Raw genomic sequence first — 105,893 nt, 5'->3', positions numbered from 1 at the left:
CTACCACAAGCATAAACCTTGAAAAAAGTATGCTAAGTCAAAGAAGTCAGTCACAAGAGACCACATATTGTACGATTCCATTCTTGTAAAATGCGCAAAATAGGGAAATTATTATAGAGACAGAAGATAGATTAGTGGTTGTCTAGGTCTGTGTGGGAGGAGTGTTAGAGGATAGGTGGGTAATAGCTAAAGGGTACATGGTTTTTCTTTTTTTTATTGTGGTAAAATATACAAAACATAAAATTTACCATCTTAACATATTGTACAATACCGCGGCATTAAATGCATTCATAATGTTGTGCATCCATCACGACCATCCATCTCCAGAACTCTTTTTATTTTGTAAAACTGAAACTCTACCCATTAAACAATAATTTTCAATTCTTCCCTCCCCATCTCCAGCACCTGGCAACCACCATTCTACTTCCTATGATTTCGACTACTCTAATTGAAATGGAATCATACAGTTATTTGTCTTTTTGAGACTGCCATTTCACTAAGCAGAATGTCCTCAAGATTATTCCATGTTGTAACATGTGTCAGATTTTCCTTCCTTTTTAAGGTTGGATAGTATTCCATTTGATTGTAGATGCTTTACCACATTTTGTGAACCCTTCATCCCTGGATGGACGCTTGGGTTTCTTCCACGTTTTGGCTATTGTGCCTAATGCTATGAATATGGATGTACAAATATAAACATTCTTATTCACTCTATTGACATACATAGATTTTTAAAAATGTGACAGATTCATCTATGATCAAATCCTTTTGAAAATCTGGGGCAGGATAAGTACACCAATGGTTCACTATGTTGAATCTCGGTTTACCACTTCACTAATTTCTCCTGTTATCTCTACAATTTTCTTTAATTTTTTAAAAATTTTCTATTCTTTTGATATCTTATTGCAGGAAATGCTTAAATCAGGGAATCAACAAACTTTTTTTGTAAAGGGCCAGATGATAAATATTTTAGGCTTTGTGGTGGTAAATATTTTAGGTTACTTACTCTGCTGTCAGAGTGTAAAAACACTCATAGAGAATAAACCTTTATTTTCAAAAATTAGCAGGGGGCTGGATTTGGCTTATGGGCCACATTCTGCTGATCCCTGGCTTACATCATTAGATCCCTCATAGATCTGTTTCCATTGTTCATTGTTTCTCTTGGCTTTTATCCATGTTTTGTCTTCTGGTAAATCCAATAATTTTTTATTGAGTGTCAGAATAGCACTTGAAGAACTATAGATAGTTTGAAACTCTGTATGATGTTAATCTTCTCCAGATAACTTACTTCTGCTTTTGGTAGGCAAGTAGAACAATGTCACTAGCAGTTCCTCTTAATTCCCATAAACCAACAAGGATTGAGACAATCTGAAGCTAAATGAGTCTTTTGGGGTTCCAAATGAAAACCTGAGGTGTACACCTTCTCTTAGCAGCCTTCATCTTCAATTTTTGTTCCTTCAGCACCATGCATCTGTTGAAACCCCTATTGAGCTTCTAGACCTCTTGGCCTCCTTCAGAATTGGCAGGAAGAGGTGGCCTCAAATACCAGACTCTTTGGGGTTCTCTCCTTTCCTAGATACTAACCCCACAATTCCTCATGCATTACTTGCTTTCTGAGGCTTCAGGCAGATATATTTTCTCCAGCTTTTCTGGTTGTCTTCAGTGAGAGAGGAAGCCTAAACCATCAATTTTACCATAGCTTGAAACAGAGCTCTCTTTGTGGCAACCATTCTGGGTCAATATTTCCTATTATAGTGCACCTTTTCAATGTATACATTTGAGCCTTCAGTTTGCAAAATTACATTTGGATTTTCTACTAAGAATTTTAATTGTGACTGTTAAATTTCCTTTGCCTACCTTCTTATATTTCTGTAACTCAATGGTGCTCAGCTTACTTTTTAAAAAAGGTTTAAGAACTACTGCTTTTTAAAAAGGGATTTAGGACGCTGAGGTGCGAGGATTACCTGAGGCCAGGAAATGGAAACCAGCCTGGTGAATGTAGTAAGACCCTCCACCTCAAAAACAAAAAATTGACTCACTTTTCTTTCAATACCGTTTTTAGGCCAGGCACGGTGGTTCACACCTGTAATCTAAGCACTTTGGGAGGCTGAGATGGTCAGATCACTTGAGGCCAGGAGTTTGAGACCACCCAGGCTAACATGGCAAAACCCCATCTCTACTAAAAATAGAAAAAAAAAATTAGCCAGGCATAGTGGCACACCTGTAGTGAGCCAAGATGGCTCCACTGCACTCCAGCCTGGGTGATAGAGCGAGACTCCATCTCAAAAAAAAAAAAAAAATTATTTTCATTTCTATGATGGTTTTCCTTTTTTCTTTTATTTCCTCCCTCCATCTGTCATTTATTATTTCATCTCCTTCAATTATCTGACCATATATGTTGTACTTTTGCATTGTGTTCTTTTACAACAGCAGTAGGTGTCTCATTGTCTACTGATTTCAATTCATAGTAAAAATGTTTGGCGGCCCCACTCTTTACATTTGCAGGGCCTGGGGCAAGAGTAAAAACGGAACCCCCAGCCACATGTCTAAATGTAAAGGTTATAAATCAAGCTTTGGAGCTATTAAATAAACCACATCCTGCTCTCTTACTTGGGCCAATATACCTTTATGAGATTAAAATATGCAGAGAGATGGTTTTTATATGATTGAAATGCAGTCAATATAAAAGAGAACTAAATTTAATTATTACTGCACATGTCTAGGTGTTCTGTTCATGGATAAGCAATGTTTGCATAAAAAATAAACACATGCATTTCATAAATTATATTTGTTATTTTTTGGCCTTCATTTCAGCACAATCACAATATATTACAACAAATGTTATACTGTTTTCACATAATTTCTGTTGCATTGGCAGAAATGATCTAGATGATTACAAAAGAAACATTTTATTCAAAGTGTACCAAATTTCCACAAAGGGGTTAAAAATGTGTACACTTTGAACACAAAGAGAAGCAATAAAATCAGTAGGGCACTTAGTGGAAAACAATACTGTATTATGCAAAAATCTTTTGCATTTATGTTGAGGCAAAATATGACAGGTTGTCATTTCCGCTTCCTGAAACTTCTGACACTCCAGTCCTCGCTGATCTATGCAGCAGTGCCAGTAGCAGTCAATCCATAAACCCGAATAAAAGTTGGGCAGAATTACCCATTGTTTTAAAGATACTGGGCAAAGGATTTGGAGAAGCATTTCTCTGAGGATCCAATGGCATTGTTCACAAAAATTTAGAACTATTATTCATGCTGTGCTGACACTGAGCATCAAACCCAAAAGTACAGAGATGCCTATGTGTTCTTTAATAAATACATGTGCTTGTGATATATGGGTCCCTCTGAAGTGTGGAACCCAGAGCAGGGGCTCCTTTTTTCTGGGTAGATGGGTGATACTGGTATTTGGTACTTTCCATCTTCTCTATACTGTGTTTTTCTGGTTAATTTTGTCTGATGCCATGTTTGACTGCTCTTTTCACATTTATTTTCCTCTAGTATCCTTATGTACCAGTGCAATGGCAATATCTCAGATCATATATCCTCATTTGTTCTTTCTAGGAGCTGCTACAATCCCTCCCCAGCCCACTATGCCAACAGTCCATTCACACCACCTGTCAACACTACTTAACTATTTTTACATTTGAGGATCTTCATCTGGTATCCAGTTTTGCTTGGTGTTATGGGTTGAATCGGGTTCCCATGTAAGTAAAAGATATGTTGAAGTTCTAACTCTTAGTACCTCAGAATGTGACCTCATCTGGAATTAGGGTCATTGCAGATGTAATTGGTTAATATGAGGTCATACTGGAATAGAGTAGGCTCCTGATCCAATCTTAATGGTATCCTTATAAGAAGACAGTCAAGGGAGATCAGAGACACACATGGAAAATGCCATGTTATGACTAAGGCAAAGACTGGAGTTATGCAACTGCAAACAAGGCCAAATATTGTCAGTAAACCAAAAGCTGGGAAGAGGTAAGGAAGGACTTCTCTGGAGTTTCCAGAGGAAGCATAGACCTGTTTACACCTTGATTTTGAACTTCTAGGTCCCAGAACTGAAGAGACAATGAGTATCTATTGTTTTGTGGTACTTTGTTATGACCGCACTAAGAAACTTATACAGTGTGTTTTACCTGTCTCTTGTTGCTTTGGTTCATTTCTACAAGATCAAACTTTGGATCCAAGATGTCATCAAGTTACTAGTGTCAATGATTCGCCACATTTGCAGCATTATGAGATTAGAATTGTCTACATGATTGCCCTAAAAGGAATGGGTTTCTATTCCATCTATTAACCCACAAAAATCCTGAATAAATATATATAAGAAGAATTTTCATATATGGAGGCAACTAAACTTCTCCATAGCGTATGACTGCAATATGGAAGGTGTTTGCACTATTGTGAGATCATTTGTGTCCTTGCAAAGTTTTTGCATTCTTAGAAACAGAGGCTACCTGTAAGTAAACATAACCAAGTTGTGCTAAAAGTCCATGATGCCCTCCCAGTCCCATATGGAGACAATGTTTTCCATTGAAGACTCTGGAGGCCTCAACGTATTCACTGTTCCATACCTTTCTTACACTCCCACTACTCCCCACAAGGAGTAGCTCATTGGAGGTGACTATTTTGTAAAAATGTGTACTTCTTGAGGCTTCAACTTTATATAAAGAAAGGCAAGAAGTGGAAGGTGGCCTTCCAAATGTGGCTTGACTGTTCTGAATCTATCATCATGACACTTGGCTTGTGCAAATTCCAAACACCCACTGCTTAATAATAACATTCCCTTCTAGTTACTTTCCCATTTCTCTTTTCAATTTTTAAAAATTAGAGATGAGGTCTTGCTATGTTGCCCAGGCTGGACTTGAACTCCTGGGCTCAAGAAACCCTTCCTCCTCAGCGTCCTGTGTAGCATGGACTACAAGTGCATGACTCCATGGCCAGATTCACAGCTCTTCTTTACAATACACTTATTACTATTATTATTGTAGTAAAAAAGAAAACACATGTTACCTTTACTATCTTAATCATTTTTTACCTAAAATGATTAATTCTGATAGTGTTAAATATATTCAAATTATTGTGCAACAGATCTCTAGAATGTTTCATCTTGCAAAACCGAAACTCTATATCCACAAAACACTAAGCCCTCTTCCCCCACCCACAGCCCTTAAAAACCACCTTTCTACACTGTTTCTGTGATTTCTGACCACTCTAACTACTCTATATGAGTGGAATCATATAGTATTTGTCCTGTTATGAATGCCTTACTTCACTTGACATCATGTCCTTGAGGATAACTCATGTTGTAGCATATGACAGAATTTCTTTTTAAGGGTACATAGTATTACATTGTATAAATATACCACACTTTCCTTATCCATTCATCTGTTAATGGACATTAGGGTTGCTTCCACTTCTTGGCTATTGTGAATAATGCCATAATAAACATGGGTGTGCAAGTATAATTTAGAGACCTTGATTTCAATTATTTTGCATGTATACCCAGAGGTGAAATTACTAGATAATATGGTTTTTCTAATTTTTTGAGGAACCTCCATACTGTTTCCCACAGTGGCTGTACATTACCACCATCAATGCATAAGGGTTACAACTTCTCCACATCCTCTCAAACATATATTACTCCTGTTCTTTTGATAGTGGCCATAATGATATGTATGAGGTAATACCTCGTTGTGGTTTTGATTTCCATTTCTTTAATGATTTGTGATATTGAGCATCATTCTGTGCATTTATTGGCTATTTGCATATCACCTCTGGAGAAATGTCTGTTCAGGTCCTTTATCCATTTTTAACTTTTTTTTTTTTTTTGGTCGCTGAGTTGTAAGTTCCTTATATATTCTGGATACTAACCCCTTATCAGGTACATGATTTGCAATTATTTTCTCCCATTCTATAGGTTGCCTTTCACTGTTTCCTTTAATGTGCTAAAGCATTTAAGTTTGATGTAGTTCCATTTATCAATTACTGCTTTTGTTGCCTGTTTTTGGTGTTGTATTCAAGAAATCATTGCCAAATCCAATGTTCTGAAGACTTCCTCCCGTAATTTTCTAGTTTTATAGTTTCTAGGAGTTTTATATTTGCAAGTCTTAAGAGTTCAGTCTTTGATCCATCCTTTTAAATTTTTGTATGTGGTACAGGGTAAGGATCCAACATCACGCTTTTGCATCCAGTTTCCCCAACGCCATTTAGTGGAGATACTCCTTTCCCTATTGTGGAAAAGTGTCATAGATACAGTCAAAGTTCATGTGGCCATATGTACAAATACTTATCTCTGGGCTCTCTAACTTGTTCCATTGGTTTATATATTTATTTTTATGCCATCATCACATCATCTTTTTTTTTTTTTTTTTGAGACGGAGTCTTGCTCTGTCGCCCAGGCTGGAGTGCAGTGGCCGGATCTCAGCTCACAGCAAGCTCTGCCTCCCGGGTTCACGCCATTCTCCTGCCTCAGCCTCCCAAGTAGCTGGGACTATAGGCGCCCGCCATCACGCCCGGCTAAGTTTTTGTATTTTTAGTAGAGACGGGGTTTCACCGTGTTAGCCAGGATGGTCTCGATCTCCTGACCTTGTGATCCGCCCGTCTCGGCCTCCCAAAGTGCTGGGATTACAGGCTTGAGCCACCGCGCCTGGCCCACATCATCTTAATTGCAGTTTTTGTGGTATGTTTTGAAATCATTTAAGTGTAGGCCTTCTACTCAGTCCTTTTTTAAGATTGTTTTGCCTATTTGAGGTCCCTTGAGGATCCATATACAATTTAGAGCTTTTTCTATTTTCTGTAAAAAATGAATTGGAATGTTGATAGATATTGCATTGAATCTGTAGATTGCTTTAGGTAGTATGGATATTTTAACAATATTAAGTCTTCCAAGCCATGAGCATGGGCTCTTTTTTTTTTTTTTTGAGACGGAGTCTTGCTCTGTAGCCCGGGCTGGAGTGCAGTGGCCGGATCTCAGCTCACTGCAAGCTCCGCCTCCCGGGTTTAGGCCATTCTCCTGCCTCAGCCTCCGGAGTAGCTGGGACTACAGGCGCCCGCCACCTCGCCCGGCTAGTTTTTTGTATTTTTAGTAGAGACGGGGTTTCACTATGTTAGCCAGGATGGTCTCGATCTCCTGACCTCGTGATCCGCCCGTCTCGGCCTCCCAAAGTGCTGGGATTACAGGCTTGAGCCACCGCGCCCGGCCGAGCATGGGCTCTTAATCCACTTATCTGAATCTTCTTTGATTTCTTTACAATGTTTTGTAGTTTTCAGTATACAGGTCTTTCATGTCCTAAGTATTTTATCCTTTTTCATGTTACAGTATATGGTATGTATTTTTAATTTCCTTTTCTGATTGGTCACTGTTAGTGCATAAAAACTCAAATGACTTTTATGTGTTGACTTTGTGTCTTGTAATTTTGCTGAAATTAGTTGTAATTTTGTGGTATCTTTAGAATTTTCTAAATATGAGAGCATACTGTCAGCAAACAGAGGTAGTTTTACCTCTTTTCCAATTTGGATGTCTTATATTTCTTTTTCTTGCGTAATAGCTCTTGCCAGACTTCTCACATTAAATATTGTGGGGAAAAGAAAGATAGATCAGACTGTTACTGTGTCTATATAGAAAGAATTAGACATAAGAGACTCCATTTTGTTCTTATTTGAGACGCTGTTAATCTGTGACCCTACCCCCAACCTTGTCCTTGCAAGAGACACGTGCTATGGTGACTCAAGGTTTAAAGGATTTTGGGCTGTGCAGGGTGTGCTTTGTTAAATAAGTGCCTGAAGGCAGCTTGCTGGTTAAAAGTCATCACCATTCTCTTAATCTCAAGTACCCAGGGATACGCACACTGCCAAAAGTCGCAGGGACCTCTGCCTAGGAAAGCTAGGTATTGTCCAAGGCTTCTCCCCATGTGATGGTCTGAAATATGGCCTCATGGGAAGGGAAAGATCTGAACGTCCCCCAGCCTGACACCCGTGAAGGGTCTGTGCTGAGGAGGACTAGTACAAGAGGAAAGAAGGCCTCTTGGCAGTTGTTGGCAGCTGAGATAGAGAAAAGCATCTGTCTCCTGCCCATCCCTGGGCAATGGAACATCTCAGTATAAAACCCGATTGTATGTTCTGTTTACTGAGAAAGGAGAAAACCGACTTAGGGCGAAAGGCGGGACTTGCTAGTGCAATGCTGCTCTTTATGCAGTAAAAAGGTTTATGGAGATGTTTGCATATGCATATCAAGGCACAGCACTTTTCCTTAAACTTATTCATGTCACAGAGAACTTTATTCATATGTCTTACTGCTGACTTTCTCCCTACAATGATCCTATTATCCTGCCACTTCCTTTTCTTTAAGATGGTAAAGATAATTATCAATAAATACTAAGGGAACTCAGAGACCAGTGCTGGCGTGGGTCCTCGGTATGCCGAGCGCCAGTCCCCTGGGCCCACTTTTTCTTTCTCTATACTTTGTCTCTGTGTCTCATTTCTTTTCTCAAGTCTCTCCTAACGAGAAACACCCACAGGTGTGGAGGGGCAGGCCACCCCTTCATCTGGTGCCCAACGTGGGTGCTTTTCTCTAAGGTGAAGGTACGCTCGAGCGTGGTCATTGAGGACAAGTCGACGAGAGACTCCCGAGTACGTCTACAGTCAGCCTTGTGGTAAGCTTGTGCTCTAGGAAGAACCTAGGGTAATAATGGGGCAAACTAAAAGTAAATATGCCTCTTTATCGCAGCTTTATTAAAATTCTCTTAAAAAGAGGGGGAGTTAAAGTCTCCACCAAAAATCTAATTACGTTATTTCAAACAATAGAACAGTTTTGCCCATGTTTTCCAGAACAGGGAACTTTAGATCTAAAAGACTGGGAAAAAATTGGCAAAGAATTAAAACAAGCAAGTAGGGAAGCCAAAATCATCCCACTCACAGTATGGAATGATTGGGTCATTATTAAAGTAGCTTTAGAACTGTTTCAAACAGAAGAAGATAGCGTTTCAGTTTCTGATGTCCCTGAAAGCTGTGTAGTAGATTGTGAAAAAGAGGCAGGGATAGAATCCCGGAAAGGAACGGAAAGTTCACACTGAAAATGTGTAGCAGAGCCGGTAATGGCTCGGTCAACGCAAAATGTTGACGATAATCAATTACAGGAAGTGATATATCCTGAAACATTAAAATTAGAAGAGAGAGGTCCAGAATTAGCAGAGCTATCAGAGTCTAAACCACGATGGCCAACTCCTCTTACAGCAGCTCAGATGCCTGTAACTTTACAACCTCAAATGCAGGTCAAGTACAAACTCCAAAAGAAGATCAAATAGAAAAAGATAGAGTCTCTGTCATGGCAATGCCAATCCAAATACAGTGTCCACAATATCAGCCGGAAGAAAATAAGACCCAGCCGCCAGTAGCCTATCAATACTGGCCGCCAGCCGAACTTCAGTATCGGCTGCCCCCAGAAAATCCGTATGGACAGCCAGGAACATTTCCAGCGCCACAGCACAGGGTGCCATATCCTCAGCCGCTCACCATGAGACTTAATCCTACAGCACCGCCTAGTACACAGGGTAGTGTAAGGCAAGAAAACAAGGAGATATTGAAGCATGGCAATTCCTAGTAATATTAGACTCAAGACCACCTGGAGAAGGGGCCCATGAGGGAGAGCCTCCCATAGCTGAAGCCAGATATGAGTCCTTTTCTATAAAAAAGCTAAAAGAAATGAAAGAGGGAGTAAAACAGTATGGACCCAGCTCTCCTTACATGAGAACATTATTAGATTCCATCGCTCATGGACATAGACTCATTCCTTATGATTGGGAGATTCTGGCAAAATCATCACTCTCACCCTCTCAATCTTTACAATTTAAGACTTGGTGGGTTGATGAGGCACAAGAACAGGTCCGAAGAAATAGGACTGCCAATCCTCCAATTAACATAGACGCAGATCAACTATTAGGAATAGGTCAAAATTGGAGCACTGCTAGCCAACAAGTAATAATGCCAAATGAGGCCATTGAGTAAATTAGGGCTACCTGCCTTAGGGCCTGGGAGAAAATCCAAGACCCAGGAACCACCTGCCCCTCCTTGAATACAATAAGACAAGGCTCTAAAGAGCCCTACCCTGATTTTGTAGCAAGACTTCAAGATGCTGCTCAAAAGTCAATTACCAATGAGAATGCCCGTAAGGTCATAGTGGAGTTGATGGCATATGAAAACGCCAATCCTGATTGTCAGTCAGCCATTAAGCCTTTAATAGGAAGGGTTCCATCTCAGAGTACGTTAAAGCCTGCGATGGAATTGGAGGAGCTATGCATAAAGCTATGCTTATGGCTCAAGCAATCACAGGAGTTGCTTTAGGAGGACAAGTTAGAATATTTGGGGGAAAATGTTACAATTGTGGTCAAATTGGTCATCTAAAAAAGAATTGCCTAGTCTCAGATAAACAAAATGTAACTACTGAAGCTACTACAACAACAGATAAAGAGCCACCTGGCCTATGTCCAAGATGTAAAAAGGGAAAACATTGGGGTCATCAATGTCGTTCTAAATTTGATAAAAATGGGCAACCACTGTCGGGAAACGAGAGGAGAGGTCAGCCTCAGGCCCTGCAACCAACTGGGGCATTCCCAATTCAGCCTTTTGTTCCTCAGGGTTTTCAGGAACAACAACCCCCACTGTCACAAGTGTCTCAGGGAATAAGCCAGTTATCACAATACAGCAGTTATCCCCCGCCACAAGCGGCAGGGCAGCGGTAGATTTATGCACCATACAAGCAGTCTCTCTGCTTCCAGGGGAGCCTCCATGAAAAATCCCCACAGGGGTATACGGCCCATTGCCTGAGGGGACTGTAGGAGGAATCTTAGGAAGATCAAGTTTAAATCTAAAGGGAGTTCAAACTCATACTGGTGTGGTTGATTCAGACTATAAAGGCGAAATTCAATTGGTTATTAGTTCCTCAATTCCTTGGAGTGCCAGTCCAGGAGACAGGATTGCTCAATTATTACTCCTACTTTATATTAAAGTTGGAAACAGTGAGATAAAAAGAACAGGAGGGTTTGGAAGCACTGATCCGGCAGGAAAGGCTGCATATTGGGCAAGTCAGGTCTCTGAGAGCAGACCTGTGTGTAAGGCCATTATTCAAGGAAAAGAGTTTGAAGGGTTGGTAGACACTGGAGCAGATGTCTCTGTCATTGCTTTAAATCAGTGGCCAAAAAATTGGCCTGAACAAAAGGCTGTTACAAGACTTGTCGGTGTAGGCACAGCTTCAGAAGTGTATCAAAGTACAATGATTTTACATTGTTTAGGGCCAGATGATCAAGAAAGTACTGTTCAGCCAATGATTACTTCAATTCCTGTTAGTCTATGGGGTCGAAATTTGTTACAACAATGGGGTGCGGAAATCATTATGCCCGCTCCATTATACAGCCCCACGAGTCAAAAAATCATGACTAAGACGGGATATATATCAGGAAAGGGATTAGGAAAAAATGAAAATGGCATTAAAGTCCCAATTGAGACTGAGAAAAATCAAGAAAGGAATAGGGTATCCTTTTTAGGGGCGGCCACTGTAGAGCCGCCTAAACCCATTCCATTAACTTGGAAAACAGAAAAACCGGTATGGGTAAATCAGTGGCCGCTACCGAAACAAAAACTGGAGGCTTTACATTTATTAGCAAAGGAACAATTAGAAAAGGGACACACTGAGCCTTCATTCTCGCCCTGAAATTCTCCTGTATTTGTAATTCAGAAAAAATCAGGCAAATGGCATATGTTAATGGACTTAAGAGCCGTAAATGCCGTAATTCAACCCACGGGGCCTCTTCAACCCGGACTGCCCTCTCCGGCCATGATCCCAAAAGACTGGCCTTTAATTATAATTGATCTTAAGGATTGCTTTTTTACCATTCCTCTGGCAGAGCAGGATTGTGAAAAATTTGCCTTTACTATACCAGCCATAAAAAATAAAGAACCAGCCACCAGGTTTCAGTGGAAAGTATTACCTCAGGGAATGCTTAATAGTCCAACTATTTGTCAAACTTTTGTAGGTCAAGTCCTTCAACCAGTTAGAGACAAATTGTTCAGACTGTTATATCGTTCACTATATTCATGCTATTTTATGTGCTGCAGAAACAAGAGACAAATTAATTGACTGTTACACATTTCTGCAAGCAGAGGTTGCCAACGCAGGACTAACAATAGCATCTGATAAGATCCAAACCTCTACTCCTTTTCATTATTTAGGGATGCAGATAGAAAATAGAAAAATTAAGCCACAAAAAATAGAAATAAGAAAAGACACATTAAAAACATTAAATGACTTTCAGAAATTGTTAGGCGATATTAATTGGATTCGGCCAACTCTAGGCATTCCTACTTATGCCATGTCAAATTTGTTCTCTATCCTTAGAGAAGACCCAGACTTAAATAGTAAAAGAATATTAACCCCAGAGGCAACAAAAGAAATTAAATTAGTGGAAGAAAAAATTCAGTCAGCGCAAATAAGTAAAATAGATCCCTTAGCCCCACTCCAACTTTTGATTTTTGCTACTGCACATTCTCCAACAGGCATCATTGTTCAAAATACTGATCTTGTGGAGTGGTCATTCCTTCCTCACAGTACAATTAAGACTTTTACATTGTACTTGGATGAAATAGCTACATTAATTGGTCAGGCAAGATTACAAATAATAAAATTGTGTGGTAATGACCCAGACAAAATAGTTGTTCCCTTAACCAAGGAACAAGTTAGACAAGCCTTTATCAATTCTGGTGCATAGCAGATTGGTCTTGCTGATTTTGTGGGAATTATTGATAATCATTACCCAAAAACAAAAATCTTCCAGTTTTTAAAATTGACTACTTGGATTTTACCTAAAATTATCAGACATGAACCTCTAGAAAATGCTCTGACAGTATTTACTGATGGTTCCAGCAATGGAAAAGCAGCTTACACAGGGCCAAAAGAGCGAGTAATCAAAACTCAATATCAATCGGCTCAAAGGGCAGAGTTGGTTGCAGTCATTACAGTGTTACAAGATTTTAAGCAACCTGTTAATATTATATCAGATTCTGCATATGTAGTACAGGCTACAAGGGATGTTGAGACAGCTCTAATTAAATATAGCACGGATGATCAGTTAAACCAGCTGTTCAATTTACTACAACAAACTGTAAGAAAAAGGAATTTCCCATTTTATATTACTCATATTCGAGCACACACTAATTTACCAGGACCTTTAACTAAAGCAAATGAACAAGCTGACTTACTGGTATCCTCTGCATTCATAAAAGCACAAGAACTTCATGCTTTGACTCATGTAAATGCAGCAGGGTTAAAAAACAAATTTAATGTCACATGGAAACAGGCAAAAGATATAGTACAACATTGCACCCAGTGTCAAGTACTACACCTGCCCACTCAAGAGGCAGGAGTTAATCCCAGAGGTCTGTGTCCTAATGCATTATGGCAAATGGATGTTACACATGTACCTTCATTTGGAAAATTATCATATGTTCATGTAACAGTTGATACTCATTCACATTTCATATGGGCAGCCTGCCAGACAGGAGAAAGTACTTCCCATGTTAAAAAACACTTATTATCTTGCTTTGCTGTAATGGGAGTTCCAGAAAAAATTAAAACTGACAATGGACCAAGATATTGTAGTAAAGCTTTCCAAAAATTCTTAAATCAGGGGAAAATTACACATACAACAGGAATTCCTTATAATTCCCAAGGACAGGCCATAGTTGAAAGAACTAATAGAACACTCAAAACTCAGTTAGTTAAACAAAAAGAAGGGGGAGACAGTAAGGAGTGTACCACTCCTCAGATGCAGCTTAATCTAGCACTCTATACTTTAAAATTTTTAAACATTTATAGAAATCAGACTACAACTTCTGCAGAACAACATCTTACTGGTAAAAAGAACAGTCCACATGAAGGAAAACTGATCTAGTGGAAAGACAACAAAAATAAGACATGGGAAATAGGGAAGGTGATAACCTGGGGAAGAGGTTTTGCTTGTGTTTCACCAGGAGAAAATCAGCTTCCTGTTTGGATACCCACTAGACATTTGAAGTTCTACAAAGAACCCATCGGAGATGCAAAGAAAAGTGCCTACACGGAGATGGTAGTGTGCCAGACTAGTCAAAGAATCCTGCGTCAAAATCGAGAGAACGAACAAGCCTTCGTCGCCATGGCACATTTATATAGACGGAAAGGGAGAGAGGATGTTATGGGAAGTCAGGGATCTTGAACGGAGGGACTGGCTGAAGCCATGGCAGAAAAACATAAAATGTAAAGATTTCATGGACATTTATTAGTTCTCCCAAATTAATACGTTTATAACTTCCTATGTCTGTCTTTACTTTAATCTCTTAATCCCATCATCTTTGTAAGCTGAAGAGGATATATGTCACCTCAGGACCCTGTGATGATTGCATTAACTGCACAAATTGTTTGTAGAGCATGTGTGTTTGAACAATATGAAATCTGGGCATCTTGAAAAAAGAACAGGATAACAGCGATGTTCAGGGAACAAGGGAGGTAACCCTGAACTGGCCGCCGGTGAGCTGGGATGGAACAGAGCCATATTTCTCCTCTTTTTAAAAGCAAATAGGAGAAATATCGCTGAATTCTTTTTCTCAGCAAGGAATATCCCTGAGAAAGAAAATGAGCTCTGAGGGTAGGCCTATAAACGACCTCCTTGGAAGCGTGCCGCCTTTTACGGTTGAAGCCGAAGGGATGAAATAGGCCCCGGTCTCCTGTAGTGCTCCTAGGCTTATTAGGACGAGGAAATTCCCACCTAATAAATTTTGGTCAGACAGGTTGTCTGCTCTCAAACCCTGTTTCCTGATAAGATGTTATCAATGACAATGCTTGCCCGAAATTTCATTAGCAATTTTAATTTTAATTTTAATGTGATCTCATCCTGCCTCCACTTGCTTTGTGATATTTTATTACTTTGTGAAGTATGTGATCTCTGTGTTGGTACCAGAAACTGAGGCAATTGCAGGAGTTGCTGATGGCCTCGCAAATCTTAACTCTGTCACTTTGGTTAAGACCATCTAAAGTACTACTATTGTAAATTTCATATTAATCCTTGTGTGCCTAGTCTGTCTGCTGTTAGTCGGCAGGTATACCCAACAGTTCCAAAGAGACAGCGACCATTGAGAACGAGCCATGATGACAATGGTGGTTTTGTTGAAAAGGGGGAAATGTGGGGAAAAGAAAGAAAGATCAGACTGTTACTGTGTCTATATAGAAAGAAGTAGACATAAGAGACTCCATTTTGTTCTGTATTTGAGACGCTGTTAATCTGTGACCCTACCCCCAACCTTGTCCTTGCAAGAGACACGTGTTATGGTGACTCAAGGTTTAAAGGATTTTGGGCTGTGCAGGGTGTGCTTTGTTAAACAAGTGCCTGAAGGCAGCTTGCTGGTTAAATGTCATCACCATTCTCTTAATCTCAAGTACCCAGGGATACGCACACTGCCAAAGGTCGCAGGGACCTCTGCCTAGGAAAGCTAGGTATTGTCCAAGGTTTCTCCCCATGTGATGGTCTGAAATATGGCCTCGTGGGAAGGGAAAGACCTGATCGTCCCCCAGCCTGACACCCGTGAAGAGTCTGTGCTGAGGAGGACTAGTACAAGAGGAAAGAAGGCCTCTTGGCGGTTGTTGGCAGCTGAGATAGAGAAAAGCATCTGTCTCCTGCCCGTCCCTGGGCAATGGAACATCTCAGTATAAAACCCGATTGTATGTTCTGTTTACTGAGAAAGGAGAAAACCGACTTAGGGCGAAAGGTGGGACTTGCTAGTGCAATGCTGCTCTTTATGCAGTAAAAAGGTTTATGGAGATGTTTGCATATGCATATCAAGGCACAGCACTTTTCCTTAAACTTATTCATGTCACAGAGAACTTTATTCATATGTCTTACTGCTGACTTTCTCCCTACAATGATCCTATTGTCCTGCCACTTCCTTTTCTTTAAGATGGTGAAGATAACTATCAATAAATACTAAGGGAACTCAGGGCCCACTTTTTCTTTCTCTATACTTTGTCTCTGTGTCTCATTTCTTTTCTCAAGTCTCTCGTTCCACCTAACGAGAAACACCCACAGGTGTGGCGGGGCAGGCCACCCCTTCAAAATATTAGCGGTATTAGTGGTGACAGTGGACAATCTTGCTTTATTCCTAATCTTAGAGAAAAAGCTTTCAATCTTTCTCCACTGAGTGTCATATATGACCTATATATACATATATATAAAGAGACAGGGTCTCACTATGTTGCCCAGGCTGGGGCACAGTGGCTATTCACAGGCGTGATTCCACTACTGATCAGCACAGGAGTTTTGACCTGCTCCTTCTCCGACCTGGGCCAGTTCACCCCTCCTTAGGCAACCTGGTTGTCCCCCACTGTGCAAGGTCACCATATTGATGCCCAACTTAATACAGACACCTGATCAGCATAGCGCACCACAGCCCAGAACTTCTGGGCTCAAGTGATCCTCTTGCCTCAGCCTCTGAGTAGCCAGGAATACAGGCATGTGCCATCATGCCCAGGTGACCTTTATTCGATTGAGGTGAATTCCTTATCTACCTATTTTGTTGCTACTGTATTAATCCAAAATGTTGGTCCATAGTTTTCTTGTTGTATTTTTGTTTTCAGTATCAGGGTACTGCTATAAACCTCTCTCTCACTTCTACTTTCACTGCATTCCATAAGTGTGATATGTTGCCTTTTTCTTTTCATTTATTTCCAGATAGTTTCTAAATTCACTGGTGTTTTCTTCTCTGACCATTCATCAAGAGGGCACTGCTTAGTTTCCACAAATTCATGAACTTTGTTTTCCTTCTGCTATTGATTTATTGTTTTATTTCATTGTGATTGGAGAAGATACTTCGTATGATTTCAATCTCCTTAAATTTGTCAAGATTTGTTTTACGGCCTAACATGTGGTCTATCTTGGAGAATGCTCCACGAGTACTTAAGAATGTGTATTCTGCTGTTATTGAGTGGACATCAGTTAGAGACAACTGATCTATACTGTTGTTCATGTCTTCTGTTTCCTTGTCGATCTTCTGTATGGTTGTTCTGGCCATAAATGGAAGAGGAGTATTATGTCTCCTGCTATTACTGTGTTGCTGTTAATTTCTTCTTTCAGTCCTGTCAGTGCTTCACCTATGTGGGAGTTCTAACATTAGGTGTGTATATATTTATAGTTGTTATACGTTCCTGATGAATGGACCCTTTATCATTACATAACATCCTTTCTTGTCCTCCTGACGGTTTCTATTTAAAGACTATCTTGTTTAATATTATATATGGCTACCCCTGCTCTCTTTTAGCTTCCTATTTACATGGAACTGTTTTCCACCCCTTCACATTTAGATTTTGTGTGTCCCTAAGTCTAAGGTAAGTCTCTTGTAAAGAGCATATAGTTGGACCTTGTTTTTTTTTTTTTTTTAAATCCATTCAGCCAATCTATGTCTTTAATTAGTGTTCATCACATCTACCTTTAAAGTAATTGCTGATAGGAAATAACTCACTATTGCCATTTTGTTGTTTTCTGTATGTCATGTAGCTTTTTTGTCCCTACTTTCTTCCCTTGCTGTCTTTTTTGTTTTGTTGTGTTTTTTGTTTGTTTCTTTTGTAGTGACACGCTTTGATTCCCTTCTCATTTCCCTTTGTGTATATTTTGTAGGTATTTTCTTTGAAGTTACCATTGCAATTACATAAAACACCTAAACATTGTAACATTCTATTTGAAACAGCTAACAACTTCATTCATGTATAAAAACTCTACTCCTTTACATCTCTGCCCCCCTTCACTTTGTAATTAATAACACAATTTCCTTTTTTTTTTTTCATAATGAGTATCCATTAACTCAAATATATAATTGCTTTTTACACTTTTGTTTTTTGTATTCAAAACCGGTACCTGGGCATGGTGGTGCACACTTGTAGCCCCAACTACTCAGAGGGTAAGGCAGGAGGACTGCTTGAGCCCAAAAATTCAAGACCAGCTTGGGCAACAAAGCTAGACCCCACCTTTAAAAATAATAAATGATAAATTCTATGCTAGAATTAAATGTAATTTACACACCTACATTACAATATTATAGGTCTGTATATATTTCTATGCATTTACCTTATCAGGAAGTTCTGTGCTTTGAATATATCATCCCATTCCCTTCTAGTCTGCAAGGTTTCTGCTGGGAAATCTGCTAATAATTAAAAGCCCTCTTGTACATGATGAGTGCTTCTCTTGCTGCTTTCTTGATTCTCCGTTTTTGATAGTTTATTATGATGTGTCTTGGTGTGGTCTCTTGAGATTTATCTTTGCTGGCATTTTCTTAGTTTCTTTTATATGTCGGTTTCTCTCATATCTAGGAAATTTTTTTGCTGTTATTTCTTTAAATAGGTCTGTGCCTTTTTCTCTATTTTCCTTCTGAAACTCCCATAATGCCTCAGCAATTTTGAAAGTCCTGTCTTTGAGTTCACTGATTTTTTCTTCTGCCTTTCCAAGTCTGTTCATTTCCTATAGAGATTTTTTTTTCCATTCAGTTATTCTTCAGTTGCAGAATTTGTTTGGTACTTCTTTACAGTTTCTGTCTCTTTGATGATACTCTCAATCTGTTTATCCATGATTTTCTTGGTTTTGTTTAGCTATCTATGCTCTATTTTAATTAAGCATTTTTATAATGGTATTTCTTAATTCTCTGGCACCTCATTTACCTCCATTTATTTCAAGCTGGTTTGTGGAAATTTAATTGGTTTCTTAAATGTGCCATGTTTCCATTTCTTTGTTATGTCTCATTAATTTTCGTTGGGATTTTAGTATTGAAGAATCAGCCATCTCACCCAGATTTTCTCATCTCGTTTTCTATATCAAAGACTTTCTCCATTCAGCCTGGCTAGAGATTCTAGAGGCTTCTTAAGCCTTTTCTGGGAATGCATCCTCTTTAGGCTTGTGTGTGAATTCTGCTTGAAGAGGTTTGCGGTTCTAATCAGAAGTTCCCCTGCAATACCGTGGCATCTTGGGTGCTATAGCAAGTCATGGAACTGGAGCTTCGCCTAGTGTCTGTCTGTGGTACTGCAGACTCCAGAGCAGTTGGCTCCCAGAGATTACAGCTGGCGCCCCGTTGCTGTTAGTGCTCAGATTCAGGCAAAAATACAGAAAGCAGTCCCTCAGCCAGGCCCCCAAAACTTAGAATGTTGGATATGTATGTTCTATATATATCTGTTCTATATATGTATGTTCTATATATACCTTTCCCTCTGCAGATAGAAGTTTGAAGGTTTCCTCCCAATTGCTCCACGCTGTGTAGGGGTTGGGGGGCTGGGAGGCTCTGGCAAGCGACAAGTCGCTGAATTTACCTACCTGGATTTGATGCCGTTGATTTTAGTCTCACCTGTGGTAAAGCAACCTGTAACTGGTTTCTGGACTTCTCACAGAGGAATCTGGTCTATTATTGTTAAATGCATTTATCCATGACAGAAGAAGGGTCTTGGGCTTCCTGTTCCATCACCTTGCTGACATGCTACAGTACTCTTTTAAAGACCATTTCTGGGATGGGCACAGTGGCTCATGCCTGTAATACTCACACTTTGGGAGGCCAAGGCAGGAGGATAACTTGAGTCCAGGAGTTCAAGACCAGCCTGGGCAACATAGTAAGACCTCATCTCTACAAAATTTTTTAAAATTGCCAGGCTTGGTGGTGAATACTTGTAGTCCCAGTCACTTGGGAGGCTGAGGTGGGAGGACTGCTTGAGCCCAGGAGGTTGAGGCTGCAATGAGCCATAATCACATCACTGCACTCCAGCCTGGGTGACAGGACAAGACCCAATCTCCACAAACAAGCAAGCAAACAATAAAACTGTTTTCACTATCTCCCCTCTTATTCCCTCCTCAGTTCACTCAAATCATCCTTTTGTCCTCACCACTCCACTCAAACCATACTACTCAGCCACTAATGAACTTAATTGTCAAATCAAATGGTCAATTCAGTCTTCATCTTAGTCAATCCTTCAGTAGCATGCCAGACACTTAATGTTTCTCCCTCTTTTATGAAACTTTGCTTCAAGGCCACCCAACTCCCCAACTTTAAATTTTTTTCTCTTTCTCTCAGCTCTCATACCTCACAGGTTGTCCCCTCAGTCTTCTTTATTGAGTCACTCTAATTTTCTCTATCTTAAATATAGAACCCCAGGGTTCAGCCTGCTGACCTTTTAACTATCATTCTCTCAGTGAGCTCATCTGGTCCCACTGCTTTAAATACTATTTATACACCCATAGTTGCCACAGTTTTTTTTTTTTTTTTTTTTTTTTTTTTGAGACGAGTCTCACTCTGTCACCCAGTGGCACGATCTCGGCTCACTGCAACCTCCACCTCCTGGGTTCAAGCAATTCTCCTGCTTCAGCCTCCCGAATAGGTGGGACTACAGGTGCCCGCCACCACACCTGGCTAATTTTTTTTGTATTTTTAGTAGAGACGGGGTTTCACCGTGTTAGCCAGGATGGTCTTGATCTCCTGACCTCATGATCTGCCTGCTTTGGCCTCCCAAAGTGCTGGGATTACAGGCTTGGGCCACCACGCCTGGCCTTATACTTCCCACAGTTCTCTCTCTAGCCCTGACACTGACCTTGAATTCCCAATATGTATATTCAAAGGACTACTTGATGTGTCCACTTGGTGGTCTGTTTTCTCAAACTCAACATACCCAGCATGAAATTTTTGATACCTACCCCCTCAAAAGTTTCCACCCCATTCCCCAGTCTTCTTTCAGTATTAGATGACTTATTTTTTCATTTTCCTAGTCAAAAACTTTGGAGATCTTTTTTTCCTCATATTCACCTATACAGCAACAGATGAAGTTAGTTTTACCTTAAAAATAAACTCGGAATCTTTGTTTCCACTGCTATTACCCTAATCTAAGAAACTATACTTTTCTCTCTTACCCATATTAAAGCCTTTGCTTTAATTCCAATTGGTCCACCTGCTTCTGGAATTGTTCCCTAACAGCTTATTCTTCAAATAGTAACCAGTGATAAAATATAGGATTATACCTTATCTGCTCATATGCTTCCAAATTTTGTCATTCCCATATAAAGCCCTACAAAATCATGTCCCCAAATATCTTCTTGAAACCATTTCTGGTCATTCTTCTTTTCCCTCATTCTATCAGCCTTTTGCTGCCTCAATTACACTTTAGGGCACTTGCACTATTACTTCTGCGAGAATGTTTTCTCTGGCTGGCCACCGTGGCTCACACCTGTAATCCCAGCACTTTGGAAGGCCAAGGTTGGTGGGTCACCTGAGGTCAAGAGTTCGAGACAAGCCTGGCCAACATGGTGAAACTCCATCTCTACTAAAAATACAAAAAAAATTAGCCAGCATGGTGGCGGCCACCTGTAATCCCAGCTACTCAGAAGGCTGAGGCAGGAGAATTGCTCGAACCCGGGAGGCAGAGGTTGCAGTAAGCCAAGGTCGCGCCATTGCACTCCAGCCTGGGCAACAAGAGTGAAACTCCATCTTAAAAAAAAAAAAGTGGTTTTCTCCCTGATAGCCACATGACTATCACTCCCTCTCTCTTTTCAGTTCTGTTCAAATCACACCTTATGAGGATCTTCCATGACAAACATATAGTAATACCTTGCTTCATATTGCTTAATAATTTTTAACACAAATCGATATATTTGATCACTGTCTGCCTTTCCTGACTATAAATAATCTTCAAAAGATGAGGGATGTTATGTTGTATTCACGGCTATGTTCATTTTGGCACCTGGATATGCGACCAGAATATTTGTTAAATGAATCCTACCTGAAGAGATACTAACTATATCTTATCTGATTCAGATCCCATGACCTCACATAAACTCTTCTTCCAAGACATAAGACATCCTGAATACTGCAGCACCACCTCTTTTTGGCTAACCCTGAAAAGTGCATATATGTGAAAGCCCAAAAAATGAAATTCCTGAGCTACATCTTTTCTAAGTTATTTCTTTTTTTTTTTTTTTTGAGACGGAGTCTCGCTCTGTCGCCCAGGCTGGAGTGCAGTGGCCAGATCTCAGCTCACTGCAAGCTCCGCCTCCCGGGTTCCCGCCATTCTCCTGCCTCAGCCTCCCGAGTAGCTGGGACCACAGGCGCCGCCACCTCGCCCGGCTAATTTTTTGTGTTTTTAGTAGAGACGGGGTTTCGCAGTGTTAGCCAGGATGGTCTCGATCTCCTGACCTTGTGATCCGCCCGTCTCGGCCTCCCAAAGTGCTGGGATTACAGGCTTGAGCCACCGCGCCCGGCCTCTTTTCTAAGTTATTTCTATAAGATTCAACAAGATCTCAGACATAGCAGATTGGAAGCCCTACAGATTGAGCAAAATAGCTGGGTTCAGTGGCACGCACCTGTGGTCCCAGCTACTCAGGAGTCTGAGGCAGGAGGATCACTTGATCCTAGGAGTTCAAGTCTAGCCTGGGCAACATAGTGAGACCCTGTCTCTAAGAAGATTAAAATATTCACTGCTTCATGCAAATATTAGCTAATCTTGAAGTGGAGTTTTTAGTTTGACCCTAGCACAGTGCCTGACATCTAATGGGCAACTCAGTAATTCTGAATGAATGAATACACAGAACCCAACAGTACTTAAGGTTTCTCAAATGTTGGAAGACACTATTCATCATCACCAAAATCCTGGCTTCCCCAACACATCTTGGCAAGCTGTCATGTAATGGTAGTTGCTTTCAACAATGTTAAGGTTTAATCTGTCCTAGAAAGACTATGGTTCTGGTAATCTCTACCTTGGCCAATTTCTCCAGGAAGCAGGCTCCAATTGAGGTCATCATTCTGAGATTTGAGAGCTGTTAGGACTCTAAAAAGTATTTGGAAAAACGAGATACCACACCACCACAAGGGCAGAAATGGTTTGGCACAGGTAGATTACCACCAGGTGCAAACATGTCAGGAAGATATACAGGCTTAGCAGAGTGGCCCCAAGTTGCATGGAATTCTACAGCTGTCTGCTTCATAAGGGAGGATGACTGTTAGGTCCCCATTCAGGTACATTAATTGTACTGATCACTATGTCCCAATCAAGACTACAAATAGAGAAATTTTTGTGTGGCATCAACTGCAAATCAAAGTTTCAAACTGTTTACCTTGTTGTGGACCTAGAGATACCATAATTGGTAACTGAAGTCCTCCCAACCGCCAGTCCAGTACTTGGGATGCTGGTGATCAGGCCCTTGGCTTTGTCCACCTGGTGCTGTATGAAGACTAATTTTATGGCTATCTGGAGAGAAGTGGTGTTATATGCTCACTTCTGATAAATATAAGCCTTATACTCTCCTTTGATATTATTTGAAAGAAAATATATCAAAGCAGTAAGTTTCAAAATATGCTTTTGCAAACTACATGTTCCTCTCTCTCATGTTGAGATTCTCTGATAGAGCAGAAGACTGTTTATAACATTAACTATTTGTTACTTCCATGCGCTCACTGGACTATTATCTCCTACTTCAAGTAAAATGTACTAAAACAAAATTTCAGATAATATAAATAGAAAATTATTTAAAAGTAGTATTTGTCATGTTTTTGGAAAAATACCTAAGCATTATTTTAAATATTACTACCACCTTCTAGGTATGATGGTCAAACTCTAGAATTCAGCTAGACATACAATAGTAAGCATATTTCTATCATTTTATTGATTATAAAATACATCATACTTGTGTATTAAAATACATACTGTCCAAAGAGTAAAAAGGCTTGGGTGCCAGCCATTCTGGTTGGTTACGGCACATTAGATGCCCTGTGAGACCTCCTCCTTGATTACATCCCTGTACCCTCCTGCTCCTAGAAAACTATGCTGAATTTTATTAATGGTTTCTTACGTTGCTTTTCTAATATGTCTCTAAATGTTAGAATCTCTAACATAAATGGAATACTGTGTGAATTCGTCTGTGACTTGCTTATTCCAGTAAAGAAGGTTTTTTTTTTCTTTTTTCTGAGAGTTTTGCTCTGTTGCCCATGTTGCAGTGCAGTGGCGTGACCTCGGCTCACTGCAGCCTCTGCCTCTTGGATTCAAGCAATTCTCTGCCTCAGCCTCCTGAGTAGCTGCGATTACAGGGTGCCTGCCACCACATCCGTCTAATTTTTGTAATTTTAGTAGAGACGGGGTTTCATCATCTTGGCCAGGCTGGTCTTGAACTCCTGACTTCGTGATCCACCGCACTTGGCCAATGTTAAGATCTTTTTATGTTCATGTGTATAACTAGTTCTTACATTTTCAGGTTCCACACTATTTTATTGTATGAATGTCCTACTATTTATTCTATTGGTGGATATTTGAGGTGTTTCCAGTTTTCTGCTATTACAAATGGTGTTGCTATAAACATTCTTGTAAATGTCTCCTAGTGTAAAGATATGAGTTTCTCCTGGGGATATATGCACATTTACTTTACCAAGTAATGTTAAACTAGATTCCAAAATCGTTGTATGAATTTATACCCCTTCCAGCAGTATTTTCCCTTGCACCATATACTAGCCAATAGATTACATTTTGAACATTTTTTCCCCAATATTGTAGGTAAAAAATGGCACCTGTGATTTTAATATGCACTTTCCAGAATAAAATTAAATTTTATTTCATGTATTTATAAACTTTCTTCTGTGAAATGTCAGTTCATGTCTGTTGTCCATTTAAAAAAAAATTTCTTTGGGGCAGATCTGTTTATTACTAACATGGTACAGTATAGTTTTAGCAAATTTAATTGTTTGTTTCTCAGTGACAATAATAATACAGATGGTCAAAAACAGGCAACAAAATCTCTTTTCTAGTTCCTTTACCTGGCCACCATTTTAAAAACACAAATTCTTCATATATATAGATATATTTATGTATTACTGTATGAAAACACATTTTAACAGACTTCACAGCTCATTTAAAGCTTCAGTTTAGAGTCATTCATGTGAAAAATCTCTCCATGGAATGTTCACTTAGAATTCCTCACTGGGATTCCAGTGTTCTGTTAGAAATGCAGAAGTCCTTCTTCAGTGCCGTGCTAGACGTTTTACCTTTGTTCATCACAACTTCCATTCAAGGGTTTCCTAACCTCACTTTTGTATCTTCATTTTTGTTTGCTTGACTAATTTCCTTTAGTATATTTTCAGGTAAGGTAGGTTGATACCTGTATAAATAATTGTATACACGAAGATGATAAACAAGGTATCCTAACTCATGCATAGTTGTAGAATCAACATAGTGAAAAGAAACTGCAAGATCAGAACAGCAACCAGGACTCTCTCCAGGAGGGTAATAGTTGTAATTCCAGTGCCAAAAGGTTCTGGGTAGATAACCTTTAATTAAATGTTCCGGCACAAAGGGATGAAAAGTTTCTTTTCCAGTGGTATCTCTGGAATCTCCTGCTTCTACATTTATAATTTCCATGCATCTCCCCGTGCTGTCTTCAATGGAGGAACTAAATGTACACTTGGCTTGTTTTAAATGCATCAACAAATCTCTTCAAGGCTTCTTTGCTTAGTACATATTCTGCACCTCCACTCAATGTAGTCCTGCTTTACATAGGGTTTTAATTTTCTCCCAAAGTAAATGGGTCCTTCAGGGTCATATTTTGAAAGAAGCCATCTCAAATTGTCTAGTATGACATACGTGTCATCATCTGCTTTCAAACACCAATCAGCATCTTCTAAATAATGTTCATGAACATACTGAAAAGCTTTGTTTTCCAGTATGGCTGATCTTTGCCTTCTTTGGTTTTTTTTTTTTTTTTTTTTTTGAGACGGAGTCTCGCTGTGTCGCCCAGGCTGGAGTGCAGTGGCCGGATCTCAGCTCACTGCAAGCTCTGCCTCCCGGGTTTTTACGCCATTCTCCTGCCTCAGCCTCCCGAGTAGCCGGGACTACAGGCGCCCGCCACCTCGCCCGGCTAGTTTTTTGTATTTTTTAGTAGAGACGGGGTTTCACCGTGTTAGCCAGGATGGTCTCGAACTCCTGACCTCGTGATCCGCCCGTCTCGGCCTCCCAAAGTGCTGGGATTACAGGCTTGAGCCACCGCGCCCGGCCCCTTCTTTGGTTTTCAATCTCACAGTAGTGAAGTCTTTATTTTCTTCTGAACTCATAACAACACTTTGTGACAATGCTAGGCCCACGTAACTTTGAGGCCTTTTTCTCTAGGTTTTAAGGGCTTGTCAAAACCCAGCGAAGAATTTTAACTTTCTGATAGAGGTTTTCAGCGATGTCGGTGTTCTCATCTTTATGTTGGCTAGAATCTGCATTGAAGTTCATTTGTCCTTCTAGATGATTGTGTCATTATCATCTGAATGCCTCGCATGAGAATCATTATGAAGCGTATTAGGCTGAGTGCCACCCTATTCTCCCAACAAAATACTAAATAGCTGAGAACATTAAAAAAACACAAAAAATCCTATTGCCGATCCACAGAGGAAGGCTAACAAATTCAGCTAGGATTTAGAGGCCATTTCCCGAAAGTCTGTTTCTCATATCAGCCGTGGCTCCCTCTCGCTCCTCCTGGGGGGCGGAAAGGAAGACGACTTGGGATCGGCGACCTTTGGTTCTCTGGGCAGCCGCAGAAGTGGCTTGCGGCCACGAGCCGAAACTGCCCGCTGCAGCCCAAATAATTCAGCAGCAGCGGCGGCGGCCCGAATTGCCCATTTTTCTATTGGGCTTCTATTGTTCTCATTTATGTATAGTTTATTACCTATTCTTGATAAAAGTCCTTTGTCAATTATCTGCGTTCCAATATCTTCTCCCAGTCTGGGACTTTTCGTTTCACTCTTTTAATAATCAGTTCTTAATTTTATTCAAATTTATCAATCTTTCCCTTTATAATTTGTACTTTTATGTCTTTATTGTACTTTTACGTCTTACTTTTACGTGAACCCAGCATGATCACAAGGTCAGGAAATCGAGATCATCCTGACTAACACGGTGAAACCCCGTCTCTACTAAAAATACAAAAAATTAGCTGGGCGTGGTGGCGGCACCTGTAGTCCCAGCTACTCCGGAGGCTGTGGCAGGAGAACGGCGTGAACCCGGGAAGCGGAGCTTGCAGTGAGCTGAGTCTTAAGAACTCCTCCAATCCAAGGTCATACAACTATTTCCTATATTTTATTCTTAAAAGAGTCTGGTTTTGCCTCTTACATTAAGTCCACATTTAATCCACCTAAAGTTGACATTTACATGAGATTCCCATTCTATCATAAATCTAGTTTTCATAATATGTGGTTTCTAGTCTCTGTATATTGTTCCATGGTCTATTCCTGCATCAAGTCTGTATTATCTTACTTACAATACAGCTTAGTATCTGGTAAGGCAAGTCTCACTCCATCTCCCTCTCGGTTATCATTTGCTTTGGAGCTTCCGTATAAAATTTAGAACCAGACAGTCATATTCAGTAACAAAAACAAACTTCTTGGGATATTATTCTGATTTGCATTGATGCTATAGATTTGGGAGGAGCTGTCACATTTAATGATACTGATTCCTCCTGCCCAACAACAGAAATACTGATGTCAACAATGCCAGTCTATAGAACACACTTTCAGGAGCAGATGTCCATTGATTTGGGTCTATCTTAATGTCTCTCAGTAAAGGTTTAAAACTTTCTACAAAGAGAACTTTGCACACCTCTTATTAAACACTAGTTACATTATATCTGGCTTCCAAATTGACTTTATATTAGTTGATCTTGCTAAATTTTTAAGTCTATTAACATTATATGTAGATTCTTTCACAATATATGTATCACCTCATATCTTCAAATAATGACCTCTAAGAATCAGTTCTACTGTCATATTCTCTGGGTTGGCTTTTCTGACTGCTAACGTGGATCAATGCTCTGCTACTGAATCTTACAAGGTATCTTACCTCACCTGTAAACGAGGAACACCAATAGTACTGTTTTTAACACTTACATGAAACAACATATGGGAAAGTGACCAGCATGTATTAGTCTCTTTAGTTCCTTTCTTCCAGACAGTCAATTGTTTTTTCTTTGTATGCTCAAGGTATTTTGCACATTGCAATCACTTTGAGTTACTCACTGAATGAAAATTATTTCATTTCCTGGCTCCTAAAAAAACAGAAGTAATATTCATTGGCTTTATATCTCCTTCCTGAATACCACACACATAGACATTCAAATGCTATATATATATATAATATATAACATATATGTAATATATATATTATATATATATATACAGCCTATGTTTTGACCTAGGGCTAAAAACAAAAAGCAGCATTACACAGCTAAATAAAATTAAGACCACTTTCTTACACCTACCACAAGAATTCTATTCAGAATGTTAAGATACTATAAATTTCCTCAAAAAAAAAAAAAAAAAAGTTAAATGTATTCTCAGGCCAGGTGCAGTAGCTCATGCCTGCAAACCCAGCACTTTTGGGAGGCTGAGGAGGGTGCATCACTTGAGCCCAGGAATTTGAGACCAGCCTGGGCAACATGGCAAAATCTGCCTCTACAAAAAATACAAAAATCAGCTGGGCGTGGTGGTGCACACCTGTAGTCCCAGCTATGCGGAAGGCTTGAGCCCAGGAGGTTGAGGCTACGATGAGCCATGATCATGCCACTCTACTCCAGCCTGGGTGACAGAGTGAGACCCTACCAAAAAAATAACTATTATCTAAGGATTCTCTAAGGTGACAATCTAAATGCAAAATAACTTCTTTTTAAATGACTCTCATTGTGTGCACTAAGTAAACTTAGAAACATTTTCAGTATAAGAATGGAAATAAAAAGGGTTTGATTTGATTAGCTGACTCCACCATAATAGTCAAAATATTATTAGGTTAATTCTGGTTTGATAGATTAGAAAAGGATCTTTCAAATCTTTCTTGGTTCCTATATCAGATCTTCAGTTCCTGGGTCTGCCCTTTACTGGTTGTATTACTGAACTATTTCTTCAATTATTAAAATGGAATTACCAAATCATTATTTACTGATTCATTTTATATATATGCCTATCTCTAGATGGAAGCACACAACATTTAAAAATATTTCAGCCACTGTAACAATCAAGAAATAGTTAAAAATAAGATACCCAATTTCCACCACTAATTTTTTTTAAAGCACTAGTTATTGAAAAGAATGTGGAGAAATACACATTTTCACATACATTGAGGGTAAAAGTAAATCGGGGCAATTTACTGTGTCAAAAAACTCAAATATTCATACTCTGAATCAAGCACTCCAAGAAATTCATTATTGGAAAACAGGTATTTGCACCAAGATTTACCTATAAGGAAATTCATTGTAGCATCCTTTATAATACTCAAAAACCTAGTGAAATAACCCGAACACCCAGTGGCAAGAACTGGTTAAAATTATGTTACAAGTTGAAACAGCAGGTAGCCATTAAAAGTAGTTTAAAGGCACAATCTGTCAATCTTTGATGTGCATACAAATCACTGGGGATCTTGCTCAAATGTAGGTTTTGATTTCACATGGTACATTTTGCACTTGTAACCAGTTCCCAGACCAGGTGATGCCAATGTTGCTACCCTGCAGACCATACTTTCAGGAGCAAACTTAAGAGCATTTAAGAAAATGTCAATACTCTAAAAGCCCTCAGTTGGCCCCACATAACCTAACTACATTCTCTCTATAAAACTGACTTAGTCACACAAAATACATCATATCTAAGAACTCATGCTACTAGTAATGTTTAGAGCCAGCTGTGTTTATTTCTAAACAATGTCAATGTAATTTTGTCGTGATTTCATCACAATATTATGTAAACCAATGAAACACTGAGTGCAAAAGAGAATTGGTTCGATGAAAACTAAGTTTACTCTGGCTTTTCTTTTTTTTTGAGACAGAGTCTGGCTCTGAGGCTGGAGTGCAGTGGCCGGATCTCAGCTCACTGCAAGCTCCGCCTCCTGGGTTTACGCCATTCTCCTGCCTCATCCTCCCGAGTAGCTGGAGTTTTTTGTATTTTTTAGTGGAGACGGGGTTTCACCGTGCTAGCCAGGATGGTCTCGATCTCCTGACCTCGTGATCCGCCCGTCTCGGCCTCCCAAAGTGCTGGGATTACAGGATTGAGCCACTGCGCCTGGCCTGGCTTTTCTGAGACAGGGTCTCACTGTCACCCACCCTGGGGTGCAGTGGGACAATCTTCACTTGCTGCAGCCTCGACCTACCAGGCTCAGGCGATCAATCCTGACACATCAGTCTCCTGAGTAGCTGGGACCACAAGCCTGTGCCACCACACCCAGCTATTTTTTGTATTTCTGTAGAGATGGGGTTTCACCATGTTACCCAGGGTAGAACTCCTGAGCTCAAGCGATCCACCTGCCTTGGCCTCCCAAAGTGCTGGGATTACAGACATGAGCCACTGTGCCTGGCAAGTACTTTGTGAAGTCTCAATAAAAATGAGCTGCTTTAAAAACTGCCATTGACAATGAAATAACCACTTGTCCCCATTAGGATGACTACTATCAGATAAAAAGAAAAGCACAAGTATTGTTAAGGATGTACAGAATCTACAATCCTCATGCACTGCTGGTGAGAACGTAAAATGGCATAGTGGCTGTGGGAAAGTTTCACGATTCCCCAAAAAGTTAAACATAGAATTACCATTACCCAGCAATTTCACTCCTATATACCCAGAACTGAAAACAGGGACTTAAAAGATAGTTGTACACCTATGTTCATAGTAGCATTATTCACAATGTTCAAAAGGTAGAAACAGGCTGTCCACTGACAGATGGATAAACATGTGGCATATATGTACATAAAATGGGATGATATTCAGCCACATATTGACACATGCTACAACATAAATGAATCTTAAAAACGTAAGTGAAATAGCCGGGCGCGGTGGCTCACGCCTGTAATTCCAGCACTTTGGGAGGCCGAGGTGGGCGGATCACGAGGTCAGGAAATCGAGATCATCCTGGCTAACATGGTGAAACCCCGTCTCTACTACAAATATAAAAAATTAGCTGGGCGTGGTGGCAGGCACCTGTAGTCCCACCTACTCTGGAGGCTGTGGCAGGAGAATGGCGTGAACCCGGGAAGCGGAGCTTGCAGTGAGCTGAGATTGCACCACTGCACTCCAGTCTGGGCAACAGAGCGAGAGTCCATCTCAAAAAACCAAAAACATACTAAGTGAAATAAACTAGACCCAAAACACAAATATTGTATGATTCTATTTATACGATGTACCCAGAACAGGCAAATTCAGAGACAGATGTACAATAGAGATGATCGGGGGCTGGGGATAGGGTGGGAATGGGGAGTTACTGTTTAATGGGTAGAATTTGTTTGGGATGATGGAAAAGTTCTGGAAATGGATAGTGGTGATGGTTGCAAAACACTGTGAATGTATTTAATGTCACTGAATTGTATGCTTAAAAATGGTTAGAATGCCAACTTCCATATGCTTTACAATTTTAAACATGCTGACACAGCTCTTACAATAGTTGCTAACAAGACAGTGAGGCAGAACTATAATTCAAGATCACTCATTCAAATATTAACATTTGCTTGCCCCACACTGATGCAGACACTTGGGATTTAACAGATATTACAATAAGATCCTTGCTTTCATGGGACTTTATATTTGAATGAACAAGCAAAATATAGAGTTAGGTTGTAAATGCTTGTGAAGAGTAAAGAATAAAACAGAGTTAAGGGAGGTAGCAGTTTCCATTCAATAGAATGGTAAAAACAAACCTCACTGAGATTCTTCTCAGGCAGCTATCTCCAGCATTCCAGTCAGGGAAAATGGCCCACACAAAGGCTCAGACACAAGATACCTCGCCTGTTTGAAAAACAAAGGCCAGAGTGGCTAGAATGGAGTGAGCATGGGGAAAGGTACTGGCAGATCTAGTCAGAGGTAAGAGGAGCCAAATTGGTGCGGCAGCTCACGCCAGTAATCCCAGCACTTTGGGGGGCTGAAGCAGGAGGAGCCTGAGTTCAGGAGTTTTGAGTCCAGCCTTGGCAAGATGGCAAAAAGCCTATCTCTACAAAACACAAAAATTAGCCAGGCGTGGTGGTGCGCACCTCCAGCTACTCAGGAGGCTGGGGTGGGAGGATTGCTTGTGATAAGGAGATGGAGGTTGCAGTGAGCCTGAGATTATGCTACTACACTCCAACCAAGGTGAGAGACTCTATCTCAAAAAAAAAAAAGGGGGGGGGGGGAGGGAGAGCAAATCATGAACTTTTGTCAGGACTGCAGCTTTACTCTGATAGAAATGAAGAGCGGGCTGGGTGAGGTGGCTCAAACCTGTAATCCTAGTGCTTGGGAAGTTGAGGTGTGAGGATTGTTTGAACCCAAGAGTTCAAGGTTGCTGTGAGCTACGGTCACACCATTGCAATCCAACCTGGGTGACAGAGATCTTGTCTCTTAAATGAATGGGGAGCCACTGCAGGATTTTTAAGAAACAATATAGATTGAAAGCTATACTGACAACAGACTGTGCAGTGGCAAAGACAGAGAGCAACTCCAGCATTAGTAAGAGGTCGCAGGTATCTTTTGGTGGTAGAGACAAAGTATTTCCCTGTAGATGTAGAGTGTGAGGAGTCAAGAGTGATCTGTTTTGGGTCTACACAAATGAAATGATAGTATTTATATTCGCTGTTGGGTAAGACTGTGGGTTGAGCAGGTAGGTGGTACGGGAGAGGAGGGGCTGAAATATTAGCCCATCTGAATTGGAAATATAAATTTGGAAACTGACAGCATATAAATCCTACAGCCATGAGACTGGATAAGAGAACCAAGTGTAGAGACAAGTCCCCTGGAAGTGCCCTCAAAATTAAAAGGTTAGGGGAAACAGCAAAGGAAACTAAAAAGAATATAAATTTGACTCCCTGCTTTTAACCTTTTCTATTAACCGATCAAATAACTAGTCTTGGCCAAATCTAATTAGAGGGCACGTTCTGTCCGTGTGTGTGCAAGCGGAAGAAACAACTATTAGAAGATAAATTACTGTAGATAACTTACTGCCCAGGTACGCATAATAGAGGTAAGAGAAGTTGGGCCATTCGTCTTTTAGTGTTCATTCATAGATGTAGTAAGTCAAGGAAAACATAAAATGGACTGCTACAGAAGTTTATAGGTAGGCAGTCTCTCACTGTACACAAACATAGCATGTGTTTACAATGTGAAATATAAAAGGCTCAAGTTTACATACTTGGAGTAGAATGGGCTTCCAGTATCCTTGGATCAATTTCTGAGTTGTATAAAAATGACTTCATCAGAAAAGTGTTTACAATAGATAATCTAAGATACACCACTGTGAAAAGGCAGCCATCACTAAAATCCTTTAATAACTTAGTAGCTCCAGTTTTCACATTCTGCAAATCACTTTTGACTGTATTCTTAGGTTAGATGCCTAGGAAGATTCTTGCATTTTGTGTTAAGGTAATTTTTTCCCCTCACTTGAGGAAAGTTGAAGAGGTCATGATGTAAAAACAATAATCTATTTCAGGGGGAATAAAGAGCTGAAGTGGTACACATGGCTGGTTCCTATACTGCACTGGGGAGGGGTCCAATTTCTAGATCAGTGCCAACATTTCCCACACGTTATACCCACCTACCTCATATCTAATATGACAGCCATAGTAATTGTGTAGGTAGAACCTGTAGAAGTATTTACAGACTACAAGATACCACACTAAAATGCTATGGCCTATCTTACACAAAAGTATCTAACACTGTATCTTGTAGAGTAGGTACTCAACATTGGTGCAAATGAACATTTTAAAGTCATGTGTTCCTAAATGGTTAGTTTGGGTATCAGTAAAGCTTAAAATCTTATGGTGGTGGCAGCTTAGTATCATGACGTTCAGTAAATAACTGAAAAATCATTCTAACCTCTACTCACTATATTCTGCTAGTCATAACCTTTCAGAGCCCACTGCCTCCCTTTTAAGAGTAGAACACTGGCCAGGTGTGGTGACTCACGCCTGTAATCTCAAAAATTTGGGAGGCCAACGCAGGAAGATAGCTTGAGCCCAAGAGTTTGAGACCAGCGTGGGCAACAGGGCAAAACCCCATGCCTATCAAAACTGTAAAAAAAAGCCAGGCATGGTGGCATGCACCTGTGATCCCAGCCACTCAGGAGGCAGAGGTAGGACTGCTGGAGCGTGGGGAAGGCTGCAGTGAGCCATGATCACACCACTGCGCTGCAGCCTGAGTGACAGCAAGATCTTGTCTCAAAAAAAGAAAAACAAAAAAAGAATACTGTCTTACAGGATAATTAAGAAACTAATGAAGCAATAGGTACAAAAACTATTTTTAAAAAACACTGATGGGTGACCAGGCACAGTGGCTCATGCCTGTAATCCCAGCACTTTGGGAGGCGAAGGCAGACGGATCACTTGAGCCCAGGAATTCAAGACCAGCTTGGCCAACATGATGAAAAGCCATCTCTACTAAAACTACAAAAAAAAATTGGCCAGGCGTGATGGCTCACACCTATAATCTCAGCTGCTCGGGATGCTGAGTCTTGAGAATCACTTGAACCTGGGAGGCAGAGGTTGCAGTGAGCCAAGATCACACCACTGCATTCCAGCTTGGGTGAGAGAGCAAGACTGTCTCAAAAAATAGTGTTCATGGCAATCCCTTAAAAACAACAGGACAGCATCAGTGTGTTCTTCAGCTGGGTTGACAACCGTTAAACTGAAAACTGAGGAAGACAATTACTGCCGTCTCCGTCCCATAGCTTGATCCATCTACCCTCTCCCAGGGGACGAATGTGTTACTAGGTGGATTGCCACCATAAAAATGGGCGCTGAATCTTAGATAGCAAATCCTGACAATCTCACAGATCAACACCGTTACTTCTAAACTAAGCCATGCCCACACCACAATGCCCTCAATTTCCATTTCAAAGAAAACATAAGTCACTAAATATGACATCTTAAAATTTCTACCACGCACCTACAGCCCACAAACTTCTATTTTTATCTACCCTTATCTTCTCTCCTGACAGGAAGGGGTGTTTCTCTTTTATCTGTTCTTTTACCAATTTAATCTGCAGCCAAGAAGCTTTTTGAAATGCTGATTGTGACACTTCACACAATTCAGTGATTCCACATGACTCTTAGGACAATCTTTAATATGACCTACAAGCTCTGGAGAGCCTAGCCTTGCCAACTGCTCGAGCTCCACACATAAGGCTATGTTCCTCACTCCCTGCTTCAGCCAAACTGGCATTCTTTCAGTTCCTACTAGAATGCTCCTCTTGCCAAAAGCCCTTTTTGCAAGTCTGTGCTTAAAAGGTACTTCCCTCTCCCATTCACCAAGTAAAGTCATTTTTTTCCCTACAGATCTCAGCATTACATTAAAGCAGTAAATTTTTAAAAAGTTTTTCTTTAAAATGAATATAGATTTTTGACAGGTAAAGTATATATCATTTATCTGAAACTGACAATAGCTTATCAGAACTGATATACCATACGAAAATCCAAGAACTATTAATGAACTATGAACGACCAAGAACAGCACTGGAAATCACTTCTAATAATTATTATTTCATGGTAATGGCTCTGAAACAAAACTAGGAAGACTGGGAAAAATCTGTCCACAAATCTTTTGTAAAAAAAGCATCTCTCTTTCACTAAATCAGGTCTTGAACTGAGTCTTACGTACTGTGGCATCTGGCCAAAAAATATTCCTAATGATCTTCTCTTAAAGTTAAATGCCCTCACAGGGCAGAGACGAGAGTCTCAACTAATTCAACACAAATGGGGATTGATCAATGGAAAGATGTAACAAACAGTAATAGGAAATCTAACAAAAACCTGAACCATAATTTTAGTGGAAGCATGGAAAGGGATCCCAGTGATGGTAATATTATTTCTCATGTTCATATTCACTTGTTTATAAGTTACCTTTAACATACTCTGAAGCTTGCAGGTTGAAATCTGAGACCTGATATTAACAGCTGAAACAGAAATATCTATTGAAATCACAAGTCTGTTACTGTTTCAAAAGTACCCCATAATGTTTCCAAGCTAACTAGTAAAATATTTTTGCTGCAAACATTTCTACTTGATTAAACTCTAGTGAGGTTAATGATCCTCTAAAACTAGACAAATTCTTTCTGAATCTTTGATTTAAAAACAATATAACAGCCTGGAAATCTGTCAGGCCTCTTAATCCTAATTTTAGCCCAATTATCAGTTGCTTTAAAGAGCACCAAAATGTCAATACACAAGAAAACAACCACTATCTAGGAGGCTGGCTTAAAGACAAAATACAGACAACAGTCCAATTTCTGTTATACTGCATACTGCCAATAAATATTAACTATTTAAACCATACACAATGGTTACCAAATCACAAATCAAACAAAAAGGACAAACTGCAAAGTCTTATCAAAAGTTTATTTTATTTTCAATACAAGATAACACCATGCTTGTTACCAGTGCAGTTTAAGGCCGACAATGGCCATATATCAAACTGCCGAACAGTCACCTAAATGCTAAAGAAAGGAAAGACAAAGTAAACATTAAACACAAAATTGCAATTACAAACATTTTAATAAAATGGAATGAGCTTTTTAATAGAAGCTAATATGAAGTCTAATTCTCATGGACAGCAAAAAAAAAAAAAAAAGAAAAAAAAAAGAAAGTCTATTTGATCAATTATCACCTTACCTTTTTGCACAGAAATCTTATTGTGAAGTCACCATAGAGTCAATAGCTAAAATTTTAAGACTTTCTTTGGCCTTCTGATATTAAACAAATTATTTACAAACTGTAATCAGTAATTCACGGATATTGGTAATATGATACAATTTTTTTTTTGTTAAGGGCTTTCCATTAAAAATTGTAAAACAACTTTGTAAGGCTGTACAGGGCTGTAAACTACTTTGCTAATATACCATGGGATGCAGAGGAAGGAATAATAGACCTTTTTTTTAAGGCTAAAGTTATCAATATTATAGATGCATTCCTTAAAATACATTATGATTTATACCCAAAGGATCCTTTCCCATTAAATACCACCTGAGTACAATTTTCAAAGTAAAAAAATAAACATGAATTCACCATAGTATTTTAAAATAATTTAAATTACAGAATGTTGAGAAGTGTTACGCAGTAACAGTGCGACAAAAAGAACACACTTTCAAAATAAAATGTTTTTGCTAAATGCAGGGTCTGTCCAATTATGAAATTATTGTAAAACATTTACACCCATGGCAGAATTTTAGGATACTCCCACATGAATAAAACTCTTGGTAGTATTTACTATGCACAGTTACCACTTCAAGGTGTGTGTGACTTCATTTAAATTCAACCTAGTATTTAAGACTCCCATTACAATATGTTAACTAATATAGCAGGAAGTCTTTAAAGACATTAAAATGTATATAATCAAGTATACGTCCCATACAAAAACCATAGTAGCTGCATACTCAGTGAATGCCAACAACCTGAAATTCTAAAAAAAGAACATTGGTTAAGACAAACCTAAATCAATCTGAACAGTGTTGCCTGAATATTTAGAATATTCACAAAAATTCCTATTGCTTCTTTCTAATGCCAAGAAAGAAGAGTGTAAGAACTTTCTCCCAGAAGCCTAGACATTTCAATACATTTTCTATTTCAACTTACAATGAAACTTTAATCCTGAATCTTGATTTCTCTAAATCAAAAATCTCACATTACGAACACAAGGAATGCCATATGTAAGGCCACATCTTAATAAATTTATAATTTTTGGTTGAATATTTATTGAAAAAAAATCAGTCTAAGGCTTCTAAGAGTCAAGTTGCTTAAAAAGAAAATAAATACACCAGTGTTTAAACTGAAGGTTAAGGTTAAAAAAAACACGTGCGCGCGCGCACACACATACACACACACACTGTAAGAACAGAAAAATAGAATGCTTTGCTACAAAAATCCCACTTAATATATTTTAGCACAAAAATGTCTACTATACACAGTGGGTAAGCGTGCATTTACGTACATACAACATTTACAGAGGGCTATGGGATGCAAATGAACTTAATGAGTAAAATTTAAAAACCAGTTATCTGTAAAACAGCGAGAATCTCAATACTGTATTCTCAGTCAAGAATTAGAACATAAACTTCCTCTTAAGCTGAAGCTTAAAACACAAAATTGGAGCCATTGTAGAAAATACAGAAAATGCAATGATCATTCAGGTATGAAAACCAAAATGTCGAGAGCACTCCAACAGAAAAGTCTTGTAATGCATCTCATTGTATAAAACAGTATGTATTTAGATTGGCACAGTTAAATACATAAGGGAAAGAGAAAGTCTTTACCCTTTCAACAATTTTCCTTCACTATAAAATATTATACAACATTCATTAAAACCTCCACGTTTATTTTAATAACTGACCTGAACTAGTAAAAAATAAAGCAATATTCTCCACAGGAGAATTAAATGAAAATAGTATCTTAAGCTACAAGTTATCTGTATATTCCAAATTGTCATTAACTGCTTAAGAACATTCTAGGTAAAAGGACCATTAAACGGGCTAAACTATGATCAAAAGCCACTGCAACTTACTCCAAATCTTATGAAAATTGACAAAATAAAATGCACATCTGCAAATTTACACTGGAATATGCTTTCCACAACATAGTTCCTTTAACCAAAAGCAGCACTTTCAATCCAAAGTGCTGTCTGAGAAGCAGTACCATTCAGATACCGTATCACTCATCTGTTTACTACTGGCTGAAAGGAATGTGACTGTATAGCACTAATAAATGCTATGTTTTAAAATTCAACTCGTTTGTTTTCATATCCACTACAGTTATTAACTAAGGAAAAAATGAAAAGGTCTCTGAGACACTGTTTTTGGTGTCTATGCAAGGATTTATCTCTTTGGATTGTTTTTACACATAAAAAAACGGAAGAGTTTTCAAATAACATCAACCCATAAACAACTGAAGGGGGTATGAAGAATGAAACAAGGCTTGCAATTTTCACCTTTACTGCTATACATTCATGTGTTATCAGGTAGAGAAGGACTTTGCAAAATTACTTGGTCAAACCAAGAAGTTATTTCCTTCTGACAACACTTAAAATAACAGATTAGCAGCAAACAAATCTAGTACACTCACACTGTCTGCAACAAAGTCACGTAATGAGATCAGCCAAGCAGGGAGAAGAGTAATATAGAAGGAGCAATTAAAAGGTTCCACTGATAAAAAATGAAAAGGTAAAGGATTTAATTAGTATAAAATTTCCAGTTTCATTTCAAGTGCAGTTAGATTTTTGTGATTACATTTTCAAATTGTTCAAAGAAATTTTATTTTCATGGACATTTTACTTACCTTTTAACCTTACTATTAACTAATTTCTCTTGTAATATTTATATGTCCATACTTCTTCACATTAGGGTATTATAGTCAAAATATTAAAAAGCCAAGAAATGACAAAAACTAACAATATACAGAAAACAGGAAAGTTTTGATACAACTGTAAAATAATGTTAAAAAAGCAACTGCATTTTCAACAAAGTGCTTAAAAAATCATTTCTGAAAGGGAACAGTTTTGATAAATATCAATGATCCCATGCAGATACTTCAAACACAAAATATTTTAAAATAAAACTGGCAGTGATATGGGTAATTCAAAACAGCTAATTTTGTCAGAAGTGGTTTGATAGCAGACAAGATGAAAGTGAAGAACAGCAGTGGAAATCTCTGGAGGGTTTCTACAGTTGCACATAACATAGTATCTAGGGTATTTTAACACTTTAAGCATTGTCCTAGAATTTGGATATACTTTAACAACCAATGTGTATCAACATAAGATCTCTCAAAGATAATCAGATCTTAAAAATATATTAACGTGCTCAAGAATTTTAACTCAAATTTCTGAAGTAGTGATTTCAAATTACATTCCCATAAAAACACCTAATCAAGTTGACACCCTGCCTCTGCCAATTTTGCAATCAAGAACACATGCTAGCCAGGTGCTTTTAAAGTGGGCCTGTATGTAAGGCAGGTTTGAGAAAAATCTTTGATTACATAACTATAGCATGAATCAATACACTGCATGAATACACATAGTATTCCTTAAACTATGCAGACACGGTTTATCTGTAATTTCCCATTACAAATACTGGGGAATACAACCGAATGTTAATGAACATCACATCCTTCAAAAATTTATACCAATTGGAAAATAAAACTAAGGCTCTCTTTACTCACATTTATCTGCTGCAGGGCTGTATTTACACTGCCTATGGCTTAAGAAATAAACCATAAGATCAATAAAAACAGCAAGTAATTGCAGCATCAAATCAGAATTGTCAAATTTTCTTCAATGTTAGCAGTTCACAATTAAGTGTTTCAGTACATCTGTATTGTAATTAACCTGCATTACACATCAAATATGTATGGGTTTTTACTTATGTATTAAAACCTCTGCTTTTTTGACCCCTTTACACATTGACTGGATTGCTATGTCTGTCAAATTTCAATTTTTACAAGTTTACATACCATTCAGCAAAGTCACAAGCTAACTAGGTAAAAACAGCTAGAAAAGCAGAATATAGAAATATTAAATATCCATGTAATCGCCTATTCTAATACCAAAATCAAGGGCAAAAGACACTTAATTACTATGTTTAATTCGCTGAACGCAAGATTAGATTGATGCATATCCAAAAACGCTATTGCAATGCTTTAAAGGACAGTAAAAATGTTGTCATAGTAACATTATCTTAAGATATTGCTGAACACAAGACTTTCCCTGAGGTGTAAACATCAAATAACTTGAACAGCTTTACACATCAGCCCCATTAAACAGTTTATTACAACACTACATCTATTGTAATCAAAGTGATGCTGTTTACAGACATTATCATATAAACATTTTTAACAAGAACAAACTACTACAAAAACAAGCATTTACTTGACTTTTTTTCCAATTGCTTGCACATTATAATGGCCAAATGTATATAACCAGTAATAAAGTTGCAAAAGCTATAACTTTTTAAATCACACAGGTTTCCTTCAAATAAAACAGTTAAGCAACATAAAAAATAAAAGTAGAGCTACTGGTTACCATTTATGCAGATTTGCTTTATTCAGATCTATTCCTGTTCATTTTATCCATGAATCCTTACAGGTTCAGTTCAATCACAAGAAGCAAACTGCTGGACAAGCGTCATTTTTCCCCCATGAAGACTGTTTTGTCTTGGAAGGTGATCCTCTTCCTTCAGCTGTAATGTGTCAAAATTTGTGATGTAGATTTTGCTATTCCCCAAAATACACAGAAAAACGCTGGCTTAACTATACATACACAAGTCGTGCATCTACTTCACTGTTACGTATTCTAACACAAAGTAAGAATTAACGGAAACAGTAGCTGCCTTTGTGGCGGTGAAATGTTCCAATTTACCTGATGATTAAACTGAGACATTCTGATTTCATTCTTCTTAGATATTATTGCCTTATAAATTTAATGACTGAAGCAGTAATGAAAACATAGCAGCTACTGTTTCTGTGATGATGGAAACATTCATAAGTCATTTTCTAAAATATGCAAGCTACAAAAATAAATGGAAAATGCTTGGATGATTTTAATGTAAATATTTTTCATTCACCCACATTATCAAGTCTATAAACTCATTTAACAATTAAATGCTGAACTAAATATAAAATTCAAAATTATTTTACAAATTAATTTATTTAACAGCATACAGGAACTTCTGCAAGTATTATAAATCAAATGGTGTTCCATGTTACAAAATTTATAAATAAGATTTATAAATAGAGTATGGACATTTAAATTAATGACATCCACGTACAAATCTTTAGACATAATACAAATTTAAAACATTTACTTTACTTTTACTCTATTCCACCTATATAGAAATATCTAATTTAGTATTATAAACTAACCAAAACAAGCTAAATGGGAATCTACAATGATAAAGTTCATTTAAAACTCACATAAAATTAAAAAAATAGAATAAAGTTGATAAATTAAAATTTCAAGAATACATATATATGCAAACTTCAGGTAGAGGTTCACAAGAAACATTCAATTAACTTGGATATAAGTAACCATTGAAACATTAGGTAATTAAAGTATAAATGACAAGAAACCACTTCAATAATAAAGTGATTTAAGAGTCAAGAGGGCAGAAGGTTTTTCAAAAAAACTTTTTTCAATTTGAACATGTTCATAGGGCACAGTTTAGTGATATTTTGCCATAAAAATAACTGAAAAATACTTTCTGCTCTACAATTAAAGAGTTATTTCTGCCACTGTTATAAATTTTTCTTTTATGTCCTTTCCTCCCCAACTAGGTTGTAAGTATCTTAAGAACATCAGTACATAGATGAATGCATACTGCCTAGCAGTAATAACATAAAATTTTAAAACTGCAAAAGAAAAAAAATAGATGGTACAATCCAGGACTTTCTATTTTATATATAATAGTTTCTATATACCCATATTTTTCAGGTAACTTCAGCCATTGCTATTGTTATCTTTTATTGCATCTTCATCTTATATTGATGAAGCTATTTAGCAAAATTATTTAGTGGGAAAAAAATCTAAAACGGCAGCTTTCAAATATTTTATTTTTATTATGTGCAATATGCTTTTAAAAAACTGGTTTATGTATTAAAGAAAGACAAGGCATATGTTCTAATCTTAAATAATAATTACTGGGAAATTAATAAATTTAACTGCAAAAGAATGCTATCTCCCTAAATTTTCTGTTGCGCTGGAAGGGATAAAAAGAGATCAGGTCATTAAGAGGGAAAAATTATTTAAAGTCATAGCAAAACAAAAATATTCCATTCTTCCATAAAACATATCACATACACTGCATCTTTGTATCATTATCACTCCAGTGGAGAATACTATTTTTATATAGAGAATCCTGTTTGTAAAATTGCAACACACATCTTTTTCCAGGACTAATGCACTCATTTGTTTGATTATACTTTATAGATAGATCTTTTCTATTAATAAATCTAATTTTCACCATACAGACATAAAATATGGGGGAGAGTCTAGCCATTTTTATTTCTATTTCTAAACACTTTACATTTATGCACTTGGAAATACAAATTTTACAGTCTTAAATGAAAGTGACTTTGAAGGCAATACAACCCATTTCCAATAATCCAATTCCATATTATACTCTCAAATGTCTAAGTAGGCAACTACATCAACAAAGATAGCAAAAACCAGCTTAAAAGTGACAAATACATTCAATGCCCATGTTTTCAACGTATCATTTGGTAAAATCTGTAATGTCAAAGCCACACAATTACTTGCTTTAGGTATTAATTATAAAATAAAGGCCTATGTAAACAGATGTTAAAACAACTAAAAGATAAATGGAATCTACACCTTTTTAATAAAGTCTGTAAACTAAAGTGAACACTAAGTAAAATTTCAACACACAGAGAAGTACCTGTATTTTAATATATCAAGCCATTATTAACAACTCAAATTATAATTGTTTCTGTTAGAAATTTACGTACATTTGCTAGAATTAGTATTTTAAATTAATGGTAAACTCATCTTCTAAGATTCAAATAAATACTTGATAGGGCACTTTTATAGATTTTCACATTAATATACTGAATTAAAAGGATTCTCATATAATTTTAGAGATGCACTATTAACTCAATATAATTCACTTTTCTCTATCTGAAAACTTCTTAAGAGGAATGGAAATGAGGTGGGCAAGAGAAATAATTATCTACACACGAGTTAACTCTAAAATTAAAATTCCTTCTGGTGTTGACTAGAACATATTACATAAAAACAATTCTAGTTATTGTAGATATTTACAAGTTCTCACTACCCAAACATTCATATTTTCATCTTTCTACCTCTGTACATAGTACTTACCTCATTTTAACTAAAGCATTTTATTACTCTATAAAACACATACATAATTGTTGCTCTTACAACCCAGTAAAATAGTAGAAATAAACTTAATCACATTCAAAGAAAAATGAGCTTTGTTCCCAAAATATTTACAAAATGAACATCCCAAAATAACCTGTTATTTATAATTCATGAAGAGTTAAAACATGCTACCACAAAAGAAAAATTCTTAAAATTTGGATAGCATAAATGGCACCCTTACCCCTTTTTGGTTATTAGGTTTCTTTAAACAACGTTAACTAAATATTCATTCAAGACAAAATTTATTCAAAACAATCTATTTTACAAACTAAAACAATGGTAGTAAATTTAACACTGAGATGAAGGTGAGAGAGCAAGATGACTCACACTGGCATTGAATTTTTTTTTCAACAGGGAACATTAATCATTTGTAAACAAAACTATATTCTTAAACCACAGTGAGCAAAACACACTATACATCCATTCAAGGGATCACTTCCTACTCCCTCTTGTAACTTCAATTAAGTCAGCTGTGCAGTGAGACAGGTTTTGTAATACTCAAAGCAAGAAAAATCAGAGCTAAAGCAATGAAAGCTAGCATACATATCCAGATGAAGCAGAGTAGTTAGGCTATATTAGAAAACATATGGAAACAGGGCTGGGAGCTATAAGGCAGACCTCACATAACCTAAGAGCTGCAGAAACAATTTTAAAATCTTATTACAACCAGTATCATTCACCAGGTAATTAAGATAATTTAGTTTTCACATAAGCCTCAAAGCAACACTAAAAAGAAAATGGAACATCTTCAACATGTAAGAATTTTTTTTATTCTTTTGACGTTTTTTGGTTGTTTTCAAATTAACACAAAGTTAAGCTGAACACACAATGCAAAGCATCCTAAATATTGGGCAATAACAAAATCTACGATCCTAAGATCATATTTAAGGTAGTAGAAAGATAATCAGACGAGGCTGGCCGTGGTGGCTCATGCCTGTAATCAATCCCAGCACTTTGGGAGGCCGAGGTGGGCGGATCACCTGAGGTCGGGAGTTCGAGACCAGCCTGACCAACATGGAGAAACCCTGTCTCTACTAAAATTACAAAATTTGCCAGGCATGGTGGCACATTCTTGTAATCCTAGCCACTCGGGAGGCTAAGGCAGGAGATTTGCTTGAACCCAGGAGGCGGATGTTGCGGTGAGCTGAGATCGCACCATTGCACTCCAGCCTGGGCAACGAGAGTGAGATTCCCTCTCAAAAAAAAAAAAAAAATGTAATCGGACAGCAAAGGCAAGTTATTTAATCCAGACCCCATACCCAATGCTTAAAAATTGTCATGGATAATAAAGATGTGAGAATTGTAAAACCTCATAAAGTAGGGAGAGGAAAAGCCTGAATAAAAAGTATTAAAAAAAAATAATTTGGTTTCAGTAAACAAAGAAAAGCTGAATTGTTAACACAAATTTGCTGAGCAGAGATGTTCCAAAGAAGTAACAAGAGGAATGCAACCTTTTAAGTAACTCAACTATGAAACTATAATTATTTCAGTAAGAAATGTACAATCTTAAAGCACTGAACTACTTTTATTTTGCTCAGAGTGGTCTGAGAATAGAGGCAGAAATTACAGAATATGAAGCACAATGTATTTACATACTGAAATTTACAATATTGGTATTTTCTCATTAAAATATTATCTATTTGAACTTAGATATTGAATACTTTTAGAAAAACCAATACATTTTAAAATGAGAGAATGCAATTAACATTACCAACAGTTCAAACACAAAAAAAATTAAGATGGGACAGACATTAACAGCTTGCCAAGATCATTAAGTTTCCAGTTAAAAAATTAAGAACTTGCCCTTTTAGCCATTCATCATCACTTTAATAGATTACATTAGTATTTTATTTGTATACAGCCTTACTAGTGACATTCACTTTAGCTTTCAAATCACTCATTCCATTTAGTCCATTTAAGATTTACATGAAAGCTCAAAAGGACTCATATTTTAAAACTTCTAAAAAGGTCAACAGACCTTATTATGATGGTGATCAAATTTGCAGATAGCTTTTGTTTTTATTAAAAAGTTTTACTTGAATATATTTAATCGCAGTCCCCACCCCTTTATTCATGTCTACATCCACAATAAATACTGATTGATATAGCAAATGTACAATAATCCAGGATAACAGAATTTTTTGCACTAGAAATGCTTATGTAAAATTTTGCTTGGATGAAGGCACATACAGTATTACAACTCAATTCTGATTAATGTACAAACAAAACATGGAAATTCTGGTATGGTACATCAGTGATTAAGAAAAATGTCAACAATAGTTTGCACATTAGGAATTTGTAGCTAATGTCTGAATGTAATGAAACTCAAGTCATGATATAGTTAGGTGTACCCATTACTAGAAAGTAATGTTAGCTAACTCAAATACTTTTAACAATGGATTTTGTTTACTTGGCTGACTATGCTAGTTTTACTAAAACCAGTAAGAAATTTAATTAGTTAACTTTGGGTTTAAATTGGTTTGGAGGTCCCTTGATGGGCACATCCAATTTTGCAGATGAATTCGTTTCATTATCATGTCTTGACTAACTAGAAGCTTGCTGATAACTTATAAAGTCTAAAAAAAAAATAGGTAACTTACAGAACCTGTACCTTTCTATAATGGAAATGAGTAACATAGATAAGCATTTCAACTAATAACTCAGTCACAATCCACCTTAAGCAACTGATGGATATTGAGAATTTTTTTCATTAAGATGGGATCAGATGTATTTAACTCAGGGGAAAAAAGTGCTACATCTTTAAAATTTAGTGTTTAGATTTTCATAACACAATATTCAATTTTTACATTCAAAAACAATATCGATTTCAATAAGCTTAGTTTTAAAAGTGTAAGATATGTTTTGCCTCATATTAAAAGAATGTTTTGAGTTTACATTAAATTTTGTAATACATGGAAAACTATATAAAAATCAAAGTTTTGATATTCAATCTGCATATTCAAAATGCAAAGTATCAAAACCAGCTTTTTAACTTAAAAAGTCCTTAAAATTGTAAATAGTGTTAAGAGCTTATTTGTGTTCCATAAAAACAGCATGCTTATTTTCTAGGCATTTAAGGACCTCATTTGCATATCTGTTATGGTTAAAGAAATTGCTATGCTGTCACAGAATTACATACACTTGATAAAGCCTTTAACTGTGCCCATAACAATTTAAATACTAACAATTACCATTACTGAATTTTCAGTAAGTTTCCCATGATTACTGAAAATAATCACATAAAGAGTATTTACCTATGAGGGGTTTGTTTAGCCTTAATTTGAATATGCCAACCAACATATAAAGAAAAAAATATTTTAATTTACAGAATAACCTTTGTGTCACATGCATAAGCCTTATAGTGCCCTCCCCCCAGCTCTTCACATGAATAAATGCTGTTAACAAATATAAAAAATAAAATTACATGTGAAAATGAAGCATAAACAGACAACTCTTCCCACTTTATGAAAAATGTACACAAGAAATAGTTTTAAAATACAGAAAAAAAGACAATGATTATGATTTATGAATGAAACATCAAAGAAAATTATTTCCAGTTATTCTAAACTTGGGTATATGGCTTGACACGATTTAAAATTTTTTAGATATGGTTGCACCCTGAACCCATTTTAATTGAATAACTTTTACATCTTCTTTGCAAATTAAAGGATACTGTTTCTTTTAAAAACAAAAACCAGATGTCAGGATAGTGTCTCTTCTAAAAAAAAAAAAAAAATTTCTTTTTTTTTTTTTTTAAAAGGAAAAGTCTCTTTGAATGTTGAGAAAACATCCTCCTGTATCATAAACTATTATTGTGTCAGATTTTCTCATAAATTTTTAGGGACAAATAAAACTAGTTCAGGAATAGTAACTTCCCATTTATTTTTAAAAATCCAAACACATAATATATATGTGAAATAACTCTATTTTGTATTCAAAATTACACACAACCTAAGTATGTGATTACAAGAATCCCAATTTTTAGATTTTAGAAGTACACAATGAGTCCTCTTGATTATTTCCTTGCTTTGTTAAGACCATTAACTATTTGAAACCTAAAAGTAATAACTCAGCAATAAAATATTCAAAGATAAAAAGGTCAAAAATTTACCTGTCATTACTTACCCATAATTTGTTTCAGATGTTTCCAGAAGATTACATTCACAAGTAGTTGGACCATTTAAAATATAGGTATATACTGTACGAACAGTAGCCTTGGAGTTATAGTTACTGTTAAGAATACACACACATTTAACAGGAACAAGGAATACCCACCTTCTAACGATGACGATACTCGCGCTCTCGGTCACGCTCTCGGTCACGGTCTCGGTCACGATCCCGGTGCCTCTCTCGTTCTCTGCTTCTCTCTCTATAATAATCGTCATGACGGTCTCTACTACGGGATTTATGACGCCGACTCTTTTCTCGTGATCTACTATGGTCCCTCTCTCTTGATCGTTCACGTCTTCTAAAAGAAATTACTGGATTAATGCTCTCCATAATTAGATAGCTTAAAAATATTCAATTTTTTGATGTCTAAAAAAATCTAAGGGAGCAAAAAATTCTTCGTAAATCTGGTTTAAACTTACTATCCTGAGCTGCCAATAATGATTTACCAACTCACCAGTAAGCATGAACCAGAAATTTCATTATTAAAAACACTACCAAAAAATCAGCAACCGAACACATCACAGAAATGCATCACATCATCTATTTAAGCTAGTAGCCTAAAACAGATGTGTAGTATTTACTGAATGAACAAATAGAAAGGTACAGGGAAAATTTCAAAGCACTCGTGTTTTAAGCTAAACAACATCTACAATACGACTTTTTTAGATACAAGAGTCATGAAGTCATAACATACAATGGGGCTTAAATATATGAAAATGACAACCTATTAACATACGGTTCATGAGGAGCAGCGTCCAACACAAAGAAACTTTCTAATACGCATGTTATATTTAGGGAAGGAGAAGAGGCACAGGAGAGGGCTAACAATTGCGACCAGTAAAAAGAATTGATACAGTATTCACACTGTATTTAATATGTAGAAATGTTTCATGAACTGCCATTTTTTAAAAACAAATAATTTAACCAATGCTTACTGCCTAAAAGACTTCTACAAATTCTGCTAAATTTACAGTAATAATAACTGTCTATTAAATAATATTTATGTCTTATATTTCTACACCAGACAGCTAAGCTCCTTGATCAAGGCCTAAGTTATTACTTTTTTTTTCAAGATAGGGTCTCTCTCTGTCACCCAGGCTGGAGTGCAGGGACACGATTACAGCTCATTTCATCCTCAACCTCTGAGACTCAAGCAACCCTCCCACCACAGCCTCCCAAGTATCTGGGACTACAGGCATGCACCACCAGGCCCAGGTATTTAAAAAAATTTTTTGTAGAGATGAAGTCTCCCTATGTTGTCAAGGCTGGTCTCAAACTCCTTGGGCTCACATGATCCTCCTGCCTTGGTCTCCCAAAGTGTTGGGATTTAAAAATTATTACTTTGGACTTTAAAACTTAAAAAAATGATACAAGATACCTATATCTATGACATATTTGTTCAGACACAAAGATTCTTACACTGGGTCAAAAAGGTAATAATTACAAAATTGGGGACCATGTCAAAGGCAGGCTCCTTTCTCTTAACTTAAAGAAGACTACTACCAGATACAGTACACTAAAGACACATCTAAGAATACCAAGTGAAGCTTAAAGGTCTGCCTTTCAAAAATACATAAAATTTAAAAGTTAGCAGCAATGCTTTTAAAAAAAAAAAAAGGGAACTACCTATAAGATCAGTAATTTATTCAGTCACTCCCTCATTCAAGACATTTTTATTTAGCACTCATTCTATACCAGACACTCTGTAGGCATTAGGAATATTATAACCAGCATGGCTGAGCACAGTGGCTTATGCCTATAATTCCAGCACTTTGGGAGGCCAAGCTGGGAGGATCACTTGAGCCCAGGAGTTCAGGACCAGCCTGGGTAACTTAACAAGACCGCATCTCTTAAAAGAAAAGAAATACAGTGAACAGGATAGATAAAGCCCCTGCTTTATCTCATTAGAGCACATGTTTATTCAACATGTGTTTATTCAACATGTGCTCTAATGAGGAAAAAATATGCCTCGATAATGAGCATTGGTTACGGTAAGTACTATGGAAGAAATAAAAAGAACAATATAACAGACTAACTTGGGAGAAGCCCCCTCCTAAGAAGTTAGAATGAGACGTGAAGAATAAGGTGCCAGCTATGTGAAGAGACAGGGAAAACTGCTCCCAGGAGAAGGAATATAAAGTGAAGTGGTCAAACATTTGATGTATCTAGAGAAAAAGGAGAAATATGGCTGGAGAACAGTAAGGAAGAGGTACAAATGAAGCTAAAAAGATAGGAAGGGGCTTTATCACACAGTCCCTCAATCTTTAGTCTTGCTTTAAGACTGAGTAGAAGTCTTTGAAGGGTTTTAAGCAAGCAACTAACATTTAGAGTTAAAAAAGAAAAAACACTCCAGATGCTAAATAATAAGTAAAAGCAAAGTCCTCTTTTTAAAGTCTCAAACACAGTATTCTTTCCATTTGTAAACTAACAGTTTTTTTAAATGGAAATGAGACAGGAAAGTTTTACCTTGATCCAGAACCGTAAGACTTGGACTCAATTCCATGAAGGCAATCTTGCAAAGAACTAATGAGAACTTTGCAACGATCATCAGCGGACACTTTGGATTGTTTAATTAAAGAAATTGCAGTTACCAATGTCTCAATAGCACTCCCATAATCACCTGTGAGGGAAAGGAAAGAGTTTCAAGTCAAACAAATTTTGTTTTCAAAATACCATCAAACCACTTGAGATAAGAGTGATAAGGCATTTTACAAAAGTACTGTGCTATAAAATAACTATGCAAGGCAATGTCTTCTTTTACCGTTTCACCATTTGCAAAAGACTTTCATGGTGATGATACTAACTCAACTTATTATTACAGGTGTGTAAAGCACATTATCATTTTGCAAATATAAGAATAAATAAGCTGTCATAAGGCCCCGGAACCTTTAAATGTCAAGGGTAAGACTTACATCTATACCAAATAAGTTAAAATTTGGATTTTCCCCACTACACTGTGACACAGAGCTTTTATCAATGCTTTTTAAATAAATCACAGGTAATGATTTCGGAATACAAAAAGAACATGTAAATGACCTATCTTCTAGATTGTACTTACATTTTTAGGTCATTCCTAATAACATAAATAAGAAATATTAATACAAGAAATATACAAACCAGCACTGGCATCAGATACAGCTCTCGAAATAGCACTGCTTGAGATTGCCCTATTTCTATTCATGATTTCTTCAAATTCAGCTTCACTCAATGGCGTTCTTGCAGTATCCATTTCCCTGTAAAATAAAAACACAAACCTTAACTCATACTCAACAGATTTCCTAAGTTAGTCACAATAGTGTATAGCAATTCACACTAGCTGCTTCTGACATGTGCTTTAGCAATAGTAGTTACTTTTCCATATTGAAGCATGCTACTTTTGCTACAAAGAGAATGTCTAAAAATTCTCCTATACCAGTATCTTTCAGCTAAAACAGGGTAGCAGCTTAAACACCTCATCTTCTTGGAAGGCAGAAATAACATATTTATATAGCTACAATCTAATTATTTACAGTCATTGTTCCTATCTTTTATCATCAAGTACTTGCACAGATACACACTAACCTACCTTCCAGGGGGGCCATAGTCACCCCTATCATATGGTGGAGGTCGACCATATGGGTCTGTTGGTGGTGGACCTCGGCTATCTGATGTAGGCATGCCGCTGTTAGTTGGTGGAGGAAAGAAAGCTGGGTTCACATGCGGAGCTGGTGGTGGGGCACCTGGAGGTGGTCCAGGAAGATGCGGAGGAGGAGCTAGTGTAAGGGGTGGCCCAAGTGGACCGGGTGGACGAGGTGGAAAGGGGCCTGGAGGTGGAGGTGGTCCCTGTTGTGGAGGTGGTGGGCCAGGAGGGGGGCCGTAGCCTGGAACTGGAGGTGGAGGACCAGGAGGAAGTGGACCCAATGGAGGCTGCCCAAAAGGTTGTCCAGGAAAAAGAACTGGTGGTGGAGGGCGATCTCCTCGATTAGGAGGCCCAGCTAGAGGAGGAGGCAGAACCTGACCAGGAGGTGGAGGACCTGGTGGACCAGGTGGGCCTGGAGGACCTAAGGGTGGACGTGGTGGAGTCTGTCCAGCTAAAAAACAAAGGAGAAAGAGAAAAAAAAACCACTTCACTAATAAGATATTTTCTTTCATATGCCAAGATTATACTTTAAAAGCATAAAGCATACACCAAGTCTTTGTCTTTAAATAAAACCCATATGGTAAATATTACACTACCAACTACAATGAAGTATATCCTTACAAACTTAACTAGCTCCATTTATGCTTAAGAAAACTTACTGAAACAAAAACTTTAATAAAAAAGATTACAATGCCTAGAGATATTTTCCATCTTTCAGTGTACACACACTTCTTACAGTGAAATCACCCACCTTATATTCTACTCTGATGCCAAGCTAGAAAGTGAAACAAGGAAAAATGATCTTGAAAGGATTTTTTAAGAGGTAAGAAAATAAGACGGATGTAAATATTCTATATATAAGTCAAGCAAGTTTGGAGAAAAATAAAGACCTTTTAGGCCAAAAATGGGTATTTCCTCTATGCTGTGCCCCATATGCCATGGAATCCTAGTTTCCAGGAACAAAGGCCGAGTTCCTTTAACAAGATGCTTGATCAAATTTCCTGGATTCCAAAAATAGCATAACAAGGAGAGTAAGTCACATTAATAATGCATTACTTGAAAAAGAGAGAAAAGGAAAAGAGGTATTAGGTAGACATGTTTTATACATGGTAATTTAAGAAAAGTTTTACCTGGAAAAGGTGGGGGTGGCCCTCCTGGTCCTGCTGGCCCAGGAAATCTGTCCCCACCAGGAACAGCCCCTGGAAAACGGCCCCGTCCTCTACCACCTTGTGGAAATGCTGCACGGGAACTGCCTCCTGGAGGACCAGCTTTACCTTCCCCAGACATTTGTCCTGATTGTGTAGCTGCAAATATCCAAATACTCATAAATAGCAACTATTAAAAATAGTATTCTGAAATGCAACCATTATTATTAAAAACAACTCTATTTCTAACATATTAACTTGCAAATGCCTTGTGCCTATGCAAACTACATAAGGAAGTATGGGTTAGGAAAAACATTCACATCTATATGGGTACTTTTAAAGACTCAAATTTTTCAGGTTTAAATATATTTTCCATAAGTAATCATGAGTTACTTTCAAAATACCAGCACTCTGCAGCAGCCAAGACCGAAATTCTTCAATAGATATCTTAATTTCAGTATTACATCATTTAAATTTTGTAACATACTTCTTCTTAAGTCTTAAGTGCTAAAACATTAAAAGAAAAGGAACCACTTGAATTTCTGTTAATTACATAATCATCCATCTTATCTCTTTATATGATAACATCCTTAAATGTGTAATGACAAATCTTTTCTATATTCAGTTTACCAAGTGGTGAAAGGTCTTGTTGCCAAGCAGAAAAATCAATGAACACTTTCTGGTTATCAGTGATCTCTCCCCCACCATAATACATATCCACATAGTTTTCCTTTAATCTAAGAATTAGAATGTAGTTTCCTTCTGTATCTAAGATGGAAATAACAGGACAAGAATGGCAGGGCTACAGAACTTGCACATTGTTGTGTAGTATTGGGTCTGTTATATCTGGAGAAAAATGGAACAAGAGTAGGTTTCTAGTACACAGGCCCACAGTCATAACCAGTGATTAAATCTAATTCAAAGCATGGACTTTGTGAAATGGAGTTTCTAGTGAGCAAGTATTAAGATGACTTCTCTAGTATAAAACGCCTAACAAATGCACTGGTTAAAATGTACATATTTTAATAAAAGCCTCTGAGGACTGCTTACTTTTCCTGGACTGCATTTCAAATTGACTCAGGAACTGTTTATTGCATGGAGTTACAACAGGATTCTGACCATGAAGTTCTCTTTTAGGCAACAGATCCATTAACTTTTTTGAAGACGCTTCAGATCCAACACCAACAAGGGCAAACCTAAAAGGTGTTTAAGGGGCGAGGATACAAAGTAAAAAGAGATGAATATTATTACTGTTATCCTTCTGTAAAAAGGTCTTAATCTGCTTTTATTTAAAAAAAAAACAGCTGGCCGGGCGCGGTGGCTCAAGCCTGTAATCCCAGCACTTCGGGAGGCTGAGGCGGGCGGATCACAAGGTCAGGAGATCGAGACCACAGTGAAACCCCGTCTCTACTAAAAATACAAAAAAAAAAAATTAGCCGGGCGCGGTGGCGGGCGCCTGTAGTCCTAGCTACTCAGGAGACTGAGGCAGGAGAATGGCGTGAACCCAGGAGGCGGAGCTTGCAGTGAGCCGAGATCGCGCCACTGCACTCCAGCCTGGGCAACAGCGTGAGACTCCGTCTCAAAAAAAAAAAAAACAGCTGGGCACAGTGGCTCATGCCTGTAATCCCGGCTGCTTAGAAGGCTGAGGCAGGAGGATTGCTTGAGCCCAGCAGTTTGAGGCTACAGCACATTATAATCACACTACTGCACTCCAGCCTGGGCAACAGAGTAAGATCCTGTCTCTAAAAATAAATAAGTAATTTTAAAAACTGAAAATATTTCTTAAAACTATATGAGTACACATTTTTGTTCATGTTCTATAACATACCATAGAATTCATTCAAAATATGTAATTTGGTGGTTTTTAGTATTTCACAGTGTTAAAACCACCACCACAATCAATTTTAAAACATGTTCATTACCCCAAAAAGAAACTCCATATCCATTAGCCAACGCTTCCATTTCTTCCCATCCCTGTACCCTATGGAACCACTAAACCTAATTTCTGTCTCTGGACTGGTCTATCCTGGACATTTCATCTAAATGGAATCATACAATAGGAGGTCCCTTATGACCAGCTTTCTTTAGCATGTTTTCAAGGTTCACCCATTGTTACAGCATGCATCACCACTTCATTTATTTTTATGGGTGAATAATTTTCCATCATAAATATACAACATTAAAAGAAATCTATCCATTAGTACACGGACATTTGGGTTGCTTCCAATTTTTGCTACAATAAAAAGATGTACAATACCATTAACCACTGGGGAAGTGCAAATCAAAACCACAGATACCATCACATTCCCACTAAGATGGCAAAAATAAAAAAGACAACAAGTATTAAAGATGTGGAGAGGCTGGGTGTGGTGGCTGGCCTGTAATCCCAGCACTTTGGGACGCCAAGGCAGGCGGATCATGATGTCGGGAGTTCAAGACCAGCCTGAGCAACATGGTGAAACCCCATCTCTACTAAAAATACAAAAACTAGCCGGCCGTGGTGGCACACGCCTGTAGTCCCAGCTACTCAGGAGGCTGAGACATGAGAATCGCTTGAACTTGGGAGGCAGAGGTTGCAGTGAGCCGAGATCCTGCCACTGCACTTCCAGCCTGGGCGATGGAGTGAGACTCTGTCAAAGAAAGACAAGAAAGACAAGAAAGACAAGAAAGACAAGAAAGACAGAAGGAAGGAAGGAAGGAAGGAAGGAAGGAAGGAAGGAAGGAAGGAAGGAAGGAAGGAAGGAAGGAAGGAAGGAAGGAAGGAAGGAAGGAAGGAGGGAAGGAGGGAAGGAGGGAGGGAGGGAGGGAGGGAGGGAGGGAGGGAGGGAAGGAAGGAAGGAAGGAAGGGAGGGAAAGAAAAGAAAGAAAAGAAAGAAAAGAAAGAAAAGAAAGAAAAGAAAGAAAAGAAGGAAAGAAGGAAAGAAGGAAAGAAGGAAAGAAGGAAAGAAGGAAAGGAAGGAAAGGAAGGAAAGGAAGGAAAGGAAGGAAAGGAAGGAAAGGAAGGAAAGGAAGGAAAGGAAGGAAAGGAAAGAAAGGAAAGAAAGGAAGAAAGGAAGAAAGAAAGAAAAAGAAAGAAAGAAATGGAGAAACTGAAACCTTTGCACATTGCTGATGAGCACGTATTAATAAAATGGCACAATGGCTCTGGCAAATAATCTGGTAATTCCTCAAAAGTTTAAACACAGAGTTACCATATAACCCAGTAATTCCATTCCTAGGTACACATCCAACAGAACCTAAAATAACACATTCACGCAAAATGGGTACACAAATATTCACAGGGGCATTTTCCTTAATAGCCAAAGGTGGAATTAACCTAGACGTCCATCAACTTATAGATTAAAAGACGAAAGTGCTATATCCATGTAGTGGAGTATTATTCAGCCATAAAAAGAAATACTGATGCATGCTTCAACATGGATGAACCTTAAAATCATTATGCTAAGGGAAAAAGCCAGTCACATAGGACTACATATTTTGTGATTCCATTTAGATGAAATGTCCAGAACAGGCATATCCAGAGCACATTAGCGGTTACCAGCAGATAGGAAATGGGAGTGACTGCTAATCGGGTACAAGGTTTCTTCTTGGGGTGATGAAATTTTCTGGAATGAGACAGTGGTAATGTTTGCCCAACTTCATAAATATAATAAATATCCTGAATTGTACATTTTAAAAGGGTGCATTTTATGACCTGTGAATTATACCTCAATAAGAAAAATAAATTTAAAATAATCAGAATGATTACCAATTTGTACAGTTACAGGATATTCTAAATTATTTGAGGGAGGGAGGGTCTTAGTAGCTTAAGAAGCTTAAGCTCTTTTCCCCCTAATGTTCAATATGATCTTGTAAACTATACCTCTTATTCCAGTCAACAAGTTCTGCTGTTTGCACCAGGATTATCTTGGGTCACAGCATTTAGAAACAACTAAATTAATTTAACAAATATTTATTAAGCACTTCTTATAAGCAACGTACCATTCTAGAGCTGGAGATGTAATAGCGAACAAAAAATCTCTGCTCTCATTAAGCTTAAAGTCTTGGAAGAGACAACAAACAAGTAAAATATATCAGAGTGGAAATAAAGGAAACAGGATAGGAAGGTGCTACTTTGCACAAGGTGGTCATGGAAGAAAACTCTTGAATATTTTGAGTTCTGAATGAAGTGAAAGAATAAGCCATGTAGATATTTGAGGGGGAAAAGTAAACCAAGAAGAGAAAACAGCTAAAGGTTCTAGGTAGGAATTGGTCTGGCAAACAGCAAAGAGACTAATGTGGCTGCAAGACAGTGGTAGGATAGGGTTAGAAAGGTGGTGGGAAAACAGATCACAAAGTACTTTGTAGACAATGGTAAAGACTGAGACAGACAGGAAGCCATGAGAAGATTCTGAGCAGAAAGAATGTCATCTTTTTTTTAGAACTTCTATAATGTGGAGAATAGACTGTAGGGGGCAGTCTATACTTCCAGTTAGAAAGCTACTGCCAAGTTTAAGTGAGAGATGATAGTGGCTTTGACCAAGTGGTGTAAGTGAAGTTAGTGGGAAGTGTTCAGACTCCACATACATTTTGAAAATATTCTCAGTTTAGTATAACGTGGTATAACCTTCTAAGATAACTAAGCAATATACGAAATAAGCATATTCTTTATCATTTTGCATCTAACAATTTATCCTTAAAAGAAAATCCAAAATCTGTACCAAGACTTATATAAAATGATGTCTGCTGCAACATTATTTACAATAGGCAAAGGTGGAAACAACCATGATAACCAAAAATAAGAGGTAAATTATGGTAGCATACCAGCTATGATGCGAAAGAATTAGACATTAGAGATGTGTATTTATTTTTATTCCTTATATCAAACATATAAACACATTAATTATAATTCCATTAATTAATTAATTATTTTTTAGGAAAAAGCCCAAAAGAATCTTCACTAAAATGTTAAAAGTAAACATCAATGGATGGTAGGATAGTGGCATTTTATTTTCTTACTTTTGGATATCTATATTTTATAATGTTCTCATTCTGATCCTATCTCACTTGTATAGTTTACTAGTGAAATACAGCAAAACATTCATTTAACACACGGTATTCAGCTGCCCATCTTCTCCCATCTCTTAATCACAGGGAGAGTAATGGTTCCTAAACTGTGATTTCAACAATCATTTCAACCACAGATGGAGAAAACTTGGGAAAATTAGAAAATAGATCTGTCCACATCTCCATTCTATTGGTTTTAGTGTGCTAGGTAATAGGGTACATAAAGTGAACAGTATCAATCTCTGCTCAAGAACCTCCTTCCAATGTAAACAATCATGTGTTGTATGCACGCGTAATTAACATTAACTTACAGGAAAGTTAACTTGTTAAAAACTGTATCACTAGCTACTAAATCAAAAAGAAAGAAAAAAATCTTACCCCTTTGACTGGCCGTTTGCCCGATTTTCAAAAAATTTTATCTCCAAAATATCATTTACTCCCAAAGAATGAACTGCTTCAGTTAAGTCTTCATCTGTTGTCCACTGCAAGATATTATTCCCCTTATTAACCATTAAAATATAACCAAGATTTTTATTATCCCAGTTTAGTTTTTAAGGGGAAATTTGGGACATACAAAATAAATGCTGAGTGCAAATCTAAGTCTAGTTACGGCCAGTCAGGCTCCAATTTTTAAACAGCACAAAAAACATCCGGGAACCTAACTTCATTCCCTGATACATATTTCAGAAACTAGACAGTACCCTTGGGGTTACAATAGGATTTGACTCTCAAGAGTTTCTGGTCCCTTACAGCTTTAAATTGCTATGATTTTAAATTGTGAATAAAACCAATTTCACTTCCTCCCATTAAAGGAAAATATTTTGAATTTCATCTTGTTTTTGAATTAAAACATAGACAAGAAAAAACTAACATGTATTTAATATTTACCATACACTTTATGTATTAACTATTTAACTCTTATAACAACCCTATAAACCCTATTATTATCCTCATTTTACACACAATACAATAGAAGTTAGAGTTTGCCCAAGGTGACAAAACTAATAATAGATGGTGGAGCTAAGATCCAAATACTTACTTAGCAACCATACTTACATAACTACACTGCTACTGTTTCCAATACTATAGAATACTCAGACTGGGTGGTGGGAGATGTGTTACAAATTAGTTTTAAAAGAAATGTGAATAGGCTGGACACCATAATGCCAGCACTTTAACAGGCTTGGTTAGGAGGATACCTTGAGGCCAGGAATTTGAGGCCAGCCTGAAGCAATATAGCAAGTTTTTGTTGTTTTTTTAATTAGCCAGGTGTAGTGACACATGCCGGTGTTCCTAGCTACTTAAGAGGCTGACACAGGAGGATCACTTGAGTCCAAGAATTTGAGGCTTCAGTGAGCTATGATTACACCACTGTCCTCCAGCCTGGGTGATAGTTTTGCAAATTCTGTCTCCCCCACCAAAAAAAGAAATGTAAATAAAAAGGTTAAAAATACAGTGTTATTAAGGAAATGCAACGGTGCCAAATTTTACTGATTTCTGGATATACAAGTTTTAAACTTTCAAGTATACATAATAACTAAGTAGAGATACAAAAATTCTATAGAACTATTTTAATGATATTTAAAATGTAATGTTAATAAAAATATAAATATACATATGTGCATTTAATGAAGCTCTAAATCAATAATCTTAGTCTCATGACAACCCAAATTAAAATATAATACATATAGCAGTGCTTCTATAAATCAGATTTCAAATTTAAGAGCAGAAATAAAACTCAAATTTGTAATACAAATTAAATGGACACTATTTTTAAACCAGGAGTGACACTATGTCTCTTGCCTTTTACACTTGAATCCTGGTTTGAGACCCCATGTGAGCATTATTTTTAGTGAAATTAGGCTATCTGAAGCAAGGTAAAGTGGTAGCATAAAAAAGGTAACTGAAGACAAAACTAATTTAACTATATTTAACTAGTATCTCCACCAAGAAAAGCTGAACGACCACAAAACTCAAAACTAGAAGAATTGGAATTAATGATGTTGCAAAGATATCTGTATTTCCCTCCTCACTGGACAAGCAAACACGTATAGAAAAACAAACACAGTAACTTCAAACTTATAAAAATCTGGAGAAAAACATTAATTACTAGAACAGTTCAAAATCAATTACCAATAATTTAATTCATATATTAACTTCACTCACCCATGTTAGATTTCCAATATATAATGCAATCCTCTTTCCAGTATACGTATAGACAACATTTGGTGCCGCTCCTTTACCGACATCATCACCAACTGTTGGTGGGAGAGTATCCATGTAATCCCGGTCTTCTGGGGCATCTCCATTATTTGCAGATGGAGATATGACATCGTCATACAAATCTATCTGATCATGCCCACCATATTCAGCTTCCTGAGATACAGAAATAATGTTCTAGATTATACAAAAGTCAAAATACTACTAAAACAGATTTGAACACAAATTCAATTTTTTGTTTTAAAAATCTGATAGAAAAAGGTCAAGGATTTCAGTACCAATTTTTTTCCATTTTATGCAATAGATGTATTCTTGAACAGGCCTAAAAAGTAAATTTCTTGCCGGGCATGGTGGCTCATACCTGTAATCCCAACACTTGGGAGGCCAAGGCAGGTGGATCACTTGAGGTCAGGAGTTCGAGACCAGCCTAGCCAACATGGTGAAGCCATGTCTCTAGTAAAAATACAAAAATTAGCCAGGCATGATGGCTCACGCCTGTAATCCCAGGTACTCAGGAGGCTGAGGCAGGAGAATCGCTTGAACCTGGGAGGCAGAGGTTGTAGTGAGCCAAGACGGTGCCACTGCGCTCCAGCCTGGGCGACAGAGAGAGACTTCATCTCAAAAATAAAAAAGTGAATCTCCTTTTTTATTTTTATTTTTTGTAGAGACCAGGTCTTGCTACAATGCCCAGGCTAGTCTCAAACTCTTGAGTTGAAACAATCCTCCTGCCTTGGCCTCCCAAAGTGCTGGGATTATAGGCTTGAGCCACGGCACCCAGCCTAAAGTTAATTTCCATATAATGAATCCTACTTTTCCACTGATACTTATAATATAAAAAATAAGTTCTTTTGGAAAAAGAAAGACATGGAGACAAACAACATGAAACTTTCCTTGGAAATACTCTTAAGTAATAACACATAAAAATGCAAATAGACAAGTTTTTTAAAAAACTGACATTAGAAAAATCACCCCCAAATCCAAAGCCATTATATCTTTAATATTTGATCACAGAAAAATAGTTATTATGTTTTATAGTATTCAGATCTTGTTTTCCAACCTTGAGGAATCTAATACTTTTTTAAAAAGCATAGTGAGCTGAGGCATCGGAAAGAATATGGGCACATAAATAATTCAAAACATCATAATGAACAAGGGAAAGAGAAATAACAAATGAAATACATGTAGAACTATCCAAATTAATTATCTTCCAAGTTGTATCATTCTCAGTGAACAAAGAGCTAATGCTTACCTGAATTCTTAGTTATCTAGTCAAGTAAATTAGCAAGAGAAAAGCAACAGACCACAAAACAAAGAGTAAAGCCCTGGCACTGTCACCAACCAATCAAAGCAATGCTACTGGGTGTCACATGCCTAAATGATAATTAGGGAAAAGGAAAACTAAAATGAAACAGACATAGGAGCAGGAAAAAAATAGAAAAGAGGGTTCAATTTGTGACTAAGTACATGAAAAACGAAATGTAGGTAAAAGCAGAATACTCAACACTATTTAATTGCCTTTGATAATCATTACTAGACCATAAGCTTGACTGAGCCTGTAGCACAGGAAAATTTCCATTTTTATCTTCTACTCTCCCTTTCCACAACTAAGTACCTGTATTGGTGTGAACCATTTTATTCTTATGACGTAGAACATTTGACATAAGGAAAAAGACAATTACAAGACAACTTAAAAGTTCAGATATAACTTACAGATTCTCCCATTAATACAATTTACTACAGAAATATACAAATGGCACATATGGAGGAGCTAATGGTTTTAGGTATCATGAGCCAAAATAGTCCCTAAATGGATAGAGAATGACCCAGAGAAAAGCATTTGTTATATGATGGTAAACAGAGCAACAAGATATTATTATGGGCCCGGGCTACTGTTTTGTTATTTAAAAGACAGCCAGAATAAGATCTTTTTAAAAGAAAAAGAAAAAAGCCTAGAAGGGGAAATATCATTTATATACATAAAGGGACCTCAAGTAATCATCAGGTAATCTATGTAATTAAAGACTTATCCAATTTACTAGTTACAGGATCTTTACATACCAATTTTACTTGTTATGAGGTAGAATATCTAAAAGACTTATTTAACAAGGGGTCTGGGATCTCAATGTTAACTCAGAGAACAAAGCTAAATTTAACGAAGGGCAGAAACTAAGACCACAAGTCACCGAATAATGCCATAATTTTATTGTTTGTACAGCAATCTAAAATCATCTTTAAGAAATGAGTTTTTGTTAAAGTAACATGCTCAAATTTCAATGACCACAGAAACTAGGAAAAAAGAGGGTAAGTTTTGTTATGAAGTTTCAGTGTAGCTGAAGCTTCAGGCGATGTGGCTGCAGCAGTAGTTCCATGTACTTAAGATACTAAAAAGTTTCCCACAAGGGGTGTTGGGCACTTTAATCTCTCTTGAAATCCGATTCTGTACATCAAGTAGAATTATTAATATTATTCAAAGGGAGTTGAGTTTCCATCCTCCTCAGCAGAAACTATAATCACAATATATGGTCTGAGGGAAAGTAAAAAAGAATGGAAGGGTTATTAACAGCAGTACTAAATGTATTTTTAAATTTACACTTTCACTTACATAAATAGGTGAACAGATTATTTTTCTTCTATTAGCTACAAACCTGTGAAAATGTTTACATAAGTAGACAAAAAATTTATAAGCATAATTGCAGCTACACTAACCTGGTACACCACAATCACTATTTTTGTCCATCCATGAATTCCTATGTTGACACAAACCAATTTTCCATATTGATATGATTCTACCAATATTTAGGATCAGCCATTTTGTCTGGCAGTTGTACTGCTTCCAAGTGGTTGTAGTATGATCCTAATTAAGACCATGGTCCCGGGGTCCATGTGGACTAGTTAGCTTCTCTGTTCCAAGGCCACAGCCTGTACACTTAGCCCCAATGGTATACATTTAAACTTTGTGAAAAAAATATAATGAATCTGAATACATTTGCTGCCATTACTAAAAATGAAACTCAAAGCACACTCTTATGTAGTATCAGTAATCTTCCTTTTAATCAGCTTCATATGACGTCAATCCTCCAGAGTAAAAAAATACAGAACACACTGAACTTTGTTCTTACTTCAGAAAGTGAGAAAACATGCATGATGTTTGCATGAGAAATTATGAAAAATGTACATCACAGGTCATATAGAAATAGCGCTCTGCAAGCTACTAAATAAACTAAAAAAAAGGTTTCCAGTTTTAAAGAAATATTTAACAGTATCATTTTTTATTACATGAAGGGTCTTTTCAATTATTACTTTTAATTTTAATGACATTCAAAAACAAGAAAATATCATCATCCCTCTAGTTATCTCTGATTCCAAATGCTGCCCAATCCTATCTGCTGTTCATAGTAGCTAGCTAGCTACATTACATAAAGATGGGAATAAACAACAGCTCTTAGGGTTTGTTTAAAAAAAAAAAAAAACTCACTAATCTTTTTCACTCCCTACCATTCTAAATCACTACAATCATTCTAAAGGCAAGGTATTTTCTCAACATTTTACGAAATAAGATTATGTTCTACATGACATACAAGTATCTGTTGCCAAGCCAGAGAAAATGGATGGTAAAATGACCAAAATCCTATTAGTTCCCTTAAAGTAAGGCTTCTCAACCTTTTCATTATCCCTGTCTACTTCCCTTCAACAAGTTACTTTTAGACATTTTTTTTCCCTAATTACCCGTCTTACAATTTTAATATCACAGATACATGATACATATTGTATACCACTATTGGGATGAACTTGCTAGCTGTCAAAATATTCATCATTCTCCCTGACAGGCCTGACATTTTTTTGATGGTTCTAAAATTACAGTAACATCATTCGAGGCTCGAGGCTAGGCATGGTGGTTCATGCCTGTTAATTCCACCACTTTGGGAGGCCAAGGCAAGAGGATCCCTTGAGTCCAGGAGTCTAAGACCAGCCTGGGCACCTTACGGAGATCCCATCTCTACCCGCCCCTCCCCAAATATACACACACACACACACAATTTCGTGCATTACATGATACTATCAGTAAATACACAGCAAAGGCCACTTGTTTCAAAGCCTATTTTAAATTATTTCCATTTAAAGAAATATATGAAGGGGGGAAAAGTTACATTTTGCATTTACAAAATATATCCTGTACCTAGGAAAAGAAACACTAGTATGCAAAATCCAATAGCAAATAACCTAATGCATATATTTTTAAAGAAAACATATCATTTTCTGGTTTTATCTAATTATGTTCTGAGTAGGCATTAAAATTGGCTAGTAATCCCTGTAAAAATCCCTTCCTTAACTAATGGTAAGGAAGCCAATTTGGTACTAAAAATATGCCACATAAACCACAGTGGACAATTCATAGGCAACTAAATTAACTGTACCCATAAATAACAAAACAGAGAAGAGTTCTAGCTTCCCTGAACATTCCTATCCATTTTTCTGAATCAATTCTAACTAGCTCATTCGCAACCTGACAGCTTTATTTCAGATGGTTTCCTAGTAAACATAAACAAATCATAAACGACGATTCTCTGATATTTGTCCAAGAAACTTACTTCATTAACTGGCTAAACAATTGGCTAGAATACATACATAATGACTGAATGTAAAGCAAAATGCTTCATGACATAAAAACTGACTTATCGGATGTCCAGGTCCGTAACTCCTAAGTGAATTTTTTGTTTCAACTACCACCTCTATACACCTACATTTTTAAAAAAGTAATTATTTCTGTGTATGACAAAGTCTTGCTCTGTTACTCAGGCTGGAGTACAATGGCCTGATCTCAGCTCACTGAAGACTCTGCCTCCCCGGTTCAAGCAATTCTCCTGCCTCAGCCTCTGAAGTAGCTGGAATTACAGGTGTGCACCACCACGTCCGGCTAAATTTTGTATTTTTAGTAGAGACAGGGGTTTTACCATGTTGGCCAGGCAGGTTTCAAACTCCTGACCTCAAGTGATCCACCTACTTCAGTCTCCCAAACTGCTGGAATTATAGGCATGAGCCACCACATCTGGCCTACACTTCCATTTTAAAGTTGGGTGGTCAGATTACTAAATTTGTGCTCAGCGACTAACTGCCTGACAGGCCAGAAACTAAATCCCACATTAAGAGTTTCTGACTCCCAAACAAGCAACAAAATACACTACTTCAATGAACGCAGTGTAAAGTTCACAGGATTTCTTTGATTTTCCTCTCCAGATCAACAAAACTCTACAGATTAAACATAAAGGAATGGCAACTACAATATAGGACCTGTCAGTGTGCTATAATTACAGTAGTCCCCTCTCATCTGAGGGGGATATGTTCCAAGACCCCCAGTGGATGCCTAAAGCCAAGGAAAGCAAGGAACCCCACATACTATGTTTCTCCTTATACATACCTATGATAAAGTTTAATTTATAAAGTAGGCACTGTAAAAAATAACTAATAAAAGAGAACAATTATAGTCATGCATGACGAGGTTTTTGGTCCAGGTGGTCAGATTAGAATGGAACTGAAAAATTACTATTGTTTAGTGATCTTAGCCCAATGCATTACTCACACGTTTGGGCTGGTAATGCTGGTGTAAACAAACCTACTATGCTCCCAGTCATATAAAAGAATAGCACATGCAATTATGTACAGTACATGATACCTGACAACAAGCGACTGTGTTACTGGTTTATATATAGTATACTTTTTTGTTTTTACTTTTTTTTTTTTTAAATAGAGATGGGGTTTCGACATGTTGGCCGGGCTGTTCTCGACCTCCTGGCCTCAAGTGATCTGCCACCTCAGCCTCCCAAAGCACTGGGATTACAGGTGTGAACCACCACAACAAGGCCAATTATACCATACTTTTTATCATTATGTTAGAGTGTACCCTTTCTACTGTAAAAAGTTAACTGTAAAACAGCCTCAGGCAGGTCCTTCAAGAGGTATTACAGAAGGCATTGTTTTCCTGGGAGGAGAGCCCATGCTTCTTACTGCCCCTGAAGACCTTTCCAGTGGGACAAGATGCAAAGGTGGAAGACAGTGATATTGATAATATTGACCCTGGGCAGGCCTAGGCTAATGTGTGTGTGTGTCTTCAGTTTTTAACAAAAGTTAAAAAATAAAAATAAAGGCCAGGTGTGGTCGTTCATGACTGTAATTCCAGCCTCCTTTGGGAGGCTGAGGCAAGAGGATCACTTGAGGCCAAGAGTTTGAGACCTGTGCAACACACTAAGACCTTGTCTCTTCTAAAATAAAATTAATTTTAAAAGTTTTTTTTAAAAAATGTAATAGAAAAAAGTTTAGGCCAGGTGTGGTGGCTCACGCCTGTAATCTCAGCAGTTTGGGAAGCCAAGGCGAGAGCATCACTTGAGGTCAGGAGTTTGAGACCAGCCTGGCCAACATGGTGAAACCTCATCTCTACTAAAAATACAGTAGTTAGGCAGGTATGGTGGTGAGTGCCTGTTATCCCAGCTACTCAGGAGGCTGAGGCAGGAGAAGTGCCTGAACCCAGGAGGCAGAGGTTGCAGTGAGCCAAGATTGCGCTACCGCACTTCAGCCTGGGTGACAGAGCGAGACTCCATCTCAAAACAAAACAAAAAAGAAAAAAGTTTATAGAATAAGGCTATAAAGAAAATATTTTATATAGTTATACAATGTGTTTGTGTTTTAAACTGTTATTATTGAAGAGTCCAAGAAGTATATAAAGTAAAAATTGGCCAGTCACAGTGGCTCACACCTGTAATCCCAACACTTTTGTAGTTCAAAGCAGGAAGACAGCTTGCACCCAGGAGTTGCAGACTAGCTGGGACCACATGGTGAGACCTCATCCCTATAAAAAAATTAAAATTAGCCAGGCATGGTGGCACACCCCTGCAGTCTCAGCTGCTCTGGAGGCTGAGACAGGAGGACTGCTTGAGCCTGGGAGATAAGGGCTGCAGCAAGCCACAATTGCACCACTGCACTCCAGCCTAGATGACAGTGAGAAAATACTCAATCAACCAATCAATCAATCAATCAAGTGAAAACACTACAGTAAGCTAAGGTTAATGTATCATTGAACAAAAAAGTTTAAATAAGTTTAGTGTAGCCTGAGTGTACTGTACAGTGTTTATGAAGTCTACAGCAGCGTACAGTAACGTCCCAGATCTTCACATTCACCCACCACTCACCTGCTGCCCCTCCCAGGGCAACTTCCAGTCATGCAGGTTCATGATGAGTGCCCTATACAAGTGTGCCACTTTTTATCTTTTATACCAAGATTTTCACTTACCTTTTCTATGTTTAGATATATTAGATACACAAATACCACTGTGTTACAACTGCCTACAGTGTTCAGTACAGTAATATGTTGTACAAGTTTGTAGCCTAGGAGCAACAGGCTACACCATATAGCCTACATATATGGTGTACCTTCTAGGTTTGAAATGCAAAAGCACTCTATGATCACATATGATGAAAGCACCTAAGATGGACTTCTCAGAACATATCGCCATCATGAAGCGACACGATTGTATAAGTTTACTGTAATAAAAGTTACCTAAATATAGTATCTCTCAAAGTACCTTACTGTATGTAATATTTTCAGCCCTCAGAACCACGAGTAACTGAAACCACAGAAAGTGGAACTGTGGATACGTGTGGACTACTGTATGTAGGTATCTCTCAGCTCCCCTCCAGTGTACTCTAAGGGTAGAGACTACCTAAACTTTGTATCCCTCGTTGCTGGCACATAACAGACACTTAAGAAATGTATTTTCAACATTTTTTTTTTGAGACAGGGTCTCGCTCTGTCATCTAGGCTGGAGTGCAGTGGCCTGATCTCAGCTCACTGCAACCTCTGCCTCCCAGGTTCAAGCGATTCTCCTGCTCAGCTTCCTGATTAGCTGGGATTACAGGCAGGCACCACCATGCCCGGCCAATTTTTGTATTTTTAATAGAGATGGGGCTTCACCATGTTGGTCAGGCTGGTCTGGAACTCCCGACCTCAAGTGATCTGCCCACCTCGGCCTCCCAAAGTGCTGGGATTACAGGCATGAGCCACCACACTCGTCCTAAACAATTCAACTTTTAAATTATTTAGTTTTGGCCAGAATTTTAAAATCTACATTTACTAAATATTGGGCTAGTAATTACTACACTTGAGTATAAATCCCAGTTTAAACTGAATTGACACACTATTGAGTGTGAGACAGAATCACTTTCTTCTCAACTTCAAGTAATATGGAGGTTTGCAAGACGTTCAAATTGCCCTTCCAACTGTTCTCAACTTGGTGACATCCAAAGACCTCTAAGAATTAAAGAGAACCCATAAGGATTAGTCAGTCCCTTGTGCCTCCTCCCCCTTCATTCTCCATTCTTAAGTTCACCTGGTGAAGAAAAGAACTCTATTAGAGCTTCACTAAATTATTATTCTCAATCTATCCCCAAACAAATTAGTTTCTGCTAAGACTGTTGAATGCCTCACTTTTTTCTACTTCAATAGATGCAAATCACGTTTTGAAACAATACTGTACCTTACCAAAATACAAACAAGCTTCATAAAAGTATGACATTTAAAATATGAGACTCAGCAGGATACAGACAAAAAAATAGTAGAAAATGGAAATAAAGACTATGCCGAATTTCAAAGTACACAAATCCAATTAGAACTGCAGTTTACACTGGAAAACAAAGTTTTTTTTTAATGTTTACAACAGTTTTGAAGCCAAAATAAGTCAAAACTGGCTAATACTTAGGAAAGTATTTTACTCAACAATAAAACAAGAGGTCAAGTCTACCATAGCAACTAGTAGAAATAAGGTCACCAGCTAGTAAAGATTAAATCAGTTGTAAATTATTTTGTGGTTGCCTCTAATGGTGGCAAAATTTTGGAAAAACATTTCAATGACAGTAACATTTTTAAAAGCAGGATAAGCTCTGAAAATAACCAACTATCCTTTTGTGACTTTTTTTTTTTTTGGTACAGGAACTACCACAGCAAGCAGTGGTACTGCAAAAAGATATACAAATCAATCAATCATTGATTGGCCAACGATATGCAAAGTAGCAAAAACAATGCCTCTATGTATCCTCGCCATCAATCTATTCAAACATATAAAGATCTTACTGGCAAAATTATACAACTGTGTTAGATATGTGGTACGTACCTTATACAAATCGTTGAAAAGTTACATTTAAAAGGAGTCCCTCATTGGGTCCACAAAACTAATCTCTTCTTACCTCCCGCCCAGTCAGCACTTGCTACTGCACAGGGATAACAATCCACCCAGCTATCCGGAAAAGGGAGATGTCCCTCGCAAATTAAGAATGCAAAAGCCCAAACATATTTCATTAAGAGGTACTGAAAAAAGTTTAACTTCTAAAATTGTGTCCCAATTCTTCTTTTATTGTGCATAGAAAGGTGAAGCAAAGTATTCTCTTGTAAGAAAAGCTAACAAGGGCAGCCTTGAACACTTAATCGTTGTTCCTTGCAGTTACGGCCCTCTTCTAAACGCACTGTTACATTCACTTGATAAATAAAAGGAAAAAAATTTCCTAGAGGTCTTATAAGCGTTAGAATCTGTGTTGCAGTCGAGGAATGTATCTGATTTGTAACTGACACAATTCAAGCATTATTATTTAAAACAAGCACAATTTTAAAAACACAAAAATTTAAAAACTTAACCTTTCATTACAATGTATTACATTTAAACAAATCCAGTCTTCAACGGAGTAGCAAACATTTAAAGCCAACTAGTAGTTTTCTGTTTTCTAATATTTAAACCAGAACAAAGTCATTCCTGAAAAATAAAACAGTAAAGAGCTCTTGAGTTTCCTTGTTTTTAAAAAGCCTGAGCAACTAGTCACGAATATGACAGTTAATGGAGGGGGAAAAAAACACATTAAGCCAGTATTATTTTATTAAGCTTCTCATAAGGACCTGGGAAATACAAAAAAATAAAGCTTTTAGGAACACGGCAGTTAGGCACAATTTGTTTTAAATGTGTTACTACATAAAATGCAGTAAAGATACGACCAGCAGGTTCAAACCTTAAACGTCACTACTCTAGCAACAAACGACATCTTTTGCAAGGATGCCCATTATCAGACATCACAGCTCCGCGTTACCTCTAAGCAACGTCGTTCAGGAAAACCTTGCATTCTCACTTTCGCTCAACCTTTCAAAAGGTAATGCAGGGCCGGGGGATTTAACACTTTGTTTTCGAAAACAGGGTCTTATCTACAACTCTATTTTTAAACCACATCATAGGATTTGGGGTGAACGTTCTTTCATTTTAATCACTATGAGACCTGTGGGTGAGCTAACATCTTTTTGTTCCATCCAAACATCGCGCTTCCAATCTTCCTTTAGGTCCCCGGCCACCCATCTTCACAGGTATTTTCATAACAAAGGCCAAAAACGACTGGGCTTCAAAGGCATTGCAAGCCCTGGATTAACAAGGCAGGACCAGCGCACCGACTTTTATCTGTGGCTCCAAAAGTCAAATGACTTGTTGCAAACAAGCCTGCACCTCAGCCGCCTTCAGAAAGTGTGAAGGGAGGAGGAAGGCGCCACGCCGAAACCTGTCGCAAACTCGAGGAGAGCCCCAGGGACTGGGCGCGCGGGATACAAAGGGCCGTGAATGCGGCCTTCCATGAGGCGATAGTGCGCGGGTAGGGAGACAAAATGGAGCAATGGGAGGAATCTGAGCCCGAGCAGCAGCGGCGGGGAAGGGGCGGCGGCGGCGGGCGCGCGCCCTGCCGGGGCTTCCTCCTCCGGCCGGCGACGGGGGAGGGGGCGCGGCGGCGGCCAGTTCTCTCCGCCGCTTACACGCGGCCCCACCGCCCGGGCCTAGCGCGGCGGGAAGCGCCAGCCGGGTGCCGCCAACAATAGGGAGCGAGGCAGCGCCGGCGAGGGAGGAGCCGGCGGCAGCTGCACAGCGGCCCGCATCCGCGCTCCGGGCCCCGCGACGGGTCGCCGCGCCCGCGGCCCGTGAAACGACGCGGTAGAACGAAGGGCGGGGGGGGGGGGGCCGCCACGCCGGGGGTCGCGGCGCGGCCCAGAGGCGGCAAGGGCGCATAGTCTGCAGTCGCTTCGGCTCGCGGCCGCAGCGGGCCCCGGGTCAGCGTCCCAGCCGCAGCGCCGCCCGCGTCGGCGACGGGGACCCGGGCTCTCACGTACCTGGTTGAACTCTTCGCCCACATCCGCGTAAATGTCTATGTGGTCCACGCCGTCCGCCATCTTCCCTCAGCCTCGGCCGCCACCGCCGCCGCCGCCGCCGCCTCCTCCTGCAGGTCCGCCCGCCGCGGCAGCAGCAGCGGATCTAGCGGCGGTGGGGGGCGCTTGCGTCACTTCCGAGGCCCGAGGGATGGAGGCGGGAGCGACAGGGGCCGGCCGGGGGCGGGGACTGTGCAACCCAGCCGCTCGGCTGGCTGAGGAAAGGCTGCTCCTCTAAGGGCAGAGGGCGTTTCTTTTGTGTCTGGGTGAGGCCCGGGAGTGGGGGGCAATTTCTTTGTCCTCCTCGCGCATCCAGTTTACCAGTGGGTCCCACCTGTTTCCACACATCGTCTTTTCACGTGGCCTCTGCCATACTCAAACGTTTTGTTAATATTTTCATTTATCCGTTTTTCTTACCTTTCACACATGCAGGACTGCTAAAGGTGGAAGTTATATGTTCATGGTTAAATACAAAGTGTAACCCCCGGGCATTCTGTGAGCGGCTTAAGGCCAAAAACAATGTGTTGTTTCTGCATCCTCAGAGACAAGCAGAGTTTTATTTGCATGTAAACGCTAGATACCCGTCAGTGGTTATATTTGCACGCTGTTTATGTTGCCATTTCCATCTCTAATCTTCATGGGCTTCTTTCCTCTCCCCTTCCTCTCGCATTCATTGCCCTTCATTTTTTCTTCCTTAGATCTACAGTAGGTTGTCTCTGGCATAGTTCAGATGCTTCTAAAATGAATGCAGTCATCTTACAGCACACCCAAGAGGGTGGAGGTCTCTTGAGGCCAGGGGCTTCTTTCTCAGAATCCTAGAATGTCCCAGCGGGAAGGGAACTGGAAAGGTGTCCTTAGGTCCAAACATCTCATTTTACAGAGGAGAAGACTGAAGCCTAATAGAACCTAAGTGATTTAACCAGGTCACATGGTCAATAAAGGTAGGAACATTCAGCCACGATACTTTACTCAAGGATGTCTCTCCAGTTTGAAACTTTCCCCTCCGTTCTTTATTTCTTTTTCACTCATTAAGAAATATACTATAGTAGAGCGTGTTTCCTGAGAAACTGGCGAGAAATCATCCATAGAATAACCCAAACAACATCTGTAAGGTTGGGCATCTCTAATCCAACAATTTGAAACGCTCCAAAATCTGAAACTTTTTGTGCACTGACATGATGCCGCAAGTGAAAAATTCCACACCTGATCTTATGTGCCAGGTTGCAGTCAAAATGCAATCAAAACTTTGTTTCATGCACAAAATAACTAAAAATATTGTATGACATAATCTTCAGGCTATGTGTATAAGGTATATGTGAAACATAAATGAATTTCGTTTAGACTTGGGTCCCATCCCCTAGATATGTTATGTATACACAAATATTCCAAAATCCACCAAAATCCAAAATCCAAACACTTCTAGTCCCAAGCATTTTGCATAAAAAAGACTCAATCTGCACTTGGTATGGTGGAAAAAGCTTGGTTGCAGTCATGGAGACCAGATCTGGGTACCCATTTCTAATCAGACATTTTATCAGCTAAATGACCTCAGTCAAGTTTTCAACTCTCATAATCAATCTCAGAATCTTTAAAATCCAGGCAATAATATCTACCTCACCAAGGCTGAAGGTTGGTGATACTTTAAATGAGTTAACATGAGTTAATATGCAAAGTGCCCTGTCCTGTTCCAAGAATCAGTACTTAAATACTGATTCACTTTCTTTCATAGGGCGTTATAGAAGAAAAGAGACACTGAAGTTTAAAGACGAGAGCATTTTCTAGATTGGTGGTGTGGTAGAATGATGGCCCACCATAGATGTTCATATTCTTATCCCTGAAATCTGTGAATATGTTACCTTTGCAGATATGATGAAGTTAAGGATCTTGAGATAGAGATAGGGATACCTTGATTGCCCAGTAGGCTCAAAGTAATTGCAAGGGTCTTTAGAAGTGAGAGAGGGAGGCAGTAGAATCAGAGAAGATGCAAAGATTTCTATTGCAGTTTATTTTCTTTCAATACAATTAAAAACCATTCCAGCCAGCATGGAGGCTCATGCCTGTAATCTCAGAACTTTGGGACGCCATGGAGGGAAAATTGCTTGAGCCCATGAGTTTGGGACGAGCCTGGGCAACATAGGGATACCTTGTCTCTACAAAAAAATAAAAAAATTAGCCAGGCATAATGGTGTGCACATGTAGTCCCAGCTACTCGGGAGGCTGAGTTGGAAGGATCACTTGAGCCTGGGAGATTGAGGCTGCAGTGAGCCATAATTGTACCACTGCATTCCAGCCTGCGTGACAGAGTGAGACCCTGTCTCAAAAAAAAAAAAAAAAAAAAAAAAAAAATTATTTCAAGGCTCTGACTTCTATTGTTGTCTGTAAAAAGTCAGCTGTCAATTGACTATTGCCTCTTTGGAGTTAATTGGTCCTATTTTTTCTGGTTGTTAAGATTTTTCTCTTAGACTTTAGTTTTCTGTTCTCTTACCATGTGTGCTTGGAAGTGTATTTCTTGTTATTTGTGATGCTCAGGATTCACTGAACCTCTTGAATATATATAGATGTGTTTCATGAGTTCTGGAAAATTCTCAACCATTATCTCTTCAAATTTTGTTTCTGCCCCCACTCTCTTCTCTCCTTTCCTGACTCCAGTTAAATATATGTGGCCGGGCACAGTGGCTCATGCCTGTAATCTCAGCACTTTGGGAGGTCAAGGCAGGTGGATTGCCTGAGGTCACGAGTTCAAGACCAGTCTGACCAACATGGCGAAACCCCATCTCTACTAAAAATACAAAATTAGCCAGGCATCGTGGTGCATGCTTGTAATCCCAGCTACTCAGGAAGCTAAGGCAGGAGAATCACTTGAACCTGGGAGGCAGAGGTTGCAGTGAGCCGAGATAGCACCATTGCACTCCAACCTGGGAAATAAGAGCGAAACTCCATCTCAAAAATATATATACACACATATATATGCTATGTATATTAATATATATTATATATGCTATATATATTTTAGTATAAAATGTACATATACATACATATGTGTGTGTATGTTAGATCTTTTTATTCTATGCACTATTTCTCTTACCCTCTTTTTAAAAGTTTTCCATCCATTTGTCTCTCCATGCTTCATTGTAGGTCTCCATGCTTCACTCATTTTTGTGATATATTTTCCAGTTTACTAATTCTTCCTCCTATGGTATTAATCTCATCTACTGAGACATTAATTTTGTGTTTTTTATAATTTTCAATTCTAGAATTTCTACTTGATTCTTCTAAAAATCTCTTAGGTTCGTTTTTATGGCATCTAATTGTTTGCCAAAATTGTCAGTCTTGGCTTTCATCTCTTTGAATATAGTAGGCATCATTGGTTTACAATCTGGGGTCTCTGATAATTCCCATATCTGGAATTCCATTGGGATTGCTATGTGTTGTATATTCTGACTGTGGCTCACTTCCAGCAATCAAAATAATGTAAACTCAAATATTTAAGAAGAGCAGGAAAGAGGTTGGAAGGCAGGTAATGTTCTAAGGTTCTCCATATGTCTGCTTTTTCTCTGTGCAGAAGAACTTTCTCTTCTTTTTCGTGTGCATGGCAATGCAACGATGAAACCTCAATGCAAGTTCCAGGGTTCAAACAACCACTATTTAAGCAAATATTCAGCAGTCTTAGTTTCAATTACAAAATCTAAGGAATGTCAAAGTAAGGTTCTCTTTGCTGGAAAAAAAAATTAGGGAAAAAGGAACTGATTAACCCAATTTTTATGAGATTCTACTCCCATGCCAATCGAGGTTTTTAAAGGGAATGGAGTCCAGAGTAAAAACATGGCTGACAAATCCTACCCTGTAAGTCAGGAAATGGTGGAGAATTCTCCATAAAAGATGGTAGCTTTGAGCCAGACAGACATCTCAAAGAATGTCTAACACATTCTACTTATTAGACAACAATATATAAAGTCATCATGGTTAGGGAAGACAAATGCAAATCCATAAATATTTTACACTTGCTATCATTCCAATTTACACCAAACAAGTCAATGCCATAGTATCCATAGGAACAAGATTTGCGTTCCCATATACTACGGGCCATATTTTAGCCCAGTGGTCCCCAAACTTTAAAAAATACTTACCTGTAGTTAGGTGCAGTGGTTTGCACCTGTCATCTCAGCTGCTCAGGAGGCTGAGACAGGAGGATCTCTTGAACCCAGGAGTTTGAGGCTGTAGTGAGCTGTGATCACACAATTGCACTCCAGCCTGGGTGACAAAGTGAGACCTCTTCTCTAAAAACAGAAAAAAAAAAATTAAAAAAAAAAATCAATTGGCCGGGTACGGTGGCTCATGCCTGTAATCCCAGCACTTTGGGAGGCTGAGGCAGGCGGATCACGAGGTCAGGAGTTCGAGACAAGCCTGATCAACATGGTAAAACCCCATCTCTACTAAAAATACAAAAATTAACCAGGCGTGGTGGCACATGTCTGCAATCCCAGCTACTCATGAGGCTGAGGCAGGAGAATCTCTTAAACCTGGGAGGCAGAGGTTGCAGTGAGCCGAGATCATACCACTGCACTCCAGCCTGGGTGACAGAGCAAGACTCCATCTCAAAAAACAAAAAAAAGAAAAAAATTTAATTAAAATACCTGTATTAGTATAACATTTGAAAACATGCAGCCATAATATATGTAAATGTAAACATTATTTTATTAAAACTTTTTATGCTAACACCATGAACACAATACAAATATAAAATTTTAAATCATGAAATGAGATTTTTTAGTATCTTGCCATGCATAAAGGCCTTAGATTATTATTAGTGGATTTAATCCATATTTCAAATAGTTTTCATTTTGATTTTTTAACATTTTAACATTTTTAATTTTTGTGTGTACATAGTAGGCGTATATATTTATGGGGTACATGAGATGTTTGATATAGGCATGCAATGTGAAATAATCACATCCTGGAGAGAATGGTCAAGCATTTATCCTGTGTTTTAAAAACAATCTGATTACATTCTTTCAGCCATTTATATATATACAATTAAGTTATTATTGACTATATACTCACCCTAGTCAAATAGTAAGTCTTATTCATTCTTTGTATGTTTTTGTACCTATTAACTATACCCACTTTTGACCCCCAAACCCTCATTACCCTCCCCAGCCTCTGATTACCACCCTTCTATTCTGTATATCCATGAGTTCGATTGTTTTGATTTTTAGATCCCATAAATAAATGAGAACATGCAATGTTTGTCTTTCTGTACCTGGCTTATTTCACTTAACATAATGATCTCCAGTTCCATTCATACTGTTGCAAATGACAGGATCTCATTTTTTTTTGTAGCTGAATAGTACTTCATTATATATACGTATCACATTTTCTTTATCCATTCATCTAGTGATGGACACTTAGGTTGCTTCTAAATTTTAGCTATTATAAATAGTGCTGTAACAAACATAGGAGTGCAGATATCTCTTTGATAAACTAATTTCCTTTCTTTTGGGTATATACCCAGCAATGGGATTGTTGGATCATATGATAGCTCAATTTTTAGTTTTCTGAGGAACTTCCAAACTGTTGACCATAGTGGTTGTACTAATTTATATTCCTACCAACAGTGTACAAGTGTCTCCTTTTCTCTACATCCTTGCCAACATTTGTTATCTCCTGTCTTTGAGATAAAAGCCATTTTAACAGGGTTGAGATGATGTCTTATTGTAGTTTTGATTTGCATTTTTCTGATGATCAGTGATGTTGAGCAGTTTTTCATATACCTGTTTGCTATTTGTATCTCTTCTTTTGAGAAATGTCTAGTCAGGCTTTTTGCCCATTTTTAAATCAGATTATTAGATATTTTCTATGGAGTTATTTGAGCTCCTTATATATTCTGTTTATTAATCCTTGGATAATAGAGATGGGTAGTTTGCAACTATTTTCTCCCATTCTGTGAGTTGTTATATTAGTCCATTCTCACACTGCTATAAAGAACTACCTGAGACTGAGTAATTTGTGAAAAAAAGAGGTTTAACTGACTCACAGTTCCACAGGCTGTACAGGAGGCATTGCTGGGGAGGCCTCAGGAAACTTACAGTCATGGCAGAAAGGTGAAGGGAAAGCAAGCAGGTCTTCACATGGTGGCAGGAGAGAGCAAGTGAAGGGGGAAGTGCCACATTTTTAAACAACCAGATCTTATGAGAACTCACTCACTATTATGAGAACACCAGGGGGGAAATCTGACCCCACCAGTGATTCAGTCACCTCCCAGGTCCCTCCCCCAACATTGGGGATTACGATTCAGCAAGAGATTTGGGTAAGGACACAGACACAAACCATATTATTCCACCCCTGGCCCCTCCCAAATCTCATGTCTTTCTCATATTTCGAAACCAAACATGCCTTCCCAATAGTCCCCCAGAGTCTTAACTCATTCAAGCATTAACTCAAAATTCAAGTCCAAAGTCTCGTCTGACACAAGGCAACTCCCTTCCACCTATGAGTCTGTAAAATAAAAATAAGTTAATTACTTACTTCCAAGATACAAAGGCAGTACAGGCATTGGGTAAATGCTCCCATTCCAAAAGGAGAGATTGACCAAAACGAAGGAGCCCCATGCAAGTCCAAAACCCAGCAGGTCAGTCATTAAATCTTAAAGCTCAGAAATAATCTTGTCTGATTTCATGTTTCACATCCAGGTCACACTGATGCAAGGGGTGGGCTCCCAAGGTCTTGGGCAGCTCCACCCCTGTGGCTGCTTTCATGGGCTGGTGTTGAGTGCCTACAGCTTTTCCAGGTGTACAGTGCAAGCTTTCTGGGGACTGGAGAACAGTAGCCCTTTTCTCACAGCTCCACCAGGCAGTGCCCAGTGGGGACTTTGTGTAGGGGGGCTCCAACCCCACATTTCTCCTCTGCACTGCCCTAGTAGAGGTTCTCCATGAGGGCTCTGCCCCTCCAGCAGACTTCTGCCTGGACATCCAAGCATTTCCATACATCCTTTGAAATCTAGGCAGAGGCTCCCAAACCTCAACTCTTGGCATCTGCATACCCAAAAGCCTGACAACACATGGAAGCTGCCAAGGCTTGGGGCTTGCACCTTCTGAAGCAATGACCTGAGTTGTATCTTGACCCCTGTTAGCCATGGCTGGAGCTAGAGCAGCTGGGACGCAGGGTGCCACATCCTGAGGCTGCACAGAGCAGCGGGGCCCTGAGCCTGGCCTGCAAAACCATTTTTCCCTCCTAGGCCTTCAGACCTGTGAAGGGAGGGGCTGCTGTGAAAGTCTCTGAAATGCCCTGGAAGCATGTCCCCCATTGTCTTGACTATTAAAATTTGGCTTCTCTTTACTTATGCAAATTTCTGCAACCTTGAATTCCTCTCCAGAAATTTTTTTTTCCTACTGCATGGTCAGGCTGCTGCAAGTTTTTCAAACTTTTATGCTCTAAGCCTTTTAAATATAAGTTCTAATTTCAGACTGTCTCTTTGTGAACACATATGAGCATATGCTGTTAGAAGCAGCCAGGTGGCACCTTGAATGCTTCGTTGCTTAGAAATTTCTTCCACCAGATACCCTAAATTATCTCTCTCAAGCTAAGTTCAACAGATCCCAAGGGCAGGGGCACAATGCCATCCGTCTCTTTGCTCAAGCATAGCAAAAGCAGCTTTTACTCCCGTTCCTAATAAGTTATTCATCTCCATCTGAGACATCCTCAGACTGAACTTCACTGTCCATATCACTATCAGTATTTTGGTCGCAGCCATTCAGCAAGTCTCTAGGAAGTTCAAAACTTTCCCTCATCTTGCTGTCTTCTTCTGAGCCCTACAAACTGTTCCAACCTCTGCCCATTACCCAGTTCCAAAGTTGTTCCCACATTTTCAGGTATCTTTATAGCAGTGCCCTGCTTCTCTGGTACTGATTTTCCATATATTAGTCTGTTCTCACACTTGTTATAAAGAACTACCTGGTACTGGGTAATTTATGAGGAAAAGAGGTTTAATTGACTCACAGTTCTGCAGGCTGTACAGGAGGCATGGCTGGGAAAGCCTCAGGAAACTTACTATCATGGCAGAAAGCCAAAGGGGAAGTGAGTATGTCTTTATATGGTGGCAAGAGACAAAGAGAGTAAAGCGGGAAGTGTTACACACTTTTAAACAGCCAGATCTTGTGAGAACTCACAAGTACAAGAACAGCAAGGGGAAATCTTCCCCCATGATCCAATCACCTCTGATATGGTTTGGCTCTGTGTCTCCACCCAAATCTCATTCAACTTGTAATCCCCATGTGTCAAGGGAGGGGCCTGGTGGGAGGTGATTGAATCATGGGTGGCATGATTCCTGAAACAGGAGGCATGTCTGGGAAGGCCTCAGGAAACTTATCATTCATGGTGGAAAGATAAAGGGGAAGCAAGAGACATATTACATCGCAGCAGGAGAGAGAAAGAGTGTAAAGGGGGAAGTGCCATATGCTTTCATCCAGATCTCATGAGAATTCACTCGCTTGATCGTATGGACATTTTAACAATATTGATTCTGCCAATCCATGAACATAAAATATTTTTCCATATTTTTGGTGTCCTCTTTAATTTTTTTCATCAGTGTTTTATAGTTTTTATAGTTTTATTTAATTAAATACCCAGGAATTAACTTAACCAAAGAAGTGAAAGATCTATGGAGATCTTTCTATATTTTATGTGTGGCTATTGTAAATAGAATTACTTTTTTATTTCTTTTTCAGATTGTTCACTGTTAGCATGAAAAAATGCTACCGATTTTTACATGTTGATTTTGTGTCCTGCAAATTACTGAACTTGTTTATCAATTCTAATACTTTTTTGGTGGAGTCTTTAGATTTTTCCAAATATAAGATCACACCATCTGCAAAGAAGGATTTTTTTACTTCTTCCTTGCCAATTTGGATGCCCTTTATTTGGCTGATTGCTCTAGCCAGGACTTCCAGTACTATGTTGAATAACAGTGGTGAAAGTGGGCATCCTTGTTGTGTCCCAGATCTTAGAGAAAAAGCTTTCAGATTTTCTCCATTCTATATAATAGTAGCTGTAAGCCTGTTATATATGGCCTTTATTATGTTGAGGTATGTTCCTTCTACACACAGTTTTTTTAGGGTTTTTATTGTGAAGGGATGTTTAATTTTAACAAACACTTTTCCTGCAACTATTGAAATGATTATTTTTTTTGTCCTTCATTCTGTTGATATATCACATTGATTGATTTGTGTATGTTGAACCATCTTTGCATCACAGGGATAAATCCCACTTGGTCATGATGAATGATCTTTTTAATGTATTATTGAATTTGGTTTGCTAGTATTCTGTTGAGGGTTTTTGAATCAATGTTCATCAGAGGTTGGGCAAAGTGGCTCATGCCAGTAATCCCAGCATTTTGTGAGGCTGAGGTGGGCAGATCAACTTGAGGTCAGGAGTTTGAGACCAGCTTGGCCAACCTGGTGAAAATCCATATCTACTAAAAATACAAAAATTAGCTGGGTGTAGTGGTGGATGCCTGTAATCCCAGCCACTTGGGAGGCTGAGGAAGGAGAATTGCTTGAACTCAGGAGGTGGAGTTTGCAGTAAGCTGAGATTGCACCATTGCACTCCAGCCTAGGCAACAGAGTGAGACTGTGTCTCAAAATAAAATATATATATGTGTGTGTGTATATATATTTATAAAATATCTATGTATATATGTTTATCTCATATATATTCATCAGAGACATTGGCCTATAGTTTTCTTTTTCTTTTTTTTGATGTTTACCTGGTTTTGGTATCAAGGTAATACTGGCTTCATAGAATGAGTTTGGAAGCATTCTCTCCTCCTCTATTTTTTGGAATAATTTGAGTAAGATTGTTGTTAGTTATTCCTCAAATGTTTGGTGGAATTCAGCAATGAAGCCATCAGGTCTTGGGCTTTTCATTACTGGGAGTCTTTTTACTGTAGCTTCAATCTTGTTATTTGTTATTAATATGTTCTGGTTTTACATTTCTTCTTGGTTCAATCTTGGTAGGTTTTATGTATCTAGGAATTTGTCTATTTCTTCTAGATTTTCCAATTTATTGGCATAGAGTTGCTCATAGTAGCCACTGATAATCCTTTGAGTTTCTGCCATATCAGCTCTAATATCTCCTTTATCATTTCTGATTTTATTTATTTGTATCTTCTTTCTTTCTTAGTCTAAAGGTTTGTCAATTTTGTTTAACTTTTCAAAATACCAATTTTTTGTTTCATTGATCTTTTGTATTGTTTTCATTTATTTCTGTTCTGATCTTTATTTCTTTTTTTCTACTAATTTTGGGTTTAGCTTGCTCTTGCTTTTCTAGTTCTTCAAGATGCATTGTTAGATTGTTTATTTGAAGGTTTTCCTCTTTCTTGATGTAGGCACTTATAGCTGTAAACTTACTTCTTAGTACTGTTTTGCTGTATCCCATATGTTTTGGTATGTTGTTTGTGTTGTCATTTGTTTCAAGAAATTTTTCAATTTCCCTTTTAATTTCTTCATTGATCCACTGGTCATTCAGGAGGATATAGTTTAATTTTTTTGTATTTGAATAATTTCCAAAATTCCTCTTATAAATTTCTAGTTTTATTCCATTATGGTCAGAGAAGGTGCTTGATATTATTTGAATTTTTTGAATGTTTTAATACTTGTTTTGTGACCTAACATATGGCCTATCCTTGAGAATGATCCATATGGTGAGGAAAGGAATATGCATTCTACAGCTATTGGATGAAATGTTCTGGAAGTATCTATTAGATCCATTTGGTCTCTAGTGTAGATTAAGTCCAATGTTTCTTTGGTGATTTTCTGTCTTGAATATCTGTCCAATGCTGAAAGTGGGGTGTTGAAGTCTCCAACTATTATTGTATTGGGGTCTGTCTCTCTTTTTAGCTCTAATAATATTTACATATCTTGGTGCTCCAGTGTTGGATGCATATCCATTTAAAATGAGTATATCCTCTTGCTGAATTTACCCCTTTATATGCCCCATTATATAGTGATATGGTTTGGATTTGTGTCCCCACCCAAATCTCATGTCAATTTATAATCCCCAATGTTGGAGGTAGGGCCTGCTGTGAGGTGATTGGATCATGGGGGTGGATTTCCCCCTTGCTGTTATCATAATGAGTGAGTTCTCATGAGATCTGTTTGCTTAAAAGTGTGTGACACCTCCCCACTTGCTCTCTTCCTCCTGCTCTGGCCATGTAAGACATGCCTGCTTCCCCTTTGCCTTCTGCCATGATTGTAAGTTTCCTGAGGCCTCCCCAGAAGCAGAAGCCTGTACAGCCTGCAGAACCATAAGCCAATTAAACCTCTTTTCTTATAAATTATCCATTTTCAGGCATTTCTTTATAGCAGTGCAAGAACAGACTAATACATATAGTGACCTTGTCTCTTATAGTTTTTGTCGTAAAATCTATTCTGTCTGATATAAGTATAGCTACGCCTGCTCTTTTTTGGTTTCCATTTGCATGGAATATCTTTTTCCATCTCTTTATTTTCAGTCTATGTCTGTCTTTACAGATGAAGTGTGTCTCTTTTAGGCAACAGATCAATGGGTCTTGTTTTTTATACATTCAGCCACTCTATCAAATATTCTTAAATTTTTGATGTTTTGGGACCAAATCTTGTTAAATCTGATTACATTATCATTTTCGTCTCATTATGTACATCATAAAAATTCTTACCAGAAATAACACAGGCATTGGCCCTGCCATTTTTTTGTCTTTCACTTGTACTTTCATTATTGGTATTAGCTTTGAACCATGGTTTTTTAGGAATCTTCATAAGACACTTGGGCATGGGTACTTTGTGATGGTTAATTTAGGTAATCTAGAAAATATGGTCTGTAAGTCTAAGTATGTGAGCTCTCATAAACTGCCATGTATCATACTACACTGCAAACGAGGTGTATTATGTGCCTGGGTGAGGGAATCACCTGAGAATCCTCTGCATTGTAGAACTTCTCCTCTTCCCTTATAATTGCGCAAATACCAGAGGAGGGATTACTGGGCAGCTAAAGTAGTTAATGATTCAAAACTCCTCACTTTCATGAGTACCTTCCACAATTTGTTTAAGATGACTGTTTCCTTTCACTCCACTTTCCTCTTTCATAAATCCTCTCATGTAGGGTAGAGTTGGAGGGGCAGCAGCATCTTTTTGTATTTAAGTGGAATTTGAATAAGGGATACATTTACTTGGGTTTAATAGGAAATATCTTTGTTATTGTTAGCCATCTTGGTATAGTGATAATTCCCAGAAATATTTTTACTGCCACTGTGCTGACTCACACAGCTTCTGTGATACAAAGATACAAGGCCAGGGATCGTATTGTGATCTGAGTATGTCCAACATGGTAGACTCTAGAAGTATGTGTGCAGTGGAGGAGAAACAGTTGAAAATGTCTAGAGCCAGATATTACTAGGTGAAAAAGTAGTTTAAGCACGAGACATAAAATTGTAAGTGGAAGATATGGTTTTCATTAATGCCCACTCAAAATGGAGATCTCTAATGGAGGGAGTACACTAAATAATGGGGCACATAAAATAATCACTTTTTTTCCTCTGTGATAAAATCACATGAAATTTCTGTTTTTCCTTGTAAAATAACTATTTATATTCATACCTTATTTTGTATTCATTTAAAAAATTATTTTTCTTTAAGAAAGCCCCCAAAGGATAGAAATATTAGGCCCCATAAAACCTAGATTCATGTCTGCCTCATCCCTTAGCAATGTGAAACCATTTGACATCAGTGAGTGAGGACATTAGTGTCAATTCATATATTAAATATTAATTATTTAATTTTTTTTTTGAGGTGGAGTCTCGGTCTGTCACCCAGGCTGGAGTGCAGTGGCGCGATCTCAGCTCACTGCAAGCTCCGCCTCCTGAGTTCACACCATTGTCCTGCCTCAGCCTCCCGAGTAGCTGGGACTACAGGTGCCCGCCACCACGACCTGCTAATTTTTTTGTATTTTTAGTAGAGACGGGGTTTCGCCATGTTAGGGTGGTCTTGATCTCCTGACCTTGCGATCCGCCCGTCTCGGCCTCCCAAAGTGCTGGGATTACAGGCGTGAGCCACCGTGCCCGGCCTAATTATTTAATTTTTAAAATAAAAATATAAAAGTATATAATCAAGTAACTTTCGTTATTCCAATGAATAGATGTGTATACCTCACTTCGAGACAATTGATTAAACCAATTATTTTACTATGGCTAAATTTGAAAAACATTCTAAGCTCAGAGAAGTGTATCATATGTTCTACTAACCCTCCTTGATTCAGTCAATCCCACATTTCAAGCACTACAATTCCTGTTACCAAATTCTGTTAGGTTGAACCATATGAGAGAGCAGCTTTTTGGTTGGTTGTTTTGAGACAGAGTCTTGCGCTGTCGCCCAGTCTGGGGTGCAGTGGCGCGATCTCGGCTCACTGCGAGCTCCACCTCCCAGGTTCACGCCATTCTCCTGCCTCAGCCTCCCAAGAAGCTGGGATTGCAGGCACCCGCCACCACGCCCAGCTAATTTGGTTTTTGTATTTTTAGTAGAGACAGGGTTTCACCGTGTTAGACAGGATGGTCTCAATCTCCTGACCTCGTGATCCACCTGCCTCAGCTGCCCAAAGTCCTGGGATTATAGGCATGAGCCACCATGCTTGGCCAAGAGAGCAGTTTTTATATATATATTTACATATATATAATATATAATTACATATAATATGTATAATATATAATATATAATATATAATATATAATATATTATATATAATTATTACTATAATTTATAATTTGTAATTATAATTTATAATATATAATTATATGTTATATATAATATATTATAATTTATAATATACAATTATATGTTATATATATTATAATTTATAATATACAATTATATGTTATATATAATATAATTTATACTATATAATATAATATAATTTATAATATATAGTATAATTTATAATATATAATATAAAATAATATATTATATATAATTATATATAATTATACATACTACTTTTTATTATTAACATATTAAATATTATACATATTATATATTATATTATTATATATTAAATATAATATAATATGTATTATAAATATATATAATATTATACATAAATATATATTATATATAATATAATATTATACATAATATATATTATATATAATATAATATATAATGTATTATAAATATATATTGATAAAAATATATATGATATATATGATAAATATATATTAATTATGTATAATATACTATATATTATATCACATATATTTATTATATATAACATATTTTATATAATATATACTATAATATATAATATATAATATAATAGTATATCTTATATTCTATAGTATATGTTATATATTATAAATAAATTATATATTTATATATAATTATATAAATATTATAAATATAAAAATTTATAAATTATATAAATAAATTATAAATTTATATAGTATATAATATATAATATATACTATATATACTATATATTATAATATATAATATAAATTATAAATTTACATAAAATAAATTTATAATTTATATAGTATATAATATATAATATATACTATATAATACATATTATATTATAAATGATATATTATATTCTATAGAATATAATATATGTTATATCTAATAGATATTATATTTATATATATCTTATATATATCTAATATATAATATATCTAATATATATTATAATCTAATATAATATATCTAAGTATTATACTATATATTTATATATGTTATATATACTATAATACTATATATTATATATTATAAATGTTATATATTACATATTTTTATATATAATATATATTAGATATATTATATATTATAATATTTATAATATGTAATTATATATAATATAAATATTAAATATTATATAAAATTATATATTATATACTATATACTATATACTATATAATATATATTTATATGTAATATATTATATATACATTATAATATGTAATATATAATTATATATTTTATATAATATATATTTATATAAATTTATATATAATTTATATATAAATATATAATATAAATTTATATAAATATATATTATTATATATTATAAATTTATATAAATATATATTATATATTTTATATAATATATAATTATATATAAATATATTTTATATAATACATAATAAAGCATATATTATTATATATTATATATTTTTATATATCATTCAGCTGCAAGTAAAAGAAACAAGACTCAAATTGATATAAACAGTAAGGCGATTTATTGTGAGACTATCAGTGAACTCACAAAATTAACTAAGCAGCTTGAGAACCAAGCTTGGAAAACAGGCAGAAACTAAATGAGGCATAATAGAGTCAAGATCATGCCACAGAGATAAACTGCTTAGAAAGCTACTACTTGTATCATGTCACTGGACTCTTGATGTGACTTTTTTGTACTCCACTACTTGTGGTCACTCACTGCCAGACTGCTGCAACTTTGACAGCTGTAGGCACTTCATATAACTCTGAATTTGGTTCCTTCACACATTCTCTCCAGATTCTAAGTTGGAGGCTGCACATTAAGCCCATATCACATGCTCTTATACATACTACCAGGGTGATCAGATACTGGCCAAAAGAAAAGTTTTTTTTTTTTTTTTTTGAGACGGAGTCTCGCTCTGTCAACCAGGCTGGAGTGCAGTGACCGGATCTCAGCTCACTGCGAGCTCCGCCTCCCGGGTTTATGCCATTCTCCTGCCTCAGCCTCCCGAGTAGCTGGGACTACAGGCGCCCGCCACCTCGCCCGGCTATTCTTTTTGTATTTTTTAGTAGAGACGGGGTTTCACCATGTTAGCCAGGATGGTCTCGATCTCCTGACCTTGCGATCCGCCCGTCTCGGCCTCCCAAAGTGCTGGGATTACAGGCTTGAGCCACCGTGCCCGGCCAAGAAAAGTTTTTCTTATAAAGAAAATATTGAATAAAAATACATCCAAATGTTAGTATTAGTTTTGGGCAGTGTGATTATAGGTATTTTATTTTCTTATTATTTTTATTTTTTTAAAAATTCTTTTTAGAGATAAGATCTTGCTCTGTCACCCAGGCTGGATTGCAGTGGTGTGATCATAACTCAGGGCAGCCTCAAACTCCTGGGCTCAAGGGATCCTCCCACCTCAGCCTCCTGAGTAGCTGGAACTATAGGCTCTCACCACCACACTCAGCTAATTTTTCATAGAGACAGGGTCTCACTGTATTGCCCAGGCTGGTCTCCAACTTCTGGCCTCAAGGCATCTCCTGACTCAGCCTCCCAAAGTGCTGGGATTACGGGCATGAGCCAACATATCTGGCCTTATTTTTGTATTTATTTACACATTTCTATGCTTTCAGTATTGTTACAATATATATTTATTGACTTTATAATTTAAACATTTTGTAACTTTATTTAAAATAAAAAGGCATAGACTTGGTATGTTATTATGCATTATAACCATACATTTGGACTCAAGATGGAGCTTGGCATTTAAAACTTGTAATCGTAAGTCACACACCCGATTTAAAAAATAAAATAATCTGAAAGCTACTCTGTACTGTACCATACTTTTTCAGCATTTGTATGAACATGTGTTTGAAAAATAAACAGTTCTTAACATAACTTTAAAGCATATTGCTTGTTACAAATGGTCATTTTGTGCTTTGTAAAATTATACTTGTCTTTGTGGTTTTTAATGATTTATTTCTGGAAATTACTGAAGGTGAAATTGGAATGTAAAGTCCAAGTGAAGGGCTGGACATCAGCAAACACAGTAACATTAATAGGAGTGGGACTATTTTTCAACATCACCAATTGACCTTTATTTGCTAATGAGATTCAAAACTAGTAATCATACTGTTTATTTTTTCCCTCAACATATATAGTAACTAAATAAATGTGTAAGTGATGACAGAATGTATTCATTCCACTATTCAACAAATATTTTTAATGTGCTACTCTGTGGGGGCCACTGTAGGAGGCAGTGCAGAGGGAAAGAAATGTAAATAAGATTCCATCATGATGTGGTGAGAAGTGGTGTGATAAGGGTCCACGTGATAGATCTTGGTTTCAGATCCAACTCTGTCACTCTGTTCCTGGGCATTTTGGGCAAGCGTTACTTAACCTCAATGGGACCTGTTTAAAAAATATATATAGGGATAATAATACCTACCTCAGCTGCGTGCGGTGGATCCCACCTGTAATCTCAGCACTTTGGGAGACTCAGGCAGGAGGATCGCTTGAGCCAAGGAGTTGGAGACCAGTCTGGGCAACATGGCGAGACCCCATCTCTACAAAAAATTTAAAAATACAAATAAATACCCTAAATCGTGTATTAGGTTGGGGATGACAGGAATGGAAAGGAGGTAACAATTATCAAGTATATAGTAATATCTACCAGCTCCTAAGATAAGTGCCTCACAAGCACCTACTCAAGTTACAAACTATGTAGTGTGGGAGATGAGGGAGCTGGTGATCCTTGGAAGCACAGATGCTACTTTGAAATTCCCTGGGAAAATGTATCAGTCAGAGCCTGGCAGGAGCCAGATGGCACACAGAAGAGGGAAAATGGAGAATTTGAAGGAGTAACCATTTATGAGGATGAGGGCAGGATTAAGAGAAAATAATAAGGGAGGATAAGGCTCTGTAGGGTAAGTAAGGGCCAGGAGCCTGAAGAGACAAAGGGAACAATCAGTTACCAAAACCCAGCAGGAGAACTGTAACTGTAGGAGAAGGATGCCTGACTCAACCTCAGCCTTCAGTAGAGCCCCACAGTTGGGAGAACCTGGGAGGTAAATACCTGACGTTACTTCCTCTTGACCTTAGATCTTCTGATAGGCATGCCCCTTGGTTGAACCCAAGTCAGAAAGGACGAGGTAACCATTGATAGAGTTTATAACGATCACCCCCTGGGGCAGAGAGCAGGCTGGAGAAGCTGGGGAAATGAATCTGGAGAGGCAGAGCAGAATATCTGGCACAGAAAATAGAAATGAGAAAATGTTACCTCCCATGTATGTTCACTTGTGGGATCAAGGAGCTTTAATCCGCTTTTGGAGACTAAGAACTTCAGAGAAGGGATCATTCCAGGCTGGGCTTTACCTCAGTACCTGCCCTATTCTAAATTCTAACTCAGGAGTGATGTGATTAAAGTGGTTTATTCAACTTTGGTGAAACCTTCAACATGGCCTATTTAGTTATTATATTGTTCAATAAACAGGGAGCACTTAGGCAAGTTTAAACAAAAAGTCTCTTCCTCACTCAGAACCAAGAAATGTTTCTTCTCAAGAGCTTGCTTGGTAAGCCATTGTGAAGCATGAGTTCTAACTAACAGGCTATTGCATCCCCTATTCCACTGCATTTTCATGGGCTCTATCAAAATGAAGCAATCTTGCCACTCCTTTTTTGTATACTGTCTCTCTTCTTCCAAAAAACTCTTAACCTCAATTACATGGAGGCAGAAATGGAAATAGCTAGGGTCAAATTACAAAATGTCTGTGCTCTAGGCACTAACAATGTTCACATAGGCTTTGGAAGTGAGCAGGCCTGAACATAGTTGATGATTATGTGGATAAATCTTTAAGTCATACTTATTATACTGTAAACTCCTTGAGGTCAGAGTACATATCCTATCCATCTTTATACACCCATAGCATCTGGAAGAATGTCTTAGGTGTATAAAGTATTTCATAAATGTTGGCTGAATTGAATTGTTAAAAAGAATCAACCAACTTCAGATCTAAAAAGGACATATAATCCCAGCCCCCCCTTTTTTTTTCACAGAAGAGGAAACTGAATCCTAAAAAGGTTGATAGTAAAGCACTGCTGGTACAAATTATTGAAAAGCCTGGGTTCACTCAGTTTATGTTGAATTTTCCTTTCAGTATTTCTCAAATACGTTCTATTCTGCTATTATTATTCTGATCCAGGCCCTCATTACCATGTATCACCAGCAAAGATAATCTAATCCAATGTGTTAATTTTACAAGGGAGGGAGGTGACTTACTGTAAGACATTAGAAGGGATGTATTTTGTTCCGTCTTTATGCACCATTTTCAAGTTTTACTCAGTGGGAGTGGAATTCTAATCTACTGGCAAACACTTTCATTGCCTTTCCTTTCCTAGGCTTCTTTGCAGTTAGGGTAGCCATTTGATTCGGTTCTGACCAATGCAACCTAGTTGGAATTCTACTTGTAGCATATAAGGACATTTTTGCTTTCATAATCAATGGGATGGATATGACTTTTATCCTTTCTTCTCCTTTTTTCTGCCTTGCATGTAAACTTGATACCTAAAGGAGTTATAGCCTCCGTATTGTAACTGTGAGGCAATAAACATCTAGGCAAAAGCGACCATGGTAAAGAAAGTGCAATAGAAATAGTCTGTGCTAAGGTTCTGTTCTGGAGTATGACAGAACTATTGAATAATGTCAGACATCGTTTAAAAATATAAAGTTAAATATGTTCTTTAAAAATTAAAGGTAACGTGCAAAACCAGAGATATAATTTAGAGCTTTTGACATCAGTGAGGATAAAAAAATGTGGGCTAATGGAAACTTTTTGTTAACCTAACAGGAACCACAAAAGGAGAAAAAAAAGAAAAACAAAAATGTAAATAGAAAACACAAAATAAGATGGTAGTGTGTCCGAAAACATCGGGACATAGCAAATGCATATCAAGCTAAACTCACCAATTAAAAGACAGAGATGATCAGAATCAATATGATCTTGAAATTACATGACACATGCCCAAACAAAGGCTCACAGGGGGTTAAAAATAAAGGGTGTAGGAAGCAAATATCAGCCAAAATGAAGGTGACGTAGGCATAGTAATATCATATAAATGAAAATTTAAGGAGTAATTATTAATAAAAATATATTTAAGATAACATTTTTATTAATATTTCTTTTCTCTTTTTTTTAACCATATTTACATTGAAGAACTAAATGTATCTTCTTTAAAGAAATGTTGGACAGGCACAGTAGCTCACACCTGTAATCTCAGCATTTTGGGAGGCCTAGGTGGGAAGACCATTCGAGTCCAAGAGTTTGAGATCAGCCTGGGCATTATGCAAAATCCCATCTCTACAAAATATACAAAAATTAGCCCCGCATGGTGGTGTCCACCTGTAGTCCCAGCTACTTGATAGGCTGAGGTGGGAGAATCACTTGAGCCCAGGAGATCGAGCCATGATTGTACCACTGCACTCCAGCCTAGGAAACAGAGCAAGACCATTCCTCAAAAAGAAAAAAGAAGGAAAGAAATGTTGGCATGAATAATATAAAAGTATAAGGTAAAAGAAAATAAATTACTGTATAGAGACAACTACTGTTAACATGTTGGGTATTTTGTTTCAATATTTTCTTTTGCTTTTTTTCCCCTGACTAGAAATAACTATATATTTTTAAAATTCTGTAGAAAACTAATCTATTAATATATGACAATCATAAAGAAGTTTAGACAATGTTGAAAGCAGAAAGAAATAAAAATTAGCCTTATGCCTGGAAATAATCCTATAAATGTTTCATGTATATCCTTTCAGATATTTCTATGCACATGTATACATATACTTTCTTTTTTAAAAATAGCATTATAGGTAGGGTGCCCCACTTCACTCCTGTAATCCCAACAGGTACATTGGTTGAGCCCAGGAGTTTGAGACCAGCCTGGGCAACATGGCTAAACCCTGTCTCTACTAAAAATACAAAAAATTAGCCATGTGTGGTGGTGTGCATCTGTAGTCCCAGCTACTCAGGAAGCTGAAGTGGGACTCACCTGAGCCCTGTAAGTCAAGGCCACAGTGAGCCATGATTGTGCCACTGCATTCCAGCCTGGGTGACAGGAGTGAGACACTGTATCAAGAAAAAAAAAAAGCATCCTAATATATGTCCCTTTTTCACCCAATGATGCAATGTAGACATCTTCCTATATCAATATTATATAAATATTAATACATACATTAATGTATATATATTATCCATTCTATGATTTACCCTAATATTTCTCAATGTATTTTTTTTTAGACACAAGGTCTCAGTTCATCCTGCAAACTGTAGTGCAGTGACGTCATCATAGCTCACTGCAGTCTTGAAATTTTGGCATCAAGTGATGCTCTTGCTGGGATTTCAGGCACGAACCACCGTGTAGGCTAATTTTTAAATTTTTAATAGAAACAGGGTCTCTCTATGTTGCTCAGACTAGTCTTGAGCTCCTGGCCTCAAGTAAACCTCCCACCTCAGCCTCCTGAGTAGTTGGAATTAACAGGCACAAGCTACAGCGTCTAACTCTCCATGCATAATTTTTCAAAGTTGAAATAATGCTGTGTATCATTTTCCATCTTGCTTTCTTCATTTACTATAAAACACTTTTTAAGATTTTTTAAAAGATATATTTGAATGATCAAATACTTTATTTTATATGTATGCAAATTTACTTAGCCATTGTTCTATTGTTGGATATTTAGGTTGTTCACAATTTTTCACTTATAGGTGCTGTCTTTGCATTTTGCTGCTAAAGCAGAATATCACAGCCTGGGTCCAAAGCACGATGCTGGCATCTGGCAAGGATCATCCCATGGTTTAACCCATTATTTTATCAGAAGCCCAATCGCAAAATAACCTACTCCTATGGACACTGGCATTAATTTCTTCATGGGGTCAGAGCCTCTCAAAGGCCCCACCTCCAAATACCTTTACATTGACAAATTTCAACATGAGTTTTGGTGGGGACATTAATCCATAACAGATACTACAACAATAATTACTTTTGAGAATAACTTTTAATAAAACTTGGGTCCCCTAGATTTTCCTCAAAATTACTTTAAATACAAGAAAGCCACCAGCAAAGCATTAATTGAATGTCTAACTAGTAATTAATATTTATGTACTTAGCATATTTGCTTAAGTTAAATTTATGACTTAGTAATGTTGATTATATCCAGTAATGGGCTGATTATATCCATCTTTTTTTTTTTTTTTTTTTTTTTTGAGACAGGGTCTTGCTCTGTTGCCTAAGCTGCAGTATAATGGCGTGATCATGGCTCATTGCAGCTTCAATCTCCTGGGTTTAAGTGATCCTCCCACCTCAAAGTATGTGACACCATACTACAGGTGGGACTACAGGTATGTGACACCATGTGCAGCTAATTTTTTAATGTATTTGTAGAGATGGAGTCTCATTACATTGCCCAGTTTGGTCTTGAACTCCTGGTCTCAAGCAATCCTCCTGCCTCAGCCTCCCAATGACTGCATTCTTTTTTTTTTTTTTTTTTTTTGGAGACAGGATCTCACGCTGTCACTCAGGCTTGAGTGCAGTGGTGTGATCATGGCTCACTGTGGCCTCAACTTCTTGGGCTCAAGTGATCCTCCTGCCTCGACCTCCCAAGTAACTGGAACTATAGGCTCAACACCACACCCAGCTAACTTTTGTAGAAACGGGGTTTTGCCATGCTGCCCAGGCTGGGCTTGAATTCCTGTGCCCAAGCAATCCTCCCATCTCAGCCCCCCAAAATGCTGGGATTATAGGCATGAGCCACTGTGCCCGGCCTGACTATAATCTTTATAGTACAGTCAATCTTAGGAAATCTATGCAGATAGGCATTTTTTTGTGTTTTATAAGGCTTGAGCAGCATATTACAATTTTTAGTTGTCATAGACTTTTACAGTTGTTTATGTGCTTTTTGGATATTTCATGGATCAAATCTGTGTGTGTTTTCCTGCTAAATCCTTGGTAACACAGTCCCCCAATCAGTGCATCATTTTCCCCTGAATTTCTGCTTCCTTTAGTCCTAAGGACGAGTCAGGCTGGTGGGAGTTCTGTAGCACCAAGGATGGTGAGGCAGAAGGTTTGTTGCCTGAAGCTGTAAATGTCACAGAAATCAAGGGAACATGCCAAACACAGCTATATGGAGAGCTAAGCTGAGTGAGCAGAAGAGAAATCTGGATCTTTGCAACCTGAGGGCAAGTGGCATCGGCAGATATTATGGTGGCTCACACCTATAATCCCAGTGCTTTGAGAGGCCGAGGTGGGAGGATAGATTGAGGCCAGGAGTTCCAAATCAGCCTGGGCAACATAACAAGACCCTGTCTCCAAAAAAAAAGCCAGGTGCAGTGGTACACCTGTAGTCCCAGCTACTTCGGAGGCTGAGGTAGGAGTATCAACTGAGCCCAGGAGTTTGAGGCTACAGTGAGCTGTGGTAGTGGCACTGCGCTCCAGCCTGTGCAAAAACATGACACTCATCTCTTTAAAAAAAATAAAGTTAGAAATTAGAGAGTTGTTTCAGGAATTTAAAAGCCAGGAATCAGGCTGGGCACAGTGGGTCATACCTGTAATCCCAGCTCCCTGGGAGGCCAAGGCAGGAGGATTGCTTGAGCCCAGGAGTTTAAGACCAGCCCTGGCAACATAATGAGACATTGTCTTTAAAAAAAAAATTTAGTTGGGCATGGTAGCACACACATGTAGTCTCAGCTACTCGGGAAGCTGAGATAGGAGAATCACTTGAGCCTGGGAGATACAGGATTTGGTAAACTATGGTCATGCTACTGCACTCCAGCCTGGGTGACAGAGCGAGACCCTGTCTCAAAACACACACACACACAGACACACACACACACACACACACGCCAGAGATCTAAAAGTGGAGAAAAATAAATAGATGCAGTGAGGAGTCCAGAGTCTGGGCCTGTCCAAATTGTACCTGGTAGGAGGTTGTTACTGCTGGACTTATTGTGCTTGTCTCTACATGGCAAAAGAAGGTATGCTTAAAGAGCCATGGTGGCTCATACCTATAATCCCAACACTTTGGGAGGCTGAGGAGGAAGATCGTTTGAGCCTAGGAGTTCTAGACCAGCCTGAGCAACATAGTGAGATCCCATCTCTACAAATATAATTAAAAAATTAGCTGGGCATGGTGGTGCACACATGCAGTCCTTGCTACTCAGGAGGCTGAGGTGGGAGAATTGCTTGAACACAGGAAGTTGAGGCTGCAGTGAGCTGTGATCGCACCACTGCACTCAGCCTGGGAGACAGTGCAAGACCCAGCCTCAAAAAAAAAAAAAAAAAAAAAAAAGAGCCAGGGCAGAGCTGTCACAAACATGCCTCTTCTCATCTCTCCAACTCACCTCCTTCTAAGGGTTTGGTAGTATCACAGCTCCATGTGTTAACTAATAGAAAGCTCTTGTATCAGTTTCCTATAACTGCTGTAACAAATTACTAAGCCAAATGGCTTTTTTTTTTTTTTTTTGAGATGGGGTCTGTGTTGCTCAGGCTGGAGTGTAGTGGTGCAATCTTGGCTCACTGCAACTTCTGCCTCCCAGGCTCAAGTGACACTCCTGCCTCAGCCTCCCTAGTAGCTGGGACTACAAGTGCATGCTACTATGCCCAGCTTATTTTTTGTATTTTTGGTAGAGACGGGCTTCTACCATGTTGCTAAGGCTGATTTCCAACTCCTGAGCTCAAGCTATCCACCTGCCTTGGCCTCCCAAAGTATTGGAATTACAGGCATGAGCCACTGCGCCCAGCCACCTAATAGCTTAACACAAACGTATTACAGTTCTGCAGGTCAGAAGTCTGAAATGGATCTCACTGGCCTAAAATCGAGGCATTGGCAGGACTGTATTCCTTCAGAGAATCTGTTTCCATGTCTCTTCCATAAAAGATCAGTCTTCTGACTTAAGAAACGTGTAGTATACCTATGTACCCACAAAAATAAAAAATTTTTAAAAGTTTTTTAAATGTTTAGGGGAAACCTTTGGCTGTGCGATTAGTTGCATGAAGGCCCCCAAACCTGTACCACAGAAGCCTCTTTTGAAAACTGGGCAGCCCCAAGTACGGTATATTCTACAAAGCATACTTCAGATGCAGCCATAGAGAGGAATGGAGAAAAGGAACTTCCCATAGGACAAACCTGGGGCCATGAAAAGGAAAGGACAAAGATTCATGAGAGAAGTCTCAGCTTCCCCCATTTACCACTGCCCAGGGAGCAGGAAGAACAAATGCCAGGTGGGATTATCTAGGGGCTTCCTCCGCTACCAGGGCAGGAAATCTTTGTGATTACTGCTCTGTGGGGTTTGATGATTGCTATGAACCTGAGGCTGCTGTGTGTTTCCCATTCTTCTCTTTTTCAAAGAATTTTTTTAAACAAATACTAGCGATCCCATTCCTACTCCACAATTTATAAAAGTAAGGTGTGAGGCAGGTAACTCATGTTTTAGTTTACAGGCTACCAGTTACTTGAGGAATTGCATACAGACATTAGAAAGAGGACAGAATTAACCAGAGGCTGAACTTTGAGCTCGATGCAAACACTGGATGGTTTGGCAGTTTCTGACCCAAGAGAGGAAATAAATGTGTGGAAAGAAGGTACACATGGATATTTGGGTGACTAAAAGGGCAGAATAGGCCGGGGACTGTTAGTTGCCTCTCAATATCCCTTCTCTTCCTGTATTAGAAGTCTTTAGCTTGGCATGTGTCTACCTAGAAAAACTGTATTTCCAGCCTTCCTTGCAGCTAGATTACTCACATGATTAAGTTCTAGGCAATAGGATCTGAGTGGAAGTGATGTTTGCAACTTCTGGGTTGTGCTCTAAAAACAGTGGCAGGCTGGGCGCATTGGAAGGCTGAGGTGGGCAGATCACGAGGTCAAGAGATCGAGACCATTCTGGCCAACATGGTGAAACCCCGTTTCTACTAAAAATACAAAAATTAGCTGGGCATGATGGTGTGCACTTGTAGTCCCAACTATTCGGGAGGCTGAGGCAGGAGAATTGCTTGAACCCGGCAGGCAGAGGTTGTGGTGAGCCGAGATTGCACCATTGCACTCCAGCCTGGGCAGCAAGAGTGAAACTCCATCTCAAAAAAAACCAAAAAAACAAAAAAACAAAACAAAACAAGGCATGCCTGCTTTGTCTTTTCCTTCTTGCTGGTCAAAATGTGATATTGAGTGATGTGGGACCATGAAGACCAAAGGAATAGTGGAGCAACAAGATAGAAGGAACTTGGGCCCCTGACCCTGGGAGTGCTATACTAGACTTTTACATGAGAGAAAAAGATCTTTTCTCCTCTAAAACTGTGTAGTATTATTTTAGGTCTCTTTTCATGTGGCTGAATCTGTATCTTTTTTTTGTTTTTTTTTTTTTTGAGATGGAATTTTGCTTTTGTTGCCCAGGCTGGAGTACAGTGGCATGATCTTGGCTCACTGCAGCCTCCCCTTCCTGGGTTCAGGCAATTCTCCTGCCTCAGCCTCCCAAGTTGCTAGAATTACAGGCACCTGCCAACACGCCCAGCTAATTTGTGTTATTTTTAGTAGAGATGAAGTTTTGCCACATTGGCCAGGCTGGTCTCCGACTCCTGACCTCAGGTAATCCACCTGCCTCGGCCTCCCAAACTGCTGGGATTACAGGTGTGAGCCACTGTGTCAGGCTGAATCTATACCTTAACTTTCACAAACATGTTGAGTTCAAAGTGCCTTTAAAAAGGTTTCTTATGAAAAGTGTCAAATATACACAAAAGTGCAAAGAAGAGCATAATAACATCATATGTACTCACCTTCAGCTTCAACAATTTATCTAATGGTTCAGCCATACTGACACTACTCCCTCTCCTTCCACTGAAATATTCTGAAGCAAATCCCAACTGTCATTATCATTTCTTCTGTAAAAATTTTACCATCTACCTTTAAAAGATAAGGCTTCTTTTTTAAAAACAATAGTTTGGTGGCTGGATGTGGTGGCTGACACCTGTAATCCCAACACTTGGGGAGGCCAAGGCAGGCAGATTGTTTGAGCCCAGGAGTTCAAGGCCAGCCTAGAAAACATGGTGAAACCCTGTCTCAACCAAAAAAATACAAAAATTAAGCTGGCATGGTGGCACACACCTGTAGTCCCAGCTACTCGGGAGGCTGAGGTGGGAGGATCACTTGAGCCCAGGAGGCTGAGGCTGCAGTGAGCCAAGGTCATGCCATTGCACTCCAGCAAGAGTGAGACTCTATCGCAAAAAGAAAACAAAACCCCACAATAGTTTGAAATGCTTTTGAGAAAAACAAATGTTGGTATCTAGCCGACGGTTGAGAACATCTTGTTTTACATTCAGGAGAAAGGTCTGGACTGAAAGGACTTCTTTAAGAGGCCTCGTCACATGGATGGTATTTAAGGCCTTGGCAGTCGATGAGATGACCTAGTGAAAGTGGCCCCCTGAGTTAAAAACAGCAAAATTACATCAGTTTAGATGAGCAAGGGTTCTCAGGTAGAGCAGGAAATTATAGAAAACAGGGTTAATGTACACAGGGTAGGAAGATTTGATAGACATTGTTTCCACTGCCCCAAATTCATTCCTTATCTTGATTTTCTTTGGGGACAACTACCCTCAGCTCCAACCTCATTTCCTAGGTACCAGTTATTAGTTTAGGGATGGTCATATTCAATACAGCTGATGAAGCTCAACGAAATGTCTGCTTGAGCTTCTAGAAAAGCCTCTCAGTTCTTCAGAAACTACGTTCATCTGGCTGGATGGTGTGCTGTGATGGAATGTGCTGGAACTGCTGCAGCCATTTTGTTATCAAGAAAACTCTAGAACCAGGCCGGGCGCGGTGGCTCAAGCCTGTAATCCCAGCACTTTGGGAGGCCGAGGCGGGTGGATCACGAGGTCAGGAGATCGAGACCATCCTGGTGAACACGGTGAAACCCCGTCTCTACTAAAAAATACAAAAAACTAGCCGGGTGAGTTGGCAGGCGCCTGTAATCCCAGTTACTTGGGAGGCTGAGGCAGGAGAATGGCGTAAACCCGGGAGGCGGAGTTTGCAGTGAGCTGAGATCCGGCCACTGCACTCCAGCCTGGGAAACAGCGCGAGACTCCGTCTCAAAAAAAAAAAAAAAAAAAGAAAAGAAAATTCTAGAACCACCCGAGGGCTGTGGTGTGGAAATGGAGGATGAAGCCCACACCGAGTGGAGAGAGAGAGAAATCTGGCCCTTGGTGACATGGTTTGTACTGTAGGCTCAAGCCTCTTTTTAGAACTAGTTCTCACTCTTAGCCTGTGAGTTTCATGAGCCAAAAATTTGCCTTTGTTATTTAAATCATTTAAAGATGGATTTTCTGACTGGGTATGGTAGCTCATGTCTGTAATCCCATTACTTTGGGAGGCTGAGGTGGGCGGATCACTTGAGGTCAGGAGTTCGGGACCAGCCTGGCCAACATAGTGAAACCCCGTCTCTATTAAAAACACAAAAATTAGCCAGGCATGATGGCAGGTGCCTGTAATCCCAGCTACTCAAGAGGCTGAGCATAAGAATTGCTTGAACCCAGGAGATGGAGGTTGCAGTGAGCCGAGATTGTGCCACTGTACACCAGCCTGGGTGACAAAGTGAGACCCTGTCTCAAAAAAAAAGATGGATTTTCTGTCACTTACAATACAAAGTGTTCTGGCTGATAGAATAGGCCATGATGTCAATATTTTTTTTAAGACCTTGAGGAACCCCAGTGCCGGTCATGTCAGTTTTATCATGGGTAATTATGTTTGCTTAAGAAAAATAACTAGGCCGGGCGCGGTGGCTCAAGCCTGTAATCCCAGCACTTTGGGAGGCCGAGACGGGCGGATCACGAGGTCAGCAGATCGAGACCATCCTGGCTAACCCGGTGAAACCCCGTCTCTACTAAAAAATACAAAAAACTAGCCGGGTGAGGTGGCGGGCGCCTGTAGTCCCAGCTACTCCGGAGGCTGAGGCAGGAGAATGGCGTAAACCCGGGAGGCGGAGCTTGCAGTGAGCCGAGATCCAGCCACTGCACTCCAGCCTGGGCAACAGAGCGAGACTCCGTCTCAAAAAAAAAAAAAAAAAAAAGAAAAAAAGAAAAATAACTAGATGTTTCCCACTTGAATATATTTTCTTAGTGCTCAGTAGCAATTAACACGTATTGCTCTTTGCCCGGAGATTTCCTGCAGGCTTTCTCTAATGACTTATGGCTTCTACGGGTAATGGCCTGTTGCTGAGGTAATAGGGGTGCTTAAAGATACAGGGGGAAAAGCAGATGTGGAAACAGTTTCTATGAAAAAGAGTGTTCCGATTAAAGAAATGCAGTGAGTTGTATATAAAATCTGCTTTGGTTATGGGATAGACCTAATTATTCTCTGTAGAAGCACAGCGTGGAGGTTTTGGTCTAAGATTTTCTTAATACAACCAACTGGGAGGACAAGAAGATGCAAATTATGTTTTTGAACTGTATCCTTCAGAACAGCAGTGAAAGTCATTTAGATAGTTCTTAACGGTGGATATTAATTTGACAAAATGTTAGGGGAAGGGAGGGTAGATGGTATTATTGAAAGGCTAGAGCAGATGAAAGATACCATATTAGAGAGGGGTATCCTCAACCTTTGGGGTGTGTTGAAGTCATGGGGCCATCATCACCTGAATGTGGTTTTATTCTGCAATTCGAGCAATCACTTCGAGCAATCACTGAGCACAGAATGCTCAGTGGCAGATGATGTGGGTGTGTCAAAGAACAGTTGCTAAAGTCACCTCTAAATGATTTTCCTATATATGAGAAGGGGAAATGCTTTCTCTTTTTATGTTACATTTAGAAAAATGACAACCATGAAGATTATTTGCCAGGAAGAACATTCAAACTTTTTGACAAATGATTTGCCAGGGAAATTAGCTGAGGTCACATATCTCTTATTAGGTCGATGGAAGACAGCATATTAATATTTTAAAAAAGTAATGTAGACCTATGTAAATTTAGCTGAGAGTACTATAGTTTATTAAAACTCCATAGACAACGGCCTACAGAAGGGCAGGCTTATTTGCATTTTTGTTACGAGTGCCTGGAACCCAGTGTTTAGAGAAGCCAATAGGGATTTTTTTGTTTAATTACAAAGCATTTATGAATATTTACATTAGCAAATCAAGCATCTGCTTTGGAATCTAGATTCTAGAATAATGGAATTAATAAATACATTTTCTAGGAATGTTGCAGAGTGGGTAAGGAAAAGCTCTCTTAGAAAAAGGGCAAAATATCTTAAGTAATAGGAAGAACTTTAAAAGACAAGAGAACAGAGCCTGAAGGATAGTAGAAACTTTCACAGAAACACTGTTAGCAATAACGACATGGGCCAGAACTCTAAGGCTTAAGGTTAACAAGGAAGATTAGATTTATTGTCACCAATGGCAAGAGGAGAAGCTGAGAGTTCCCAAGTTTGGAGGACACCTTGGTGCGTCCTAAAAGACAGGCGTAAAAGTTTACCTAATTGATACAAATGAAGACTATAGAAGACCTGTGTAGGAATCAAAGAATCAGTATGCAAGTAGAACCTAGCAGCCAGGTCACAAACCAGGGAGTTACAAGTGTTGGCCTCACAGAGGATAAACAAATTGGTCAGCATAGAAGTGGTGATCCAGGTCAAAGGGACAACTTAAACAATTTCTCTGAAACTGGGAGGAATTTTTGAGATGGTAGCCTCTGGAAGTTTCTGGCCAGGAACCTAAAGATCATATTCATCTAATATCTGCTCCCCACTTACTTCCTTCAGCTTATTTATGAGACAGATTAAGAGATCTGGTTTTATGATGTCTATGGGACCTCGAAGATGTCACTGTTTGAAATCATTACCTGCTGCTACTGAGCGCTAAATTTCTGGACCACCCTCAGACATTCTGTTTCCCTGAGAGCAAAAATTGTGCATTAAAAAAAATCTTTTCAGCTGTGACTCTCCCTAATATAATGCCTGGTTCAAAGTAGATGCTTAGTCCACATTTTTTTTTTTTCTTTGAGATGGAGTTTTGCTCTTGTTGCTGCCCAGGCTAGAGTGCAGTGGCACAATCTTGGCTCACTGCACGCTCCGCCTCCTGGGTTCAAGTGATTTTCCTGCCTTAGCCTCCTGAGTAGTTGGGATTACAGGCCCCTGCCATGATGCCCAGCTAATTTTTTGTATTTTTAGTAGAGATGGGATTTCGTCATATTGGCCAGGCTGGTCTTGAACTCCTGACCTCAGGTGATCCACCCGCCTTGGCCTCCCAAAGTGCTGGGATTATAGGCGTGAGCCATGGCACCCTGTCTTAATCTACATTTAAATCATTAAACCAGACTATGGGAGGCCTATAATTTGCTGAGGTCTCACGAGGGTAATTTACTTATTCATATCTTCATCCATCTCTCTTTATAATTATTATGGGCCAGGCATGATGGCTCATGATGGGAAGATCACATGAGCCCAGGAGTTCAAGAACAGCCTGGGCAACATAGGGAGACCCCATCTGTACAGAAAATCAAAAGATTAGCTAGGCATGGTGGCACTTGCCTGTGGTCCCAGCTACGTGGGAGGCTGAGGTGGGAGGATTGCTTGAGCTCAAGACGTCGAGACTGTGGTGAGCTGTGATTGCACCACTGCAATCCAGCCTGGATCTCAGTGAGATTCTGTCCTTTAAAAAAAATTAGTATTATGTTCTCTTCTACAAGGGATTTGAAAAAGCTGAAAATAATACATTTGATCAAACATAAAATATAAATAATAAAGCCAGGATTATGAGAAACATACATTAGGAAAAAAAAAAAAAAAACGAGTGAATGGAATAAAATGAGATATACAAGCAATGGGGCTCCACGTAATTTTCAAAGCTGAGCCACAGAGTTGGATGTGAGTTTTTTGCTGAAAAAGCAGAAAATGAAGGCTAATCGTGATTCTCTTGACTACAAAGGCAAAAGGCAAAACATTCTAGTTCTCAAGGTTTTTTTTGTTTTGTTTTGTTTTTCTTTTTGAGACAGAATCTTGCTCTCTTGCCCAGGATATAGTACAGTGGCGTGATCTTGGCTCATTGCAACTTCTGCCTCTTGGGTTCAAGTGATCCTCCTGCCTCAGCCTCTCGAGTAGGGATTACAGGCACTCACCACCATGCCTGACTAATTTTCATATTTTTAGTAGAGATGGGGTTTTGCCCATGTTGGCCAGGCTGGTCTCAAACTCCTGACCTTAGGGGATCCACCTGCCTTGGCCTCCCAACATGCTGGGATTACAGGCGTGAGCACCACTCCCTACCTTAGTTTCTCAAGCTTTTATTAACTTAACTCTAAAAGAAATTTCTAGTATGGAATTTTATATCTGGGACATTGACGGATGTGGTAAACAGTGTCCTCAATGATATTTGTAAAAAAATCCCGTTCCAAATGTAACAGAGCTTTCCTAAAGCTGTCTTGTAGCACGAAACTTGCAGCATAACCTACAGCCCAACTCACTGAGAGCAGTTCTATCACAGACCAAGGAAATATGGCTCAAAACGGAAACTTTCTAAAATTGTCATTAAATCAAAGAATACTTCTAGAAAATCCAGAGGAGTACAAGTCATTCAAACACTTCTCCAGAGAGATCACCTCACTTAATAAGACCTTTGTGTTAGTCCCTTCCCACACTGCTATGAAGAAATACCGGAGACTGGGTAATTTATAAAGGAAAGAGGTTTAATTGACTCAGAGTTCAGCATGGCTGGGAAACTTACAATCATGGCAGAAGGGGGAGCAAACATGTCCTTCTTTACATGGCAGCAGCAAGAAGAATGAGTGTCCAGTGAAGGGGGAAGCCCCTTATAAAACCATCAGGTTTCGTGAGAACTCACTATTACGAGAACAGGATGTGGGAAATCAACCCTATGATTCAATTATCTCCACTTGGTCCCTCCTACATGTGGGGATTATGGGAACTACAATTCAAGATGAGATTTGGGTGGGGTCACAGCCAATTCATATCAGCCTTTGATTGGGGTTGGGAGCAGATCATTGGAGTTTATACTCTTGAAGGGTGGTGGTTCTCTGTTGTTGCTTTAAGGTGGTAGTGTATATCTTAGTTAACAAATGGGATTTTTTACAAGTGATATGGATTGGCTGTGTCCCCACCCAAATCTCATCTCATAGCTCCCATAATTCCCATGTGTTGCGGGGGGTGGGGGGTGGGCAGGGGGGGCCCAGTGGGAGATATTTGAATCATGGGGGCAGTTTCCCCCATACTGTTCTTGTGGTAATGAATAAATCTCATGAGATCTGATGGTTTTATAAGGGGAAACCCCTTTTGCTTGAGCCTCATTATCTTTTTGCCTGCTGCCATGTAAGATGTGCCTTTTTGCCTTCCTGCCATGATTGTGAGGACTCCTCAGCCACGTGGAACTGTGGGCCTATTAAACCTCTTTGTAAATTACCCAACCTTGGGTATGTCTTTATCAGCAGTGGGAAGACAGACTAATACAACAAGATTTTATGAAACATAAGTCATCTAACCTTCTTTAGAATAAGTGGATGACTAGTGCTCTGTTTTCATTATCTATTGCTGCCTAGGAAGCCACCCTAAAACCTAGTGGCTTAAACAACAGTGGTCATTATTATCTCTCATGGTTGTGGGGGTTGACAGGGCTCAGCTAGGTAGTTCTTGCTCAGCTTTTTTTCATGCAGTTACAGTCAGACAGTGGTTGGGGCTGGCATCATCTGAAGGCTTGCTTACTCACATGTCTGCTGCCAGGTTAGGAATACTCAATCAGCTGGGGGCTGGAACAACTGGCTCCTTGGACAACTCCACTTCTATGTAGTCTTTGCATGTGATCTCTCCAGCAGTCTGACTTTGGGATAGCGGACTTCCTACAAGGTGGCTCAGGACTCTAAAGGTGCATGTCCGAGAGAGATAGAGAGGGAATCAGATAGAAGTTATATTATCTTTTATGACCCATCCTTGGAAGTAATGCATTCATACTACATTCTGTTCATTGAGGCATGCACAAATGCCTGCCCAGGTTCAAGGAAAGGGGATGTAATTCCAAGTGTTGATGGGGAAGTGGCAGGGTTAAGAAGAGCATGTAGGGCTAGAAATACTGTTGCAGCCATTTTTGTAAAATACAATCTACCTCATTTAAAAGGTACACTGAGAGAGTTCCTATAATCAAGGGATGATCATTCTTAAAGGCCTATTCTGGGCCTTCCATAACTGAACAAATTCAAGTCCCCCTAGTTTTTCATTTTAGAGCATGAATGAGGTGACTTAGCATGGAAGATTTTCAAAGAAATTTTTACCAATCACTCATGACAGATAGAAAAAGCCACAAAATGCTTCCAATTGTGAACAGTTCAACTTTGAGCAACATTAAAACCATTCCTAGTTCATGCCTCCAGCAGAGGGAAATGAACCCAGGTTATTCAACAGTTTTCTACCATTCAAAGAGTGGTGAAAAAGAAAGTGTGGGGACATGGACAAAGCTTGAGGACATAGGCTAAGCAAAATAAACTAGTCATAAAAAGACAAATATTATACGATTCCACTCATGAAGTATCCAAAGTAGTCAAAATCAAGGCCAGGCACAGTGGGTCATGCCTATAATCCCAGCTACTTGGGAGGCTGAGGCAGGAGAATCACTTGAACCCGGGAGTTGGAGGTTGCAGTGAGCCAAGATCACACCACTGCACTCCAGCCTGGGTGACAGAGTGAGACTGTCTCAAAACAAAACAAAGTAGTCAAAATAATAGAAACAGAAAGTAGAAAGGTGATTACCAATGGCTGGAGGCGGGGAGGGGGAATTTGTGTCTAATGGGTATA

The 105,893-nt window shown here is 38.4% G+C and overlaps 1 protein-coding gene and 1 pseudogene across 4 annotated transcripts; both read right to left on the bottom strand.

The window, feature by feature from the left end:
* Window positions 1-24,944: 24,944 nt before the first annotated feature.
* On the bottom strand, window positions 24,945-26,641 carry LOC102140233 (glycoprotein-N-acetylgalactosamine 3-beta-galactosyltransferase 1-like; annotated as a pseudogene).
* Window positions 26,642-40,790: 14,149 nt separating this feature from the next.
* Window positions 40,791-71,455, bottom strand: CPSF6 (cleavage and polyadenylation specific factor 6). 4 transcript variants are annotated; one of them, XM_005571504.5, is made up of 11 exons: window positions 71,309-71,455; window positions 60,082-60,291; window positions 58,294-58,397; window positions 53,920-54,065; window positions 52,855-53,028; window positions 52,615-52,725; window positions 51,671-52,175; window positions 51,223-51,338; window positions 50,572-50,725; window positions 48,211-48,403; window positions 40,791-41,218 (listed from the first exon to the last, which is right to left on the bottom strand). In XM_005571504.5, exons 1-10 carry the CDS (start codon window positions 71,366-71,368, stop codon window positions 48,214-48,216), a joined length of 1,770 nt encoding a protein of 589 aa, XP_005571561.1. In that variant the 5' UTR covers window positions 71,369-71,455; the 3' UTR covers window positions 40,791-41,218; window positions 48,211-48,213. The 4 variants fall into 4 exon arrangements, with proteins under 4 accessions (XP_005571561.1, XP_005571562.1, XP_005571563.1 ...); XM_005571505.5 differs by having other exon boundaries at window positions 48,211-48,400; XM_005571506.5 differs by lacking the exon at window positions 52,615-52,725.
* Window positions 71,456-105,893: the final 34,438 nt, after the last annotated feature.

The sequence above is a fragment of the Macaca fascicularis genome, chromosome 11 (assembly GCF_037993035.2).
Source record: "Macaca fascicularis isolate 582-1 chromosome 11, T2T-MFA8v1.1".
Taxonomy (NCBI): domain Eukaryota; kingdom Metazoa; phylum Chordata; class Mammalia; order Primates; family Cercopithecidae; genus Macaca; species Macaca fascicularis.
Note: the sequence above shows the minus strand (reverse complement) of the source record. Positions and strands in the feature narration are given on the sequence as shown.

Bases quoted from the DNA above. Each gene is read 5' to 3' on its own strand.
- CPSF6 (XM_005571504.5), bottom strand. From the start codon at position 71,368: ATGGCGGACGGCGTGGACCACATAGACATTTACGCGGATGTGGGCGAA. The intron at 58,398-60,081 runs GTGAGTGAAGTT...AATATCTTGCAG, and splicing joins ATATTGGAAATCTAACATGG to TGGACAACAGATGAAGACTT. The intron at 54,066-58,293 runs GTAAGATTTTTT...AACACCTTTTAG, and splicing joins GCAAACGGCCAGTCAAAGGG to GTTTGCCCTTGTTGGTGTTG.